Source organism: Sebastes umbrosus, chromosome 1 (assembly GCF_015220745.1).
Source record: "Sebastes umbrosus isolate fSebUmb1 chromosome 1, fSebUmb1.pri, whole genome shotgun sequence".
Taxonomy (NCBI): Eukaryota; Metazoa; Chordata; class Actinopteri; order Perciformes; family Sebastidae; genus Sebastes; species Sebastes umbrosus.
Window position 1 is genome coordinate 18,331,470 of NC_051269.1, and position 144,179 is coordinate 18,475,648.

The 144,179-nt window shown below is 40.6% G+C and overlaps 3 protein-coding genes and 1 long non-coding RNA gene across 19 annotated transcripts; 2 read left to right on the forward strand and 2 right to left on the reverse strand.

Annotated features, from left to right (window-relative positions):
- The first annotated feature begins 10,767 nt into the window (after positions 1-10,767).
- anks1ab (ankyrin repeat and sterile alpha motif domain containing 1Ab) lies at positions 10,768-61,378 on the forward strand. Of its 15 annotated transcripts, none has more exons than XM_037766145.1 (15): positions 10,768-10,893; positions 11,231-11,711; positions 27,347-27,422; positions 34,679-34,794; positions 39,854-39,952; positions 41,378-41,524; positions 44,515-44,622; positions 46,585-46,755; positions 50,644-50,781; positions 50,869-50,940; positions 51,193-51,276; positions 51,415-51,552; positions 53,335-53,511; positions 56,372-56,487; positions 57,362-59,527. In XM_037766145.1, exons 2-15 carry the CDS (start codon positions 11,424-11,426, stop codon positions 57,609-57,611), a joined length of 1,980 nt encoding a protein of 659 aa, XP_037622073.1. In that variant the 5' UTR covers positions 10,768-10,893; positions 11,231-11,423; the 3' UTR covers positions 57,612-59,527. The 15 variants fall into 15 exon arrangements, 14 of the variants coding, with proteins under 14 accessions (XP_037622073.1, XP_037622108.1, XP_037622117.1 ...); XR_005206487.1 differs by lacking the exon at positions 10,768-10,893 and having other exon boundaries at positions 11,202-11,711; positions 57,362-57,918; positions 58,873-61,378; XM_037766180.1 differs by lacking the exon at positions 10,768-10,893 and having other exon boundaries at positions 11,202-11,711; positions 57,362-57,459; positions 58,873-61,378.
- Positions 31,986-32,391, forward strand: LOC119486272. Its single transcript, XR_005206504.1, has 2 exons — positions 31,986-32,050; positions 32,130-32,391. It is a non-coding gene; the product is annotated as an uncharacterized LOC119486272 (long non-coding RNA).
- A 21-nt stretch (positions 61,379-61,399) lies between the features above and the next one.
- Positions 61,400-71,608, reverse strand: LOC119486267 (T-complex protein 11 homolog). Its single transcript, XM_037766266.1, has 10 exons — positions 71,467-71,608; positions 69,936-70,026; positions 69,682-69,811; positions 69,444-69,564; positions 68,591-68,811; positions 68,099-68,235; positions 67,345-67,526; positions 65,974-66,155; positions 65,338-65,510; positions 61,400-64,698 (listed from the first exon to the last, which is right to left on the reverse strand). Exons 2-10 carry the CDS (start codon positions 70,012-70,014, stop codon positions 64,466-64,468), a joined length of 1,458 nt encoding a protein of 485 aa, XP_037622194.1. The 5' UTR covers positions 70,015-70,026; positions 71,467-71,608; the 3' UTR covers positions 61,400-64,465.
- Positions 71,609-73,266: 1,658 nt separating this feature from the next.
- phc2b (polyhomeotic homolog 2b (Drosophila)) lies at positions 73,267-117,044 on the reverse strand. Of its 2 annotated transcripts, XM_037774439.1 has the most exons (16): positions 116,892-117,044; positions 101,602-101,932; positions 99,584-99,736; positions 99,290-99,367; positions 98,598-98,759; positions 97,510-97,644; positions 96,247-96,541; positions 87,250-87,587; positions 85,631-85,877; positions 80,575-80,789; positions 78,812-78,935; positions 77,758-77,863; positions 77,551-77,665; positions 75,809-76,133; positions 75,535-75,718; positions 73,267-73,984 (listed from the first exon to the last, which is right to left on the reverse strand). In XM_037774439.1, exons 2-15 carry the CDS (start codon positions 101,872-101,874, stop codon positions 75,564-75,566), a joined length of 2,721 nt encoding a protein of 906 aa, XP_037630367.1. In that variant the 5' UTR covers positions 101,875-101,932; positions 116,892-117,044; the 3' UTR covers positions 73,267-73,984; positions 75,535-75,563. The 2 variants fall into 2 exon arrangements, with proteins under 2 accessions (XP_037630367.1, XP_037630359.1); XM_037774431.1 differs by lacking the exon at positions 73,267-73,984 and having other exon boundaries at positions 75,029-75,718.
- Positions 117,045-144,179: the final 27,135 nt, after the last annotated feature.

Sequence of the window (144,179 nt, forward strand, 5' to 3'; positions counted from 1 at the left end):
GGCCGGTAAGCAAATGAATGACATCCAAATAGATTAAATTAAGGCTAATTTGATTAGCGGCCTTGTAAGTGACCAGGAAGAAAGACGGCGTTATCATATCCTCCAGGATTTGATTTACTGTCGGCACAGTGCAACATACTGGGGTGGCGAGATGGAGCTTTACTGTACTGCGATGAAAAGGTTCAATTACCACAAACGGCCTGCTGAAGTGCCCTTGAGCAAGATAACAATAAGCCATCAGCTAAAAGTCTACATGTGACTGTAAGAGTTAGTCACTCGCTGCCATTGGGTGAACATTTTGAGCGCACATAACACTGTTAGCTGCCCTACTTCGGCGTAAACTGTGTTTAGCCCGCCCCGCGGTGTCCTGCCACCGGCCAGCTGTATACGCTCTCTGTGGACACTGACAGTGATTCTCCTTCACCTGCTCCACTGCGTCGTGCATGGCCATGTTTTATAAATAACCATGTTAAATATTCATTTGTCAGCATTTGCATCCAAAGTATTTTGTACTTCACAGCTGAGTTTCCTAAAGTCAAAGGGACAGGCAAACAATTTACACAACTATTTACTGTCACGATTGTAAATACTGCCGTGAAATAAAACTGGTTAGAGATCTGTCAGAATGTTATATTAATTTTTAATGGCTTTACTGAACTCAAAATTCTCCTGAAACCATCCACCCACCTGTATTTTATTCACACAGTTTTGAGTTTATGTCAGGCCTATTATATGCAGGCCCAAAGGAAACATGTATTTATGAGGTAATATTTTCAGACATTCAGATTATCTGCCTGAGGTTTTACTCCAGAAAAAGGTTATATTTATTTTTTCCAAAGTGATTTTGAGCGTTTTAGACCTTTTATTATAGAGTTGAGAGCAATGTGCAACAAAGAGCCACACACAAGTTATTTATTGACCTCGGAAACAGAAGCAGGAGCTGTTTTGGGGCTTTTGATCATATCACATGATCTTCATCGGCAGGTTTCTGTGGTCAAGAATGAACTATGAAGCTCAACTTTTAAGTTAGTGCTCGGATTTATAAATTCATCATAACTGGGCAAAATCCATCTTCTGATGAAGCTCATGTGATAGAACAGCTACATGAGCATGAAAATGCCACCCTGGTTCAGCTACTGTTTGAAGTTCACTGTTGTCTCTAATTCATTTTGACTCATTTGAAGCAACTTTCTTGTTTGTTTTTTTCTGTTAGAAAGAGAGCAGTGCGTGGTCACAAATCTACATACTGACAGTAAAAGGTCATTTTTTAGAAGCTGAAGTGGATGAAAAACTCAAGTGCACATAAGGTGATGAGACTCCTTTTTGGAGTGTTTTTGTTTTCCACCAATTCTGAAAGTCTAAATTTGGAATAACTTGACTTGATAAATATTTCATATACCCTCACCTCCAACTAAAGGGCTTGAATTTTTTATCAGGGTCCTCATCACCTCTAACATATGGTTCTTATCCATACATGCATATTAAAGTAGTTGAAAATGTCTCCCTTTAAGTGTCCCTGGCCATATCTGATGTGCCCTCACAAAGATTATTTTTTTGCCTTTCTTATCACTTTGTTGGAAAAATATCTTATTTCTTTACTTCTTTTGTGTAAAGCTTATCCTAGCCTGTCTACATGTAATGTTGTTCCAGTTTACCCTGAACCATCGTTGTTTTACATTCACTTGATTTGTTGCACTTCTTGACACAGTTTGATTTCAATTCTAAAACAACACGCTCACACAGTTTATCCTGTTATGTGTGAAATGTGTCCGAAGGTTAACATTCAGTTATTACTTCTGTAAATTAAGAACCAAGCCTGCTTTTAAAAACTACTGAGCCATTACTCTTAGAACTAGGCCTATGTTGTTGTTTTTTTTATTAAATGTTATTTGATATATTATGTTGTGAGCCCTATAAAGCCAAAAAGCCATAACTATATTTGTTCAAAAGTGAGTAAAGACGAGAATCTGACTTTGTGACATCTGCTTTACTATATACCAAAATATTATTCCATGGAAATGTATAAATTCTGTGAAAACAGCATGTAAAATCTGTTGTAATCACAAAACCGAGCTAAAAGCCAAACTGCACTTTGGCTATATATTAATAATAATAATAAATATGCTGTATATAATAATATATATAACAGGCCTATCTAGCTAAAGCTAAAACTAGCCTACATTTTCTCTAACTGTTATTTATTTTTTGTTTAACTCTTGTTATACATTGTGATTCAGTGTTTTATTCCACATAACTAAATCTAATCATGACGGAGAAGCAAAAAAGCAGCCAAGTGTTAATGCTTAAGCTAACGTAACTAGCTTAGCTGCTCAGTAAGAGCTTGAGTTTTTGACTGGTGATTCATTCAATTTTATTTATTGATTGATTGATTGATTGATTTATTGATTGTCCCAGTCAGGGGAATATTTGTTTTCACAGCCAGCAGGCTACACAAAAACACAAGATATACACGTAAACATTTTAGTTAAAGCTAAAACTATCCTACATTTTCTCTGTTATTTATTTTTGTTTAACTGTTGTTATATATTTTGATAAACTGATGTGTTGGTAATTCAGTGTTTAATTCTACATAACTAAATCTATTCATCTATTTATCTATCTATTGTCCCAGTCAGCGCTATACTTGTTTTCACAGCCAGTACACAGAAACACAAGATACAGTATATAAACATACAGATAGCAACATGCTACACATGGCAACATACAGATATAGACGGTAGACCTATCTGAGCAGATTGTTCAGGGCTGCAATTGCAGAAGGAGCAAAACTCCTGCTGAAGCGAGTTTTTCTCCATTTAAGTGTTTTGTATCTCCAACCAGATGGAAGTAATGTGTGTAAGTAAAGTGTTGGTTCACACCACAGTATGGTTCACAATTCTGCTCTCTGCCAAAATGCTGAAAATGACAATATGTAGCCTATCTCCAGAAGTCGTCTAATGGATTTCTGAGCTTCAACAGTCATGCATGTGTGCTGTGCAGGCATAAAGGAAATGTGGATGCAGCCTCTCTCGCTCTCTCTGTCCGTCTTCTCATTAGAGGCAGCATGAACAATCTTAAAACCCTGCAGTTCAGCACTTGTACAGCAACTCACAACATGATGAATCCAGAATGAAGGTGCAGTTTTATCCATAATGATCGTGGAAGATTACCAGCACGCAGATAGAGAGGAGAGAAGTTTCACAAATCACTTCGTCTCCAGCCTCAGAGGCATACACGAAACTGCCTCGTGTATCGCAAATTGTTTCCATCGGGAAGTCGTCTTCGCAATCAAGTGTTTCTCAGCTTATCTCCCCTACAGACATTTCTGTTGTTCCCTGCTGCCAGTCAATATGCGCCCAAGGTGGCATTGAAAAACCCATCATCGGTTACCATCTCATTCAGGCATGTAATGGTTGTTAATGGGGCGACTCAGCTCTTGTTAGAAATTAGCAAAACTTGTCTTTATCAAAGTATGTGAGAAACTGCACTGATGACTATTGTTCTTTCTTTGTCTCTCTTTTAACAAAGATTTGACTTAGTCAGCGCTCTACTAAATGAGCATATTCAACCCTTTTCCAGGCTCATTTGTATTCACTCCATGACCTTTTTTACTGCCATTAGAGGTTGTCAAGTCATGCTTTTCAGAGGAGTTTTTCATTTTCACATTTGACTGACTGAGATTCTAACGCATTTCTTGTTGCACAAAACAATAAGAGCATTTTCCCTTTCTAAAAATAAGAACGAGCAGGTGAATCGAGGTTAAAACAAAAAAACCTCCTGTGATGTCACCTTTTAAATCTGAGGTAGACATGACAGAAAGCCAGGACTGAATACTAGAGTGCCATCTTGCCTTTTACTCCGGCAACAAGTTGAAATTGCTTCTAAAAATGTGCTCAATATGGAGTCAAGGGCAGTGTCTATTTTTAAGGTTTCGTACTCTCTAAAATTCTTTGATGTACAAAAGTTAAAAAGGGTAAAAGCCTTTGGCTAAGCGCTGTGTGTCTAAAGACGAAGGCGGATTTAACCCTAGCGATACATTTTTCACATAAAAGAATTACTTTTTTAAAGACAGTAGGCAGGGCCACAAGGAGTGCAACGTGATAATAGAAAGACGTTCTTATAGCATTTTGCACCTTGACGAAGTGCAAACTGGATTTCCCCTCGACTGTGAACAGTGATTAATGTCTTTATTCTCAATGTGTGCTCTTAATCTATCTTAAAGTGCGGTGTGAGCCGTCTAATAATGGAAGTGGGTTGTCTTACAGTATCCCTTCCCTGAGAATAAATTTCCTGGCTCTCGGCTGAATATATCAGGCATGTCTGATTGATTCATGACTGCCAATATCATTACTATCATTAGGACGTACATCTCCAGTACTCCCTGGATATGGAGCTTGTCAAGGGCGCCTATCATGGCGGCGTTACACTGAAAGTGACCTGCCTGTGAACCGTCAGCGTTATCTGTGGATTAATTAAGGGCCCGGTGTACTCCATCAGAAAGAAGTGCTCGCTCTACCTCCTCTCCTCTGTGGCATATTAAGCTCACTTATTCCCTTTTGTCCCTTTCTTCACTCTGAATTTAAATATATCCCTCCTTCATTTCCTCCACATTTGAATAAGACGCAGTGGATTGTTAATTATTAGATTCAATTGAAATATTATGGTGTTTTTTTATTAACCATCATACTGCAATAAAACAAGGAATGTGTTTAATCTGTCAGTTGCCATTGTCATCATTACCTCCCCTGAAGGGAAACTCAGAAACATGGAACTGTGCCCATTGTTTTCACTGAGAGCAGCACAGAGCGCATTAACCCAACACAGGAAGCTCTGTGTGCCTCTGGCTTCAACACAAACATTTACCCCTCCATGCATACTGTACATGTGCACACATACATGCATATGTGAATACTGCAGGTGAGCACACACATCCCTCTATCATCATGCCATCATTTCTCATCTCACATATACAGATGCGGGACAGCTGGATTCCACGGTGCGTGTTTGATTCTGATCTTTCCAGCATGCTGAATTTATCTGTGAAATTTATCTTTATCCTGATGTGGCCGGCAGCGGTTGTTGTGGCACGTGACGCCGCGCAGCGTGATAGAAAAGAATGAGCAGTCCCTTATCGCACCAGACCCAAACAATATTATCCTTTTGAAAAGGACGCAGTACTGTAATAACATCACTGATAACCGCAGCTTTTGAAGGTAAGAATTTATGGCAACAATGCTGGAATGTCCCACTCAGGATTGATTGTTCTCTATTGTATATTGTCACAACAATGCATCTTGTTCAAAGGCGTCTGCGGGCATAGCAACACTTATTCTAACCTTCAGATACAGATTTCTATCCCTCCATGTGTGGGACAACCAAACTAAACAAGAGTCTGCAGTACAGCATGCTAACTTTGTGAGGCTGTGGGCACAGCGGTGCATACTAACATGCTCACGATGACAATGATGATGTATAGTGGGTTTGTTTACCATGTTCACCATCTTAGCTTAGCATGTTAGCATGCTAGTAGTTGCTAACTAGCATAAAACTTAAAGGAGGCTTCAGCTGAAGTTGATTAAAAATGGTTTTGCAGATATTCCGTCATATTCATAGACTGTGTATAAGAAGTGGACGTAGTCACCGTGACATGACCCATTGGTTTGTGGACTGCTATTTTGAAGCCTCGAGTGCTACATTCTGGCCGTCGCCATCTTGTTTTTTTGCAACCAGAAGTGGTACAAGAGGGTGGAGCTAAGTACAGCCGAACTCTGAATAAGACAATTTCAGACATTTCCCTAAAAGGTTATAATTAACTTTCATGAACTGAAAACACACTGTGAAAGGGTTAAAGTTGTAAGACGAAAACACGGACAATGCCGCAGTAGCGATCTGTCAATCACAAGGTAGCCACACCCTAAAGCATACCCTGCTTTATGGTCTATTTGACTCTAAATGGCACCATAATTTACTAAATGAACATCATGCTGTATTGAAGAAGACTTGAAACTAGCGATTGAGACCATAAACTCATGTTAACAATGTTTACTGAGGTAATAAACCAAGTGAGAAGTAGGGTCATTTTCTCATAGACTTCTATACAATCAGACTTCTTTTTGCAACCAGAGGAGTCGCCCCCTGCTGGCTATTAGAAAGAATGCAAGTTTAAGGCACTGGCTTAATTTTTCAGACCCGGAGGTTGCCACCTGGTCATAAACCAAAGTACTGGACATGTTTAAATTTTGACCTGATGATGGCGCTAGATAAAAAGTCAGGGATCACCAAAGTTGTCTGTATGAAATTTCACCCAAATCCCTTTAATAGTTGTCAAGAATATTTCACTCAAAACCACAAATGGTGGCGCTAGAGTCACAGTCATTAGGATTCGTCATTGCAGGACCATGAATGTCCAGAATTTTTTTTACCAGTCCATCTGGAAGATGTTAAGATAAATCAATGAATAAGTGAAAACCTTAATTGACCAAAGTCACTTGGGATTCATCATCTGAAAATCATGAATGTCTGCACCAAATTTCACGGCAATACATCCAATAAATGTTGAGACATCTCACTGAAACCGACCAACCAAGATTGCCATCCAGAGCCGTGCCACAAGCGTGGCTAAAATGCCAGTAAACCACTCTACACCAGTAGAGAGATCCCTTCTCTGTGGGGAACCTCTTGTCGATTTTCCCATAACCTACAGATGTTGCAGATACTATTGATAGGAGGGCATTTGAGGAAATTCACAGACTAACCTAGCGAGATTACCAACTAAACCCAGTTAGACGCTGAGAAAAGATTATATATCTGCCCGCCGGTCTCTCCGTCTCTCTCCCACTCTCTAACGCTGATGGATATCCAGCGCTACGTCTTCACTCAGCCATACACACTTGCCCTCCCATTTCCCCGCTGAGAGGTCAGCTCTGTTCGTGTCTGTTGGAAAGCTTTCACAGGAGCCACGTCTTTAGCCACTCTGAGCTAACAGCAGGTAGTTTTGCCGTTGCCTCCACTGAAGTGATTTGTTTCATCCCTCAACTTTGAAGTTTCTTTTACAATGAAGTCAGTGTTTCAAAGTGAGACACCTCTGTGTCCAAAATAAAGCAAATATCATCTCTTTTACTGCCTGGATATCAAATTTGTTTTGGGGTTATTTCAAAATGCATATTCTATATAAATTATGTTGTTGGCCTGTTCATTTCATCTTTATTTATGGTGCCTTCAAATGAAACTCGTGAGCGCATATTTACAACATGGGAAGTCGTGTACACAATATGCTTGGCGTTCAAGTGGTTATATATATATATATATATAATATTAACGTTACTGTCGGCGTCTAGAAGCCACAGAGGCTAACAATTTAGCAAGCTATCAAGTGGGTAACATAATGCAGGAAATACATAATGACAGAGGAAAAAGATTAAGCAGTTTGGAATATCAACATTTTCCTCAGACATATTGTACAATTACGAAGAATATGACTAAAATTACAATATATTGGCTTATTATTTACCGAAAAATTAACTTTCATGGCCTCCGCCATTTCTGACAACGTCAACAAACACGTCACAAGTCGTAAACTTGGAGCTTTCAGAAACTTTCCATTTACGAGGTTGTGAATACCACAAGAGGGGGGCGTTCATATGGACTCTCCTCGTGAACACGGTAAACACGACCCCATTTGAAGGCACCATTATAGTATTCTGAGCACAACTTGACCCTGTGCATTATATTATTTCTTGGATTTCTCTGCTTGCTCGGTGACAAACAGTTTGAATTCCCACATTTCGGGGCTCTGAAAATGAAAGCTTGGATGAATGGCATCCCTGCTGCCTCGGGGAACAGATGACCTTAAAGGTCAGCGTTAGAGCATTCTTGTCCACGACTCTCGGGTTAACGTCCGCTCAAACTCTCCGAGGAGTAAAACACAAGCCAAGCAAAGCACTGTGGGATTTCAGAGAGTGAAGCAGCATATAACTGTCATTTAGGTCTGTAGATTCCCAGGCGCACATGGAATCGTACAGCACATTTTGTTGCCACTTGCTGATTTGTTTTGAAGCCAAACAGCCTCTCTGAAGGTAATAGCTTCGGTTAGGTTGATTAACTTTATTAGATCTTTACCCAGTGGCCTCATTCTCCTTTTCTGTAATGCCAGCTGATCAGGTGGGAACTGCGGGGCACCAAATTGCAGAGAAAGATAATGATTCATAGGCTGGAGTGGTGAGAAAAGTGCTTTTAGAACTTGCGCAGTGTTATTAAAAAATGTCAATTTTGGACCTGGGGACACGTACGGCAGGTAGAAAGAATGTCACAAGAATCCTGAAAAGGCCTCAGTGTGTCAGGGAGCACACAACACACAAACACTATGCTCATGAAAACACTCCAGTGTGTGTGTTTACTGTACGCGCTGTCTCTCTGTGACTTGCACAGCGTGCACGCATGTCTTTGTCGGAGAAGAGTGTTCATGAGTCACCACTGTCTTTAGCCCGAGGCTCAGCAGCCAGCCAGCTGAAGGAGGAGATGCATGTTTTATTTTAGTCGCTCTAATATGGCGTGAAGACATCATTATCTTGACGCATGTTGTATTCTGGGGCCTCTATTGTTTAAAATGGCACATAACTTAAACTGTTTCATCCTCATCACAGCCATAGAGATCATTAAATGTGCAATTCAACTTGCTTCATTAGATGTGGCTTTTTGTTATTGCCAGCTAAACAGTGTGTGGCTGCGTGAACCCTCATTGGCGAGTGAAGGATGTTATCCTTTCTGTCATGCACACACCAGCGCTGCCCAAAGGGAAGAGGTGAGCATGCGAGGAACTTGGCTGATTGAGGGCGCAGAGGCACGCTGCAGTGTGCACGGCTACGGCTGCCTGTGAATGCTAAGGATGCCACACAAGAGACTCTTTTGTCAGCATCAGCTCCCTTTGAGAAGAGTCATGAATAGCACAGAGTGTGTGAGATTGTTTCTACTTCCTACCATATCAGCATTTCCTGTCTTGATTTTTTATTTTCCTCCTCTGCAGATCCCAAGAGTTAATTTTTCTCTTATACGTCCAAGCCACAATAAAAAACACTTTATGGCATTTACGGTTTGGTAAATGATATCAGTAAGATATTTTCCTTCAAATATATCATAGAGAAGTGGAGAAAATCTATGTAATCTAATGATTTTGGCATCAAAATCTGTTTCGCCGTGTCACCACTTTGGCCTAGACTGGATTTGTGATTGTGAAATATGTGCGTGAGAGCGTGCTGGAGCCGGACCTCCTGGTCAGGCGGGATTTATAGATGAAAAATAGGAGAAGCTTCACCCTAAATTTTCTGCTACACTTCAGGTCATTGACACTTAGGGAGTTAGGCCAAGAAGTGATGTAGATGGACGGATCTGAGAGGTGGAAAGTAACTAAGTACATTTACTCCAGTACTGTACTTAAGTATCATTTTGAGGTATTTGTAATTTACTTGAGTATTTCCACTCTGTATTTTTTTATTGCACTACATTGATTTTAAAGCTTATGTTACTTTGCAGATTCAGATTATTAATACAAAATATAATCAACTAATAAATTATGATGTATTATTATATACTCAACTCCCCAGCAGTATATAAACTAGTGAAAACCAGCCCCACCTTTGCCAGCTGCATTATTAATGCATTTACATTGCATTTTCTATATATTAGAGCTGTCAATCAATTAAAATATTTAATTGTGATTAATCACACATCTATCTGTTCAAAATGTACCTTAAAGAGAGACTTGTCAAGTATTTAAAACTCTTATTAACATATATTTGAATAAATATAAATATAAATATATTATATCTTTATTATTGGAAGTCAATTAACAACACAAAACAATGACAAATATTGTCCAGAAACCCTCACAGGTACTGCATTTAGCATAAAAAATATGATCAAATCATAACATAGCAAACTGAAGCCCAACAGGCAACAACAGCTGTCAGTGTGTCAGTGTGATGACTTGACTATGACTTGCCCCCAAACTGCATGTGATTATCATAAAGTGTGCATGTCTGTAAAAGGGAGACTCGTGGGTACCCATAGAACCCATTTTCATTCACATATCTTGAGGTCGGAGGTCAAGAGACCCCTTTGAAAATGGCCATGCCAGTTTTTCCTCACCAAAATTTTGCGCAAGTTTGGAGCATTTTTTAACCTTCTTCCCAACAAGCTAGTATGACATGGTTAGTACCAATGGATTCCTTAAGTTTTCTAATTTCATATGATACCAGTATCTTCTAGCTTTAAAACTGAGCCCAGTACAACCTCTGAAAGATCGATTGCGTTAATGTGTTAAAGAAATTAGTGGGGTTCAAAATAAATTTGCGTTAACACGTTATTAGCCCTAATATATATATATACATATATATATATATATAATTTTTAATTGAAGTATTTCAGTATATTTTGATGGTAATACTTTCATACTTTTACTTAAGTGAAGTACTTATAGATAGATAGATATATAGATAGATATACTGTATAGATAGCCTATGTGTGTCAGTTTATATGGCAGTGGTCAAAAAAATTGTTTCTGCCCCACAATAACGACAGTAAACTCAACTCAGTAACCTCAGTCTCATGCAGACAAACACACACACACACGCACACACACTCTTAGACACACACACAGACAGAAAAGGAGGAATCCCGACTCTCCCTCCTTTTAAATCGGAGCAGCCACCCACTGCGTCAGTAACCTGATTACCCCAGCTGTCAGTCTGAATAAGGCCAGGCTTTGGGATCCTCCCGTCCTCTGATCCTCAGTACGGGACAAAGCCGGTCCTCCTGGAGAGTCTGGAAACAACCTCAGGACAGGACAGACGCACAAACACGGAGCAGGGAAAACACCAGGGCTACAGAAGTCAGCAGGTAAGAGGATGATAAAATGAGGACTTATTTCAGCTGATAGTGATGAGTTCAAGTTTTTAACCACCAGGCTTTATAATGCTGGTTTCCTCAAATTGTTTTGGGAATATTCTCTTGGTATGCTATTGTATGACCACATCACACAGACACATGGCCTGATAAGTAAAACAGACTATGTGGATATGGGAAAGTGAATCAGAAAGTCAGAGTTCAGAGGATAAAGGAGAGGGACTCACTCTTTAAGGGGAGGGCAACAGGATACAACTAGTGGGTGGACCTCGATGATTGTTTCTGTGCACAACAAGTCTCTCACTTACATGCTTCCTTTCCCTCCAAACAGGAGCACTTTGTATGAGTTGGAGGCAAATTCCTCAAGTCTACAATACTTATACTTCATTAATCTGTACTATTGACTGGCTTTCCACAACTACAAGTTTGCACAAAGATCCTGGATCACTCTCTGGATTGACTAAACAAGTCAGAACACTGCAGGAAACTGAGGACCCTGAGCTGCACTTGGCAGCTCCAAAACAATGGCAGAGTGCACGCAGGACGCCGACCCCGCCAAGGTGATCCACAATCCAAAAGCTGACATCAAGGACTCGAGAGAAGTTTCAGCATCGGTGACAGCGGTGGTCAAAGTCAGACCCGCAGACCTGGGGCTGATTCGAAGCCTGTCCAAGTCAGATTCTGACTTGTTGGCGTCGCCACTCGGAGAGGAGGACGGAGGTCTGGCCGGCCGCAGAGGGTCCGTGTCTAACTGCAGCTCTGGGCAGCCGTCCACGGAGCGCATGGCTTCCTTTGCCTCTGAGTGGGATGAGGTAATACTCGAGCTCTGGGGATGGGAAACAAGTGGGAGGGTGTAGATGACGGAGGGAGTGGCACTGTCGGCGTTTAGGCATGGACAGGCTTTCAAGTAGAGCGTGTTAATGTCCTTAAGAGAGAGTGTGTGAGCGAGCGTGTGTGTGAAAAAAAAGAGAGGCCGATCAGAGATGCAGCTGAGGATTAGTGAGGAAAAAAAAGAAATGGGAACGGGTGAAGCAGCATATTTCAGGAGAAAGGAAGGAAGGAAGGAAGGAAGGAAGGCGAGCAGAGGCAGCAGCATGAGAGCGATCAGGAGTCCAGCAGAAGCAGCAGTGATAGACTGTAGTAACTTTGCCCAGGCTGTTGGCTTAGAGTGCCTGTGGGTGAGTGCTTGAATGCATGAATGGTTTGATCACTTGCACCGACCTCCCTGTAGCAGCCCTGGCATCCAAGACTAATTGGGCTTGTGCTGTCATTCCACATCCACTCAGTTCATGTCTCTGGGGCCGACCCACGCTTCCACTGTCTCCTCCTGCACTCCTCTGGCTCCTTTGCTCCGTCTTACGCCATCTACTCTCAGCCCACTGTGAGCAATCCCCCCCCCCCGTTATCCCCAAAAGCATTAACGTGTGATTTTTGAGCACTTTGGAGTGTCAATGCAGTACACCCTGAAGCTCTGCAAAAAATAATAATCATTTCTTACCAAAACCTCCAAAGGCACTTGAATAGTCCAAACCTGTGGGAAAAATCGCTGATGACTGATAACACAGTATATTATCATAGTGCACATAGCTTAGAGGCAAAAAGTCCACTGCAGACTGGAACATTTATGACACTTTATGCTGAGTGTTTAATCCCTATAATAACTATAAAAAAAATATAAGATCTTATTCAGATTTTGCATTTTGGCTCAGTGCAGTATCTTGTCATAACACACTGATATCTTGGCTAGCAACTTGTTTAAGTGACAGTGAAAAGCCTGTTTAGGAGCAATTCTCATATATCTACTTTGACTTTAAGCATTTTTATCTGCAATTTTTTTTTACAATAAATTGAGTTATTCATGAGAAAGTGAATTACAGAACAACATAATTCCTGAGCAAAACTTTCTAGAAGTCCAAGATCATATTCTGAAAACATATATTCAAGAAGTTATTTATTCTGCTGCCCTTATTTCAAGCTTTGAACTTGCCAGGACTGTAGCTATACCATTGAGTACACACACAAAATGTTTATTAATAATAATAATGTTTAATGATTTCTGTGAATTAAGGATGTTTAATGACATGAAGAGGTGGTTTACATTCTTCGATTACATAAATATCACACTTGTTGGGTTTGGATGATTCTGATATTACATTAGACTAAATATTCTTATGATATGATAGTTTTCTGCAAACACCTTTATTATTTTCTAACAGAATTACACACCGAGCAATGTAGAGACAAATTTGAAACAACATTTTGACCATAATTAAGGGCCGATAAACTTAAAATATAAACAGAAACAGAAAATATAATTGAACAGTTAAATGGGTAAATAAATACAATGATGTCTTTTGTGATTTTTCTTAAATACTCAGAATTTCTTTACAGAGTTTGGTTGGTGCCTAGTCTATTATAATTTCTTGCTCAGGTGGGGTTCTGCTGGAGTAATTTAGACTCATGACCTCAGTATTTATTTATATCCATGTCTATATCCATATTGGTCTCAACTGAGTTATCGTATTTTTTTGGGGGGCTCTCAACGCAGACTGAAGGTTCAGTTCCCCAAAAAGACGCAAAATTCTTCCTCACATGCTGCTCCGAGCTGTCATTTACAGGTGCTAGTGATGCTTATTTTTCCATAGTTTGTCTTTGCCATGAAAGCATCCACATTTTAGAAGTGTAGTTTTATGCACAAATGTGTGGAAAGATTATTATATTTTTGTATTTTTCATAGACATAGTTTTTTAAAGGGACTGTTTGTAACTTCTTACCTGTATAAATCAATCCGGGTCGGTGTCCCATGCGCGCTCGCGTGTGGCTACGCTGTTCAGACAAGACTCTAACACAAACTACACGGAAGCATCAAAACCTGTATAGTTATATCTAGTGAAGCCCGTCTTGCAAAACAGTGTTGACCGCGGTCGGAGGACGCGGGGGAGACCGTAGCTTTGGTCTCCAGGACCGGAGTCTCTGCTATACTCTGCTCCTCTGCTCCTCTGCCTGCCTGCCTGCCTGCCTTCACTCACACATCGCACTCGTTCTCGCTATTTCGCTCCACTCTCACGTGCATGCGCGCACACTACACACTGCAGAAGAGTTAGTCTAGCTCTGAGAATATCTAGTGAAAGTACAGTGGATGTTTGTGCAAAAATAACTGCTGCAGCTCCTCCAAACCAACAGAGGTTTCCCGTGTCTTGTGATGTGACGGGGCTCCGCAGCAAGAAACGTTATCGTCTCCGACCAAAACTCCGGTGTCTCCCGTGTTCCCTCCAGCCGCGGTCGGGAGGCTGAAGCAGGAAGCAGCTGGTTTTAGCTGACGTGTGTCGCCTCACTGTTTTGAGCGGTGCTGACTTTTGTTGACTTAACGGCCACAGGTGTCGCTGTTAACAAGCATTTCTGATTCTTACAAACAGTCCCTTTAATTGCTGTATAAATCATATTATAATAATACTGTTTTTCAGTTGTAATCATGATTTTAGCAAATAAATATGCAACTTTAAGGGTATATTTATGTTGTTTCCTATAGAAAAACAAATGAGGAAGCACTACTTTAATCTAACAGCAATGTAATACAGAGCAGGTGCTGCTGATGCATGCAGATGCACGAATCACAAAAAAGAACGGTCTTGTCCCCATTTGAACCTTGAAGCTGCTCTAACTTGGGCTGGGACTTGACTTAAGTGGTCTTGACGACGGCCCTGCTGAGGTTACGGTCACATAAAAGGGGTCTGGATGTTTTGAGCATGTATCTTTTTCATCCTTACAACAAGGGTAGTCTATGGTGTCACCTCAGAGTACTTCGACATCTTGAACTTTTACTTGGCGTTGTGCACCCCCTCTCTTTGTCATCCCTCCCTGTCCCGTGCCTGCTCTCTGCTCCACCGCTCTGCTCTCTGACAAAATTGTTTATTCAGGCCATGTTGGGTGGGGTGTCCTGTTCTCAAGGGCATCCTGTTTTGCAGCTGCTCCACAGTGTCTGTTTCTCTTCCAGATTTCAAGGGATTTGTTTGGGTTGGGGATATGTGTGTGAGTGGCGGGGGCAAAAATCGACTCTTGTGAGTATATCTCATGAGGCGATCAACCACCATCAAACACTGAAGCGACACACGAGGCTCAGAGGGAGGCTGGGCTTTAGATCAGATATATAAACACACACACACACACACACACACACGCACACGCACACACACACACACACACGCGTCAGTGCATGTGCACACAGAAAGCAAAAGTACTGAATACAAATGCTGGTATTCAGATGTTGTTATTATAAAAAGGACGTTATGAGATAAAGCATAACCTTTAAACCCCATTGACATTTTCTGTGGTATATATACATTTTGAATTTTATTATGTGTGGCAGCTTGTGTAACTGCTGACCATTTTTTCTTTTTTCCCCCTATTGTAGTGAAAGTACATGGTTGTCTATTTAAACTTGTATCTAAAAAAAAGAGAAGAGAAGTATTTGTCGATTTTCTTTCTGACACAGCTTACTTTATGAACAACTCAATAGGCTACAGAGCAAAAATGGTCAGGTGTCCTATTTGTACAGGACTGTATCTAAGTGTGTGGGACATTTGAACTCATGTTAAGCCTAAGATTTAAAAAAAGAAAAAAAAAAAGACATACACCATGTTCACCTGTAATAGGTTGCATCTTCATGGCGTTAATGCCACAGTGATGGTTCAGATTTATGATGTCCTATACCTTACCTGTCAGCTTTTGTTGGCTTAGTACCCTAAATCATTCTCTTGACATCTGACTGGGGGCGTCTGTATTATATGGTCCTCACCCTTTATCATTTAGATTGCATAGCCTGTTGGTAAAAAAAAAAAAATATATATATATATATATATATATCTTAAAAAAAGTGACAGTTAGTCTTCTTGAAGAGAGTAATTTATTTTAGGAAAACATAGTTCAAGGCTGTCATATTATCATATTTTGAGGCAATGTGACAAACAAATAAATAAATAAATGAATAAATAAACAAACAAACAAATAAATAAATAAATAAATAAATAAATAAATAAACAAATAAATAAATAAATAAATAAACAAACAAATAAATAAATAAATAAATAAACAAACAAATAAATAAATAAATAAACAAATAAATAAATAAAATATATATAAAATACTATGAGAGTTAGACCGTTTCTTTTAAAACACTTTTTTTTTACTTCCATAAAAAAAAAACCAACATAAAAAAAAGAGTCAAATAGGCTTTTTGAAAAGAACAGAGAGAGAGAGAGAGACAGAGAGAGAGAGAGATACGCAGAGGGAAAGAGAGAGAGAGAGAGAGAGGGAGAGAGAGAGAGAGAGAGAGAGAGAGAGAGAGAGAGAGAGAGAGAGAGAGAGAGAGAGAGAGAGACAGAGAGAGAGAGAGAGAGAGAGGGAGAGAGAGAGAGAGAGAGAGAGAGAGGGAGAGAGAGAGAGAGAGAGACCATCATACACACAGATATGGAAGTTTTTATTGTAAGTGACGTTTTAACTTTTATTCTTTGTCTTTTGTGTCCAGTGAGTTTTATCTCATACAGACATTATTTTAATGTCAACGTCATGTAACTTGTTGCAGTTAGTTAGCTACCATTAAACCATTAAACCATTAAACCGTTAAACCATTAAACCATTAAACTATTAAACCATTAAACCGTTAAACCATTAAACCATTAAACTATTAAACCATTAAACCGTTAAACCTGCTAAACCGTTAAACCGTTACATCTATCAAATAGCTAGTTGGTAACATGAGATAGTAGCTAGCAAGACCCTTTTGGGTGGAGAATATATTTAGTTTGCTAAATTAATGTCCACCAAAAAGTTGTGAGTTAATCTCCACTGTTGAGGTCTTGCTCATTAAAATGTGCATAAAATGTCCAATTTAGCATTAGAATATTATTAATGCTCGCTATTTTTTTTATTTTTTAAACCCAGTTTTCCAGAAAATGTCAAATTGTAGGCTGTTAAAACCATTTTAATATTTTAAACACACAGACACATTCATAGTTTAAGAAAAAAAAACATACATAGGAATAACGCAGGACAGAGCTCGTTAGTAACCTAGTAATTATGAGCTCATTAATAATAATAATTAGCCCTGCAAACACTGTGCCATGTCAAACAAAACAACAGCTGTACTGAATGAACCAACACTGTTAGTAGGGAAATTACTCCTCTACAATGCATTTACATCTGCATGCATAATAATTGCCACCTTATAGCTGTATGAAATACTTTAACTCACATCAGTGCAACATGATTTGTCTAGAAAAAGACACACCACACATCTGGCTCAAATTGTATGGTAATAGGCCTTTTTCACTGAACACATGTTAACATGTGACAGTAGGAAAAGCACAGGTGTAAATAATAATAATAATAATAACTGAATTCCATTTAGCTGCTGTGATTTCAGGGTCCTGGTATTGTGCACGCTGGCTTACTGTCACTCTCACTGGGACACTTGAATAGAACAGAGACATCATTAGTGTTATTAGTTACACCTGTACTTTTCCCACTATGACAAGTGAAAATGTCTGCTGTGAAAAAGGCCTATTAAGAGTGAATCATTTGGGAATCTTAAAGAGTGAGAGCTACATAGCTATTAATAATGTTCTTCACCACAAATGGTTAGCTACTATTTCATGTTACCATAGCATATATCTGTTAAATTAAGCCCTCCTCAATTTTGTCTTAAATTTTAGAAAGTTGTTGTCAATGCCATTCATTTAGCAAATATAGGCTAATTGTTTCTCCTGTTAAACTGTATTGTAGATGCCTTGGAACATTTTAACATCCTCCTGTCGATGTTTGACGAGTTACAGAAATAGGAAACACGCACCAATAAACGTCAAAATGGATCCATGAATGTAAGATATAGCATACATCCACACTACTTTCACTACTCTTTGTGTGTTCAATGTATTTTAAGGTAGATTCCTCCTTTTCCTTTTAAGATTAATACCCCAAATAACACACCTAAACCTTATTATGTAATAACCGTTCCGTTCAGTGACCATTACACACTGTACTAATAATAGAAATGTCAGATATGATTAAGGTGATTGACGTCTTCGTCGCATCTGTTCAATACTCAAAAGGCAAAGGTTAACACAACCACATGTTACAGATGCTTGAGTGGCTTCATTCGTGTGCCTACTCTAAATTTCCCAGCGGTATTCCTCAGGTCATTACACATGCAAGCTTTTAAAGTGCATACTGTGTGTGTGTGTGTGTGTTTATATGCCACTACACCTACTAATGGTTGTGGTCTTACATAACACAAGTAGATTAGGACCCCTAATGAAAATACCCTTATTTTAACTTTAAACATGTTAACTTTGGTTTATTATAATCTTTTTGAATTAATATGATGTATACACCTTTATAATATAATAATTTTGAAAGTGATAGTGTCAAAACAGATATACCATAGCTCTTATAAACCAAAATTAGTTTTCAATATCTATGAATTTGAATCGGCCACAGTGAGTATGAAATAAAATGAACTTACATAAACATCTTCCTGTTGGTAAATCCAGTTGATACAGAGGGAATATTTTCAAAGTACATGTAAGCTGGTTTATAATTCATATAAAGAGCCACGGCAGAGTGAACACATCCCAAGATCTGGTTAGACAGATGTGGTACATGAATATGAGAGTAGTGGTGATGGTGTTGGTGGGGGCTGGGTGGGCGGAGGCACATTCCTGTTTCACCTGCCACATTGCCCGTAAAATATCTTACCAAGTGTAACACATGAGACGTCACGTTTCATCCAACCTGCCGTTATGCTGCTGTTCCACACATGCAAGGGGCTAGACCTGTTCAAATTGTTTTGTTCAGATTTAAATTTAAAGGAACAACCGTGGTGGCTTCCCAGTTTCATGACTCTTAAATAATTGTATTGTGTTATTTAGGCTAGTAAATGAACACATTTTTAAATGTTAATTTAAATTCAGACACTTAAATCTAGCTTTCTTAGTGGTGATCACCAGCTTGAAACTTACATCTGGCTTTCCCATGATCATACTAACTAAGTGATGCTTTTCACTGACGGCATTATCGTTTTGACGAACTTAGCTGGTCCTTATAGCAGCTGCTTACAAATTACTCAGATGTCAGATGTGACTATTTTACATTTGGAAATCACAATTTGCGGGAAACATATTACCAATCTGTAATATTTATATGGAACAAATGTACAAAACAGTGATTACATTCAGTATCAACCTTTTGCAACCTTTTTATGATGTTAATTTCATAAAAAAACAAGAGGTGTTGAGAGCAGGGTTGTGGATGGTTGTATAAACCATTTTCCTTTAACACTGGTGTTTAAGATAAGATAAGATATACTTTTATTGTCCCCGTGGGGATATTTTTCAGGTCTCATTTCATAGTAGTTGGCTTTTAATTATTTAACCATGACCATGAGCTTTCCCTAATCTTAATTAAGTAGTTTTGTGTTGCATAAACATACATGTGTGTGACGTCTCAAAGGAAAACATAAAGCTGCATTACTTTCCCCCAAAACATAGTTTCTTATCAAAAAAAGCTTTGTAATTTGTAGGAGTTTCAAAAAGATTTATGGAATGTTAATGTGTTAATTTGGTCTAACAAAGTTATACACACAAGTATGCATAGACATACATGGAATAATGTTGTCAAATAAAGTTTATTAAAATCCTCAACATTAAAATGTTGCTTTCAATAGAGGTGAAACAAGTAGTCGATTAATCACTTAGTGGATCCACAGAAAAATAATTGTTAAATATTTTGATAATCGGTTAATTGTTTCAATCATTTTTTAAACCAAAATGCCAAATATTTAATGGTTCAAGTTTGCCATTTGTGAGGATTTGCTATTTTACTTTCTCTCATGTGATAATTAATTGAATATCTTTAGGTTTTGGACTGTTGGTCAGATATTTGAAGACTTTACTTTAGCTTCCAGAAGTTGTGATGGCACTTTATAGGCCAAACGTTTAATTTAAAATAATTTTTAGTTGCAGCCCTACCTCTCATCCATCAGTCACATTTATAGAGTTGATATGTCTTATTTTGTACAGGTGGGAAAATAGACACTAAGGAATTTAATTTGTGATAATCTGACATTACCTTACATTAAGTCCCAATTCTAGCATTACCTGAGGAGCTGGATGCAGGAGAACTACATGGTAAAATCTACACAAATGAGGTAACAGTATACTCTATTATACAGCAGGGCTGGCAATGTCAGAATATTACATTTATTTTCATGTAGTAGTTAATGAAGATGGTGATCACCAGAAGTCCCTGACTAAAATCAATAATACAAAAAGCATTAAATAAACGCTATGTTTCTTAAAAGACCTCTACGATTATATGACTAAAATCAGTTTGACACTTATTATGATAATTGTAACTATAAAGTTGTGTCAAAAAATATATTCTTTACCCACAAACAGATTAATACATCTATGAGATATAGAAGACTCATGCCACCATGTCTCGCCACATTTACAGTACGCCATGAAGGCCATCATGACTTCACTGTGATCATTCTTAGTAGCTTTATTGATGCTGTGTGGTTTCAAAGATGTCAAATAAATAAAAATCAATCCAAATCACAAGGACTGCTGGATAGAATTATGTGATCCGGGTCTTGTATAGCGTGGAGCTTCTGGCCCATCTGTCTTTATTGACAATGATACTGAGGCGGTAATCCTGTTTCCAGGCCAGCGCCAGTGAGGCAGGCAGCCTGTTTGGTTAGTTTATTATATCCAGCCATCATATCCATTATCTGTTCTGCTTTTGGGCTCACTGCCATCATTTATGTGCAGAAGACATTGGCTCAGTGGACAATATTGTACTCCCTATCGCTAAAGCGCATTGTTCAAGATTATTTCACATTATATCTTATTAGCTAGCATGCAGTCGACTAGATGTGAGGAAGACAAGCAATTGCATGCAAAAAAAGATCTCAAGCTGAATTAAAAACACTGAATTTAGAGTATATGTCAGTATTTATACTAAATGTGCTTACTTTTTCATTGATCTGTTGACGAACACAAATGAAATGGAACCGAGAAGCAACTCAAAGTTTGACAAATTGTTAATGGTGAGGCAGCTTGTAAAACAAAAAAGGAAGTAAACAGTTTGCTTTCTCCTTTTGAAGTTTAATTAGCGGTAGTGTTCACAGTAGTCACTGTGTGATGATTGAGAGCTCATGTCCCATACAGTTGGTACACAATAATGTCTTGTTTTCTGACTAATATGAAGATTAACACACTGTATACAATTAGTTTTTAATGTTGGGACACAGCTGTGGTTTTTAAATAGGCTTCTATAGTATTTGCTATTGTGTTCTTCAAAGCCCATAGCGGACAGTGATTAATCATGATAGAGGTGGCATCAAGGCTAATGCACTGTAAGTCACTTTTGTTGATACTGGCAGCTGGAATTGATTGTCTTAATTACTGTCTCATGTAGTTGTTGCACAGTTTGACTACTGCACCATTTTTGCCGTTTTTTTCAGCACTATAACCCTTGGCCCAAAATGACTGGCTCGAGCAGTCTGGAAACATGGTACAGATAATTGATGGGGCGGGTAGAGCGAGTTGTCCACTGATCACAGGGTTGGTGGTTTGATCCCCACCTGCTCATGTCCATATGTCGATGTGTCCTTGGGCAAGACACTGAACAGGCCAGCACCCTGTGTAGTAGCTTGCTCCCACCGGTGTGTGTGACTGTGTTTGTGAATAAGGGTTATTATAGTAAACTAAAACTTAAACTAAATAACTAGAAAATATTGTTAGTAAACTGAAATTAAATAACAACTATATCCTTTAAGAAAAACTAAATTAAATTATATTACCTGGTTAAAAACTATTAAAAATAAAATAAAAATGAATGTAAATTGATTTCAGTTTCTGTTTTTTAGCTATAATATATCAATATCAAAAGAAGGAGAAATTCATAGGATTTATTAACAAAGGTCTACAGACAATGCAATAGAAAAATCATAGGCTGAGAGGCAGCAAAACCAGTAGTCCCCACACTAGAGGCCTCTCCCCTCCCTTAAGCACTTCCCTCCCAAACTTGTTGAGCAATGCAGCACACCTGGGCAGAGCTACTGGAGAGGGAAAAGGGACAACAGCACAGAAAACACATACAACCGTAACAATTGCAATATTAGTCAAAGTAATCGGAATTAGATATTTTTTTTAATTCGTGCAGCCCTAGTCGAAGCCATGTTGATTCAAGTCAGCAATCTGTTGTACTTTGATTGCCTGAAAAAAGATACAGTTTATGTTGCTCATTTAATCTTTCTTGGGCCCTTTTAGGTCCAATCAAAATCACAAACCCAAGATCAGTAGCAATTTAAGTTGGTTCCGACTTTGTAGTCCAGAGTTATACTAGAAAGTGTGAACCCAAGACCAATTTGGGTCAGGTCTGATTTTGTGTTTTCCGGCTCAGTCCATTTTCCAAGTCTTGCTAAAGGTTTATGTCAAATGATCCGACCACCAAGGGCTTGTGCTCTCATCTTAATCTCTTAGGCCTAAATTAAAATCAAGTCTTCAGAAGAGCTGGTGCAGATCCTGGATGAAACGGAGAGCATCCAGGTGCTGCACTAGACCTCTTCTCTTAGAAGAACTATCATAACCTTCCTTTGATCAGTTATTTAGATTTGAGATCTTGTAATTCTTCAAATTACTTGTTTCCTATGTATTTTAACCTGTTTTGAATTTGAGAAGAACAAGTCATAATACATACTATAGAGGGTATGCAGAATGAGGCAAGTGCAGGGACATGAATCGATCACAAAATTTCCATCAACCACTTGACTCATATTAGCAAAAAATATTTCACCTTACTGTCAGATCTTTTTCACTTTCAAAACTTGAGCATGAAAAGGTGACATAAATTGGATAATTTTTGCAGCGTGTGCAGGATTTGATTTGTATTAACATGTAAATCACTTCAGGATGTGGATTTATCACTCAGAGTTGAGCACCAGAGATTTAATGACAGTCCACTCAGATCCCCATGTGCTTCATAACTGCACTATCAATTACATTCCTGCGTGAATAGATCTTCTTAGTTGATTATTTCCATCCTGCTCCCAGACATTCACTAAAATTTCTGGAAAGGGCTCAAATTAATTCCCATTGAGAGACGCCTTGCAGGTCAGGGTAACTGCATCTTTCCCTTTTTTTTAAAGATTATATTTTGGGCTTTTTGCCTTTATTAGATAGCACAGCTGAAGATAGACAGGAAAGGTGGGGGTGGTATCCGTCTTCTCATCTAACTCCCGGCAAGAAAGCAAATAAGCATATTTCCCAAAATGTCAAACCATTCCTTTTAATATTTCCAACCTGATTCTCACCTGTCATCTGTGCTTGGTGTTTAAGGCTGAAGTGGATTTAGAAGGTAAAGATACTAATGGAGCAGTTGTTAGCGCTGTCGGATTTGAAGCTGCCGGCTGGCTGGTTTGTGTGGCGTTTGCGTGAGGTGTGAATGTGAGCGTGAATGGTTGTCTGTCCTTGTGATTGACTGCAGACCCTGTCCAGGGTGTACCCTCTCTCCCAAAGTCAGCTGGGATAAAGAGGCGTAGTCCCGCCCCTTCTGGTGGAACCACATGGGACCTTATTTCGGAAAAAATATGAACGGTAGTGAGAGACAAATATTTTATTGATTTGAATTGCGCCATGAATTACACATATGATGTTTGTCAATTTAAAAGATAATTTTGCAAGTCAAAAAAGTCACAGTTTGTTGTAGTATCATTTCGTTTTGTGTGAAACCGCTCAGTGAACTACATCTCTCGTCTCGCACAATATATGTCACCCACACTAGCTGGCTAGCTAACTTAACTATGTTCCACGCACAAATGAAACGTTATCTTACCTGATGGGTTTTATCCAGTGACTCCTGGTCTTTTTATCAGCTTGGAAGTGAAATAAGGAGCCAGATCCGTTGCTGGTGTGAGTGCATCCCAGTACGAAACACAAAGGCATCGTAGCTTCAGCACTTACACGACTTTTGAGTGTGTCGTCTTTCTAATAACGTAGTTTCACAGTCTGATGCGACTTTCTTGACTTGCAAATTTATGCTTTAAATTGACAAAAATCATACGTGTGATTCATGGCGCATTTCAGACAGGATCAAAAAAATTATTTGTCTCTCGCCATTGACTATCGTTCATATTTTTTCCAAAATAAGGTCCTATGGTGGTCCACCGGAAGGGGCGGGACTTTGCCTCCCTATTGGCTCTAGTACCTCTTGAGGTGCTGCATTCATATGGAATCAGGTAGACGGCAGACAGACAACCCCTTCTGGATGGCACGGGGAAATCAAACAAACAATCCGACGGAATCAAAAACGAAAACGAAGCAAGCATGACGATATGTTGTTATGGCGATGTCGTATTGTTTACAAAGTGTGTGTTATTTTATGTAATTATTTTAGTAATGCATTTAGCTATAAAATTCAGCTTACTCTTAATATTCTATTGCAAACTTAAAAAACGTACTCCTTGTGTTGTAAGCTACATAACATCCGGTTGTAAATTCCGTCGCGGAGGATGGCGATGGCACATCTACCGTTACCGTTGCCGGTATTTTCTGCCAGCCTCCCCTAATTTTACCATCCTGCTCTCGTCCACTAAAATTATATCTGCTTTGCCATCTACCGTCTGCCTGATTCCATGTGAATGCAGCTAATGGATGGATGGAAATACTTATGGACCAATTGACCTGAGTTCACATGGCAACTCTATTTCAATATGCTTGATATATTTGAGAATAACTTTCTCCATTGTATAACAAAAATATATTCAATATATTCTTACCCTATCCCAGTGCCAAACATCTTTCTAGGCTATTTATACAGCGGATGAGTCTGCATGTGCATGATCTTATGAAATATTTCAGCCCTCTGATGACGCTGGCTTCCCTAGAGGCAGCATTTTGGTGACGGGTGTTAATAAAGGTGCACTTAAGCTCAGATGTAATGTAGTCCTGATGTGTGTCTGTGAATGATATAGAATGTAACTGGGTTAATTCAAAGAGTAATGTGAGGTCTGTATTGCTGGAGGCATATGCCACGCGTCCCACGTGCCTGACTTCCAAATGAATCAAGGCTTTTTTTACAGTGTTGATGCCACTAGCGAAGTGCATAGGGCTTTTTCAAACACTAAATATTACATCAAATAAGCCTGACTGTGTCTCTGGTGTCACTAGTGAAAGCCGAATCAGCTTTTCAGGCTCGCAAAAATCTTCATTGGCTGATTGTGAAAAGACGACTCTAGTGATTCTAAATTTAGTTCCCAGTCTGATCTGCAATAGTTCGCACACAGAATTTTAGGTGACCCCATCCTGCTGATTCCCTTGTTTTAAATCATGTACTTGCAGATATCCTCTTTTCTATTCAACAATAGTCAAAGAATATATCAAATGCTATTAATATGTATAGTCTGTTCTCTTTTTAATGGGGCGAATGGTACATTTGTTCTGTGCATGATGTCCTGTTGCCCTTGAAGCACGAAGTGTCAGCAAGTAGTTTGGTGCTCTGCAGACAAATTGCTTACACTTCACCAGCGATAAGTGATTATTATTCAAATATGCAGTACATGTGATAAATCACAGACTGTTTGCTTTAGTTGGAATATCATTCGTGACTCATGAATATACTACTGTGTGTAGTTATAGGGAAGAAGTATGACGTTGGGAACTTCAAAATGTCTGTTCCAGTCGAGCTTAATGAAATCAGTGAAATACAATCCTTGTATTTGAATGTTTAATTAGAGGGAACGGAGACAGGACATTAGGATAACAACTCACCTCACACCTTCTGTAAGTGGTCCCGCCTTATTCAGTTTTCATGCTGTTGTATTTAAAGGAATAGTTCGACCTTTTGGGAACTGCGCTTATTCACTTTTAGAGTTAGATGAGAAGATTGCTACCACTCACATTCACTTACTATCTACTTTGTTTAAATGAGAAAAATGACAAATTGTGGTTTTATATGGGGGTTGGGTGCGGGACTATTTCTTGACTGGACACAGTGACTTCCTGTTGTCACTATGAGTTTGACAGGAAACCAGCCCGACCCCCCAAAAAAGCACAAATGCTTTGGTTTGTTTGGATTAAACAAATGAGATACAAGTGTTAATTAGCTAGCTTTAGAGGTGCTGGTAGTTAGATTGGCTCTGGATGAAGAAATTAACAAACAACGTTTGATAACTTACTGTATCAAGCACCAAAAACACTTTTGTTGGGACCTGAGTTACTGTTCAGTTCTCCAGCAAATAAACAAAAGCAAACAACCTGGAAAAATGTATTTTGGCTCTCCTGGAAAGCCAGAGACTACTTAAATAAACATTTTTGGCTCTAAGCCCCTAAACAACTCTTCTCTGAGTCGCTCTGTAATCTCCTGCATGCAGCATTGTGCTCACTTAACCTTGCAGTAAGCTGTTGCCTTCTTCTGTGAAGCTTAAATAATACAGGTCTGAGAGGGCAATCAAATACTCAGAAAGAAACAGTCGGCAACAGATCTGAATCTCTGGAGGGTTAGTTTGTGCACTATGGACTTGGCGACAAGACTACCTAAGAGGCCTCAATAATTTGGAGTTTCAAAAGCGTCTAGATTGTAATTCACCTTATCACCCTGCTGTGTTTTTTGCTGAGTAGTGGGTTAGTCATTGAATTGTTGTCCACGTTGGACTGTTGTTTGTAATCCATCATTGCAAAGCAGCCCGCCTCCTCCTCCCCAACACTCAGCAGCTTTCTGTCCTCAGTCCTCACCCAGTGCCAGTCCTTCAGTGTTCCTGTTCTGTAATTGGTTTGGCTGTGGTGGCGGATGGAGGACGCTTAGACAGGAGTTTAGTTTTAGGGCTGCCACCTCTTAGTTGATTAGTCAAATAATCTGTTGTTTTGGTTTTAGTCCAAAACTACTTGGCCACAGCGCGCTCCGGTGCAATGCTCTTGGTGGGATCTCTTGTTGGGTCTCTAAACTTTAGAGTATGGTCTAAGACCTGCTCTATATAAAAAGCGTCTCGAGATAACTTCTGTTATGATTTGACGCTATATAAAAATAAATTGAATTGAATTGAATTGAATTGAATTAGACGACTAAGATTTCTTTAGTCCATTAGTCGTTTTGTATGCTTTTTTTCATGCTGAATTTCCAAGAAACTTATGAGCACATCTCTGGTAAACACAAGATTTAAAGTGGTGCTTTTGTGTGATTCTTTGTGGAGAAACTCAGTTTCACAGATCTGTCGATTAAATCAACTAATCGATCAGTCGACAAAATCGTATAAATGTTAGTCGCCTAAGCATTTCTTTAGAGTTAATGCATATTTTGCAGAATTTAAACATAGGATTCCACACTGTTCTGTATTGATTTATTCATTCGTTATTGACATTTTCTGGTGTTTCCTGCTTGTTCTCTTCAACAGATCGAGAAGATCATGAACTTGATTGGAGCAGGCATTGAAACGTCCAAGAAGAAACAGCCCACCCCTCCAAGCTCAGGTAATGCCTCACCACCTATTCTGTTTTCACCAGATCAAATTTTTAATTTATGCTGAATAGAGTTCCCTTTTTCTTCCAGCGATATAATTTATTGGTTGGTTAATGCAGAATGACAACTGGGTCTGGGGGATGAAGTGAGTCTCATTCATTAACCATTTATAAAGCTCTTAATTGCCCTTGGTGCTGCGTTCATGATAGCTCTGTAGAGCTTATTGGAAGAGAATTATATGTAATGTTGCCAGTGGGCAACCTCAGGTCTGAAAAGTGAAGCCAATGCTGAAGTGTCTTAAACTTGCATTCTTTCTAATAGCCAGCAGGGGGCGACTCCTCTGGTTGCAAAAAGAAGTCTGATTGTATAGAAGTCTATGAGAAAATGACCCTACTTCTCACTTGATTTATTACCTCAGTAAACATTGTGAACATGAGTTTATGGTCTCAATCACTAGTTTAAAGTCTTCTTTAATACAGCATGATGTTCATTTAGTGAATGATGGTCCCATTTAGAGTCAAATAGACCATAAAGCAGGGTATGCTTCAGGGCTTGGCTACCTTGTGATTGACAGGTCACTACCACGGCGATGTCCGGTCTGGGTGTTGACTACGTTTTTGTTTTTCAGCGTGTTTTCAGTTCATGAAAGTTAATCGTAACATTGTGGTTGCCTAAAAATGTCTTGTACTTAGCTCCACCCTCTCGTGTCACTTCTGGTTGCAAAAAACGAAGATGGCAACAGCCAAAATGCCGAACTCGAGGCTTCAAAACGGCAGTCCACAAACCAGAGGGTGACGTCAACGTCCACTTCTTATATACAGACTATGAATGTTAGCAGCAACCAAACATTTTACACCCTGTTAGAGAGTTGCTATTCAGTATTCAAACACACCTTCAAAGAGGATGGAGGAGTTTATTTTGTCCTTATAAGTCACAGAGATTCGAGCTGACATTTGTTTGGCACATTGTTGTTATTTGTTACACACAAAGTTTCCACTCTGTGGGAAATCTAATTTCTAAATTCCCCTCACTGTCATATTTTTTGTTTTCTGGAGTTACTGCATATCTCGATAGGGCTCAAATTGATAGTACACTACTTTTCATCAAGTGTCCTTCAGGCAGTGCAGAGGGAGAAGCCAGCTGGCATCAGCTCAGCTTGTTTAGATAACACTCCTGAGTTGATACAGTGTAAACCTACCACCTGCCATAAGGTGATTTCATCATACAGTATTGTGTAACAGCTCCTCCAGGTATGCACAGGACTGCCTTTCCAAAGTCTCATCAGATTTATTAGGATAAAATGTTCATTAGTTATGCGCAATATCTTTCGTTGATTAACATTCTGCTGAGCACAGCAAGGTGGAACACCACCCGAGCTGAAAGACAAAAACTGTAAAATATGTGGTTGTGATAAAAGGACATAAAGTAAGGACGCATAGAAGTAGAAAATAAATTACATGCTTTTACTGCTGAGCCACCATTTAACCCTACATGTGTCAGTGTGTCAGGTAATTATATTACTGTACATCTTACATCACTCTTTAAGTGTATATTGTACACTTAAAGTGTATACTGTATAGGCCCCATGTCTATTAAGTTAAAATGTCACTACTGTTATAGTTTGACCTATGCGTGTGTAAAATGTTAAAGACATCTGCTCATTTAATCCCCCTGATTTCATGTATTCAATTTTACTCTCTGTTATGGAGGGGAACTGTAGATGAGGGGTATGAAGAGGGTGGGTTTCTTTAAGCTTTTAGATAACTAAAACTCTATTGTGAAATTAAACGAGTATTCTCCAATGTAGTCATATAATAAAACAAAAGTAAACTTTCAGAAGCAAAATGCAGCCTTGCATGATAATAAAAGAAAATCGCAGACAATTTAAACGACAGTTGAAATACATTTAAAAAGAGAAGGGAAGAAAATGAATAAACAATTAAACACAATAAAATAAAGCTTAAAATAAATATAACTTTTGCTATACACAATATAAAACAGTAACCACACCAATTATCATTAGCATAACCACTTTCACCATCTTCATCTTAATGTTCTCTAATGTGTATTTATATCACTTCCTTCCAGGCTGCTTTTAACCAACACAATATTAATATTCGTTAACATTATTTTAAGCCAAAAGGAGATGCGTATTAGCAAAGCAATCCTGGTTTCCATTGCGGTGTTAATTTATGATTTTAATTGTAACTTGACTTCCAGCACACCCGAGCATTCTTAGATTAATTGCTAAAAGACCCGAGGTTATCACGCATTACATAAGAGGAAATATGTTTTTTTTTTTTTTTGTGTCTTCTACACGTATAGGTGTGTGCTATTTATAGGTCCTGTTTGAAGAACAGCATGCAGAAAGTGTCCCAGATTCAGCTGAGTCATGCAGTTGCTGCTCCGATTCTAATCGGAGATCGTGCACAAGTAGTTCTGGAGGTTTTGCGAAGATGCTTTTGTTGCTGTTTTTGTGTGTGTCGCTTTGTAAAGAGGTCATTTGTTTTTTTTTCCTCAATGTAATGAAAGGGAACAAACAGGTACCCTTCAGAGTCATCACTAGGAGAGGGAGGGAGAGGAGAGGAGAGGAGATAAGAGAGATTACACAGAGATGGAAACCTAAATTGTCACCCTTCCTTCGACTTTCATCTTTTTATTGTGACAGAACTGGGAAACCTTATCCTCTATCCCTGTTTTGATGTATTTTCATTCCATCCACCTTTTCCTCGTATGCTGTCCCCTTCGTATCAGGGCGGTCAATTCATCCTCCGGAAAGCAGATTTCTGAACATCAAATTTTTGTGGCTACAAAAACCAGCCCTGCAAATTTTTTTGCGCCATTCTGCATGCTCAAGGATGAGGTTGTTTGTGTTTGCGTGCCCATCACGAGTGCCTCCTCGATTGTGTGCTAAGAGAGCACTGAGTAAATGAGCTTAAAAAGAGAGAGGGAGTGGAGAGAGAGCTCAGCTAACAGCACACAGGAGGCATCGGCTCGGCTTGTGTACAGGCACACTCTGACGTTCAAAGGAAAAGGAGTCCGCCTTCAGTTTCCCCTGAATTAATTCAGCTTTGCGGCTCATTTTCTCCACTGCTTGGGTGTGTTGACAAGGAGCTAGTGCTTTTTCTGCCGCTCTGATAAAGAGGCACGGCTTTATCTCGGCACAACCTCTACCTCTTCCTCTGTAAATAGGTTTCTTTTCGGGCGCTCCTCGGAAGCCACGTCTAGACCTATAGCCATGCTCAAACAGTGCAGAAACCCACTTGGATAGATTTGACAGCTTGGCCTGTTTAACAGGGGATAAGACAGTGACCCAGTTCCCCCCAACGGAGGAGCATTGGATACTCTGTCAGTCAGTAATTAGGTCCTACCACCGTGGGAGGTGTTGCTGTCCCAAATGAATGGAGGTAATTGGATGGGGTGGCGGGTATTTTTAACAGTCTTTGTCTGGATATTGTGGTGCAAGAGCTGACTTTGGCATGAGGCTCAGGAGGAAAAGAGTAAAGAGTTGCGGGATCTCGTAGTGAATCATAATTAGTCCACTTCAATCCTTCTTACGTCCTATTACCATCTTATCTCGCTCATATGTTTCATCGCCTCCTCCTATTAGTCTTTTCTCTGTCTCTTATCTGTCTCATTCTCTCCCTCTCCCTTTCTCTCTCACTCCCTCCTTCCGTCATCTTTCTCCTCAGTCAGGGCAAATCTGACAGCAGACTCCTCTTCCCTGATAACGAATGATGAGCGTTGGTCCTCGCGGATGACTGACGGGTCACGGAGACCTGACGTGGCCTTTTTACCTGGTTGTTAACAGCCAGAGCAACAGGGGTTGCAGGCGGCCAATTACGGAGGAGGTTCAATCAATAGCCCTTCACTTTGCTTCCCTCTGTTGGCACCGCTTCTCCTTGCCCTGACTGCCTTACCGACTGGCTGACTACCCATCTGGGAATGTGTGAGGTGATTGCAAGCAGCTTGAAAGCCTGCGTAATTACGCTCTGCCTGCAGCTGTATCCAGATAACACCAATGATGGACGCAGTGAGCAGCAGCAGCCCTACATAGGTGGGTGCTGAAGTCTACCACTCTCCTGTGTAGACTGTGTAGGCAAAGTCAAGAGTCTTTTTTTTTTTACCCAAAATCCATCTTAATTATGTATTATCTCACTTGTTTATCCAGGCTTTTTTTTTCCTAGTAGTAGCCTCTGTTGTGCTCTAAATTAATATGAGATTGAGCATCTGGAAGTAGGCTATGGAGTTTGCCTCTGTTCTGTCATGCTGTATGACTTGGTGAGATGGAGAAGAGACAGGACTTGAAGTGTGTGTCGTCTCTTCTCTTCTTCTCTCCTCCTGGACGAGACTTTCTGCCGACTTGAATTCAATGCCGCCCTCCCTTGTCCTACCATCAAAGTGAGATGTAATGAATTAAAGCTGTCTGCTAACAAGCAGGAGGCTCGATGAAGCTCCTTGTTTCGATATCCTGTGTTAGCCTTTAAGAGATGTGGCGTTGCTCCTGCCTTTGAGGAATCGGGTCTTCGTCATCCCTTTTACATTCTAGTCATTCTCGGCAGAGGAGGTGAGGTGTCTGCTGTTAGATGCAGCATATTTATATAGATGGTTTGTATTAGGAGAGTATATTGGAATGTTAGTTGTTGTTTGGGCCTTCCTGATTTAGAGCTGGGTCAGAGTTGAAGAGACAACTGGTCATGGTAAAGATATACCAAAAGCTAAGTCAGCAGGGTCCTGGGAGGCCCGGGTCAGAGTTGAAGAGACATATGGCGGCAAAAGAGAGGTGTTTCTATTTTTATTTGTCCCTCTCCTAAAACCATATGAGGAAACTAAGGGTTTGACCAGAACAAGCTCGGTATTTAAGGAGCTGTCTGTATACGTTCGGGAGAGTTCTCTCATTATTCGGCTGGAGGCTCTCCAAGTAACTTGTTACTTGTTTACGATACTGAACTTATTGTAATAAATTTGTTATACAACTAAGACAGTGTCGGCGGAGTTTCTCTTCAAACATCTTCAACTGCATCACCACAGAAGATACATCAGAGGACTGTGATTTTTTTGGGGGGCTCTCTCTCAGTGCTTGCTCCTTTGCCTCTGATGGTGGTATCCTCTCTGCACTGCATGGCAAGATCAGAGTGCCTCTGCAATTCTAATCAGTGCAGTATGGGAGAGAGAGAGAGAGAGAGAGAGAGGGAGAGGTGGGATAAGGTTAGTGAGAGACAGACAGACGGAAGAAGAGTGAGTGTGTGTGTGTGTGCATTTGTATGAGAACGAAAAGGGAGAAGGGTGGGAAAGGGGTAGAGAGAGAAAGACGATGAAGACAGAGAAAGAGTGTGTGTGTGTTTGAGGACAAGAGAGGCAGGGTAGCGAGACAGAGCAGGGGGAGAGAGAGAGAGAGAGAAGCAGAGGGAGGGGAATTGATAAAGTGGGAGAGTGAGGGAGAGAGAGGTTGGTTACGTGGAGCAGCACCCCACTTCATCAGGCAGCATACGGCAGCCCTGCAGTGCGATCACACACACAGTATGGGAAAGGGGCTATGAGATCGAGAGCGAGAGAAAGAAAGCAGAGAGAGAGACGAGAACGAAGAGGTGGAGGGGGGGGGAGTTAAAAAAGAAGAGCTTGAGGGATTTGCTTGGATGAGAAGGGGGGGGATGATCTGAGCCCGTTGTGCCGCCTGTCGTGGATGTGGGGAGGACGGACGCGGCAGCAGTGGCCAAGGCTGAGGCAGATCTGTGGTCTCCCGTGTAGAAGTATAGCCGGCGTCAGGACGTTATGCCCTGTGAGCAGTGAGGGGTTTGCGCGTGAGAGCCAGGAGCAAGCTGCTGTGACTGCATCTGCGCTGCCTGCCTGCATGTCTCAGACAGGCAGGGGATGCAGCAAACCTCTGCCCTGAGCACAGAGGCTGCTAGCTGTACCCAGCGAGGAGAAGAACCAGGTGGGCTGGGGTGGGAGCTGGAGAGGGGGGGGGGCCTCAGGAAGGAGCTAGCTTTAACCTGCACTGTGGTCCCGCAGTTATTCTCGCGTCAGAGTGAAGGGGGCTCACCTGGCCGTCCGTTGGGTTGGATCTGAACCTTGGATTTACCGCTTTTGAGAGATGAGAAGCACGTTCTCTTCTGGCGGAAGAGCCGCACAGCCAGAGTGAAGAGTGTGTGTGTGAATGCTGGGCAGCACTGGCACCACCACCAAGGACACCGAGCCTTTCTCCACTGGCAGACAGCTTACCAGGAGCTTCTTTATCAAGGAATCTATATTTGGATTTGATTATGAATTGAGGAGTTTTGGAAATCAGCACACTGTGGGGAAATCCTATAAGCCAACATTTCTTTTTTTTTTTTTGATGTAGGATTTCACAATATGTCTACCTGACCTGCTCGCTCCTTGTGGCTTCTGGAGTAAAAAGACGAACAAAATGATTTAAAGCAAATGTGTATTCCTTGATCAGAAAAAAAATAACAAGAGTACCTCAACAGTACTTTAGAATGCTGCTACCTTCATTATATGAGCCGTGTCCTAGCTCTCAAAGAGATTGACCAATGAAGCCATGGGACTCAGCCAGAGCTTTACAAGTATGTGTTGAAAACCGTGACCAATTTATTTTGGGGGAACTGAATATTTCTGTGTTACACCCTGATGGAGTAATTTCTGGTTTTAGGGGATAGTTTTAGTAGAGTAAATAATGTGTGATGTATGAAAATGTTTGATTTAGTGATAGATGTTCCCATTTTCCCTCAGCCTTCAAAATGATTTAGCCTCTTGACTTGTGTTCAGAATTGTTATGTTTTTTGGACTAGCTAGGCACTTCTTCTTCTTACACTCGCTCATCTGCTCACTAAAGGAATGTTTAGTGAACCCTGTTTGTTGGAAGATGCCGTAGTGGCTCAGTCCAACATAACTAACTATACCAAGCTTCAGATGGGCTTCCTTCCCTGCACTACCTCCACCCTCGCCTGACATTCTCAGTCAGTCACACTAACACCAGTGGGTGTATATTAGTCCTAGTCAGTCCCCCCTGCAGGGCTTGAGCTGGGCCTGCAGCACTTCCTACCCTCCTCCTGTGTTTGAGTTTAGCTGGGCCCCCACCCGTACCTCGGGAGCCCCTCACCCCCGGCCTGGACCCTGTCTCCCCCCCACCCCGCCTGGTGCTGCTGCACTCGGCTCTGCCTCTGCTGGCCGAGGATGATGTGGCAATGCCATGTGTCGTCCTCCGAGTGCCGCTGCTACCGGCTGAACGGCTTCTCCCTGCTGAAGCGCTTCCCTCTCTCGGCAGATGGGGCCTGTGGTAAAGCCCTGGACCAGCCGGTCGGAGAGTGGCTGGAGCACGTGGGGCTGCCGCAGTACGAGAGCAAGTTCCTGCTCAATGGCTTCGACGACCTACGATTCATGGTGAGTCACCTGCGGCACGTCATCTCAGGGGGTCGGTTCCACTTTACATCACCCGGTCTCTCCCCTGTGTCAACCCAGCTGCATTTGTCTTTTTATGTCACCACGCTGCTCTCTCACCCTCTGCTTGTCTGTCAGTAGCTCCACTCACCCCCCACCCTCTCCTTTTCTCTTTCCCACTCACCCCTGCACCGTTTCTCTTCCTTCCCCCTTTCCGCTCTCCTCTTCACCTCCTGTGCAATGCATGACCCTGCTAAGATTTATGGCCCCACACTGAATCCCTTTAAGGAGTAAGGGCTGTCATCAATGGAAAGACAAATGACAACCATTAACTTTTTCCCAGAGTTTCCAATCACGCTGCCTCATTTACCGTACAATTTTAAAGCCACCTCCACCCCCTCTTATATTGAATCTTCTGATTTACAGTCACTGGACTAGACCTCCTTGTAGATACAGTCAGATAACCTGGTCAAACAAAACCTAAACTCACTGTAGTTGCATGGTTTGCTTGCCAAATCTCACTAAATCCTCTACCCAGTATGCTCTGCTTGTGGGTCTTGCAATAAATGCACAATGTATGATTAGACTGCAGCGGCATGCTAATGTTGTATTTATATTAGGGGTGGAACAGTACACAAAATTTGGTATGCACCTCGGTTTTGGGGTCACAGTTCTGTATGTTTTCGGTACAACAGGGAAAACAAAATTAATAATGAATAGGCTACATTTTTTCACATCTGTTCAAAACATGCATTATTCTATAGCATTAGTTATTGCTTTGGCATGGTCTGAACCTGCAGTGGGAGGCTGCCTGAACACTGTGGAGAAAAGGACTCGCCGTCCAGTCTGTTTTTGTTTTGTTACGCTAATCGACACATTCGAGTGAAATTAAATGAAGTGCATCCACACATATACGCGACTGAACAATGTCGGCATACAGCTTAACAGAATTCGTTATTCATTGAGCTTGACTAACCGGGCAACGCTGACTAGCATGCTACAGTGCCGCTACAGCTGATAGACAACAACTGGTGCGCTGCCAAAACTTTCCGGGTAACTCTCGCTCCAGAAATTCTGTTCTGTGCGTGCGAGTAGTAGACACAAACAGCTGTTTAGGTGACAGGGCGTATCCAAAGGATGTTGCATATCGAACCAATCGTCCCGTACCGAATGGTTTGGGACGAATACACATACCATTCCATCCCTAATTTATATACTGTATACTCCTGGTTTTTAAGAGTTCATTTACACATTTTTGGCATGCAGACATTTATTTTGGTTACAAATTTATTATTTCACTAGCAAGTAAATTATCAAAAGCCACATGATTCGTCCACTGTGATGGTTTAAAAACATGATCAGACAGTTTCTGGAAATCATTGACACACTTTGGATGAATGTTTTGCATTTTTGAAACGCCTCCATCAGATTACATATTGATAGATTCATCCAGCGGCAGCTCAAAGGACGTCCACATTCTGACTGAAAGCATTATCATGTTTCCCGTAGAGAACATTGCGAGGGTACTTGATATTGCAATTGTTGATGATAGTAGAAAACACCATTACGTTTTTCTATCCTGTGGTCATGTTACTCTGAAAAAACATGGATGCACACTGTAAATAACTAGGTCTAAAGGGTAAACGCGGACATTTCTCACACCACAGAGCTGCATTAGCACTATGGGCTATATGTTACATCAGTTTGTCACAGCTGAGCTCACTTAAGTGAGACCAGTAAGCTCAGAGGGAAAGTGGTTGTATTCATAAAGCGTTCCAGTTGAAGAGTGCTGCTCTCTAATCTGTTTTTCTTACTGAGATCACAACATAATGGGAGTCCTGTTGAACACGTGATCACTCCTACTACGAGGTGCTGTGGAGATACAAGCTTTAGGCTCAGATTTGTATTTGTGCATGAGGTGACGACAAGCCTAAATAAGTAGTATGTGTAGTCAGTATATACAGTATAGTCATAGTAAAAGGAATACAGTAGGGGTGTGCAATATGGATTACAGCCAGACGAGCTCATACTGTATAATCTGCAGATGTTAGCTTTTTAGTAACAAGATATTGTAGTACAGAAATGCCAAATATATGTTTGAGGTCATTTAGAAACATAGTTTATCCACTGGAGAACAGTGACAAGTTTAATTTTCAACTGTAAAATGTCCTGCTCAGTGCGTTCCGTGATCACAATGTGAAAAATGTAATTTAAAGGATCCATTTTTCTTGGTGTATTTTATGCCTTTTTTCACAAGCAGAGAGGAAATGAGGGGAGATGGATATACAGTAGATAGGAAATGACTTGGAACAAAGGAAATGAACCGATGATGTTGCGTTCATAATTAATGGTATGTAATCCCTAGACCACCTGGACACCCAAGGATCCTTATCAAAAATGTTAGTGATATCGGTATCGGCCTCAAAAATCAGTTGGGCTTTAAAGAAGACCTATTATGCTTTTATGCTTTTTCCTTTTCCTTTAGTGTGTTATATCGTTTTCTGTGCCTGTAAAAGGTCTGCAAAGTTACAAAGTCCAAAGTCCAGGCCAAAGGGAGTTACTCTCCCCCACAGAAACACTGCCCCTGAACCGCCTGAAACACCTTGATGGAAGTCCCGCCTTTTCTTCTGTAACGTGGTGATGTCACCAAGTAACACATTTGCATAATACCTGCCCAGTGGCTAGTTCGGCACGCCCTCAAACGAAGCTAGTTAGAGTGGAGCTGGAGCTGAGTCCAATAATAGGTCCTGTTTAATATGGATGCAATCTTTTATCAATGTAATATTATTTTATGTAATAACATTTTATACCATGATATAGGCTGGATCTTCAATTGAGAAATAATGTAAAGATACAATTGAAATGCATTTTCACTAATCTAGTAAATTTTATTAAATTGATGCAAAAATCCTGTAAATCCAACATTGCCATAAATCAGTCCTGCTTATTGATTTGCATTTCTCATAGTAGCCTAATGCAACCAGAGATATTAAAGAAATAGCTAGCTGAGGATTAAACGTAATCGCAAAATCTTTACTGGTTGACACAAATATGTCATCTTCGTCCTGCTGTGCCCAATGCTAAGTGTACAGATATCTACACAGTAGTGAGAAAGAAAACAAAGCACCCTCCCTCTCTTATTGGGTTGGAAGATTCCATGTTGATCAAGATTTCCGGGACGTAATGCGATGAGGAAGATGGGTCATTAAGCATTCTGATGTTCATTTTCATGCCACGACTAATGTGTCTGCTGGACTTGATGCATCAAGGAGATAAATCATTAATTTCACAAGGCAAATTACCCGTGGATATTTACAAGGATGTGGAGGATGCAAACAAGGGAAAGGTCAGAGTAGTCAGGCCGACATTGTGAATGTTTAATATTGTGCCCTTTTAGATTCTGCCAGACTTGCTTCAGATGTGATCAATCTAACTGAACATGGACATCAGGATTTGTTTGTGGGATTCAGTGTCAGTCATAATTTATTATTTCTTTTTGTAGCGTTATGCTCTGCTGCTCTGATGTCCAAACTACTGTGGCAATGAAGCAAATTGTCTAGTGCGAAACATCTTAGAAGTTACCCATCATGCATTTACATTGCATCTTCCCTGCATTAAGATTGCATCAGATTCTGCAGCCCTCTCTTTGGCAAACGTTATAATGTGGAACTGAACATACATATTGTAACACATAAATTAAGTCTTCTTTCTTTGCCATATTATTGTTACGCTGGCTGACTCTTGAAAACGTAACAAAATTTGATTTTTCTAAACAATTCCCCTGTGGTGCAGAGCAAAAGAGTAATTCACTGTTGCATTAACTAAGTGCATTTAGTGAGATGAAGGACTTCTACCATGGCTACATCTGCAAGTCGTATCAGATTAAATCAAACTACCATTGCTCATAAGCTATGTAAGAACTCAACCATACATTCCCGTCACATGTTTCAAATGCAGCATGAAATAATAAGTTTGCCGAGTCTCCCGAGGCATCATCAAACTTCAAACTGCGTTAATAAAAGTGGAGACGCTATTTTGGGCCTCACTTACATCAGACCCCGCTTTATTTTGACCTTTTATTCTAGCGATCAGTGAGTAATCTCCAAACTGCGCCCTGATACAGGCCTGTGAATACTGCTGCATTGTGCTCTGAAACCAATCCAGTAAGAGCAGATTGAGTAAAGACTACAGAACATTTTAACATTCTTGGCCAGGAAGAATCAATCTGCGGCAGTCCACAGGGGAAAAACGCTTAGCTCCACATTTTCAAGGTTCTCCTTGTATCTTTATTCCTGCCTATAAACCGAAATAAGATGACAAAGCAGCTGGAGCTGCAAATATGAACAGCTACATGAAATAGACAAGAATCTGCTTGTCAGTCAAGATTTCAGGAGGTTGAAAATGATTATTGTTCATTGTTTCTACGTCCTAAATTAAGGAATTGTTACAAACTGTAGTGAAATATTCTTGTTTCCTGTTTGGTTTCCCCTCAATGAAACACAACAGCGAAGGGATACTGTAGATGCTGCTGCAGTTATGAAGGCTTTGTTCCCTCTGAGTCGCACCAGATCAGATTGATTACTCTTGGCTTGCACAATTTATTTGACTCCATTGTCCTCCCACTCTGCTGTTACTGCTTGTGTCAGAGATGTGCATATTCTGTGTGTGTGCATGTGTGTATGTTATGAGCAAATGTGTGTTTGCACAGCTCCAATGTCGCCCTGGTAGTTACAGTGTAGAGGTGTCATGATACTTATTATTGGCTTTTTTTTAGGCTATTTCTCATATGTCTGCACCTTTTATGTGTAAATACTGTATGACAGTGTGTGTGCGCGTGTGTGTGTGTGTGTTTGCAGACATTTAAATGACTGCACTGATATACAGTATAATGAATTACTGATTTATTTTCACGTCTTGTACTACTGTATGTCCATATTGTCTCTGTGCATTTGTCTGTATGTGTTTATTCGTTTTCATGCATGTGTGTGTGAGTACGACTGCGTGTGCGCCTGTGTGTGAATGTGTTTATTTGCGTGTGTCTCTTGCGTTTGTGCACATGTAGGGAAGTAACGTGATGGAGGACCAGGATCTCAGAGACATCGGGATCACTGACCCAGGACACAGAAAGAAAATCCTCCATGCGGCACGCAGCTTGCCCAAGGTACTTAACATCATAACTTAACCTCGGCACTGAGGGAGGACACTGACTGACAGTGTCTCAGAAACAAAAACAGTCAAAATGTCATGTTTATAAAAATAGTAGATAAGCAAACAAATAGAAAATACAGCAAAGGGAGGGCACGTTTTATACTTCTGGATAAATACAGTGGTTCATCAGATTTGAAGCAAAAAAACCTTCCAAAAAAAACCTGTAAATGGGAAAACATTTTTTTGACACAGATAATATAGATTTAAGGACAAGCAAGTCAAAGTACATGAATATACGTTCAAATAGAACTACTCATTGCATTATATTGCTAACTATAATTTTAAGAAATACCTTGGAATGCATTACAATTTGCACTGGAGAATGGGATAATAAGGATTGGTCTACATTATACTGTATAATAAAGCCTGCACATGGGTTGTAGGTGAAAAAAGTGTGGCAATGTACGGAAAACATTTCTAATTTATTGAAAGATAACATGAATGGAGAATGTCGGAGAATGTGGATGGTAAAAAGACTAACCTACTAAGACCATGCGAGTGGTTATGTGAGGCTGTACTTTGAGCTAAATGCTAACATCAGCGTGTTACAAAGACAATGATAACGGACAATGTTAAAGGGATAATTTGGGTGTTTTTGAAGTGGGGTTGTATGAGATATTTATCCGTAGTCAGTGTATTACCTACAGTAGATAACTGTCTACACGACCACAGTTTGGAGAAGCAGACGGGAGTTACCGCACGGCAGCAAAGCAATGTACTGCTTGGACGGGGCCGGCAGCAAAACATATTTTATCAATATTAGTTTAAGTCTACGCTATATTTAGAATATATTCACCACTTTACCTTGCCGTCAGACAGCCCTTTCCGACAGGGAACTGAAGTCGTTGTATCCCTCTACAAAGCCACCAGACTCCATTGGAAAAAGACTGTAATTTTACCTTGCAGAGCACGGGGGTTGCTGGTCTATCGCTGCCTCGATCGGTTAGTTTGTTTGCGCTGTTGTGTGACTTTGGTGAATCTGAACTAACCAAAGTCACACAATAACAGCATCAGTCCCCTGTTGAAAACACAGACTGTATAGCTGTTCATCCTATAGCCTACAGACTTTGAATGTCTGTCGAGAATTTCACAGCAATACATCCAGTCTTTGTCAACATGTTTTATTCCTAACCGAAGAGCTGGTGGCGCTAGATGAAAAGTCAGAGGATCACCAAAGTCTGTAGCATTCGTCCTCTGGGAACCAGACCTCTGACTGTTGACATTGCTGTCCCTTGAGCCACACGGCTAAGATGGCTAAAAACAGCAGTAGCAGTGTCCAGCTTTGTTGAGGTAGAATTGCAGCCTATTTTAAATCATTTTCTCAGTGCAAAAAGTCACGGTACTTGCTCCCTTACGTGTGTCTTTCCCTTTACTGCAGGTAAAAGCACTGGGCTGTGATGGCAGCACATCTCTTGTCTCCTGGCTGGACGGCCTTGGCCTGCATGAGTATCTGCCCAACTTTCTTTCAAGTGGCTACCGCACACTGGAGTGTGTTAAGAACCTGTGGGAGTTGGAGATTGTCAATGTAAGAACCCATCTCTTACATTCATCCATACAGTTTTGATTTTTATGGGTGAGCAGGACATTGTTCAGTGTCTCACGCTCTGAGAAAGAGACACAAGTGTTGAAGGACTCGTGTCTTTAGACATTCTGGACCAGTTCTCACAGAACGGTTAATCGTTAATCACACCTTGATTTGTGGATCATGTTTGAGGTTAAGAAGCACTTTAATATGCAACGCTGAAATAACAGAGAAGTGCTCGATGACTGAAGCATTTGCATAGAACGATAGAAAACATTTTCAATATCACTGAGTAATTAGTAGATAACTATGCGATAAAATGTAAATGTAGGAGCAATATGGGGACTGATGACAGGGAAGTATATAATTTGGTTTAATCTTTATGGAAATCGTGTAACATTTTATGATAATTTGTAATTACAAAGGAGGACTAATTTCTTTTGGGCTAAAAGCTGTGGGGGTCGTAGAGAAACGCGTGTACCAATTTGGTTGAACATGTGTGCAGGTGTCGATTTGTCTCTGTTTGTGCGTACATGTGTGCGTGTTTAGACTACAGCAGTGGTTTCTCCATGGGTTTACCAAGATATATCTGAGGGTTTGCAAGATGATTAACGGGATAGGAAAGACAAATGATCCTCCTCTACAAACAAAATTACATTTTCCTGAATGTTTTACTTTGTCTGGCTTCAAAAAATGATTCATGTGAACCAATCTGAGAAGGAAAAAAAACCTGTTTCCCTCCTTGTCAGATGCTATTACAAGGTTACATTGTAAGTTTGATGCAGTAGTAACAACCAATCATGTAGACATTATCAGTGTTCATGGCATGACGGGCAAGCAGACAATCCAAACAGATGATCTGATGTGGTTGATAAGCGCTCAAAGGAGGCCGTGTAGGAGCAGCGGATAAGCTCGTTTACATCATTCATATTTTCCCCACGTGTCACTGCATTTAAATGAGTTTGTTTATTATTATTAGTCTTTATTAAACAAGGATCATGCACAAAAAGCATTACTCTCAAAATGAGAAAAGATGAATGATTTATGACAGATTTAGCTAATGGCTAATTTCCATCTCCAGTCCCTGGGCAGGTAGGCTAAACAGAACAATCCCACTATAAAAACATTCATTTACATGCAACACCATGACATAGTCTCTATCACACAAATGATTATACAGACAAATATACAAGCACATTAATCCAGTACAAATATAAAATCACAATTCATTACATTTAAAAACCTGAATCATGGTTTAAATTAACCGGTTGCCCAATGTTGTTTTTTGTGCACCATGGGGAAAAAGAAAGAAAGTCTGCAAGTTTGAAGCTCGACTGGAAGCGTATTCTTGATGGCCTTAAATGAAGAAGCAGCCTGTGCATACACACAAAGACAGTGGTGGCAAAATGGCAGAAACCAGCAACAGCTGCAGTAGCAGCAGCAGCAGAAAGCAGCAGCCAAACATAGTGTATATGCAGTGTGCGAGGGATGTCGTCCAGCAGACTGCGATGCAGTACAGAAAGATGGGTGTGAGAGCAGGGCACATTACTCTCAGTGTGCAGAACGGCCTGTGAGCATCTTGGCAGGAATCACTTCGCCCATTACATTTCCTACATCCTCTTCAGCATCTTACAGCATCTCGGCATCAACCATCAATTTGATCTACGAGCTGGTTTACATTCCTACATAATCCCATGGCTCTTTATTACTATTACTCTTATTTCACACACCTCATGCATACTGGTCTCACTGGGATTCTCTACACGAGAATAAGAAAAAAACAGCACCAGAAATCCAGACTATACAGACCAGTTGCCTCATCTGCCTCTGACTCTCACTGAATAAATAATTGAAGCCTCGAGACAAAGAGCCATACGAGCCGGTTATGGAATATTTTGTACCGGCAACATAATTGCGAATGTAACATTAATCACTCGACATCCACCTTTACTGGATGAGCATGGATGTTAATAGCCAATTATGCAAATATACAGTATTAAGATAATGAGTTTTGACTACGTAAAATTAACCTATGTTTCCTCCTCTGAGGGTTTTAGCCACACAAGTGGATATGGCATTTGTAAAAGGTTTAAAGAGACAGAGATACTGTGGTTAGACGTGTGCCAGGTGTACTTGCAGTGTTAAAATACTGTAAATTGAACTAAATGCCACCCCGTCACTAATATCATCTTTATATTACAATCCCACCCCTTTCCTATACCACATTTTACACAGTTGAACAAAAGGGGACCTTATTTTCTATGTGTCTGTTCTATGTTTGTCTGTTCGTATTTGTCTGGTTACTTAATGTATCCATGTCCACTCTTGAATGTTGTTTTTTTTGTCACTGTTGTTGTCTGTTTATTGGTTTATATGTCGTTAAGGTGGCCAGCCTATTCACTATTATTATTTTTTTTTCTTCTAAGTAATATGATTTGACTAAGATTATGATTATTATTAGTATTATCACTTTTCTTTTCCTTCATTGACTATTAATTTGAAAAAGAATAAAAATAAAGTAAATTTAGGTGGTGACAGGCCAAAAAAATTAATAAAAAAATACTGTAAATTAAAAACACATTTGAATTATGACAAATGAAGTGGATCTGTGTAATACAGTTATTTGAAAATCGCCTGGTTATTTGCATTTTACCTGCCTGTCATCGTCCCATAAATCGCCAAATTCTTCTCTTGTTATTTAAGCACTATGTCCAAAAAAGGATCGTGAATTATAGAGTGTCCCAGGAAGGAGACAGTGCTGTACTTGAAGCTTATGGCAAAACAGATTGAGGCTGAATTATTGACGAGAGTCATTTCTGTTTGCTTGTGGATGTCTGCCAGTGAGGGGTGCATCATGCCACCAACTCTGTGTCAGTGTATTTTGGATATATCTCTGTTAGCTTAGTCTAAATAAATCCTTGTGTTTGCGATATTGATGTGACAATTCGCTGGGAAGTCTGTCTCATATTGTGCCCTGATGCTTTCCTCTCTAGGTTATTAAGATCGGTGCCCTGGGCCACAGGAAGAGGATCATTGCCTCTATAGCAGAGAGACCCTATGAAGAGGCTCCATCGAAGTCCCGTCGTCTGTCTCCAATTATGGTAAGGAAATTGACACAGTTCACAATATTATAGGGTCTTCATAGAGTGCTGCAGGAATGAGTCCTAAAACCCGGAAGTGAGTTAGCATTTTAGCACTTCCGGTTCCCTCGTCTGGAAGTCAATGGGTTTTTTGAATGGGTTTTTAGTTAGATGTCTGAAATGAGATCTGTGGTTAACACAGGCTTAAGAGATTTTAATGGTTTGTTCAACGATATAAAATCCGTCAGTAAATATGCCACTTGTGAATTTTGAAGCCTTTACGTGTCTTAACCTCTTTTACCAGACAAACTGTGTGTTAAAACACTGCCTTTAAAAACTTCATAAAATGCTGCGGTGGTCTTTTTTCCAAATTGTTTCTAAAAAGACGAGGCCTTAATGCTACTAAAACAACACTCCAAGTGTATTTTGTCCAAACAATGTTTGTTTGGCAATGATTTCAATATTTTAGTTACAAAATCAACGCACAAGAAATTATATTTTTACTTTATAATACTTTTGATCGTTTTTATATTGATTGTACATACTAGACTTTGGATTATTTTTTGTTATCTTATTTACATTGTTACTGATCTTATTTGTTATTGTCACCTTTCATTATTATAATAAAACTACTCCATTTGGAGTCAAAATTATACAATATAGTTGTTTTTTATTGATTTTATACTGTGCACAATGGTAGAGTCTGATGATGCACAGATCATGCAAATGTCAGGTCCGCCTGGTCCTATCCTGACTAAAACCTTTGTAGTATTTATGTGCTTTGTGTTATTTATATCTGCTTTGACACAGTTGTATTCAAGGAGTTGCTGAATGAATTCAGTGGCATCTCTGTGCATGGCATCATTGCTATAATGGTGTTATCCACTGTCTAATCTAGAAAATATTTTAGGCCAGGAATAGAAATGTAAATTTGTCCTTTGGTTCATCACAGTTTACTCAGGCATAGTAACAGTCACAGTGTTACTTACACTGGGAATGAATTCTCTGGGGTCTTACCTATCCATAGAGATGAAGATCATGCATATAGACCTGGTAGTTGTGGAGCTATTCTTGATTTATTTTGGGTATGTAGTATGTCTGTCCAGGCAAACCACACCTTCCAGCAACCTTGGGCTTAAGAGTTTAAAAATCGTCATTATGCCGACACGTCCGCCTTCACAGACTCGTTGTGTATACTCACGCTCATGCGAACGTAGTGTGGTTTGTTTATAGCCTGCTGTTAACTTTTTACTTCTTGCGATTGCGATAAGAAAATGTGTTTATCCAAAGCACCTTACAACACCAAGAGTGTGAATTAGGCTGCAGCATTGTTAGTGCTGCTATTTAACCATCGAAGTGCAGAAACACTGTCAACGCTAATTTGGTTAATAGATTGGGTGTGCTCAATACACCCAATTAGAAGCACTGTTCTGCTTATGACCTCAATATAACCCATATTTAGTGTCAGTGACGTCTATAAAAGACGCAGAATGATTTTTTTAAATTATTTGAAATGGATTTTATTAGATATTGTTGTTATAGTGCTCGATATTTCAATAGAGATCGATGATGACACCCTGTTGCCTTTCTTATTGAACAACAATCAAAACGGAGCTCAGGATGGAAGTTAAACAACGTTGCTCGACAAGCTTAATTTCTGTGCCAACATCATTTTGTGAGAAAATGGATCCTTTTTTTTTTTTCCAGCATGAGATATCTAATTTTGGAATGAGATTCTTCAATATCATTATGTTCACAACAGTTAAATACTCAGGGCTGATTTCCCAGGCAGATTAAACCGGGCTAAAAAGAATTGAGAATCTCCATGGAAGAGGCCCTTTTGTGGAGGATTAAGCTTGGATGTAGATCAGGGAAACCAGCCAGTGCATGTAGACAGTGCTGTGAAATCATTAATCTGTGCTGTGTGTGTGTGTGTTTATACTCGTGTGTGTGTGTGTGTGCGTGTGTGTGTGTGTTTGACAGTTCCATGACCTCCTGTCCCAGACCACATCTCCTCTCAGCCAGATGGACCCTTACACCAGTCGCTCCATGGACATGCTGCTGCCCTTGACTGAGTCGGACCGGAGGCGGCGAGGAGTCGAACAAGACTGTAGTGTTTCTCTGCGCTCATATAGCGAGAGGCCGCGATCTGTAGTGAGTTCCACCTTATTTCACTTCTATTGTCTTCTGGGAATGTATTTCAGTGAGCGACTAACTGAACAATAGAGGATGCTGTACAGAAGCTAGATGTGTCAGGGTGTCTTGTCACATGTTGTTGCTGGAGTTGTAGTCACATTTCTCACACGCAGCGCCGTTCTGCAAAACTAAACCTGCTAGTTGAGTTGAATCGTAGTGGGCAGACCCAAGAACCACAACATTAGAGTGTAAACAGAGAAAACAGCAAAGGGGTCATTAGGGTTGAACGATGTGACAGTATGTACGGCACAGTGTGAGATGATATGAATTACCTCTACAGTTCATACCGTGGTTGCTGCCTCTTTAGTATCACACTTATACTTTATCAAACCACTTTTTTATTACATGACTGGGATGTAATGTTTCTAAATGTCTTCTTAATTTGTTGGGTTTCATACTGTCAGCTGCCTGAGTTTTCAGACATAGAATACACACAGGTCTCTCCTCATCTGCCACCGCATTCACGGTGAACTCAAGAGCAAGATAGGCCTTGAATGTCTGTCATCGGGTTATTGTGGCTATATAAATATAATTTATGGTGCTGTTAGATTGCTGCTAGACCGCCGGGTTAATACAGATGCGTGCAGGAGAGCAAACAGTTTTTTGACTGCAGTGAAAATTATGTTTTTTAAAAGGCTAAATGCCAACAAATATAGACTGAAGCCGAATGTTTCGTTAGATAAAACTATGGGAATTTTGGAAATTATTACATTTATCATTTTTCAATAAATTTTGACTTTTGGACTGAGGAAATTACAGAGATGGATTGAGGGCCACGTTTGTTTACTGTTCCACTGTGTAAAAAAGTAGATGAGCAGGACTGCTTTATCTAAATATTGGATGTTTATATAATTTTTGCATCAACATGATTAAGTACTTTGATTTGTCAGGTATTTCAATTTGCTGGATTAGTCAATTATCCCCATTTTCACAATACATTTTTTAGAAAATGTTTCATAATATACTCAGTTGCCAGTTTATTAGGTGCCCCACCACAAACTACATCTTCCAAAATTACCATAAAGTTGAATCAACATCTCTCTAAAACAGTTTCACCAAAAACTAAACATTACAGGATTTATTTCAGGATTGTTGTATTAGGCTACATTAGATTTAGCTGTAACTAGGTGTAACTTAGTATAAGTAAGTATTATATAACACAGAGGGGTAACTCATTTTAGGAAGCTGCTTCTGGCTCAAAAACTGCAATCTATTTACAGATATTTTAGATGTTCTCACGTTTAGCTAGTTAACTTAGCTAACCCTCCATTAGGGCTGGTTGATATGGATGAATTCATAAGATAATTGTTCAAAAATGTATATATACCACAATATGGAAAATGTATTAAAATCACATATACAGTATAAAATGAAACTCATGTTCAATGCAATGAAGTGCCCTAAAGCTTTGCATTCCACCAGACAAAACTCTTCTGACACGTAAAACAAAAACTGTCTTGTTAGTTTTTGAGTGCTGAATTATTGCCCTACCATCCATTTTTCTAGCATAATATATTTGTTCATGGAATTATTTAGCTACTGTAGCACATTAAATCTCCATCATGAATGCCAACTTTAAAGGGGGACACCATCCAAATTAAGAATTCCAATGTTATTTCCATGGCCTAGTAAAGTTCAATCAGTGATAGTGAACATGAGGTCTCAAAACCAGAAACCAGAGAAGTACGTCTCAAACTTATGATGTCATAGGATATAAAGTCTGGAGCTGCTCCATAGACAATGAATGGGAGACTGATTTTGTGGACCCACGGGATGTTTGTTTTCTTTTCTTTTTTTACAATTTAGCTAACGTCTTTCTAAAAGCAGTGTGGTCTTCAGCTCCATTCAGTGTATTTTAACTCCCCCATCATTAAGATCATTTATCTCCAGAGTAGCTCTGATTTTCTAGAAATATCCAATACAGCATTTTCATCCACTGACATGAATTCAGTTAAATGGTAAATGGAGTTGCATTTATATAGCACCTTTCTAGTCTTCCGACCACTCAAAGCGCTTTACACTACATGTCAGCATTCACCCATTCACACACACATTCATACACTGATGGTAGAGGCTGCCATGCAAGGTGTCAACCTGCCCTTCAGGATCTAATCTAAATACTCATTCACACACCGATGGCACAGCCTTTGGGAATAGTTTGGGGTTAAGTATCTTGCTCAAGGACACTTCGACATGTGACTGGAGGAGCCGGGGATCAGATTTCTTGGGTTCATTGTGATGGCCCCTCTGTGTTTGGATCCTCTGCTGTGTGTGTGCGTTCTCTCTCCAGGGCTGTAGACCTGATTAGACTTTAGTCAGTGGCATGGGACACACCTGGGCCCGGTGTGCTCCATGCTTAATAGCCTGAGCATGCAACAGTCTGTGTTCGGCAGATCTCCTCTCACAGCATACCTGTGTGTCTTGGTTTTTGGTTCCCTTTCCTTGTTTTTACAGCACAGACTTTGTCACAGTTATAGAGCCACGCAAAAACTGAAGAATTGGACGAGCCCCAATTTGTCACAGCCCGGCTCTAGAACTCTGACAAAATCAGGAGACACACAGATATACTGATCAAATACATTTATTAACCAAAAAGTACAGAAGAAGTAAGTCAAAAGTATGTATGGGAGGAATCTGTAGAGTCCGTAGTGTAGGGAGTGGATGTGTGACTGTTGCATGCTCAGGCTATTAAGCATGGAGCACACTGGGCCCAGGTGTGTCCCATGTAGGGATGTCACAAGAACCGATACTTCGGTACCAAGTTGATGCCAAAATTCAAAAAACGTGACAGTACTCTTTTTCTACAGTACCGAAGGTACCGTACGATGCCTGTAATGGTCATTGGTAGTGATGTGACAGTGAGGAAAATGTTCCCACCGGTTAATAAACTTGTGACAACACTGGTGTCACTGATTACACCAGACATTTTACAAGAAAAGATGACGGTCAACATGGGGAGAGCGCTGACTCTGATCTTTACTGTTGGCTGACGGACCAGATGCATTCACGGTCAGTATGTGCGTGTCGATTGATAACATGCCGCTGATACGCCAAAATGAACAAAATGTTCAAATGTTTTTAATAAAAGAGTACGTGTTGAATTACATTGTTGTTGTTTTTTTTTTACTGTTGTATCGAATTTGGTATCGAGAATCGTAGAAATTCACTGGTATTGGTATCGACTACTAGATTTCTGGTACCGTGACATCCCTAGTCCCATGCCACTGATTACACTCCAATCTGGTCTGCAGCCCTGTAGAGAGAAAGCACGCACATAGCAGAGGATCCAAACACAGAGGGGCCGTCACATCCTCCTCAAGAAAATGAACTAAGAATAACTCTGTGATCAAATTTTACCATTTGCCAAAGGTCAAACTGCGACACATGCACAAACATGCCTCGTTTCTGACTCACTGAGGTCAAAGAGAAAACACGGAGGAGCGTGCGCAGTTGAGGGAAATGTTGAACGACTGCACCACTCAGGATCAGTCATGTTTAAAAATCAATACTTATCATTTTTCTAAATGCTTAGTGGATTATTGTCAGTAGTATATTTTACCCTGACGGGTGATTCATGAAGGAGCGCAGCACAGAATACATTGACCTTAAGGCCCACTATGTGCATGAATATTTATGAGCGTACCGGCAGATCGAAAAGGACTCATGTTAAAGTGCTGATCGAGCAGTTGCCTTCATCAAAAGTCTAATATACACAAAATACAGTGTCTATATTGACTGAGGTGTGTATATGTGAAGAAAAGTATCCCGGCACCAGATGTTACGAATGTTAGTTGTGTTTTCCGGTTTTTGTTGCGTTGACCAACCAATGATTTTGCCTCTCCGCAGGACAGACAGAGTGAACGACAGAAAGACTCTCGTTTGAACCTCCGGCCGCCGAGCCAGTCTGCTACCTACGCCACGGTGTCCGCCTGGCATCACCAGCCTGAGAAGCTCATCCTGGACTCCTGCGGGTACGAGGCAACCGTAAGTCACTTTTTTTTACTGCATCTATAGTGTCCCCATTCTGTACTGGGTAGTTGACATGTAGCGTGTGTTTTGATTCGCTCCCAGTACCTAGGATCAATGATAATCAGGGATCTACGAGGGATCGAGTCCACACAAGAGGCCTGTGCTAAAATTAGGGTAAGTATTACTGAAAAGCTTTAACAATATTTTTCTTCTAATTTCATTTGCTCTGACATTTTGAAGAACAACTCAAAAGTGTTTTATTGATTGAAAATATTTAATTAAAAAATAAACAATAAAAATGTCAGACATGAAATGACAGGGTTACAGAAGAAAATTACAAAAAAAAAATCCCAGTCTGGTACATTACTATTTCCCTTATTACATTCATAGTGCATGAACCATTGTGCTTTATTGTGTCCATTGCAGAAATCAAAGGATTCCAGAAAGGGTCCAGTTGTCATACTGTCCATTACCTATAGAGGGGTCAAGTTCATCGATGCAGCCACGAAGGTAATGGGAAAGTATGTTTGTGTGTCTAAGTGTATATCGATCTGTCCAACCAAAATATTGCAGTGGATTCTCTCGGATAAGTGCTTGATTTCCCACAAGTACTCACTTCCTTCCTTCCTTCCTTCCTTTCTCCATTAGACTATAGTTGCGGAGCATGAGATCAGGAACATCTCGTGCGCCGCCCAAGACCCAGATGACCTCTGCACTTTTGCTTACATTACCAAGGATCTAAAGAGTGGCCACCACTTCTGTCATGTCTTCAGCACTGTGGAAGTGGTGAGTAATACAGCTTTATCCTGTTAAAGTAAGAACAATCTGAACTAGTCTTGTGTTCAGTCAGCTTGATTAAATATATATATATGTAGCTCTAAATATAAGCTTATAGTGTAACTGTACTAGTATACACATTGTATTCCATGCATCTATCGGTGAAACCCTTAAGTCTTCATGTAATTCTTGAGTTTTTTGTAAATTCATCATTGTATAATTTAGAAAAAACAGTGTCCTTTGTGGGATGTCCCGTATCCTGCAGTTAAAACTGCGTGCAGCATCCTGTGGCCATTATTTTCTTGATTGACTCGTCGAATGGCTTGATTGAAGTTCCTCTCCCGCTATGCATGGCATTTTCATATACAGGCACAGATTATGTTGTAATTTGTGTCTCAGCTTCTGTAAAGGTCAAAGACGATCTTTTCTCTTTGTCAGATGGACCACTGTGGAGCGTCGGGTAACTGCAGGGAAACAGTTTTAACTGAATTGTAATGATCAAAGTTTTCACAATTTTGAGCCTCACTTATTTGTATTTAACACGACTGCTCCATGTTGCAGAATGTCATGTACAAATTGCTTTCACTTCTCTCTGAAAAATATGCATGATATTTAGACAAGAGCCAGCTGATAATTATACAAAGTGATTATCCAAACAATGTGAAGAGCAGCGTTTTTGTGTGCTGTGCAGTGTTTTTTGTATGACGCACAACAGATTGTTGAAAACAAGCATTTCAAAACCAAGAAAATAACTGTAATTATAAACCAATATTCAAACAGAGTCACGAGTCATTAAAACTGCGGTGGGTAGAAATGGAGCAAATATGATTAAAAAAAGTTATTTTTATAAAACGGTCACTATATCCTGACAGTAGTGCACGAGACAGGTAATCTGAAAGAAATCATGTGCCTCTGTGTCCTCTGGTGTCCTCCGGTGTGTCCTCCGGTGTGTCCTCCGGTGCTCCTAATGGCATCTGCAAAGATTTCACAGACCGGAGGAAAACAACCAATCAGAGCCGAGCTGGATTCTGACGTCTCTGAGCAGCTGTCAATCACTCACAAACTCTGATCAAACGGTCAAACTAGGCAGCGCTGATCAAATATGAATCAATATTCTGTTACTGTAATGCCTATTTCTCTCCTCAAATGTTTTCAGAAACATCTTGTAGTGTACTGTTTAGCTGTAAAATGAGAAAGTTTGTGACCCGACAGCCATGTTGAGATCAGTTGAAGAAATACCAAGCACCGCCCACCAGCTAGAGCACAGCCAATAGGAACGCTCTCTCTCTGAAATGACCTGTGATTGGTCAAAGTCTCCCGTCACGGGCTAGATTTTTTGAAGCCTGAAAACAGAGCCATGAGGAGGTGCAGAAGTCTAGTTTTCTCTCAGAATACTTGAATTACAATATGCTGAAAGGTTATTATGGAATTTTTGCCCAATGATGCCAAAAATATTCTGCCTACTGCAGGTTTAAATGTTCTTGTTAAAATTGTTCTAAAGAACTAATACCAAATGTTAAAGGTCGTTAGGGAAATTAAACGGTTTGTCATGCACATAAGCAAAGGGCTCATATACTACATCTCTTGAGGTTAATGTGAATTCAGTTTAAATCTGTTGTAAAACCAAAAGACAACCTCTATGAAGAAGGTGTTTTATGTCAATCAGCTGAAATGGTGGCTTTTTGTTGTTTAGTTTTTCTTTTTTTAATCCCCTAACCCTTACTTTATGTTCAGTGTCTCCTGATTTTACCACACTTCTTTTTTAAAATATTTTTTTTTTCGTTCCCGCAGACACAGACCTACGAGATCATCCTAACACTGGGACAGGCGTTTGAGGTGGCCTATCAGATGGCAATGCAAGCCAGGGCGAGACACTACGCCCAACCTACGTCTCTGACCTCAGAGGTCGTAGAGACCAAAGCCAGCCGTCCTGTATCTCAGTCGTGGAACAGCATGCGGAGATCAGCAGTGAGTACCACCCTACAACTCAATCTGTGTATCTCACTATCTGTGAGTGTGAGCGTTGAATTTGCTCTACTTGTTAAAAGGACAGGGGGGGGGGGGGGGGGGAGTAGAAACACTGCGTTGTACAATCATAATTCAGAAAAGGTACACAGACCTCGTGACCGACTTCTTCCCTGCCGCTGAATCCCCAATGGGCCACCTACAAAGGAAGATTTGCTGTGTGTGTAGTAGAAAGTGATGAGTCACTACTTTGCTACCAATTTCATCCCGCCCACCCCTCAACTCTGTGACTCACTCAGATCAGGGGAGATTTTTTATTTTTTGTGCATATACGAAACATGATAAATGCATAGTTTTATTTGTTGCTTACCGGCGGGTATATGATTTCCTCTGGGACTTTTCTGCGGGCTAGGGCCCCGCTGGTTGGACCCATCCTCCGCTGCTTCGTCACTATTGATTGAGTGTGTTGCGTAAACGTTCACGTATACCCTGAGCTATACGCATTGATGCATTGACCTCTCAGGCTGCATATAATGAGCACTCAGTGATCACTGTCACCTGAGAGAGCTGCACAGCTGGGAGCACGCACGCCGCTAGACCACATGCTTATGCAGAGGCACAAATCACTTTGTTTTACTACCTGCCTGTAAGGATAATATATGGAGTAATCACAGAGCTGCATAATGAGACTGGCTGCTTGTTTAAGTTTTAAATGAGAGGGGGGTAGACTCCTATCTGCTGCAATTTGTTTTAATGTTTTTTATGGCTATGTGAGTGCTCCCGAGTCTAGTTGGTTTAAACACACCGTACATTTTTTTTTTGAAATGTTCCCCAAGGAGAGATTGGCTTAGCCCCCCATCCCCGCTTAGTTACTGTTGCGACAGATTTACTTGTAATATTTGAAACAGTGGGTCTCTGATTTCAGACAACGGTAGATAAAAGCAGACTTCTCATTTCTAGCTGTCGATAGATGATTTTTCCACCTGAAAAGACAGCTGTAGCTATAGCTACTGTACGTCAACGTTAGCTCCGTGAGTTTGTTGAAAATGTTGGCTCTGTTGTAAAACAAAAATGCTGTAAAGGGGTCTTGAATACGCGCCTGATGGCTACACACATTACCATTCAAACGTTTGGAATCGCCTGCCATAAAAGCTTGATTCGCTACAGTCAGATGTCTGAGAGGACTGCTCTATATTTTTCAAAGGGCAGAAAGAGACAAACGTAGCTCTGAGCAACAGTTAAATAAGCAGATAAGAAATCGTCCGTCATTGGTGAAAGGAACTGGAAGCGTTGCATCAAAATGTGTGCAGATTTAAAGAGGAACAGGTTTCTGTTTCAGTGTCAAGTGCACAATAATGCAGCCTATAACCAGCTGGAATTAACAGGTGTGATGCTTTAGCAAAGCTATTCTTCAAAGTTCACAATAGAAATAGAAGGTTAGTCTGGTTAGCACTGTTGGAATTGGATCAGGGAATACCAGCTGAACATACTATGGACTGACAAAACAGTTTAAACTAGGGCTGGGTAGTATATCGATATTATACTGATATGAGACTAGATATCGTCTTAGATTTTGGATATCATAATGTCGTAATATGGCATGTGTGTGTTGTCTTTCCCTTGTTTTAAAGGCTGCATCACGGTAAAGTGATGTAATTTTCTGAACTTACCAAATTGTTCTAGCTGTTCTACTATTTGCATTTCCCCACTTAGTTATTACATCCACATTACTGATGATTGTTTATCAAAAATCTCATTGTGTTAATATTTTGTTAAAGCACCAATTGGTCAACCCTATAATATCATCGCATTATTGAGGTATTTGGTCAAAAATATCCTATTTGATTTTCTCCATATCACCCAGCTCTAGCTTAAACCTCTTCAGTCTAACAGCAGAGGGTCCAAAGAAAAACGGCTTCCCAAGTATTCAGAGCCCAATTGCAATTTACACTTGCGCTTTTCTGGACTGGAAAATAAATTCAAAAATCAAACAGTATTCTCCTCCTGTCATGCAACACTGTGGGGACATCGGCATTGCAAATTTCCCCACTGTGGGACTAATAAAGGAAAATATTTTATCTTATCTCTTAAACGTAAGTTTGAATTATTTAATTATTCTTCTTTTGGGGTCAAAACTATTTCACATGTAAATAATTTAGTGTCTGAATTATATTGTTTCTATCTCTGTTAAAATAGCCATTATTGAAGGAAAGAATAAAAACATCAACGTAACAGATGATTCCAAACGTTTCAACACATGGTATTGTGCTAAAAGACAGAGACTAGAAAACATGGCAATGAAGAAACGCCATTGTTGTTGTTTTACAGTGTAAAGCTAGTTAGTCCTAGACTAGTATCATAAGTATGATGAGGAATAATATAAGATTAGACTGTTGTTGACGTAACCCTGTTTGACTTGCTTAGCTTACATACTTCGTCCCTTCCAAACAATGCATTCACTTTTAAAGTTACAAGAGAAAAATCATGTTATGATGAGGACTAACCAAAGTGTTTGACAAACGTGATGCTTGTGAATCTCAGGTAACCTTGGCTGGAGTTAAAGAGAATGACAGAGCTAAAGTTAGCATCCGGGACTGGCTTCCACACAGTGGGGAAACCTTTCAAAGCATGACAGAGCTGCCGTGCGGAGGGAGAATTTTAACTAACAGACAATAAAAAAAAAACGTATGACAAGAACACAAGCAGTAGAGTAATGTTTGGCGTATAATTTGCCTTCTTTAGTGCTAAACAGGTGACGAACTGCTCCTACTGGATTTCGTCTTTGTCCATTCGGTGCATTTAAATGCTCTGTCCCTCTATGCTCTCTCGTTTTTTTTAACATGTCTTTGTTCTTGTCTTCTTGGTCCTCCTGCCTCCCAGGGTGCCCCTCAGCTCGAATGCCGCTGCTGTCACTGTCACACGTGTACTACCCACCGTCCTTCCTTCCTCCCGTTGCACTCTGTTAGCCCTGGAGTCCAGGTCCTTCTCTTTCCTTTCCTCTATTCAACCTGTGATCACCACACACATCTGCTTACACACCGATCCCTCCCCTCTTTCTTTTTCGTTGTTGTTGTTGTTGTTGTTGGGGTGCCGCAGTGCACTTTGTCTCCTAGTTTTGTGGTTCTTAATATTTCAACCATAAGCGTTCTCATCCCTTTTACTTTCCCATCTCTCATCTTCATCTTACATTTCAGAAAAAGTTCTGTGGTTAAACACATTCAGGGAAGAGAGGGTTTCTTCTTGATGTGATTTACCATCTGTATATACGCTTCTATGAGGACTGTTGGCTTAATTGTGTCAGTGAAGATGGTTGAAGTTGTCTCTGTTGGATGGTTTTAAGCTCCCTTCTCATTTTTTTGTATAGCTATCTTTTTAAGACATGTTGAACTGAAGATGTCCTCCACATGCAGGCAATTTTCAAATGTATCTTGAGATTTTTTTAACCTTTTCAAATTCATATGTAGCTCTAAGTAAATCAGTGTTAATCAGTGTGTTTTGACTTGCTTATATTACGACAGTAGCACTCCTGTTTGTATATGAGCCACTGGTGTAGAGCACATGTTGCTTCTGAACTACTAATCAGTGTATTCTTTAACTCCCAGAGGGTCGTAGCTTTGGTTTTACTGCTGCTGCTTACAAGAGGCTGAGTGTATTTCCTGTCAGACATCATCCATGTGGTGGATTGAGCCCTGAGTGTCTGTGATTATAACCTGATCACTGGACTGTACCTCTAATCCACATGCACGTGTGAGCTGAGGACTTGTGACGTCAGTGTGGTGCACAATGGCCTCCACTGCCGCCCCGTCTCACGCCCTCCTCCTCTCGTCCCTCCTCCCTCCCTCCTCCCCGGCAGATCGACCCCCTGGAGATGGACGCCGATATGCACTCCCTGGGCAGCACCACCTGGCTCTTGGATCAGCGGGACACCCACAGGCGCCCCGTCAGCACCAAGTACGAGACCACCATATTCTGAGGCCGGATCCCCACAGCCGCTCCTCTGCACCCCCTCGTACTTTCCTCTCCCCTCTGCATCCGGTTCTTTATTTCTCTCTCTCACACACGCACACCTTTACTCATGCGAGCCCCGTGCCTTCTCACTGTGATGGTATAGCATCCCTCAGGGCAGCTTACTCCTGCACCCTCCTTTGCCCTGCCCAGCGACCCACACCAACCTCTTTTACCCGCCATGACAAACACTCCCGCGGCTCTCTCTCCCGTGCCTCCCCGACACCCCCCGGCAGCCTCCCTCGCCTGTTGCTGCTGCAGCCAATGGCGGAGCCCTGGAACGGATGATCCTGGACTGATCTCATTTTTACAGTGGCCCTGCTCTCTCAACCAAACTGCCTCTTCCTCCTCATCCTCCTCCTCCTCAACTTGCATCTGCCTCCAAATCCCCGATAGCTCCCAGAGGTTGCATCTTTATTCTTCTTCTTCTTCTGTTTCAGACCATTCTTTAAATTGATTCTCTGCAGGCAAAACGAGCATGCTCATTTTTTATTTCACCCTGTATCTAGACAACACATTGGCTTAAGTTTAATTTCCGGAAAGGTTACGATATTGAGTAAACTACAAACTTGTGTGTAATACAAAAAGGGTCAGTGTGTTAAACTGTTAAAGGAAGAGTTCAACATTTTGTGGAAAGGCGCTTATTTGTTTTAGTTAGATGAGAATATTGATACCACTCTCACATCTGTACAGTAAATATGAAGCTACAGCCAGAAACTGGCTAATTTAGCTTAGCATAAAGACCGGAAACATGGAAACCGTTAGCCTGGCTCTGTCCAAAGGTAAAAAAAAAATCCTGCTACCAATACCACCTGCTCAGACCTGGCGTTAACATGTGTCTCCACATGCGTCTTGAGTGACTACTGTGATCCGATTTCACTTTCCCACTCTAGAGGCAAATAAACACGTAGTAAACACATGGCTAATACAGCAGACATTGCGATGTAAAATTATAAAGAAAATACAGTTGTACTGACAGAATACATTAAACAAATTAAATATAAAATGTTAATTAGTGAGCTTTAGATGTGCTGGTAGCTAGATTCGGACAGATCTGTTTTCAGTCTTTGTGCTAACCCAAGTTAACCGGCTGCTGGCAGCAGCTTGATATTTACCGTGCAGATGTGAGAGTGGTATCAATATTGTCTGTCATTTTCCCCAAAACGTTGAACTTTTCCTTTAACGTGCCCTTTTCATATCGCACAGATCAAAGGCTTAGTCAATAAAATAAAAGCATGATTCCTTTTTTAAAAAAAAAAAATTTCAACATCACTTTTATTTATTTAAAAAATTCTGAATTGTTTTGTTGTTTTGCCTCAAGACAGTTATATATATATATTTTTCTTTCTCCATCTTTAGCCTGTCCTGTCTTACCAGGCATCTACCACTGTGAGGCACTATGAGGAGGCTGCTTTGCTAGCATGGGATGCAAGACGGACAATTAAATCAATGAAAGACAAAACAGCGACATGCAGCAAAGAACCTGTTTTCTTTTCTACGCATTTGTACAATACTCATAACAACACGATGGATTGGTCGTGAATCGATCACTGATGTCTGAACTCAAACGGACCAAGAACTGAACCTTCGTACACACACACACACACACACACACACACACACACACACACAGGAGGACAACTTTCCTACACTTTACCGAGGACAACAGCCTTACGTCATTTCGGTTATCTATAATCAACTGAAGCCCCCACCTTCCCCCGACCACCACCACCCAACAACTGCACGCCTCCCCCTTGCTTCTAAAAGACTTTTAAAAAAAAAGACAACACTTCTGATTTCCTGGTGTGAAACTGACTGTGACTGGCTGGGATGATGTTGTTCTCATGATGGTACAGTTTTGTCCAGATGAGAGTCTTTGCTCTGGCCTTTGTACCGCCCTGTCTGCAGTCTCTCAGCATTCATGGTAGCATCGAGAGACTGCAAATCACAGCATCTTCTTCTTGTCAATTTAAAAAAAAAGAAAATAACACTGTGTTAAAAACGTGGCACTATCCCTTTTAATACCTTATTTTCTTTTCTTACGGTGCAAATAGGACATTAGTGCATTTTGTGATACTTTTTGATAGACGGGGGCTGAGTGAAATACTTTGGGAAAGAGCGATTAAGACGGGATCTAGAAGGATCCCAACAAACCCAAGACAAAGAGAATACCACCAAACTGAATTACACAAGCATAGTGAGTGTACTGACATTGGATCCACAACACGATTTCATTTGACTCGTATATTAATGAGCCTGGAGCACAATTTGGTGCACATTTTTCCCAACATAGCATCTTATTATCATGATTACATGGGTAGGTATCCATGCTGCTTCACACCAATTTAGAATTAGGTACAGTACATGCAAAGTATGTCACTTGAAAATAAACGGCAGTGAAAAGATTTAATTCCACTACATTAAAAGAGCCAAATCTAAGTGTTGCTCTGATGTCGTGTTAATGCGAATGGATTTGCTATGCTGAGAACATGAGTTTATTTATTTATTTTTTTAAAGAATTTCCTTGCTGCACTGTGACTCAAAAATGCTCGTTGTGGAGTCGACACATATCTGTGGGTCCTCCCCTGTGTGCACTACCTACTGTGCGTGCTGTATGCCTTGTTTCTGTCTGTCCTCATGGGAGTTTGGACCGTTGCTGTTACATCACTGTCCACCGTCCTTGTTTTCTGTGTGCTGCAGCAGGAGATGTGAGGTATTGAGCTCCTCTCCAGCAGATAGTGTGTCTGGAGACTGACTTGTGTGCGGTACCGTGGCTGTGTCATTGCCACTCTGTTCTGACTGTTAGCTTCCACTGACGATGCATGTTGGCAGTGTTTTTTGTGTTTTTTGTACCCTTTGATGCACTTGGCCTGAGCAGTCGCTGTATGTACTGTAGCAGTGTCTTCGTCTCTTCTCACTCATCCGCCATTCGCTTTTTATGTTCCCTCCTCTCTTCGTCACACGCCATCACAGCGATCCATCCTCGTCCCTCCACGTCTCCATTGTTGTCATTCCTCCCAGCATTTTTGTCACGTATGTTCTTCCATTTTGTGTGTCACCAAGACAACCTGCTCCAGTATGGATGCATAATATAAAAGCATTACACTTTAATGAGCAGCAGCTATTTAAAGCAAGTTTTGGTGGCATGATTTGGCTGTGCATGTACCAGTCTTTTTTAACATTTTGGTGTTTTCCTTGTGTAGCTCACCCCAACGTTCAAGTTTCCGGATACCAAGCTGTGAGTTGAAGGGGAGCAGCCCGATGCGAGTGTGTGTGTGTTGAGTTTAGTGGGCAGAGCAGTGGAAAAAAAGGTAGAGGGAGAGAAAACGAGAGGTAAGCCTTATGCAACGCAGGGCCAACCAGCGCTACTACTCTGACATTTAGATCTCACTCTGTATATCCCCCTGCTCCTCCACTGCCCCCTGATATGAAACCCCAACACACAGACGAAAAGGTAACCTGTTGTCCCACATCAATGGCTAAACGGGACCTGTGTATCACTCCTGTCTTGAGAGAGAGAGGTCAGTCAGAAAAGGGTCAGGGCTATTTCCTGGCCTCCATGTGACTTTCTGATCTTGTCCTGTAGGTACTGTAATGTTTAGAGCACGGTAGACCATTAATGATATATAGACCATTAATGAGCATTTCTATTGATCCAGGTCTATTGGACTGAGATAGTAACTGTGGGAGTTATTAAGGGTAAAACAGAAATGTAACAAAGTGTAGAGAAAAAAAAACTGTACCAGCATACAATGCTTTGCCCATGTTTGTGGACAGAGTATGGTTTGTCAATGAAAATGTGATACTGTTTCAAATTTCAAAGCAATATTATATTAATGAAAAATTAAATAATACAATGACAAAAGAATCCCTCTCAAGTCTGTTGTCAGCATTGATTTTGTTTTATGGTTAAAAAATAAAACACAAGGAAAACATTACACCAGCTGTTTAAAATTCAAAGCGACAACATATCAATATGGTAATTATAATGTACAATTATACTATCAGTGTTTCCCCTGCTGTAGTGATTAGTGAATGGTGCGACTTCTAATCTCACCCAGCAATTAGCCCCAGTTTGTGAGTACCATGTGTTATATTACATTCAAGTCACAGAGCCAAGCATCTGATTTCTTAAAGTGCCAGATCATTATTGCTGTGTTGATGGTATTTCCAGAATCCTCTCTTCTAACTATGTAAATAAAAAAAATACAAAGTTTTACGTCAGTTATATTTGTTTATAATAATGTTACTTTCCATTAGATTCTATTTTTATATACAGTACAGTAACTTGTGCCATGCCAAATGTGCAAGGTGCTGTGATATTTCTGGCTACCTGGACTAGTAAATATAGTTGCAGTTTCAGAAACTGGTTAAAAATCTATTTTATGGTGCAAAAGACTAAATATTCTTTTAATTATATGGTTAAAGGAAGCTTTGAGTATTCTGAAAATACATACAGTCGGCATTCTTGACAATGCCCACAATACGTCACATCCGGTTTACGCCGTAGGGGAAAACAAAGCATTCGCTGCCATGCTCAAAAGCTGCTGTGTGGATTTCTGCACGTCAAATAAACGTAAAAATCTGAACCTAAAGTTTTATATTTTACCTAACAGAGAGACAGAATCTGATAGGAGACCGTCAGGATTGTACCATTCCCCTGTACAGCAACCCAGGTCTGATGAAGCTTTTCTGTCACTCTCCAGGATGGCTTCACATCACAACAAAACAGATGAGTGTCTGACCTAGACATTTTGTGATGGATTGCAACCCCTGCAAAGCCACTGGTAAAGAAGTTGTGAGCCTCCAAGGTACTGCAGTTCTTGAGGTTGCACTGTGTGTAAATCCCTACGTGATATTGCACATGTCAAAACATAGGCTAATGGCATTGAGTAACATTACCGTTGCTACTGTCTTGAAACTGCATGAAGTTCCCTCAAATATTCAAGTTTATTACATCATAACATTATATGGCTGTAGGGTATTGATATTATAAAGGTTTAATTCATATACTGATTAAATGTCACTCACCAGGCGATTCACCCAGATAGCAGAAAATATCTGGGAATGGCACTTGGGCCATTTAGTTGGATCATTTGTGCAGTCTTTTATAAGACATGGACAATAATCTACTCAGATTCTGTCTACTTTTTGTATGTAACGTTCTTTGTCAAGTGAGGATAAGGACTCTATATAAGACATGGCACTTTTGTACGTAAATTTATGATATTAAAAACTGCGCTTTCCTAGCATATCCGGGTGGTGGAAAAGGATTGTTTCCCCCACGACTACTCAGCCCTAAACCACGCCACCAACTATGACACGAAAGCGACTGTATGTATACCTTCAACACAGCAGGAAATGTTGATAAAAGACCATTTGAAAAGATTGCCAAGAATTTAATGTTTCAGAAAATGCTTACCTCTGTGACTCGCGCAAGTTTTGTCATCAGTTCTGCTCGGAGCTGTTAAAGGATCACACCAGCATGTTTTATGGATACAAATCCCTTATGCTAACCGTTCTGCAAATTATAATATATTCATTCATTATTTAATTTCGTACAATATGAAAATATGCTATCTGACTCCTGGAACTCGCTTCAGTAATAAGAAAAAATACAAAATTACAGGTTTCAAGAGAGTAATCTGTAGCGCTCTGTTTAAAGGTGTTAATGATAACATTTTTATTCATACAAATAATTTAAATTAAACGTTATAGTTCCCTCAATGTATAACAAAGATGTATATCAGAGGGGATTTAGGGTAGCCGACTGAACCAGGGTTGGTGATTGTTAGAAAGACTAACCAAGACGATTTTGGTGAGTTTTATTTTGTTTCTGTCGAGTTTGAATGAAGTGTGTTTTACAATGCTTCGCGCTAGAACAGCTGATCTCCCAGTTGAAACTACGGCAGCAGGGGAAGGGGTGCCGCGCACACACACACACACATACAACCCTAATGTAGATCTATAGCTACATGCTGCAAAATGACTTCATTACTTTACCATAAAAGATTCATCAAAGAGTCTCACTCCACTCCACCATAAAATATGCAGGTTGTCCAACAAACTGGCAACCATCTGTTGTAAGATAAATGCAATGGAACATCTAGTGGCTGAATGTTATCAATGTTATCAATAGCACCTTTAAGCTTTCAGTTTGTTTGGTTTTGTGTTTAGCTTCGCCCGTTATAAGTGTATCCAGTAATAGTTCTCCCAGAATATTGTTTTAAATTCATCGAGGTGAACGGTGATGCCTTACAGAATTTTGATATCAGTATTTTGATTTGTTTAGTGGAGTGAATCAGGGCTGTCGAAAAATGGAAAATTAATCAATTTGATATATACTTTATATACAAATAAGTACCTGTTTGGTACACCACCTCCCACTAATACCAACTACTCTAGGGGAAACATTGAGTATATTTTTGGTTTATAATCAAACGTGCAAAAAAAAAAAAAGAATCATAAAAAGTGCACAGTCTTTGGTAAATTATACATAAACATCTGTCAACATAAAGTTAAAGAAGAGAAACCAGCTACATACGTATTATTTACAAACTATTAGCATAATCTTTGGTACTTGATGTTTTTCCTGAGGGTGTTTATCTTGAGATGAAGTTAAACCAACAAATGTGTTTTTATCAGGAAATTCTTTTCAAAGCCATTTCATGATCAGTCTCTTGTTATGACTCTTTTCATTAACACACTACAAACTATTTGTTACTCTTGTCCGGGTGAAAACCGTTTCTCATTTTGTTTTACAAAATTTGTTGAGTTGAATTTGTGAGTCAGACTTTTTTGTTAAACACCTGAAAAAATATAATAATATACAACTTTTTCTTTCATGTCTTTCCCTTAAACATTTACTGTATTTACACTCTATAGCTACACATTCAGAGCCAAATGGCATCTTATATTAAGGTCACCCGCTTTTGTGTGGGTCGCCCTCAGCCTAGCGTGAGTCCTCACCGGTCTCGGCCTCTCCTGGTGGGAACAGCAGTTTCCTGAGGATGGGTGCGTAGAAAGGACCAAAGACCGTTCGGTTGAAGTGGATGATTCGCCCAAAGGCCGTCCCCAGTTCGGCTAGCTCGGCGCTCACCAGCCTGAGGGGAGCGGGCAGCTCTGGACTCCTTTTAGCGAGGCCGCCCTGCAGCATGGCCTGGAGGAAGCCCTGAACCCTTTCCCCTGTGTTTGATGGAGAGAGGGATGAGGGGGTGGAGGGAGAGAGAAGGAAAGAAGTCAGCTCTCTGCAGCAGCACAAATCCAAGTTTAAAAACATCCATGTGGACATGTGATAACCAAAACTAAATGACATTATAACGCATGTTCTCTCCTACTGATTAAAATATACTACCATATACTGCATTATTCTGTGACTATTTTGATCATCAAATTAATAATTTTTCAACCAAGAAAAAATGCCAAACATCCTCTGGTTCCAGCTCCTCAAATGTGAAGATCTGCTGCTTTTCTTTGTCACATATGAGAGCAAACTGAATATTCTTTGGTTTTGGACTTTGGTTGGAGAAAACGATCGATGTGAGGATGTCAGCATATACGTAGCTGTCAATTGAGAAAGTAATGGGTGGAATAATCAATAATGAAAATACTTGCAAGGCATGTTTCTCTTGTCAAGTGAAAATGGTGCATCGACAAAAAAAACAGAATTGTTGAAACCACACCTTAAATGAAATAAAAATAACAACCACCAATATCCAGCTACGAATACTTAGAAACTAAAATCTAATATGTGGATTTATACCATTTCCCTCCCATTTGTATTTCAATTAATCATTGATGTAGCCCTCTTGTGCTCAGCCTGACCTATGAGTGTGCGGACAGGATTGTTGTCCTTCCACAGCTCAGATATTTGTCCTTTCAGCAGATCCTGGCTCTCCTGAGGCATCGCTGCTCCTCCCTGGCCGCTCACAGCTTCGGTCACCAGCTGCAGCACTGTCTCCCCGAGCCCAAGCAACGCCCCCTTCAGGTCAGCTTCCCTGCAGCACCAGAAACCAGCATGAGACAAATTACCTGCAGAGTTCATTAGATGTGTGTTAGGTCACAGGCCAATGAATTTATCCATTTATTATCCATTTATGAGTGTTGAGCAAAGGGTCCTGCGACTCGTGGCAGTCAGTAAATAAGGGTCTTTAATAACATCTAGGTTTCTCAGGTTTAGATTAAGTAGAATGACATGTTAATAAAGGTGATTAAGAGGAGAAGTAGCCCGTGCTACATTTTTATTGCAGCTTGGAGTGTGAGCAGGCCTTGAATATCACAAGCTGCTGTTCCACATTTATCCACTAATCATGACGGGGCTTCTCTTGAAAAGAAAGAATGAGGTTAGCTGGATCTGTTCTGACAAGCTAGTTGCCTCCTGTCGCCTCCATTGGTTTCCTTCTCATACGATACCTGTTCCCCATGACAGCCAGTACATGCATCACCACATCCCCCTCTTACCTGGTGTGACTGCCCTCCAGCAGGGCAGTGATGGACTGCCTGAGTTTACCTACAAACCCCTGCAGGGAGAAAACGGCACCCCCACACTGAGCGTTGGTCAGCAGCAGCACCGACGCCTCCACGACCAGCATCTGGAGCCGCTGGCCCAGGGCGTCCAGGCGGGCTCGGTCCATCAGCACAGTCTGTGTGTGTGCAGGTCAGGGTCACGTGTCAAATGGTTAATCACAGGGAATTTGCAGCTTAAATAAGAGCCTATCCAAAAAAAAACAACAGCTACATCTAGATGATAACACTCTGGGTTTTGGATATGAAAAGTTTCACTGGGTACGCGACAGTGATTCTCAACCAGGGGTAATTGGACATTTGCCAGGTGCGTGGAAAGATTGTACAGTAGCTTGGCTAATTTAAAAAAAAAAAAAGAAATTACAATTTGATTAAAAAATCAAAATAAAATACAAAAAATGGCTGGCTGATCGGAATCATTAACAAAATTCCTGAATCCGGATCATTATCCGGATCGCCAACAAAATCAAATGGATTTCATTCAAATCAATTGCAGACTTTTGGAGTAATCCTGCTAACAGACAAACCAACGAACCAACGAACCAACGCCGGTGAAAACATAACCTCCTTCTTAGGCCTTCGGCCTTAGCCGAGGTAATTAATGAGTGGAACATGATAAACGTCTATGTAAGTATAATATTGTTATTTTAATTGTGGTGAAAACTGGGACAATTTGTTAGTGACTGTTGAAAACCGTTTTTTTTTAATCTGTTTTACAGATATTTGTCGGGACTCGGGACACGTCAGCTTGTCTGGTTTCGTCTGGTTTCGTCTGGTTACCGTGAGCTAAAAGAAATGGATAAATGTTTAAAATTGTTGGCTAAAAGTTATGGACAAAAATTGCTGAAATAGCTAAAAGTAGCTTAATGGATAAAACGTTAAAATAGATGGCTAATGAAATAAATATATAGGTGAAATTGTTAGCTAAAAGAAATGGATAAAAGTTTGAAACTTTCAGCATCAGCAAACTTGACTAAATCACCTAAACATTGCTAGTTTGATTATATTCTGAAGACATTGTTTATATAATTAAATGTATTAAGTAACATGGAGTTTAACATCAGTTCAAATGAACACATCTGAAACATGATGGGTGATGTTGACGAAGGAGTACTTGAGTTCGTCTGACAGTGCTGCGTCAGGACATCAGACTGAAAAGGTGCTGCATGAGCTCTAATGTGTTGTCACATGCTTTGACGTGCAGCGGGGTGAGGAGGAGACGGAATATTTCCTGATAATCAATAAAATATCACTCAAATGAAAAGGCAAAGTGTAGTGTGATGTAATGTTTTGCAGGCTGCAGCTGACCTCGGGATATTTCTGGTCTTGGGGGTCCCAGTGTAGCAGACGCATGTAGGCCTGGTTGAGGACAGCGGCGGCGCTGACGGGACCTCGGCTGTCAGGACTGGGAGACTCAGACCGAGCTCTGACGGCCGCCGCCTCTTCGGACGCTGCTGCCTGAAGCCAAGCGGTGGTATCGTCCAAACAAGCTGAAGACAAACAGTAAATTACATATTCTAAAGATAACAGTCACACATGATTAAGCTCTACTGCAATGACACTGAATTACCAGAGGAGTCACACGGGGTTGTGAGTGAAACAGACACTCCCTAAGGAGGATGAGGACTAAAACCAGTTCAATTATGCTCACAGCACATTTGCTTCACTCTCACAGCATCTGTACCAAGAATTACCTTCTCAAAAAACAGACACCTTCTGCAATAAAAACTAAAACATTACTTGTATGAATAGAACATTATTGATACTTATTAACCACATTAATTCATTTGCTAACAAAATGTATTTAGGAGGATTAATTTTTTAGAAAATCTCTAATTAGCCAGCGATACTTAGACAAGCTATCCGAGCCAGAGGTCACTGATTGGCTGTCAAGCTCTTCACTTAATCTACGAGAAGCTTGAAACAGTGCTTCAGAGCAACAAGGGTCAAAATCAGTTTAATTGAAAAGAATAAATTTCACAGTCGCAGAGTCACCTTTATCATCTGTCACTCACACTGCAGCAGTAAAGTCAGGTATAGAGATTTAAACACCCTTACTCACCCGGCTGCTTGTCCAGGATCTGCTGGAACTTGGCCCTCTCGTACTGCACGGCCTGCGGCAGGAGGTGAGGCCGCAGGCTCTGGATGGTGAAGTTAACCATGTCGGTCTTCATCAGGCCCAAGACGCGGAAGATCTCCCTGAGGGGAGGGCAGGGGAATCAGTTTTGGGTGAGACAGCTTTTTTGGAAAAATTACAAATGCAAGCATCAAACTTTATTTATGTAGCACTTCTCAAAACGGAAGCAGTGCTTTACAGGAAGAAGAAAACCTTCAATGAACTGAAAGTCAAAAACTTTATTCAGCAAATGAAGAGTATTTACTGTACTTTAGATCTGATGTAATAATGTGGTTTAGCAGTGATATTTATGGAAATACAGTTGGCGACAGACCCTGGATTTGTGTAAAAATGGGTCAAATAAACTATTTATTTATATATATATATATTTATCCATAGTAGACACAAGCTTTAAAATGGTGTTAACCTGCATCTCACCTCAGGAGCTCCACAGGGTCCCGGAGGTCCCTCAGTGCCCTGATCGCTGGGTCCCGCACAGGTGCACATAAAGACGCCATGGTGTTGATGACGTATCCTGCCAGTCGGTGGAGATCCAGAGCTCCGTGATCGACCTCCTGCTGGATCAGCTCCATGTCCAGCACCTCGTCCAGCTGGGATCTCAGTCTGACGTGACCGGGCAGCAGCAGGGACTGAAGCATCTAAAGGTAAATATATGAGGTGGCCTTTAGTGAAGTTTATATACAGAAAATTTCAGTTTAGCCAATTAATTAAAAATATAATCCCTAAAATCAACAGATCAATATTATTGGCCGTTTTATCTCAAAACAGTTACTGTACATGTTGGCTGGTAAATAACAAAAAAAAACAGTAATGCCAAAAATATGTGTGAGGTCATTTAGAAACGATATTGCTGTGAGAGCACAAGCACTGTAGTACAGGGCTTACGCAGGTATATGAGGTATAACCCCCTCTTTTTCTGGTGGTTTACACTATACCGACTTATCAGCAAAAAATACATTGGAATATAAAGGAGAGAGTATACCCACTTCCTCCTCAGACACCTACCGTAACCTACCCATCTACCTAGTAGTACACCCACCTCATCAACAACCACTACTGACAAGTATATTTTTCATCTGCAAGATCTCCTGCTTTATGTTTATTTTCCTGTGAATAACAGCTCTGACCACGTGTTTATGTTGTCATCTGTCCACACAGTATACACTCTGTTTTGATCTTCAAAGCATATGAGAATGAATGGGGTCAGAGGTCTCAGTAGAACATCTTCCTCTGCTACTAATGCCTCTGATGTGATGCCGTACACACTTACAGTCTTGACTTCCTGGAGCAGAATGACAGCATGGCTGTAGTTTGGAGGATCGCTGTTCAGCTGCTCTTGAAGACTGTCCCAAAACGCCCGGTGAACGATCTCCGTCACTCTGCCCTCCAGGCTACAGAAGGAAAAACGGTTTTAAAAAAAAAAGCTCAAAAGAGACTTAACTCTCAATTAATTTTGGAAATAAGAATAACCAAGGTCACTTTCGCTGTGGCAGAGTGTTTTTTCTTGCCTGTCTGTAGGAGGGCTCCTGTGTTTGAAGCAGAAGTCTCCATTCAGCACTATCTCATGTGCGAGGTTCAGGTTGGAAACACAATTTTCCAGCTCCATCAGACTGGATAATGAGGCGGTGGGTGGGCTCCCTGACACCAAAGACAGGACACACACACCCTCAGATAATTAAAGCTGCCACGGTGGTAATAATTCAATTACTAATGGTCCCTGAACGTGCCTGAACACAATAACTGCCATAATAAAGCTTCATACCTGTGGGAGAGTCAAGTTTTTCCAGACAGGGAAGGTCAGCAGGGGAATCATCAGCATCCTCATCTCTTTGATTTGGCATTTCAGCAAAAGTCTAGACATTTAAATTACTCAGTAACTCAACAGAGCTTGGTCACAATGTGTACAATTAAACATATTAAGAGCTGTAATTATTAGCAGATTAATCGATTACTCAACCGTCAGAAAATCAATCAACTATTTCCGATATGATTGATTTATCATTTTAGTGATTATTCAAGCAAAATTGCCAAAGATTTGATAGTTAGTTATTAGTTAGTAGTAGTTATTTGATAGTTGGATTTTTTTTGTCATATTTGATAGTAAATTAAATATCATTATAATCACATTGAGAGAAAATCATCTGCTGACTAATTGACAATGAAAATAATTGTTAGCTGCAGCCCTAAAAATATTATAAATAAACAAATGTGCTATCATGGCGGTTAAAAAAATATTTTACAGTTGAAAAAAAATGGTGGAAGAATACACAAATAATTAAGTGAAAGTAAAAGTAACAATACCAGTGTAGAAATATCCATACATAATGTACATTATAATATTGCATTACTGTATAGCTAATTATGGATGCATTCATGTGTAAAGGTGGGATCAATAAAGTCTTATCTTTATCTATAAATAATTCATCAGAATTTATTTGTTGATTAGATTTCATCTAAATCAGTAAAAAGTAACTACAGTTATCAAATAAATGTGGATAAAAGTGGAGTACAAAGTACAATATTTGCCTCAGAAGGGTCCAAACCTCTGATTGCTGCTACACAGGTGATTGAGATGAGTTAATTAGTGCAATCTGACACACACACACACACATACAAACACATAATTACTGTTATTAATTACACCTGTGATTACTCTGCAATGAAAAGCCCCTTAACAGGAAGCTCAGGATGGTTTTCAAAATAAAAGCCCCCAACTCTCACTGTGTATTAACAGGAAACTAGGGATGGACCAAAATAAATATATAAAACTTAATTTTCTACCCAAATACTACTTTCTGTCTAACAACTTCCAGTTTTAAATGCTCATTTTCTACCGACTTGTAGTTTTAAAGGTTTAGTTTATTAGTAATAGATAAAATAGCAGAAAATGGAAATACTCAGATCATACATACACAGTGGGGGAATGTAACTAAGTACATTTACTTATTTAAGTACAATTTTGAGTCATATTATTTCTTTATATTAATCGTGTCTCTAGGTGGAGGCTTCAGATAAGACCAGTGGGTTTTTTGCCTCTTCCTGCACTTTATATTATTAATTATTTTTTTTGTTATGTTGTATAGTCTTAAATTGTGCAAAATAAAAAATAAAAAAATAAATATAAAACACTGTTTTATATAGATAAACATTGTTTTATATCTATAATTCCACCACTGAAAAAAGCAAAGGTCATACATACCTGCGGTTAAGTACAACAATGTCAACATATGATCAAAAACAAGCCTAAAATAGCACAGTGACGACAATTAGACACTTTTTGGAGACTAACTTACCTGTCGTTGGTATTTCAGTGAATTTATTAAGACTTAAAAATATGAAAAACGCGAGTTTACTAAGAGAAAAGTTACAGAAACTGTAACTCTGTTAATGTTTCTGGTGTTTACAGTCTCCTACAGTCAGTCTGCAACACCCACCTTCAAGTTTAAACCTGGGATAAACCATTCTGATAAGGATATAGGGGGTCTCAAACATTAACAGCGTTTGTTATCGTTTTAACACATTATCTAAACATGTATGTGCGATTGTACCGTGTTACCAAATGACAAAATGTAGACACAAACGGCTTTAAACGGTTTAATATTAATAATTTCGATGAAAATACAGGAAAAGGCGACGGCTTCATTTGGTTTGGTCCGTTCTCAAATGAAAACAGTGGGCGTGGTCAGTGCTGTAGGTTTCTGACGCAGCAGCGCGTCACTGGTCCCTCACTGCCTTTCAAAACAAAACCTGTTTGAACGCCCCTTTGTAGTGCAGTGTTTGTATAAATGGTCTATTGTATGAGACAATTAAGAGTGAACAGCTGGAAATGTCCCGTTTCTGTGCGTTAAAACTGCAGAGTATGAACAGTGAACACAAACAATAATAATGTATTACAATTATACACTTTTCTAGATACTATTTATGTATGGTGTACATACCTCTATTTTTCCATTTTCCTTGACCCCCCTCAGTTTTACACTTTCTACAATTCTGTCCCTAAAATCTCTGAAAATATATTTTTTTATAAATGCAAAATATAATTTTTTTTTAACTCAGTTTTAAAGCTAGAGTTAAGATACTGGCATCATATAAAACTAGAAAAAACATAAGGAATCCATTGGTCCATGTCATACTGGCTTGTCCGGAAGGACGTTAAATAACGCTCCAAACTTAAACTAAATTTTGGCGAAGGAAAACTGTCATGATCATTTTCAAAGGAGTCCGTTGACCTCTGACCTCAAGATATGTCATTGAAAATGGGTTCTATGGGTACCCACAAGTCTCCCCTTTACAGACATGCCCACTTTATGATAATCACATGCAGTTTGGGGCAAGTCATAGTCAAGTCAGCACACTGACACCTGTTGTTGCCTGTTGGGCTGCAGTTTACCATGTTGTGATTTGAGCATATATTTTATGCTAAATGCAGTACCTGTGAGTGTTTCTGGACAATGATGCCAAAAATATACTGCCTACTGCCACTTTAATTGATTTCCAATAATAAATATACATGCATTTGCATAAAGCAAGTATATTTGTCCACTTCCATGTTGATAAGAGTATTAAATATTTGACAAATCTCCGTTTAAGGAACATTTTGAATAGATAAAAAATGCGCAATTAATTTGTGATTAATCGCGATTAATTATTTTAATCGATCGACAGCCCTAGTTTTTATCTTTTATATCTCCTACACTCCATGTAGTAAAGTTGGTAAAAAATATTCAGAAACATTATTGACAGTTTTTGTACTTCATCTACATGGGATGTATAAAGATGATCTTACCTTATTTGGTAATTATTAGTGCTGAAATTGTCTGCAGATTAGCTGACCAACATAATATAAATCAACAAAACTTCAATGACAGACAAATTGTGATTTCTAAAAAAAAAAAAAAAAGCAAACATTTTGTGGTTCTTAATACACAAATGTGACAATTTGTGGCTTTGCTCTCTTTTATATAATTGTAAACTGATTATCTTTGGGTTTTTGTTTTCTTACAAACCAGGATTTTTTTTCATACCTTTGCAAAGGCACTCAGACAGAGATTAATATTGACTTTTTCTTTCACACAGACGCACACAAAAAACGGCCCAAGAAAGAACTGTATTGCAAATTATTTATAATTGCAAAATGTCATGTAACAAACTGTTTTGATAAATACAAGCATTTGACAAAGCCTTATCTAAAAAAGTTGACCTTCCATCACAGCCACAAAACACAAATAAATTTGAACATATTTCATTAGAAAAAAAAGCGTTAGAAAAACAACTCCTGGGCCATGATATTTATACATTTGCATATTTCAAAATATTGAACACAATTAAATTTCTGTTTTAAAACAAGGATAACTTAAAAAAAAAAAAACCAACAGCTTCACACTTAGTTTCAGTCTTTCTCCTCAATCAAGCTGCTATGTACATATAAACTTGTTTGCATTGCTGCATAAATGCTGCTGCTCTCACTTTAGGTGGAGTGTCTCATAACATTAAAGCAAACGAAAAGGAAAATAAGTGCCAAAAGTCGGGCTGTGCGAAGAGAGCAGCACACCCGAATTGTTCCTCAGATAACTTAGTGTCCTCCTATGAAACCCAGACAAGAAATCAATGTCACATTTTAGTAAATTATTTTGGAAAAAGCGGTGAAAAATCATTTGTAAGCAGTTTAAATCTACAGGAGGAAAAGCTGGCAAGTTCCTCATGAAAGGGAAATCAATGTCACATAAGAAACTGCGTAAACGGTTTCTCTGCATTCAGTCTTTGTATTCCAGAGCCGTGAGAATCTTATTGTGAGAAAAGGCGAAGGAGCATCTACTGAATAAAAATGAGAAAATTAATGAATGCAATCTTCCATTGCCAGCCACACGCACAAAGAAGAAATGGTTCTCTTTCATTCACACACTAACAAAACTGTACAAAACACATCTCTAATAATAATATAATAATAATTCATTCAGACTTCACTCACGTTTGTCTCAATGCCTTAATTCAGTGACGACCGTGTTGCAGTATGACTCAACCCAAGCACAACTGAGCTGTGGTGCACTTTGGCACGACTTGTTCTCTCAACATTTAGTTTTCTTCCTCGTTTCTTTCCCCATTCAATCCTGCTATTATCAAAGAATCTGTATCTAGACGTGTTATCTGGATAATGATATAGTATTTAATAAAGACCTTTGCATCTACACCTGATATTAATAAGTGCTCTTTGTTATCGCAATTCTGCCCTCATTATGTTCAGATCTAATAAATGCAAAATAGGTACACAACACAGCATGTCTCAGGTCAAGAAAAGCAATGCTGCTGTATGGACTCTACTTGTATTTGCTTTGCAGAGGATTTGTATCTTTACAATATCACGATACTTAAGTCATGATACAATCTTATTGCGATATGCTGAGTATTGTGATAAGATATATTGTGATATATTACCTTTTTTCAACTGCAAATTATGCAGTTTGTCAACATCTGTTTTATCTAAGATACAGTTTTCACTCTGTTCATCTGAGAGTTTTCATTCGCATAGCTTGAGGTCAGAGGTCAAGGAACCCCTTTGAAAATGGCCATGCCAGTTTTTCCTTTGGAGCGTTATTTAGCATTCTTCCTGACTAGCTAACATGACATGGTTGGTACCAATCGATTCTTTCTGTTTTCTACTTTTGTATGATACCTGTATCTTCACTCTAGCTTTAAGATTGAGCCCGTTACAACCTCTGAAAGACAGAATAGCGGCCGGGCAAACCGTCAGATTGTTAAGAAGATAATAGATAATATAATAAAAGCATACTTGACGTCCGTGTATCAATACAATATTGCCACGCAAAATATCGCGATGCTATGCTTTATCAATTTTTCCCCCCACCCCTAGATCTGATCGCAATGTAGGCCAGACAACACCCAAAGCAGGTCTAGTGGCTCCAATAGCAGTTCCAATGCAATGTGTTCTGCAAGCATTTACACCAAGCGTTAACATGACTTGTTCCTTATCCTTATCCTTTACCAGGCGTAAACAGCAAAAATATTCAGTCATTTAATGTGCATCAACATTTTAGAATATGGCACAGATCTCACTGTGGCTCCTGATTTGAACCCGTGAGTGAATGTAAACACAGACGAATAGCTTTCGGTGCTCGAGCTGCAACTCTAATATAACCACCGTCAGTCCTAAGGATGACAAAGTTTATAAGGTTAGTGAGCACATGCAGATTAATGTGAGTGAGATTCAAAGGGAACCAGACCAGTAGTGGGGAGGAGGCGGGGTCATAGTGCAGTCAGTCTGTGTCGTCAGTGCTACAATGACATCGTTTAGTTTTACACACTGCTCTTCTCTCACACAAACACAAACATACAAATAGACGTACTAAGATGAATGCACGACACTCTTTTCCTGCTAAGAGTCTTTGAGCATGTTGATGCGTGCGAAGATCTTGAGTGCGGGTCCCAGTTTAATGTTCATGGTGCTCATGAGGTGGTCCTCCTTCAACAGGAGCAAGGCCTGTCCGTCAATCTCCTGAGAGCGAAACTCGTCTGCTATCTCCTGACAACCTGCAGAGGAAGAAGTATAAATTAGTCACACTAAAAACAGGATTCATAAGCAAAAAGAGTGTAAGTTAATGCTGCGTTTACTCCTCTGACCTGGCAGCGAACGGATGAACTCGTAAACTTCTTCCACGTTCCACTTGGTGGGGTCGTTGGGTAAGAAGCGCTGACAGAGCGAAGGCGAATCTCTAACGACGCAGCCCTCCTGATCCGAGGCCCTGCTGGGATGCCGGTGGACGGGGACCTGAGCCGGGACCGGAGCCGGTGCCAGGGGTCCCGAGCTGGCAGCCGACAGGGGAGACGGCGGCTCCTCGTAGCTGGACATGTCCGAACACGGGCTGGAATCCTCCTGACTGGGCTGCGAGGGATGCGGCGAGGATACAGAACCGCCCTGAGTCTGCTGCGGCGACGGGGACAGCTTCTGAAAGGTAAAATTAGTCGAGCATGACGTCAAGGCTCGCCATCTGAGAAATGAATGGCTCATCAGTAAAACACCGCTGGGACATCGTGTTAGGCACAGCAAAGATTAAAGGGGGTAATAAGTGTGATTTATACTGTACAATAGCGTTAAATGAGTATAAAACACCTGCAGCGATTTGATAGGGCTGTTTGATCGATACCAGCGCCTCGACAATTACTTTGTCAGGTGCTGAACCCTCTGGATTATAAAACTCACTTCCTGGTCCAAACATGAAACAAAAGCACCCCCCACTGGAAGTTCAGGAGCCAACCCTCAAGGCATTACATAACTCAGAACATTTGGGTTATAAAACCTTAAAAAGACTGTTCTCTCCAGCCAAAAAAGACAATCAGTATCATTATTTGGTGTCATCTAAAGTTCGTGTCCCTATTGTAAAAATTTAACTTTTTTGTGTCATTACAAGTTTCAGTATTTCAAGGAAGGCAAAGTCAGGTCACAGGATATCGAGAGGTGCTAAAGCCGGTTTCCACCAAGAAGTTCATAGTAATTTTAGTCCCAGGAACTACTTTTCAATGAACTAAAAGGTTCCTTCAGCCCATTGTTGTCTGCGTTTCCACAGCGATCTAAAAACCTGCGAAGATTAGGCGAATTTGTCCGCTGACGTATGAAAAGCAACATGACATTGTGACGAGGGCTGCTGGTGGTTGCAGGGGTAAACACACTCTGCAGCTAACTCGTGCCATCTCTCTCTTTTTTTTAAAATGAGTCGGGAAGTCGACAACAAAGCCTAACTTTACTTTTAATATTATCAAACAAAGAGAAATACTCCCCTCGTCCTAAATCGATACTAGAGTACTTCCTTGTTTTATGAATGAAGCGGCACAGTTGTACGTTTCACAAATCGGCAACGGTCATCCCTGCAAACTCCACCCTGAAAGTTCCTGTACTTTCAGAAAGTATTCCCCCCCCCCCAACAAGGGCCTTTTTGGGTGGTAAAAAGTCCCCGGAACTTCATCTAGACCCTGGTCCCCGCGGTCGAAACGCAACGAGCTCCTTAAAAGGTTTCTCGTTTCTGCGGTCGAAACGGGGCTCATGTCCAAGTCTCCGATCAGGATGAGCAAATCCAGTTGCTTTCGATGTCTATATAATTTGTGCAGTAGGCAGAAAATCTCTACTAATGCTTCTCCGTTCCTACTGGTCACGGATAAACGTTGACAAAGATCATAAAGTGCTTAATGACCCTTTACAAAAACAGAGGGAGATAATTAGGCACTGACACAAATGACGCTTTAGTTCATTATAAAGCAGGAGGCGTGAAAAGTGCAGGGTATAAAAAGTGCAGTGGAAGCAGTATCTGATGGGAGGTAGAGTGTTGATGACTGAAGGAGAGTGTGTGTGTGTGTGTGTGTGTGTGTACCTGCTTCTTCGCCTCTATACTGGAGCGACCCGGAGATCTTCTACGCCAGCGATTCGTCGGTTTACTCCTCTCTGGACGGAAAAGGCCTATCCGCTTCGTACAGCCCACGTTGTACCTGTCAACACAGATCCACAATAAGAGCTTTTCCCTTTTCACATAATATAACTGTTTAAATGAGAAGAAACATAAAACCAAAAGGTGACTTGCCTCTTTGCACAAACCATGGAGCAGAATCTTTTAGAGCCTTTGAACGTGTAGGCAAAGTCGACCCAGCCACAGTATTCACATGTCAGCTTGGGTTCTTGGTCTTTTTCTGTAGGAAGAGAAACAAAATAAATTACCCTAAAAAAAATAATCCTAGAATAAAATTCTCAAATTTGAATAAAGTGGTTCATCAGATTAAATGAGCCGGTCTTTTTTCTTATTAAATCAACTTTCTTTAAACTTGTCAGTTTCATTGGATTGCTGCTAAACCGCCCCGTTAATACAGGTGCGTCCTCTGTGTGCTGCGAGCAGGAGAGCAAACTGTTTTTGACCGCAAAATGTTGTTTTTGAAAGGCTAAACGCCAACAAATATGATATTAAAGCAACATATTTTCGTAAAATGAAAAACATGTTGTGAATTTTGGAAATTATTACATCTATTTTTTTTCAATACAATTTGAGTTTTGGTCTGATGACTGACTGAGACGATTACAGAGACGAGAGCTGAGCAGCTGTGGGAGCTCGCTGTGTGTGTGTGTTTTTCAATAATTAGCATGCAGAACACGTTTATAGATTATGCATTTATAAGGGCATGGAGAGAAAAGATGAATAGAGACACTGACCGTGTGGTCACTTTTCATGTCAACACACACGAAGCAGATGAATGATTTTTTTCCCCGCAGTGGCAGCGGAGGCAACTAAAAACATTGCGGTCATTGTGCCTAACAATGCACTTTTACAAAATTATACAATTAAAATATGAACAAATCATTTACAAGAATTTAACTCAACTGACCTGCTGCTCTGGAGTTATTGGAAATGTTTGGACCACGCGAGTCTGAAACAATACGCAGCCACCGTGTGCAACACACAGATACATTCTGGGTGGCTCTGCGCTCCATCCAAAATCCTTCCGCCCATGCTCCACTCTGCTCACCGGTACTGGGTTATTTCGGTCAATACCTTAAAGGTTTGCGTGTACCGCTACCCAGCCCTAGTGCCAGCACAGTGCAGTATGTCTGTAATAGTTGTAATAATGTAATAGTTTTTGTCTCACCGGTCATGTCCTCAGGCTCAGAGTCGGTGTTTGCTGCGTTGCTGACGGGGGTTTTGTCGGGGTCGGAGGAGAGCTGATGATCCAGCTTCTTTGGGCTGTCGATAAGAATGGGCAGACGCTCCACCTGGTGACAGGAAGATAATATTTACAAATCTACCAAAACGAAACAGTGACATCATGCTCCACGAATAAGGAACAAAAAGCTGTGATTACTGTGACCGACAATATAATCGTACTGCTTCATTTGAACAACAGCAATACAATAATTCTGACAAATATCACAATATATTATCAATATAATATCACAAAAGCAATAGTAAGTGCAAAGACCACTCTACATTAGGGGTGTAACGATACATCGGTCTGGATTGATATATCGATTCATTGATCAATGATCCAATATCATCAATGCAAAATGAAAACATCATCTTTAAGAGACGCCTTTATTTTGAAGTTGCCTTTTGTGAATTAATGTTAATGTAACAGACTGTGTTAAATGGGCTTATGATATTGTCTCATCAATCACACGCCCCTGAATTGAATCAAATCATAATCGTATCGTGGCAGACTTTATATCAGCAAATATCGTATTGTTGTCCAAAGAATCAATATAATATTGTATCGTGATGAAACTTGTGGTTTACATCCATACTTTACATGTGTTTATGCTGATGACTACAACAACAGTGTCCTATTTGACTACGAATTAATAATCAATCTCCTTGATACATTTTTGATGAGATGGTGAAAATCAGAATAATTGCCATTTTGAGCTCACTTTCATAATTAAACTACAACTGGAGACATCGTTGGCAAAGTAGGAAATGTGCATTTAACAGCGCTGAAACAAGTGGTCAATCATCAGAAAATTGGCTGCACAACTGTGTTAATCGAGTCATTAAGTCATTAAATCAAGCACAAATGGTTCCAGCATCTCAAATGTGAAGACGTGCTGCTTTTCTCCGTTTAATATAATTTGAAACTGAATATCTTAAAGTGTTTTGGACTGTTGGTTAGACAAAAATGAGTAATTTGAAGATGTCACTGTGGGTAATTTTTTTCTCCAATTTTGACATTTCATAGAATAAACACCTAAATCCATTAATAGAAAAAATAAACACTAACAATCAGTAATAAATACAGTGATGAGCTCTAGTTGAATGCACCATATCAATGTCTTGGCAATGTAAATACTGCACTCATTCATGCTGTATAACAGTATGAATATGTTGTGCTTGTTCGGGCTTATACAGTACATGTAAATACTGTAAACTGAGCATTTACACCACATGTCCAGTAGGAGGCAGTGAGCCCCAAGCCTAGAATTAACAACAAGCTCATGTCATTATGTCGCACCTGAACAAAAGGCTGTTCAGTCCGACTCTAGCTTTTTTTTTTAGTGATTATAATAAAGATGTCAACATGTATATAGATACACCGGATAAACGCTATAATAACATTACATTTTAAGGGAGATGACACAGATTAAAGGAGGGATTTTAATGCCTTGAGATAATTGAGAGGCTGCAGCTCATTACACACACACCTTTATCCATCTGTGCTCCTTCAGCTACACTCTCACTAAAATTAATGACTGAGTCACACAGAAGCTGTGAGCTGTCAGTAGTAGTAGTAACAGAGGGTTTTGTGTTTGCCCGTGCTGACAGCTCCCTGCAGGTGAGCAGTACACCAGAGAGAGAGTGTTGGCTCCGGGTTGTCTGTCGTGTCTCGCCGATAGTAACGCCGACATCGGGGCCACTTACACACACGGGGAACGGCTCGGCTCCCTCCTGGATGACAAAGCCCTCGATGACATGCGTGAGGACCTGGGGCTTGACGATAGCCTGGGGCGGTTTGTTCTCTCCGTTCTGCGGCGTGGTGCCCGTCACGGTGGGCGGTGCCTCGCTCTCGTTTCCTGAGGTCATGGCTGGAGGTGGGGTCACAGGTGCAGCGATCGGCCTCTTGGTTGAGACCCCGCCTGTTGACCAAGAAATTAATTCAGTTATTGTATAAGAGCGTGACATCTGAGAGAGCTGGATTGAGTTTGAATGAAATTAGAGCTGAAACACAACGGCTGATTCATCATTTCTGTCATTTTTCAAGCTAAAATGCCAACCATTCTCTCGTTACGGCTTCTCAGATGTGAAAGTTTTATGCTTTTTCGTCATCATATGTGAATATTTTTGAGTTTTGAACGGTTGTTCGCACAAGACAAGTATTCTGGAAATCTCTCTGGATAATTACACTGGGAATTTTTCACTGCTTTGTGACATTTTATTAGGCAGTTAATCAAGAAAATAATCAGCAGCCTTAGATTAATTGTCAGATTCAATCATTAAATAAAAAATACCAAACATATTGGGATTCCAGCTTCTCGTACGTGAATATTTACTGCTTTTTCTCATCATATGTGATAGTAAACTGAATATTTGGGGGTTTTAAACTACAGCTGCAACGTTTAATCAATTAATATCGATTCAACTATTAAATTAATCATCAACTATTTTGATAATTGCTTAATTTTTGAAAGAAAAAAAGTCAAAATTCTCTGATTTCAGCTTTTTAAATGTGACTATTTTCTGGTTTCTTTACTCCTCTGTGACAGTAAACTGAACATCCTTAAGTTGTGGACAAAACAAGACGTTTGAGGACGTCATCTCGGGCTTTGGGAAACGTTGATAACATATTTCACCATTTTCTTACAAATCAATTAATCGAAAAAAAAAATAACAGATTAATGGACAGTGAAAATAATCGTTTGTTGCAGCCTTATTTTAGATTGTTAGTCGGACAAAACGACACATTTACAGCCCAAGACATCACCTTGAGCTTCAGCAATCTGTAATGACCATTAATTTTTAGTATTTTCTGACATTTTACAGAATCAAAATATTAATTGAGAAACCAATCAGCAGATTAATTAACAATCAAATCAATTAGTAGTCGATGCCTAAATGAAATTACAGTAAAGAAACTATACTCAGTATACCCACTTATTATCTGAATTATAGAGTTGATCTCTAAATGTCTTTAGGAATAACATGAAGAGCTAAAAGTTATATTGTGATTTTTTTCCAAAGCTGAGTAGTGGTTTGTCTTTCTATAATCCAATTACTATAGCACATACACATCAGGTACTCACAGACACAGTAATCACATTATAGCTACTGTACATGTAAAACAGGGTGCAGTCACATCCACCTGCCTGCTAAGGATTGAAATGAAAGCTAATAAAAGCTGACCATCTGTAGTGACCTACTGACGCACTATAGATCAATAACAAACCGTAAACCCATCATGCATCACTTCCACCACCACAACAACAACAACAACAGCAGCAGCAGCGTCTCGTCTTCCCACTGGAACACCACAAAGCGAAAGTAAACATGAAGCCGCCATGCTTTGTCATGTTAAAAGTCACAAGTGTTGAATTCACTTTCTTACCAACTTCCGCTGTGTTCAGAGAGGAAACATGTGCGGGTTTGCTCGTGTTTGTTGTTGTAATGATCCGACACACACACACAGACCGACCTGCGGATCTGGTTTAAGCTGCAGCTCCGTTCAAGAGCAGCTTTTAAAGCAGCAGGATCCGCCTCTCTGTTTCCTCCCACTGCAGCTAGCCTTAGCGTTAGCATCTCTAATCGTCCTCAGCCTGCTGCTGCTGCAGGACAACATGGTTCAAACTGACAGAGAGAGAGGAGGGTCTCCAGATTCCAACGACTCACTAGAACCAGTTAAACTAGAGTAAAAGAATTAAAGCGACTAATAGAGGCGAGATTAGAGCACATGTTTGCTGCAGGGACATAGAGAGGAATTTTAGGGGCCAAGTCCCCCCAAATCCCCCTCTGACAAAACTTTGACCAGACACCAAAAAAGCTCTCTAAATTTATCATTTTAAATTTAAAGGGACTGTTTGTAACTTTTTACACGTATAAATCTACCGGGTCGGTGTCCCATGCGCGCTCGCATATGCGCGCTCGCGTGTGTCTACGCTGTTAAGACAAGACTCCAACACAAACTACACGGAAGCACCAAAACCGCAAAGTTATATCTAGTGAAGCCCGTCTTGCAAAACAGTGTTGGCGGCGGTTGTAGTACCCGGGTACTGCTTCAGCCCCGGAGGCTGAAGCAGGAAAAGCCAACACTAGGATCAGCATTGATTCACGGAGAGACCTTCATCTGGTCAGCTAACATTACTGCCAAGCAGCTGAAATATAGAGTGATATTGTGGTTTTAGCTGACGTGTGTCGCCTCGCTGTTTTGACCGATGCTCGTTCATATCTATGGAGAGCGAGCACAAGCGCGAGCCCGACACTGACTTTTGTTGACTTAACGGCCACAGGTGTCGCTGTTAACAAGCATTTCTGAATTCTGGGAATGGAGGGTGGGTTCAAGACTTGCGGCACACTCACATGCACTAACATGCACTAAAAGGCACGCACGGCCAGCCCGGCTATGTCAACAAAGCACAGAGAAGCTCAGATTACAACACACACACAGAGAGAGAGTGACGTCATTCTCTGCTCAGGTAGACATTACTCCTCTATATCTTTACATAGCTAATAGTTGTTTGATGCTATATCAATGTTCTGGATATCGTATAGAGCACCAAAGTAGTAGATCTGAGTACTTCTTCCACCACTGGTGTTCAGACAGAAAACTGCTTTAAAAAAATTCAAGGTGCTGCATTTATGGTTGGCGTGTTGTTACGGGTAACAGTGAGACAATGAAACATGATCCAGGAAGTCCAGTTTGAGTAACAGATCCATGAGTTTGTAGCATGGCTGTATCAAGAGAGCTGGATCTTTGTGGCCACAAATTAATGATTGATGCTGGGACCCAAAAAGCATTTTCCCCATAGACCACCACTATAAAAGACACGTCTGTAAAACCTCTGACAGCACACCTCGGACTATAAACAAGGTCAATTATTACTCATTGTATGATGAATTTTTAAACCACGGAGGTTTCATATTTGCAAAACTTTCCCAGAGCTTAGAGAAGTGATTGTAAGGTGCATGATGTCATCCTAAGGTTAATATTTATCTTTTGTCCTGACATATACCCAGGAAAAATACAAAGAACATGACATCATAGTCCTCAATGCACTGATGGGCTGCGGTCTATATATTCTGTACTGTGTGTTCATCAGTTAATGTATTATTCTACTCTATTCACAAACTCCTATTTAAATACTTAACAGAGAAGTGACAGTGTGTCTGAGTATCTGTTGGCAGAGAGCAGGGCCGACATGTGAAATTCAGTGCAGATAATCTTTGTAGCTGGAAACCGTGTACACTCAATAAGCCACTTTGACTGAAAAACAGCTTTTGTTAAATTTTCCTAAAGTTAAAAAAAGCTGAAACTTTGGCCCCCGTCGTCATCAGCCCCAGCAGTCACTGGATTACAAAAATAGTTTCCTGCTCTGGCGGTGAGCATCACACCCAACTCGCTGCCCATAAACAGCAATTTGTGGTCAACACGATGTCTCATTTTACTAGAAACACAGCATTAGTCCCATTTCCAAACGTTTAGAAGAAAAATCACTATAGAAACTGATCTGTGTCAACATTTAGAAATATATACACCCAAATAATTTGGTGTTCAGCAAGAAGAGTATAGCTGCTACATGATGATGCTCTACTGAACCATGAGTCAAACAACCTGCTTTATCCCTTTTATCCAAATCACCTGGCAGACAATATGTGCACAATAAGCAGAAAACGCAGCGATATCGAGACACATTTTACTGACGATGCAACATTTTCTGGGATTTTCTTGTTACATAAAAGCTTTTTAACTGGATTATATCCCTTTAAAGTTAACCCCGCATTTCAAAACAGTTTGGCCAAAGTTTAGAAACTTTGATTTTTCCGAGTTGCCGTCATAATGGTCTATCACACAAGCACGCGTCAGAAATTGTCTAATGGATCATGACTCAGCAACAATCTAATGCAATCCAACAGAATAGCCGTGTAATACAGTAAATCCTCTTTATACTGTTCAGGTTTTGTTGACAACTTGTAAGAAAGGCTGTAGTTTGCGACTCGCTGCCCGACACCTTTCCTAACCTCAACCATTCGAGATCAACGCCTAACCTCAACCATTCGAGGTCAATGCCTAACCTCAACCATTCGAGATTAACCACCGCCGATTCAACATGCTGAATCGGCCGAAAAACCTTCGACACGTGCAGACTAGAGCTGACGGTGCGGGACACACAACAAAAACTAGGCCGACGGACGCTCACCGCTGGCCTCAAACTGTCGGACGGCCGACTGTCGCCTTGGTGTGTCAGGGTCTTAACACGGTGAAATAGTATGTGCCAAAATGTCTCCAATACAATTTACAGACAATGAACTAATAAACAATAAATGTCCATTATGAGTCTGGTTATATTACTGTTGTTCTGATATTCAGGGTGTTTTTGTTTGTGGGTTTAAATGTTTGTGCACAGCACAGCGTTGAGTGAATTGCGGGTATCAGGTGAGCTTTTTGGCCGCAGCTCAGGGAAATAACAAAGCGAACGACAAACAAAGCAATAAGAGACAGAGAACAGTGAAGCTAAATGTGCTGCAGACACAACATGTTCTGAATTACAAGTAAACATCAGCATTGATTTTCTTTTGCTCCACTGAAGGATTCCAATAGTTGGCCGATTCAAGAAGTGCAGAGCAGAAATAATTATATGTTTTCTGTGTCAAGGAGAAAAGTTTGAGTTTAAGACAGTTTGTTTGACTGCTACTTCTTGTCCCAGGGGCTAATAGGTTAAGAGCAGAGCATAATTTAGCAGCTCAGGACGTCATGCTGACTCATTACCTTGTGGCTGAACAGCTGGTGTGGCTGGGTCGACCTTGGGATGCTCGACAGGTTTGGTAGGTTGTGATGGCGAAGGCGCAGGTTGCTGCTGTTGCTGCTGTTGCTGCTGTTGCTGCTGTTGCTGCTGTTGCTGCTGTTGCTGTGGCAGTTGTGGCTGCTGTTGTGGTTGTGTGGCGGGGGGCGGACATGTCTCTCTGACCACTAGTGAGGTTGGCTTATCTTTGCTGTCCTGAACCAGTCGAGAGGCCTACGATGTGCATCAGGAAGAGGGGAAAACATGAGAGAAAGCACATCTGATCAGGGACTGTTTGTTCTTTTAGTGGCAGTGACTCAAAAACTGAAAACCATCAGGCTTGGAAAATATAACACCAGTGGGAAAACATTACACCAGGAATCCCAAACTCAGGAGACTCCTGTGTTTTTTTTAACATGTATGTCTTGGAGTGAAATGGATTCGGTGGGTGTTGTTGGAACAGTAGTCTTTGCTTTGCTGGTTACGACATAAAAAAAAATCAAGAATGTGAGGAGAAGAAGAAGCAGACGAAGACGAAGACGAAAACGAAGACGAAGAAGAAGAAGAAGAAGAACAATAAGAACAAGAGGAAGAACAAAAAGAAGAACAAGAAGAAGAACAAGCTACCAGTTCACACTCAGTACTTGGTCCATGTGGGGACTTGAACAGGCGACCCTCCGGTCCCAGAGGGCCAAGTCCCTATGGACTGAGCTACTGCTGCCCCCAGGTTGTGTCAAGAAATCAATGGAGCACAAAAACAATGAATCACATTAAATATGTAATACTGGATACACAAAATGGATAATATGTTACTGGGGGAAACAGATACCCTCCTATACCTATTTCCTCTAGATGTATGAGCCATGTCAACTATTTGTCTACATTTGAATTAATTTTTACAAGCATTTCCATATAAAGTAAATCATTTCCAACAAGACAATGAGTCTACAGCCACGTTAGCAGTCCACTGTGTGCCCATCTGCTTTGAGCTATATGCTAACATTCAGGTATAATGTTTATACCATGTTAGTTAGCAAGCTAACTAGCACTAAGCACAACATGCAGCTGAGGCTGATGGAAACGCCATTAGTTTTACAGATATTTGGTCATATACCAAAGTATGTTAGTTTAGCATGTTAGTTAGCATGCTAACTTTTGCTGATTAGCACTAAGCACAAAAAACAGCTGATTTCATGGCGATCCATCTAATAGTTGTTGAGATATTTCAGTCATGACCAAAGTGGTGGATCGACCAACAGACCAACAGACCATTGCCACCCTATGGCCACGCTGCTCGCATGGCTAAAAACAAATGATTTAGATCCCAATTAACAGTGTTTTCTGTTAAGACTGGAAGAATGGTACTGCAACATTATCTCATAGCACCAACATTATACTTCAGAAACACTGTGTTAACATCATATTTTCATGCAGTTTTTGCATAAACTAAATCTAAACACAGGCATTAACTTGACAAAGGAAAAAGGGCAAGTCCCTGGCCTGCTTTTACACCCACATCTATCTATGGTTTTAACCTTATCAGTGATGCTGCAAGTTATTAAAGTGCTCTTTAGTTTGAGAGCTTGCTGTGTGTAACTGTGCTCACCGTTGGCTGGATCTGTAGGTTGATGGCAGTGAGCTGGACGGGCTGAGCTTTGGCGTGGTTGAGGGAGGAGTGGAGGGCGTGGGGGCTGATGGTGGAGTGGAAGATGGTGGCCTGCTGACTGGGCATGGAGGCCTGGTGAAGAGCAGGTTTGGGCAGTACGGGGACGGGGTGCTGTGACGGTTGAATGGAGGCCGTCTGCAGCAGCTGGCCCGCGGCCCTCTGGGAAGCTTGGCTCTGATGGACCACAAACTGTTGCTGCTGCTGCTGCTGCTGCTGCTGCTGCTGCTGCTGCTGCTTGTGCTGCTGAACCAGGGAGTGGGGCTGAATCTGTGTGTATGCTGGAACGACAACAACAACAACATACCTTATTTTTTAACATTCATGAATTCAGCTACCTGCTGTGTTCACCACCCGAAGACACCTCACCAGCCACTGACTACTTGCCATCCAATTTACCTTTGAATTAGGTCCTACACAATATATATTTGGGTACACCTATATGACTTGTAGTAGACTGAATGTTCTCTGCTCATCTCTGTTTGTTAATGTGGCCACTGACAGTGTTCAGGTCAGTGTTTTTTTGTACTTTGTAAAAAGATTGATATAGAATAGCATGTAATGCTTTTATTCTGACAAAAAAAATAGATAAAGTCCAAGTGAAACGTAAGTTACAGCTTCATAGGCTTCTGTACTGTGACGTATTCCCCAGTGAAACAGAATACTTGAGTGGTGTACGAGAGGGATTTAAATAAAATCCTTTGCATTTGATTGGATTGCTAATAAGTGGGCGGGCTTAGAATGTAGCGCAATAAGGAGCTACACGCACACCTCCATAGTCGCTAAAAGTTGCAGATTGATTGATGGATAGATGTCATGATATTATTGGTTGAAATTGGTTGGTACTAGCTTACGTAAGGACACTTCATACTTTGTTTTACAAGAAGAAAGATGATTGGATTTTAATATAAAAATACGAAGAAATTGTTAAATTGGTGCACAATATGACCGGGGATGTGATCTAAAAGGGTTAAAAAGGCATTTTTCATTTCATCTTGATTTTAACATTAAAGATTGGATTCAGATTTTGATGTATTATGTGCCATATGAACACGTACTGTACATATGGCATGGGATCATCTGTAATCATTCTTCCTGTCTTATTGGCTGCTATTATCCTACTATCATTATTATCCTATTGACGACATTAATTGATTTGAAAAAACAAAATAAAACCCAAAAATACAACAATTATCTAATCACAATTTTTGGGCTAACTGCAATAATCAACAACTACTGTAACTATTGTATTCTAGTAAGGATTTTGTGTTCAAAAGTGCTGAAAAAAGGTCAATTGTTTGATTACCAGAAAATCAATCTGCAACAATTGCATCTGTAATTTGTGTAAACCATTTAATCAATGCAAAACATTCTCTGGTTTCTCCTTCTAAAATATGAGTATTTGCTGTTTTTCTTTGTTTTATATATCAATAATAAAGAATCTCTTTAGCTTTTGGACTGTTGATCGGACAAAATACGCAGTTGGATGATGTCACTTTTGGCTCTCTGCATTTTTTGTTTTATAAAATGTACAATGAATTGATCAATATAAAAAAAAAAATCTGATTAATTGATAAGAAGAGTAATAGTTGCAGGCCTGGTGTTCAACAAAGATTACACAACACACATTGCACGCCACAGTCTCAAATATTTTTACAAGTCAAACGTGTTACAAACCACGAGTACTTCATGCATGCTCACATCCGTCCATCCGTCCACCACACTATCAGGAGCTCTGAGAAATGTAGACGTCTGCACAGAAGAGCCTGTTTTGTAGCTTTCCCTTCACCCGTGTGCCCCCGTGTTGACAGGATGTAACATTAAGAGCTCGCTGAGAGGTGCACAGAGAGTTGCAGTTTTGGTCTGACCATTACTCACAAATCGTTTCAAAATGGCCTGTCACCACCTGTCAGCGCTGTTGTGGGTAAAAAGACATCCTGAGCTCATAACTTGCCCCGAAGCCCGAGACGCAGCACATCAATCTTGCACTGTGGGAGCGGGTCTGTGTGGGAGCGAGGTTCAGCGGAAGTAGCCCGAGGCTAGTCTAAGATTGGGAATGCCTCAGGAACGAGCATGCGGAGCCAACTGTCCGTGACACTCTTTATGAGGTAATGTTGAATCAGGATGTCCGAGCCCCTCAGCTGCCTCCTTCATCTTTAACAGCTCTACCAGGAAATACTAACAACTAATTGACTCATTCTTATTACTAACACCCAAACAAGAAATGACCCCTGCGCCAGAGCAGCTTCTGCTATATGAGCCGTGTGAACACGGAGGTGTGTTTGGTGATGTTAATAAACCCCCTAATAAATCCAAGCATGGAAAACTGCCAAGTACATCAGTGTTTGTCTCAAATCCCCCTCGCCCCCACCTTCCTCCTCCTCCTGTTCTTTTCATGATGCCTTGTGTGGGATACGCTCCATCTGGTTTCAAAGTTTCCCTGTGAGGCACTAACCGCAGTCTGTGTGCCCTGCTGTGGAATATATAGATGTTTCTATCCAGCAGGGGTTTTGCATGTCATTAGGGCCTTTAATGCTACAGGATCTGCTGAAAAGTGTTTTCTTTTTCACATGGTGAGACTCAGTGGAACCCACCAACAGAAAATATGGTCAGCTATGGCGTACAGGGATATTTATAATGTTCAGAACAGGGTGGATATGAGTCTGGGATGGGAGGACACATCCAGCAGCATGATCATCAAAGACGTCAGCCTTTAAGATGGGTCAGCAATTTAAACAGACACTTCAGGGGATAACAGCATCCATCAGTTCAGCAGCTACGCCTAAAGGTGGCATAATAATCAATGAATAGATGCAGAACAATTCTGCAAAACTCCTTATTTGAATTTTAAAGTAGTTCTTTATAACTTTTTTTTTTTTTTTATAAAAGGAGTAAGTTCAATGTTAAACATGAAAAGAACAAATAACATTATACAAATAACTATATTTGGCATGAAAACGTATTAGTCGAATAAGGTTCCAGCTTGTCAAATGGCAGGATTTGCTGCTTCTCTTTTATCATACAGTATTTGTCAACTTTGTCGACAGTAAAAATTAACAACTTTAAGTTTTGGACTTTCGGTCAGACAAAACAAGATATTGAACTTTGAAAAGTCACTTTGGGTTCTGCAAAGTTGTGATATTTTTCACTATTTTTTTTGTCATTTCATCGACCAAGCGATTAATCAGAAAAACAACTGGCAAATCAATATCATGAAAGTCAGGGGGTAACCGGAAATAGGTAGGATTCATCCTCTGGGAACCATGAATGGTTGTTACAATTTCATGCAATAAATCCACTAGTTGTTGAGATATTTCAGTCTGGACCAAGGTGGTGGACCGACCAACTGACTGACAGGGCAACTGCATAGGGTCGGCTCAAAGCTCGGCATTAGCTTCAATTCATTTAGGCTAACATATAAACGCAGACAGATACTAAACCAAAATACTTCAGGGATAATAGAGCCGTTATTCCTTGTTGATCAGGGTTTCAATTAAGGAGTTTCTGTAGCACGCTGACTTTCTTGCGTTTGTGTTTCTTTCCTTCTCATGATCTGCCTTCTTGACTTCTGGCAACCACTTAATAGGACAATAACAACCATGTGGAAGTGGCACTACCCAAGGACAATAGGGCATGTGAAAGAACGCAGAACTACAAAGGATCTGCACTCATATTCTATCACTGAAAACTTGACTGTTTTGCTCAGCGCAACTCATATTAGAACCGAGACACAACGTTATCCCAACTGCACTGCAGCAATACCTACACTCTATGATTAATAGACGGTAATAAAAGTACTCACCTAACCTTTTCATGCTTAATACTAATGATTATGCTGTTGTAAATGTGGCCATAAAATAAGAAAAAACTGCCACATGAGAATCAAAATGCACCAGGAATAGTTTTGTAATTGCATAGTGGCACTTTTAATCAATATCTCACTGAATCATTAGGTACCAAGAGATTTCTCAGCCCCCATCCTGAGCGAGGGAGGGGGATTTCTGAATCAGGACACACACCGGATACAACCAGCCTTTCCTGTGAATCTTGATAACTTTCTCAAGCATCTAATGAGGAGCAGAGAGTAGTCTTGGAAGAAAAGGAAGACAGGGGAATTCATTCAAATGCCATTCCCCCTCAAGGTCTTGGGATTAAGGACTGGAATGACTCAGCCGTCCCCCCACACCCACACCCACACACACACACAGTCATACAATATTCAGTATGTGGCAGTGGCCTCCACGCCCCCTGAGTAGACCTCTTACTCTATCTGCGTGTTGTTGCACAATGTCCCGTGGTTGAGGACAGTTCCTGATGGGTTTGTAGCACCAGGCCCTGGAAAATCCCTGAGTTTCCACACTCTCACTGGCTGCCGCTTTGGCTAACTATCCTGAAAGACATTCCGACCTAAAACAACAGAGCAACAGCACGCCATCTTTCCTCACTTAAATACAAATCAGGTTTGATACTATATCAGGTGGGCATTAAGACAACATGAGCTAAATGAATCCTGTTCCTGGTTGGTTTAAATACTGCACACTGTTCCAGATAGAAAACAGGGCCCGTCTCATGTTCAAGTGAAAACACAACAGCGGGCTCTCAGGAAGAAAAACCAAATCACACACATCAGTATTTTAGCAGCTGTACACTCCACCACAGTGTGGTCATACTTTCAGATCAACAAAAAGGAGATAAAGTGAAACGCTGACTGAAATTGAAGTGTGGCTTCTCATTTTTTGCAATCATTTTCAAGTGAAACTGGCAGCCGATGCTGCTGCTAGCAGCTCCATAAATCTGCCAAGACAGACTTGGTGTGCAGATCTGCTCTTTTAATCTGTGAGCATGGTGCTTTTGGGGGTTCCCTGCTGTGTTTTTTTATAGTAAGGTGCCGGCTCTTTAGTGCCAAGAGGAGGCGATGACAAACGCTCTACTGCAAATTGCCAATAACATTTGTTTCCAATCCAATTCCTTAACAGAGGAACTGCTCTAAAAATGATCTGCCATCTTTTTGGAAAGCGAGATGAAAACCGATGACCAAAAATAGCAAAAACACAATTAATCACACCTCTTCTTCTATTTCTGTTGTTCTCTCAGATCAGGCAAGGCTGATTTCTGTTCCGTCAAATTCAACACAAAATGTGTTTGATTTACAATACAATTTCACTAATAACATTATGGTTATTGATACAGTTGCAGATTCTTTTTTAATTATTATTGAGCCTCTTTGTTGGCATCTTATCTATCAAATGTGTTTCCGTAGTTTTATCTTGCCTTCAAGTCAAGTGCATACAAATTAGCGGTTAATATGACTCAGTAAGTGAGATTAAAGATTAAAGATGAGGTTTTGTCATTATTTGGACTACTTATACTTGTAATGCAGGCTTAGTCCACAATTAACCCAATACAAGTGAAAAAATACTCTCTAATTAGACACAACTAATTATATCTACTCATAAAGCCAAGGCTATTATGGACAGGGTGTGAACTTACCAACCACCAGCAAAACCTCTGGTTTCCTGAAGCTAAATTACAGGTCCGTACCGTCTATTAGCCACAACCAGTGGGCAACCTCGGGTCTGAGCAGTGAAGCCAATGAGGAAGTACCTTAAACTTGCATTCTTTCTAATGGCCAGCAGGGGGCGACTCCTCTGGTTGCAAACATATACTGTATATAAGAAGTGGACGTAGTCACCGTGACGTCACCCATTGGTTTGTGGACTGCCGTTTTGAAGCCTTGAGTTCAGCATTTTGGCCGTCGTCATCTTGTTTTGTTTTTTTTAAAACAGACCCTGCTTTATGGTCTATTTGTCTCTAAATGGGACAATAATTTACTAAATGAACATCATGCTGTATTGAAGAAGACTTGAAACTAGCGATTGAGACCATAAACTCATGTTTACAATATTTACTAAGGTAATAAATTTAAAGGCACTTCAGCATTGGCTTCACTTAGTCAGACCCGGAGGATGCCCACTGGTCATAACATTTTGGTCACCTGAAAATGTCTTACTCAGCGTTCGGTTGTATTTAAGTGTCACTTCTGGTTCAAAGAAACCAAGATGGCAACGACCAAAATGCCAAACTCAAGGCTTCCAAACGGCAGTCCACAAACCAGCGGGTGACGTCACGGTGATTACGTCCATTTCTTGTATACAGTCTATGGCCACAAGAAAACACTAAACATCAATCATCAAAGCAGTTGGCGACATTTTGGATTTACAAGAGACAGAAAGTTTTCCTTGGTTTTACGTTGTAAATCAAAGTGCATAATGACTCAGTCACAGTGAAGTTGCATCCAAGCTTTTATCCTAATCTGAATCATCCCATCAACAGCCATCCAAACAGCGTCTCTTTCTCCTGATTCGCAGTGTATTAACTCCCCGGCATCTCCTCATGTGCACACCTGTCCCTCATGGCCTGCTGCTATGGCAACCCATGTTAATTTTTCCAGACAGCATGCAGCCAGATTTCCAGCTTCCATCCTCCCTTTCTTTTTGTGTGAATCCATTACTGCAACAAAGCAAGACACAGTTGTGCACTGACACGCTCAGATAATCCCCCCCCCACACACATACATACACACACACACGCTCAAAACATACACACACATCTGAATAGGCAGATAAAAACAATAGCACGCATTAACACTGTGTACTGCAGTGTTGCTCAAATAAACTAACTTTTATGAAATGTGATGTTTTATCAGGACCCTCTTTAAATAATGTGATAATGCATCTGAAGGGGGCTTATCCTGCAAACAAACTGGACTAAATGTGATTTAATCAGCTTGTTCTGCTGGCATATTCACAACCATTCACACCAAAAAGAAAAAAAGAAAAACAGCTGCTGACTTTCAATTACACAATATGTGGTTCAGAAAGACTCCAGCGTGGCAGTGTGCCCTTCACAGCTTCTAGTTCACAAAGCAGCAGCTCGACTGTTCCAGACACAGCCCAACACACCGTGTCTGTCTGTAATACGGCTGGTTTCACCTCTTTACTGAGTGACTGGGTTTATGATGCAGGCCCCGACATGTCACACACTCACAGCTCAGAGAAAGCTATTAAAAGCTCAAAGTGTAAAAACTCTTTTCTCATCTGATCTCACCATAAACACGAGAACACATTTCTGCCGTATAAATGACAGCTGCCTGAAGCCGCCGGTCTGTTTTCAAGGTTTGAAATGGACATCTGTTTCAGAAGAGAAGCACGCAGCAGCTGACAGGCACTTTGGCAGTTTCATTTATCTGCTCGCAAAAAATGAAAATGAAACTTCCTACTGCATATTGAGTGTCAGTGTCTGTACAGAAATAACACAAAGTGGACTGTTTACATTGAACATACATGCCATTAGCTGTGTAACCAGTGGGGAGTCTACAGTACAGCCACACTAGCAGCTCTGTGAGGCTGAACAACATCAGCATGGCAACATACTCACGATCACAATGCTAACATGCTAATGTTTAGCAGGTATAATAATTACTAGCTTCGTCATCTTAGTTTAGCATGTTAAGCTAATATTTGCTAATTAGCACAAAACACAAAGTACGGCAGAGGATGATGGGAATGTCATTCATTTTTGGTCGTAAACCAAAATCTTGGACAAACTGAAGTTTTCACCAGCAGCATTTTTTTGTGTGATTAATTCGTACATTAATATATTTTTTCGAACCGTTGTTTTTGTCATGAATACTTTCACACAGAATGTGAATATTACGCGGCCGAACAAGGTTGATTTTTCAAAGCTTTCGCATCCCAAATAAAAGGCATCAAACAATCACGTCGTGCGGAACGGGTAGAGTTGCGTCTATATTTATGAAACAACAGCATGGAGGCGCCGAACCAAGACGGCAAACTTTATTACTCCCTTTTCGCGACAATCCATCCATTAGTTGTTGAGATACTTTAGTGGTAGACAGAATTTGTCATCCTTCATGCTGCCAGCTCCGAGGCAAATTTTTATATTGGGCTATATAAATAAAATTGACTTTGCTTGACTAGCATGGCTAAAAATACTTAATTGTACCGATATCCAGAGCATCAATATAGCATCAAACAACTATTTGCTATGTAAAGATGTAGAGGAGTAAGGTCTACCTGAGCAGAGAATGAAGTCACTCTCCCTCTGTGTGTGTTGAAATCAGATCTTCAACGTGCTTTGTTTACATATCCGGGCCGGCCACGCGTACCTTTTAGTGCATGTGTGCGTGCCCCACTGGCGAGCTCACGACCGTTGCTCTGCGCTGCTCTCATTTGGCAGTTACAACTGATAACGTCGTCCCGATCAGTGGAAGCGTAGCACCAACCCTCCGGTTCCCCCCCCAGGTTAACACAGTGAGCTCTGTCAGAACTGTTGCCGTAGTTTTCACTGTTAGCGCTGTTAGCACCGTTAGCTACGAGCCGCCAGCTCAGCTGTCGCTATGTTGAGAGCCATGCAGAGGCAATAGAAACGCTCCCAATCTCACATTTAGTACCTTCAAAAGTACGCACCTATTGAATATTCTGATCCAAGTGAAATTTTTAGGCACTTTTTGACTTCAGTCTGAATATCTAACCATCATTTATGTTTTTTACCCATTAGGACTGCATCTCACGATAGTTTTCATTATCAGCTGATTGGACTATGTACAATTTGAAAACGGTGAAAAAAGCCTATTCAAATTTCCTCAGGGCAAAAGTGAGGTCTTTAAATTGTTTGAATTAATTTTGTTTGACCTACAGTCCAAAATAAAAAAATATTCACTTTGCCTTCACATAAGAAGTAGAAAAGCAGCATCTGAAAAGCTGGAAGTGGCGAATTCAAGATATTTGTCCATAAAAAAGACAATTTATCAATTAGTCATTATCAAGTTATTACTTGACTGTATGATTCCGCTCTAATACCCTGATTCAGACTTTAACATGATTCAAACTTTTCAGGCTGCAGTCAGACTCCACTCACCTGGAGCGATCAGAGGCTGAGCACTGATGGCTGTGACGTTGCGGCTCATGTTTATAGCTCGGACCTCTGTGACCGCCACACTGTCCCCTTTCTTCCCTGCTTCATGTGAGCCATCCGAGGAGCTGGCCTTCCCTCCTGTGGAGGTGTGCGTCATTTGGCTGGGATTCTTGATCAGTGAGGCAGGCTGAATGGGCACGGGGCTCTGCTTCAGACTGAGAGCCTGCAGGGTCTGAGTCTGAGAGGAGGACGTGGTCGCCACCTGCTGGCCACGGATGGCCAGATTCTGGACCTGATTCTGAGAGAGAAACAGATGATGGGAGATTATTGATACAGGCAGATTCACAAAGTGGGTTAATGGAGCAGATATTATTAGTTTGTCAGGACTGTGTTTATCACAAAATGAATGAAGATGTACTTTACTTTTTAGTTTTCAACCATTCATTGCTATTTCACATCTAGATGATGTGAAATGGCAGGATTGTGATGTGCAGGAGTCAAAGTCACTGAAACAAGTTTCTTGAAGGCTCCAAATGTTACAATTGCCTCTGCATTTGAATTTGTTTAGACCAGAGGAATCAAGTCCAGATTGTTAACTTTTAATAAAAGTTTGTAATTATTAGGGCTGTCAAAGTCAACGCGATAATAACGTGTTAACGCAAATTCGTACTAGATGGTTGGAAAGGACATTAAATAACGCTCCAAACTTACGCTACATTTAGGCGAGGAAAAACTGTCATGACCATTTTCAAAGGGGTCTCTTGACCTATGACCTCAAGATATGTGAATGAAAATGGGTTCTATGGCTACCCACGAGTCTCCCCTTTACAGACATGTCCACTTTTTGATAATCACATGCAGTTTGGGGTAAGTCATAGTCAAGTCAGCACACTGACACACTGACAGCTGTTGTTGCCTGTTGGGCTGCAGTTCGCCATGTTATGATTTGAGCATATTTGTATGCTGAATGCAGTACCTGTGAGGGTTTCTGGAGAATATTTGTCATTGATTTGTGTTAATTGATTTCCAATAATACATTTATACATACGTTGCATAAAGCAGTATATTTGCCCACTCCCATGTTGATAAGAGTATTAAATACTTGACGTATCTCCCTTTAAGGTACATTTTGAACAGATAAAAGATGTGCGATTCATTTTTTTGATTAACCACCATTAACTATGGACAATCATGCAATCAATTAATTGCGATTAAATATTTTAATCGATTGACAGCCCTAGTTATTATATCTGTCAAACAACCTACCTGACAGGAGGCCTGCGTGGAGCTCTCTGACTGGACAGCCGTCACTGTGGCCGTTGGAGTGAAGATGAGCTGCGGGGACAGAGGAACAGCTCGGCCCAGGCTCCTCGCCACCTGCACCAGGTTATTCTGCTGGGCCTGGACCACAACAAACACACAACAAAGAAGAACTGGATCAGCCAGAAAATGCTTCTTGGATTGGATTGTAATTTAATCTCCAATAAAGAAGCAAAGCAATGATTGTATAGCAATGATTGTGTAGTAATGAGGCCATTATGATTAAGCTAAAGGACCCTGTTCAGAATGTGCAAAGATTTTGATCTTTTTCTTGCCATGAAAACTACATAATGTCAGACATTTAATTTGTATCTTTAAACAAAACATATTTATAAAACAGTTAGTTTGGAATACACTAACTGAACCTCTAATTGGTGTGTGTGTGTGTGTGTGTGTGTGTAGAAAAACAAGCAAGTAAAAGGAAATGTATACATGTGCAGGGCTTAATACGAATCATATGCACCAATTTAAACCAGGAAAAAAAAGGCAATCTAAACTAACAAATGTGTTTTCGCTGCCTGCCAGAAGCATCACACACATCTGACAATGCGGTGTACTTGAGTCATAATGAGGTGGCAGGAACAGTCTGCGTGCCAGCTGCACAACTGATGAAGTCGAAACCGACAGCTTACCCACAACCAGCTGCAAAATAGGCCAATAAAGACTATTATATTCCTTCAGCAACTCTTTTTTAAAACAACTGAACCTACAGCTACAGCAGAGAGAACACCTGTGATGCCCAAAAAATTGTTTTCTGGGCTTGCACGTCCATTCAAGACATTCCCTTCTGTGTTTGTAACGAGCCCTTTGGGGCCCGACAGATTATTCTGACCCTCCTCTGGTGGCAAAATGAGCATAAAGCACTATAACAGAGTAGGCATACATGCACAACACAAAGAATATGAGCTGGTGACTGCTTATTTATTCAAGCAGTATGTGTGTGTGTGTGTGTGTGTGTGAGGGTTGTATTTATGCATATATGCACACTCATGTACATGTGCCAGTGGCTATGCTCCTTGTGTCTGCAGTCTCACCATCTGTGCACGTAGGTACATCTGTGCCTGGCTGGCCGTGAGCGTGGGGCTAGATGGGCTGCCCAGCAGAACAGCCTGCTGGGAAATACTGGTGGGGTTGGAACTGATGCTCTGGGCCCGGCTGATCAGCTGAGCTGCTGCCGGGGAGGTGGTCAGGTTGATCTACGGGGAGAAGATGGACAGGATAATTAGGTCATACACTTCCTTTACTCATTCTAGATCATAAAGTGTATATAAAGATGGACAGCGCGTCTCCACTTCCTCCCGCTGTACAAAAGTTAGTTAGGCCCATGTCCCATCCACTAACATGGAGGAGGCGGGATTTATGACCTATACTGCAGCCAGCCACCAGGGGGCGATCAAGATGTTTTGGCCTCACTTTTATGGACCTGTCATGTCATCCATCTTTATATACAGTCTCTGATCTACATCAACACACCGGTTTCCTTTAAACATGTCAAATATACAACATCAAAAAATGTGTGAACATTTTTACTACTGATTGTTGCCAAAACACATTTAAATCTCCTCCATAGCAATAGAGAAGTAGCACAGCTAGTGTGGCGTCCAGTTCCCTCAAAGCATCTCTCAGTGCTAAAATCAACTTAGTTCCATGATAATCTAATGGACGACGATAACTTCAACTTAAGAAGCTCTTCGGAGACAGGCCCAACACGAAAAACTGTACGTACCGTAGCCTGAGTTGATCCTGTTTGCTGGGATGAAGTGCCGTTCTGTGAGGAGCTTTGCCGGCCAGCTGCGATACTGGCCTGTCAAACAGCAAGAGTGAGAGAGAGAGAGAGAGGAGAGAGAAAGAGATAGATAGAGAGAGAGAGAGAGAGGAGGGAGAGAGAGAGAGAGAGGGAGAGAGAGAGAGAGAGAGATTTAACACTTCCTGAAACATGTCTACTTGGAGGGGATCAACAATGACAGCCTCATCTTTACACTGTGAGAATGATTCCTTCATGCAGTGGCCGTTTGCTGACCTGAGCCAGGCTCTGGAGCTGAGCGGCGCTGAGGTTGTGCTGCTGCTGGAGGGCTGCGGTTTGAAGCATCAGATGTTGCTGCTGAGCGGCGTACATCTGCTGCAAGTACTGTGCTGCTGTGTTAGGCTGTCTGTGTAACGCCTGCTGGAACACCTGCATAATAACACAGACAGAGACAGAGCTGGTTGAGTGATGCAACATGCACCAAAGAAGAGTGTTTGCATATATTAAATTATGTCAGGGTGTAGAGCAGAATATCAATTGATACACAACCACAGTCCAGTACAAAAAGTAACAATATTAAATCCAAATCATGGTTGAAATGAGTGGGCTTTGAATGACTTACTGTTTTTGTAATATCATAGAGTGTGAAACTAGATAGGATAGATATCATCCGAGAGGGAGAGATACACACCTCTAGTTAAAGGGATAGTTTGGGTGTTTAGAAGTGGGGTTGTATGAGGTACTTATCCATAGTGGATGTATTACTTACAGTACATGGCGGTCAGCACGCCGCCAGTTTGCAGAAGCAGACAGGAGTTACCGCACAGAACCAAAGTAATGTAGTGCTGTGGACAGGGCCGGCAGCAAAATGTATTTTAGACACCCAAAAGAAAGGCTCACCTAAAAAATCAATATCAGTGTAAACGTACGCTATATTTGGAATATTTTTTGCTCGTTTGCCTTTCTGTGATACAGCTATACAGTCTATGTTTCGAACAAGGAACAGAAGTGGTTATCTATGCTCTCACCAAAGCCACCAGACTCCATTGAAAATAACTGTAATTTTACCATCGCAAAACACGGGGGATGCTGGTCTACCACCGCCTCAATCGGTTAGATACTTTGTGCTTTTGTATAACTTTGGTTAGTTTGGATTCACCAAAGTCACACAATAGCATAAACAAACTAACTGATTGAGGCAGCGGTAGACCAGCAACCCCCGTGTTCTGCTTTGGTAAAATTACAGTTATTTTCAATGGAGTCTGGTGGCTTTGGCGAGAGCATAGATGGATATAATGGCTTCAGTTCCCCGTCGGAAAGGGTTGCCTCACGGCGAGGTAAAGCGGTGGAAATATTCTAAATATAGCGTACACTTAAACTGATATTGATTTTTTTAGGTGAACCTTTCTTTTAGGAGGCTAAAATATGTTTTGGTGCCGGCCCCGTCCACAGCGGTACATTGCTTTGCTTCCGTGCGGTAAGTCCCGTCTGCTTCTCCAAACTGGGGGCGTGCCGACCGTCATCTACTGTAGGTAGTAAACTGACTATGATAAAGTACCTCATACAACCCCAAAATTTAAAAATGTCTAAAACTTGTGATCATTGCAAGCAGACGGACATAAATAAACCCAATCCCTCAATCATTGTCTGCAAGAGACTCCTTGACCCAATTATAACAGAGCTGAACCTCCAAACCATTGAAACCAACTCTCCTCACCCTTCACCTCTAAAAGTGCCCTCTTCCTGGTTGCCAAGTAACCACAGAGGATGTTGACCTGTTGGTCCACAGTGTCAGAGAAGCATCCGGACCCACACCTTCTTAAAAAAGGGGGGTAGCAGAGATGCAACACAACTCTCACTGACCATAAATGACCAGCAGTCCTTTATGGTCAGAGGGCCGCATGGTGACAATAGTGTTCGCCTTGTAATTGTCGGCGGGGCTGAGTACAAGAAAAGGAAGGCTGAATACAACAAAAACCCTGCTGTCAAAGCATCAGCACTAAACGTTAAAAGCCTGTGTAAGAGGCTTATCCTGGTGTCAAAGGGTCAAGAGCACTAAAGCACAGAGAGAATTCCTTCCTTCAGCATGGACAGATCCTGTGAGATGACCATTCAGTGGAGTGTCCTTCAGCGGTACATTGATCAGGAAAACAAACGCCTCCTATTTCATTCATTTACTTCATTCATTTGCCAATTAGTAAATGATGTTACACCAACAGAGGGCAGTAGAGTGAAGGGAAGTATGATAATTTATGGGCAATCCAACAATTTCATCACAACACCAAGAAACTCACCTGCACGGTTTGTCGGTCAGGTATCCCACTGTAAACAGATATCTGAGGCACTGTCTGTCTTCCTACTGTAGCACTACTACTGGCACTACTGTTAGTGTTACTACTACTACCACTACTGGAAGTGGTAGAAGTAGTAGCAGTAGTGTTAGAGGTACTACTACTGCTGGCAGCTATGGTGCTGGAGGAGGTGGCGGCGACGGCGGCGGAGGAGGTGGTGCTGGTGGTCCCGGTGCTGTTGGCCGTGGAGGCAGGGGCCCCCGGCTCACTCTCCATGGTGCCCTCTGCTCTTCTCACCTTTGACCCCCGGCTCTTCTGAATGGCTCTCCTGTGCCTGAGGAGAGGAAAAGAGAGAGAGCACATGAGAAAAATGCCACACTGTGAACTTTCTTTATACCCGATCCAAAGAAACTAAATGGATTTCATCAGATTCAAAAAGAAATGATTGCATTCATTAGCAGAAGCTAAACTACAGCTGTATGTGACAGCTACTGAGCAACTCAACGTCAAGGAAATGTTAGAGCAGCAACACATAGGAAATGTCAAGAAAGATTTGATCTTATAAAGATATCATAAAGGAAGTTAAAGCATGTGTGAACACTTCAGAGATCAAAGATTTAGAGGGCTGCAACTAACTTTCCTTTTCGATTAATCTGCAGACTATTTTCTCCATTAATGGATTCATCTTTGTCTATAAAATGTCACAAAATAGTGAAAATAAACAGTTTCCCACAGCTCAAGGTGATCTATTTAGCTTGTTTAACTTGACTAAAAAAACAAAACAAAGAAAATTCAGTTTACCAACGTGGCAAAGCGATGCATGAAATCATCACGTTGGGGAAGCTGTGAGTGTTTGACATTTTTGCTTGAAAATTGACTGGAACAAATAATCGATTATCAAAATAGTTGCCAATAAATACAGTTGCCTGTCAATTGACTAACCGATTAATCGCTGCAGCTTCAGTTACACTAAGATTCTAGGAATTCACAATCCAAGAAATTTAGTAGCCGATACCAATACCAGTGAAATTCCACGATTCTCGACACCAATTCAGCACCACGGTAAAAAACTAAAACTAAACAATAAATTGCACAATCTTCAACATCCACTCCTTTATTACTGTTTGCATACTGTTTTTTTGTGAATTTCTTATTAATCCCTGAAGATCCGCCTCAAGTTTCTCGCCAAAAACTAAATTTGACAAGATTACATTTGAACACAATATGATGATGTTATAATTTACCTTCACCCAATATTCATTTTTACTGAATAGAGCCTGAACAATTCATCATGTAGCAACCTCCGTATGTTAACTGTTAGCTCCGTTATTTAGCCAAGCAGGACCGTGCTGCCTACTGGCTGCTAACAGCTAACATTACTAGCTCTCCTCCTGTGTCCTCCTTCACAATGTAGCATTATCAGGGACTAACGGGACGCCGTTAGTCTCGACTTCTGATCCCCAGGACGTATGGTACCTGCGATACTGTAGAAAAATGAGTGCTGTCACATTTTCAGAATTTTGGCATCAACTTGGTACTGAAGTGTCGGTTCTCGATTACATCCCTACTGAAATATACAAATCAGAATACAATCTACCATGATGATACCATGATTTACCTGACTTTCATAAATCACTATCCATCCATTATCTGTAACCGCTTATCCCATTCGGGGGGGCTGGAGCCGATTCCAGCTGACATTGGGCGAAGGTGGTGTACACCCTGGACAGGTCGCCAGACTATCACAGGGCTGATACATAGAGACAGACAACCATTCACGCTAACATTCAAACCTACGGGCAATTTACAGTCAACAATTAACCTAACCTGCATGTCTTTGGACTGTGGGAGGAAACCGGAGAACCCGGAGAAAACCCACGCTAACACGGGGAGCACATGCAAACTCCACACAGAGGCGTGAGGCAACAGTGCTATGCACTGCACCACCGTGCAGCCCATGAATCACTATGCTATTTCCAAAGAATGATCTGCTATCTCACTGCAGAGGGACTCACTGCAGTATAAATACTAAAGTAAAGTTAAGTAGTGCATTACACAGATCTGCAGTAGGACGAGAACCAGTCAGCTGGGAAATGAAGGATTCTTTTGAAGTCTGTTTATTTTCATGCACAAATTCATAACATCAAATCTAAATTTAGGAGCCTGTTCAGATAAACTACCCCTGCACAGTCCTAAGATTACAGGCAGAAACAGGCAGTTTCTGAAACACCATACAAAGTGTATGACTTCATTCTCCGAAAACAAAAAGTGAGGCCGAGGCATGGCAAAACAAAGCTGGTTAGAGAAGCACACAAAAATGCAATTTGGGAAGCTAATGAAATCCAGTGAATTAAACATAAAAGGCAGAGTGGCTGGCCAACATTAGTGGCCTCCCTAAATTACATTTTAAACAGTGGAACGGTTCACATACAGGAACACACGCATTTGGTGCAAGTTAATTGGGAAGGCAGCGGAAGCTGTTCTAATGACTATGACAAAAACTCCCACTCCCATCAAAATGCCCCAAAAACCACCATACAAACACCACGTCATTGACTTTAAAGAGGACATATCCTGAAAATCTCACTTTTTCAGTGCTTGTGCTCATACATTTGGGTATCTGGAGTGTCTACCAACCCACAAACTGAGAAATAAAACAACCCAGTCAGTTTTTTTTGGGCTGTCTGGATCAGAAAACATGTGATTCAACAAGCCATTCAGATTTGGCTCCCCTTCCTATGTCACATGCAGACCTAACAGTATATAAGCAAAGAGATGAAAGTCCAGTGTTATTCTGACAACAGCTGCTACCGCCATTTTGGACTGAAAACGCTTATTATATTTATAATATTTTATTGTTCAACACAGGCCATTTCGGTAGAATATGACAACAGAATAGAAATCATTTTGTTTTACTTGTGTACAGCACTTTTTAAGCGGACGTTTTACTGGCGTCCGGTAGTCACTTTCAGTCCAAAATGGTGGAGGCGTAGCTTTGCTGCTGGGCTCTGATTATGCGATGGAACGAACAATTGACTTTCACTTCTTGGCAATATACGTTCTTTGTGCAGGCTCATTAGAATATATCGCCACGGCTTGAGAACTACCTACACAAAGGTGGACCATATTATCTCACAAGCCAATCAGAGCAGACTGAACTTTTTCGGGAGGGGGTCTTAAAGAGATAGGCGCTAATAACGTAGCGTTTCAGACAGAGGGTGAATACAGGTAAATTCAGACAGACAGTGTGAGAAAAATATTGTTTTTTGAACATTAAATTATGCAAACAATTTCTAGTAGAAACCCAAAATACAAGTATGAACCTGAAAATGAGCATGATATGTCCCCTTTAATATAAGTATAGGCCCAATTATTGCTTAGACTCTCTCACAGAGTCCAGTCTCTCCTAACAACAATTAGCTAAAACAAAAGTAGTATGCTAAAACTAAGTTTTGAAATAAAGTATCTCAGACTTCCATTTCTTCTCGTCAGTCATGAGCGTGGAGGAGAAAAGAAGGAGTGATTTAGGACCCGTCTATAAAAGCCTTTTAAAAGGTTGGTCCCCTGATGCTCTGCTATCCATTAGCACAGGAGCAAGAGAGCTCTCTAGACGGATGAGATGGAGGGAGCTTCATCATGACAGGTGATGAGATGTGAAGAGGATGGGAGGAGGGAAATGATCCTCCCTTGTTGGAGGCAACAGTGAAGTTTTGTTAAAAGAATATGAAGAAAGTTCTTTGATGAAGCAGAGCTCTAACGGAACAGGAGGAGTTGAGATGCTGGTCGTGTAAAGGACGAGGAGGGATTAATGAGTGTGTATACTATACTATGTGGTGGGGGGATTCAAACAGCATGACAGCTGATGTAACGGAGCTGAAAAGAGAGGCCAAAACAGGGAGGATGGAATGTCTAGCCTTGAGGTTAGAGGTGTGAGCATTAAGATACAGGAGGTGGGGAGGGGGGTGAAGGTTGAGTGAACAGCTTGAGGATTTTAAATGGGTTGGAGTGGAAAAGAGGGTGTGATGGAAGTAATTAAATAAGGGGCAACGCTGCCGCCATGCTGCAATTCTTAAGCTATTTCCTCCTCCTCCTCCTCATTATTCTTTTGAACGGATTAGGGGCCAAAGCACAGCTCTCTTGCCCACTTATGCTACAAAGCAGACTTGGAAACAAATCTGCAATCTTATTAAACCAAATACTATTCACTGAGATGGAAAAAGCAGTAGACCTCTAAATATTCGAGCAAACTAATGAGAAAAAAAACTGGAATTTGAGTTTTACTGTTTGCAGAATTGTTTGTGCATGAAATTAAAACATTAGATGCTCATGAATGAGGCAATTACTGTATTAATAATATTAGAGCTGCAACGATTTCTCGATTAGTTGTCAACTATTAAATTAATCACCAACTATTTTGATAATTGATCAATCAGTTTGTGTACTTTCTTTTAGGAAAAAAAGTAAAAATTCTCTGATTCTGGTTTCTTTACTCCTCTATGACAGTAAACTAAGCTGGGCGACATGGAGAAAATCAAATATCGCAATATTTTTTACCAAAAACCTCGATATCGATATTGCAACGATATTGTAGGGTTGAATATTGGTGCTTTCACAAAATATTTACACAATGAGATTTTGGATGTATAATCATCAGTAATGTGGATATAATGACTAAGAGGGCAAAGTGCAAATAATAAAACAGCTAAAATAGTCTGGTAGCGAAGAAAAACACATCACCTTATTGTAATGCAGATTTTAACACTTATGCCATATTACAATATCCAAAATCGAAGACAATATTTTGTCTCATATCAGAATATCGATATTAACATAATATCGATATAATGCCCAGCCCCACAGTAAACTGAATATCTTTGAGTGGTGGACAAAACAAGACATTTGAGGACATCATCTTGGGCTTTTCCAACATTTCATAGACAAAACAACTAAACGATAAATTTAGAAAAATAATAGACGGATTAATCTCCAATTAAAATAATCATTAGTTGCAGCCCCAAATAATATATCCTACATTTTTCAATTAAAAATGCTTCGACATGCAAAAACAGAAGAAATCTTGTCAACACAATTTTCTCTAAGCAAGAATGTCTGGGGTCATTCCATGAAATGAGGACAATTTAAATAAAACATGAATAACAAACCCAGCCAACCCTCCCAAAATGGAGCCTCAACTGATAGAAAATATGTCAATTGTAAATTCCCCAAAACAAAGAAACGTGGGTTTGCATTCAGCAGTGTCTGGCGTGAATTTAAAATGTCTCGTCTGCATTAAAAAGCTGAAATCTAGTGCGGTTCTCTGGTTGTAAACAAAGCACCGCCGCCGCTGCCAGTGTGCCGTCATTAGCCTACATCCCAGAGTCTGCTTCCCATTGCCTCCTCGTGTGTGTGTGGAGAGGGGAGGGAATCCCCTCTGGTAATGATGCCTTCATTCCCTGTCTTTCTGAGAGGAGTCACCCATCCATCAGTGGAGGGGGGTGCTCTCCATTGCACCCCCTTCCACTCCAATCCTAAACCCCACTTTCACATCTACAATCAAGCTTTGAGCTGGTTTTTTGGGAGAAAAAAAAAACCTGGTACCCATGTGTTTGAGAGCACATCAGAGCAGCGCCAGCAGCCTGTAATGCGTTGCAAACAGCCGGTCAACACCATAACAACACAATTTGCGCTCCTCACAAGAGAACATATTGATCCGCTCGTGCTGGCATTACAAGACCGCAAGAGCCGACTGTCAGATTTGTGTCTGGAGGATTTGCATAGCCTGCGGGAAGATGAGAGCTGTTAAGAGACTGTCAGACAGACTGGCTGTCTCTACAGAGCTTAGATCACAGTGAGGAAGTGCAGGAGCCTCCATCAGCATCCATCCCTCAGTCCTCATGTAGGAGAACTCGCATTAGAAACACCACTAAGAGCGCTGCACTAATCGATTGATGTGTGATAATGGCTTTAATAGCCAGGAGATCCACAGAGAAATGTGTGTGTGTGTGTGTGTGTGTGTGTGTGTGTGTGTGGAGGGGGTACTCTGCTGCTGAGACAAAGCCCCCCTAACCCTGGTGCTCCTACCTCCTCCGGCCCCCCCAACGCGATGCAGGGGTATGATGCCCCATCCCCTCGGGAGCGTGCTGTCCTCCTGTAAGATGCTGCTCCTCTTTGTCTGACCGGCTGAGTGGCTGCTGGCTGACTGAGTGAATGAATGAACGCGTGCAAGCGTGTTTTCCGTGCTGTATCCAAACCCCCAGCACTCTCTCATCTACCCCCAACGCACAGCGAGCTCGTCGTCCCAGCATCAACACCCCACTCCACCAACCAGGCCGCGGCCTGCCTCCTGATTATGTGGTATCCTAGCGACAGCCAACGGGGTGCCTGAGGAATCCCCGTGCGGAGCGGCGTGCTGATTGGACAGCAGGATCCTCTCTAATGAAGATGATGGTAATGATTTTACTCCGTCTTTCCCCTCCCCCTCTGCTGCTGCCTGACTACTGATTTTTTTTTTTTTTAGGATGCATGAATCCTCCAACATAAGGTAGACTGTAATCATCACCTAAATTATTATTTTTTTAAGGTCATTCCAAGGTAATAAGGTATTTCATCACAGACAGCATCTTTATTTTGCTTAGTCTGCGCCCGGACTGGGGCTGCACAATTTGGAGAAAATATCTGATTGCGATTATTTTGACTGATTTTGCAATTGCGATATGGTTTGCCATATTAGAGGGAATTTTTACATAATTATTCTCATTTTCATTGAAAAACATATTAACATGATTATGGTGAGATTTTTGCAAGAATCTGTACCAAACAAAGATGTTTTTTTAAGTCTGTAGAATACGATGTGTACACCATGTATTTTAACAAACATTTGGCCTTTAACAAATATTGCGATTTTAACAAATACTGCGATTTAAGAATTGCAGTAGGCCATATTGTGATTTCGATAAAATTTGGATTAATTTTGCAGCCCTAGTCTGGACAGCTGAAAACTGAAGGCTCCATTTCAGTGCCTCCAATTTGAGGGTCTACAGGAGAGCTTTTAAACCATTTCCACAAATAACCAGCAGCACTAAGTGGGCCAATTTTGTACCATAACACTCAGCGACCGACAGGAGCAGTGACTTATGGCCAGACCGAACATTGAACCCATTATCTTACTAGCAGGACAGTAATCATCATCAATTATGCGACTAGGCTGACACCGAGGCTAGAGAGTAAAAAAAAATAAAAAATAAAATAGCGATCCGTCAAGACGCCCATTACCCAGTAACTGCTGGTTGTGAGGCGGTGTAAATCTTTAACTAAATTTACCCTAATCCTGCTAAAACAGCACCATTAAAGAGAAGAAGAATCAGTAAGGGGCGGGCCAAGTTGCAGCCGTAAAGCATCAAACCACCTATTTATAGCAGTTATGGAAATTAAATGCTAAACAACAAGAGTAGAAAATTGCGATCCCCTCTGAAAAGTGAAACAGGATAGCTTTGCGGCTGAATTCAAACCGCTCTTTAATGACAACAGAATTCGTTGACGTGAAATAGGGGAGATAAAACCAGAGGATAATGGCATACTTATGCTCTGCCCCGCCACATTAATACGCCACGCAACTGTCTGGCCGTATGAAATGTAGCCATTTGAATCGTTTGCCGCTGCAATGTGGTATTGATTTGGGCCATTCATGTATGAACCTCATTGATTATTATCTTCTCATTAGCATATAGATTAGCTGGCGGTGCAGCCAGAAACGCGAGCCTCGGGTCTCACACAGTTGGCTGACGGAGCTGTGCAGCAGAGGGGGGGAGCAAAACAAGGAGGAAAAATAGAGGAATGGGGTGGTTCTGGTTTGATATGACGGACCGATACATCTGAAAGCCTGGGACCTATGAGATACTAGAATAAACAGAGAGCGGTCACAGTGAAGTCAGGCGTTAAGTTGGTAGGGCTGGGCGATGGAGATGGAGAAAATCAAATATCACAATAGTTTTGACCAAATACTTTGACAAAGATATTGCATCAATATTGTAGGGTTGACAAAATATGTGAAATGATAAATAATCATCAGTAATGTGGATATAATGACTAAGTAGGTAAAGGCAAATACGATTATTTTATACATTTTATCCACAATCCAAGACGATATCTAGTCTCATATCACGATATTGACATAATATCGATATATTGCCCAGCCCTAAGGGGTGGTCCAGCAAGGGGCTTTAAAACAAATAAACCGCACATTTTCTTCAAAAATGCATTCAAGCTCATTATCAATTTTAACAACGCTGACATCTAACAAGCTCTTCTGGGGGGGGCGGTATAAAAATAAATGGTCTCAGCACCATATGAGCCTTGCTTTTAGATTCCTACATCAAAGACACCACCAACCAATGCACTAAAAAGTTTGCTTGAAAATACACCAACTCCATGCTAATTACGATTCATCTGAAAAAGTTTGAAAAATGAAACAAAACCATGTCAAGTGACGGTGGCGTATGAGCTAACTCAAGGACAAATTGAACTGAAATAACACAAGCTGATTAATTAATCATCGTAGCGCTTTAAAACAGCAAATCATTTCCTCCTTTAACGGGATGAATATATTAATTGGATGCGTTCGTCTGCTTTCAATTATTTTTTGGGGAGGAGAGCCTATTTCTAATCACACAGGGGAGATGAGGCATCTGCCTGCCAGACTCATCCAGTTTTAGGGACAAAGTGTTCAAGCTGGTTGAAATTTCCGCAGAAAATGCAGATAATATAAGTAGCAGATTTGTCATCCTTTATTTATTGGAAATTTAAATGAATAGATTCTCAGATGTGAGAATTTGTTGCATTTCTGTTTTATTATTGTAAATTGTATATCAGTCTTGGTTTCGAAAGCCAAAGCAACTTGAAGACATCAATGTTCAGAAACAGAATCTGAAATACTTTAGTGATCCCCGAGGGGGAAATTTGGGCGTTACGGTTGCTCTTGTATAAGCATAAAGAAATGTAAAAGATAAAAATAAAGGAGTATGTAACATGTAAATTATGTACATAATGCCACAATGTAAATACAATATATGTAAAGAAATTTAAGTACAAAAATTCAAAATATTAATTAGAATATGAGAAATATGAAACGTTTGTATTAAGATGTGAAATGTTGAATCGAGGGCAGTTTTTCTGATATTTAAAAAAAACGATTTTTGAAATAATCGTCAGATTAATCAATGAAAATAATCGTTGTAGCCCTCAGTGAGTCATTCATGAGCATAAGTTCAATGTAGGGCTGGGCGATATGCCTAAAATCTTCTGTCACGATATAGGTAATTTCATATCTCGATAATGATATACTGCATATCGCCATATAGCATGTTTTCTGGTCCATATGAAATAACCACATGGTAAAGCCTATTTTTGTATACTCCTATGTGAATTAAAATACTTGACAAATGAAAAATGCTGAGTATTTTTTCAATTTAAGATCTTGATTGAAAAAAGAACATAGCAGTTTTAAGTAACATTATAGAGAACAAATAAATAAATATAGGCCTAGCCCATATCGCGAAAAAAAACGGTATCGAAAAATGTATATGGCAGACATTTTTATATCATTTTGGCGATATATAATGTCATATTGGCCAGCCTTTGTTCAGTCTAGTCATCATGTTGAACTAATGAACTAACAAATCCAAATCTTAACAGACAACAACATCCGCCACTTATATTCTGGTTCATTTCTACCGTATGAGAGGGACTGCCCCGTGAATCATAACAGTAAAAGTCAGCCTCCACATCCTGCGCTCTACATTTCCGTGGCGATGCCGGGGTCATCCCCCGAGGCTGATGACGGCCGACGGGTCGTGTCCAAACGGAGCGAGCGGGGCGCTGCCTTTGTTAGAGCATGTGAGACAGAGATACCCTCTGATCCTGAGGCAAGATTGGTCGGGTAGCCGTAATTGAGCCATCTGACTCAGACGGACCTTTCCTTCCACAGCTGAGTAGAGCGGCACAAAGAGACGCTGGCTGCTTTCCAGGTTAAAGTGTGCCGCGCGTGTGTGGACCATTCCAGCACACACAGACTCACGCTGTGAAGATACAAAACACTCTCACTTGACTCTCCCCAGTTGACTGTGGTCTTTTTATGTTCGGCTTCATTTAGTCAGGCCCCCAGCCTGTAAAGTGCAGATTGCTCCACGAGATGCTAAAAAAATCGCTCGGGTTGTCATCAACTCTCAAAATAAACACAGGAGAAGCAGACAGAAGAGCACAGAGACAGACTGGGAGCAGAAAACGAAATGAAAGATTCTCCCGGCTCCGATCTATAAATAACACAGTTAAATAGTTCTGGCAAAGCTCGCAGATTAACAACACGCTTCAATCCAGACGGTTCTATCAGAGCGGTCTCTGAGGCATCACTCTCAGGCGTCGATCACACCGAGAGGAAAAAAATAGGTCAGGTATGAGCCGAGATGAGCAGCAGGCGGCACAGAAAAAATGGAGTGCTTCACTGCCTTCATCAGAAACAAGCACTTTCAATTTCTACCAACGCCAGCAGCGGACCAGCCAGACATCTGAAGTTCAAATAATCCAAAGGATAAGAGAGAAGCCTCCGGGTCACTGGGGACTCAGAACTTTCTAGTAGCTTGTGATATCTGCAAGGATTTCTTTCTTTATTACCTTTCTATGAAGTAGAAGACTATGCCCAAAATGACACTGTTATTTAATGAGGTTAGAATGAAGGCACTTAATTCCTTTTCCCCTGATGAAAAGCTTTCTTTTCATTTGCAAAAGTATTATTCTTATAACAAATATTCCACATCCTGATAGTGATATCCTGCCTGAATATGGACGTAGTCTATGTGACGTCATCAATAGGTTTCTGAAGAGCCGTTGTGAAGCTCAAAGTGGGAGGCTCCGGCTGTAGCCGTCTTGGCTTTGACGACACAGCCTAAAGGCCTTTACGCACCGGGAGCGTGACGAATAAATGACACGAAAATGCAAAATACTCGCCTGCGAATATTGTATGTCTGGGGCATTTATTGTGAAAGTGCGCATCTGGCCTGTGCTGCCTTTGTTAAGGTTGAAAGGAGTACTACAAAAATGGGCAAAGAGGTGGAACTGAGGTGGGCCCAGATGACGCAGCAGAGGAGATGGCTAGCGACAAGCGACGGCACCCACCTGTCAATCAAAACGGCCACGTGTTCAATTATGCATAACTTTAAGCCTTAATAAAAATTTAAATGGGAAAGTTGTATAAAAATTCACCCCCCAGTTGTCATGAATAGAGATATTAGCTATAGAGACCAAAACATTTCTTTGTACCAGGCTGTAAACATGTTTATTTCTGCTGTAAAGTTGGGCATTTTAACATGGGGGGTCTATGGGGATTGACTTGCTACTGGAGCCAGTTTCAAGTGGCCATTTGAGGAACTGCAGTTTTTTGCACTTCCACATTGGCTTCATTTCTCAGCACCGGAGGTTGCCGCTTGGTTACAACACGTTCAAGCGAATGCAAAGGTTGACCAAATAATCTATAAGCCTGAAGATGCGTTCAAAAAGAAATCACTGGGTCAGAGTTGTCTGGTCCTGATCTGACACGTTGGAAAATGTGTTATGTGATACTCTTTGGTTTATCTCGATAACCACAGCCTTTGAAATGATGAATAGTTTCACAAACGTCTTTGAGTGATGCTGTCCATATTAATGAGTGGATGGTCCTTTTTGGCTGATCCTGATACTTTCTATTTTAATGTAATACCGCTATGACTCATGTCTCCACCAATAGCCACCATAACTGTGCTGCACGGTGCAGATGACTAAAAATCAATGCTTTATTTGTACCTGTATTAAATATAAACACAGTTTCCAATTGACTGCAATCACTTGATGTGATCACAGATGACTTCAACTCATGAGTAGAAAACATGTGACATTTGTTCGGGGAAACATTTCTCTGTTCTTGCATTTTTTTCCAGCAGGTGGATCTTTGAAAAGCGTCTCTGTGTCATGCTGACTGTCAGTGTGGTGACAACCAGCTTTTTTTTATGCAATGAAGGGAAATTCTACTCCCTTAAGTCATCACAAGAGGTTTTACCAGTTGGATGTTGACTTCACCCATTGAAACGTGGCTAGAAATTGTCACATTTACACATAAATAGATTGTCTAAAAAAAATGAACACATGTAATTAAATGAGCCGACCACCTATGAAATTGGCAACAAAAAACAACAACAATGATTTCCTGATGTCATGCACTCCTATCGACCACTTTTACGTGACTATAAATGGATACTCTGGATGTTGCTGTGACTGAAACTGGCATCTTGCACATACTGGAGCACATCTGGGGAGCATCTTGCCAACGAAAGCATGCCCAGGTATGCTGCTTTAGCACAAGAAAAGATCAGTCCAACTATTTGAAGCATCAAGCATCTCTCTGATGTTGATAATAATAGTTCAAGAGGCAAGAGAAAGTATAGTGGGTACATCTCACATGCAAATATGTCTAAAAACAAAACATGACCATGACATGTGGCTGTCAACTCTCTCGTGAAATAAACAAATCATCCTTTTCATCACACTGAGATGAACAGCACATGACAGCTTACCACATTAGACCAGGTATCAGCAGTAAGAATGGATGTGCATGTAATAGCACTAGGCTGTGTGATCTCGGGTTTAAAAGGTGTCAGTCAATTTTGTAATAACAGCATGTTGTGCTTTTTAAGTGAATGTAGCAAGCATCCCCCTGTTATTAACCCCAGCAGCCATGAGGAAAATCTATGAGCTTTTTAACTGCTGCTTTTTATTCTTGAAATAAGCAAATTACTGGGCGGGATCTGACCCTCTTCAGAGTGCAGATAATATGAGGAGGTGGTCTGGATCTGGTGCATCCATGGCCTAAAGTGACCTTATGTGAAGAAGTGGTGTTGTCCAGTGAAGCTAAATACAGGAACTAAACCAGTGTCCATTCCTATATTTAATTTTCTTGGTGTTGTCAGACACTCCCCTATAGGTTTTGATCACATACAGATATGCAAAGCGGCACACATCATTAGGCATCACCTTGTACAGTGGCTGTCTGACCTAATTGGCAGTAGGAAATGCACGTTAAATAAGCACACGACTTTCAAACCGAGGCCATTGCAAAGTTGCCCTTTAAGACCTTGAGTGTGCCTGTATAAGTTGAATCTGAATCAAACGTGCTTTCATTGCATTGCTTTTGTCGCTCATTTAAATAGCCTCGAATGTACTCATCCAGCAACAGTGTGTGTATGAGGTAAACGTGTGTGCACCGAGTGTTTTTTTCTCTCAGTACCAGCAGCCTGGTTGTACATAATGGCTGTAGATAATTTTGGTGAAACCTACTCAGTCTTGATGTTTTGCACTTATTTTTTCTTTTTCCATCCATTTATTTGACTTGGTTTGTAGTAGTTTTGTTATCCATTTAATGATGAGGTGGTTGTTTTGACTGATCAAGCTAATGTTACAGTGATGGGACGGCCTTTGCGCCGATTACAGATACGCTTTCTATATGGATTTGTGTTTCGGGCAAGAAACACTTAATCTGACATAAATCCTGTGTAGAAGATCTGAAATGACAATGACATAAAATCAAATCTAGGGATGCAACTAACAATTATTTTCTTGATTAATTGATTAGTCAACTGTTTGGTATATAAAATGTCAGAAAATGGTGAAAATGTCAATCAAAGCCCAAGATGACATCCTCAAAACGTCTTGTTTTGTCCTCAACTCCAACATATTCAGTTTACTGTCATAGAGGAGTGACGAAACCAGAAAATATACACATTTAAGAAGCGGGAATCAGAGAATTTTGACTTCCTTTTCTTCAAAAATGACTCAAACCGATTAATTTATTATCAAAATAGTTGCCGATTAACTTAATAGTTGACAACTAATCGATTAATCGTTGGAGCTCTAATCAAATCAGCTACTATTTCGATAAGCGATTGATCATTTCAGTATTTCTTTCAAGCAAAAAAAATCAAATTTGCCCATTTGCTGCTTCTCAAAAACACAAATTCCCTTCTTTTCTTTTCTTTCTGTATTGAACACATGCAATGTAAATCTACTGTTACAGACGTGCAATAACACGTTGGTCATTTTTGTGTCACTTTTGTGCAATGTAAATACTGTAAATCTACTGTTACGGATATGTGCAATAACATATGCTGATCACTCTGTGTAATAATCATCTGATGCTGTGCAATAATTATATAATTATCTGACGGACACTTTGTGCAATAATCTGGCAAAACTGTAATCTGGCAAAACTGTCATCTCATCAATATACATATTGTATTTTTATATTGTATTATCTTTTATATTTTTTATATTTATATTGCACTATCTCTTTTTTTATTGTATTATCTTTTCATTAGCACCTATGGGATTGTCACAATCTAATTTAGTTGTACTACACAATGACAATAAAGGGCTTGACTCTTGAATCTTGAATCTGATATATATGTTAGTAAACAGAATATCTTTGGGTTTCAGACTACTACTACTATTTGAATTTGTTGTCTTGCATTCTGGGAAATTATAATGGACATTTTTAACAATTTATTTTAACAGATTAATCCATAATGGAAACAATTGTTAGTTGCAGCCTAAGTGCAAAAACACCCACATGCTGTACATGCCCATACACTGATTCTAAACACAGACTCACTGAAGAGCAGGTTAGCTTAAAGCTGTGATGTTATTTAGCCCACATTCAGGTCACTGGAAGGAAGGCCACGGCCACCACACTATCACACTATCCCAGCTCTTATAGTGGAGCATCAGGATTAACCTGATGACCTACAATAACTCCTCCTCTGAGCCAAAGGTCATGACCTCTCTAGAGGACCAGAGTTCCTCTAGACTAGAGAGCACCTGGCTAACTTTATCAAAACACTTTTAAAGTAATGCGGCAAATTACAAACTAGAAAAGCCTAAGAAGATCTGCTGTTGTTGACCAAAACATTCAATTTAAGCACTTTAAGAGCTAATGTTTCTCCCTGATACTACAACTACTGCTACTGGAGTCCGTTACAACGTTAGCTAGCGTTAGTTAACGCTGCTTGGCTTGTTATTGATCACCAGTAGTGTGTGTTTTAACCAGCTATAGACGAGGCTCTGCAGGCTAAACTTAGCTGTTAAACAACGTTAGCAGTCGAGCTAGAGAGAAACGCTGCTGCTGTTGTTGTTGTTGTTGTTTTGGGGCCCAAACACACACGATGACTGACATACCGTGACACCCCGCAGCCAAGAAGCGAGCTAGACGTCGCACTTACCGTATACGTGAAGCCTTGAGTCCTGGATCCTCTCTCTGGCCGCTGTTTGTCCTGATATCCTACACCATGTCTCTCTGGCTGCTGGCTCACAGCAGAGAGGAGCAGCTACAGAGAGCAGAGCAGAGCAGAGGGCGGGCCGCCATAGCAACGCTTTTCATTTGCATTCCAAACTCCGCACGTGACGTGAAATCTGACCAATGAGCGCAGAGTATGATGTTTGGCCCCGCCCCTTTCTGCTGTCAATCAACAGCCCTCCTCCTCTCTCCTCACCTCACCTCTGGTCGCTTGTTCCACGCGCCTGTCAAGTGGCGACCGCTGGCTTCATCTCCATGGTAACAAGAAGGATGGATTTAACCCTTGCACCTACTGTCTACTTTGTTTTGCACTGTAGATACACTAAAGTCAGTATTCACACCCTTTAGATAAGATAAGATAAGATAAGACCTTTTATGACACTGTGGTAGCATCAGCCATATTTTATGGAGTGGTCTGCTGGGGCAGCAGCATCTCAGCTGCGGAGAAGAAGAGACTAGACAGAGTGATCAGGAAGGCCAGCTCTGTCCTGGGATGCCCCCTCGACACAGTGGAGGTGGTGGGAGAGAGGAGGATGACGGCTAAGCTGTCATCCATGATCGCCTTGTTGTGTTTCTTGGTGATGGAAATATGGCTTAAAGGAATTAAAGAAGGAAGCCATAATATTATTTGTAAAACTTTCGAATGTGCAAAGTATTGAAACTATAAAAGGAAATATTAAATTGTATTTTTTTCATATTTCAAATGTTATTTTATTTCTATTTTATTCTTTTTATCTCTTTTTTTCTAATTCAATTTTTTTTAAGTGTGGAACTTCTTTTTTCTTTTCTTATTTTGATGTTATTTCATTCTCTAGAGGACAATGTTAGAATGAGTCTGTCAATAACTGGATTCACTATATCCACAAAACCTTAAGTTGGAGATACCTGGGACAAAATTGGTCTTGTGTATATATTGTGGGTCCTATGAGAAATATTTTGATGGACTGGTAAAATTAAATACAGTGAAGATGATTGAAGTATTGGACCTATAAAAGGAAATAACTACAGAAAGGTACTACTTAGTAGCTTTTTCTGAATTTTCATCAGCAAAGTAAAACTGGACTGAACATTTTATTAAATTGTATTTTTAATATATTTAGTTTCAATCATTTTCAATCATCAAGGATCTCGCAAGGATCCTGGAGGGGGCCTGGGAGTATGCCCATCCAGTCTACATGTGTTTTGTGGACTTGGAGAAGGCATATGACCGGGTCCCCCGGGAGATACTGTGGGGGGTGCTGCGGGAGTATAGGGTGAGGGGGGCACTTCTCAGGGCCATCCAATCCCTGTACGCCCAAAGCGAGAGCTGTGTTCGGATCCTCGGCAGTAAGTCGGACTCGTTTCCGGTGGGGGTTGGCCTCCGCCAGGGCTGCGCTTTGTCACCAATCCTGTTCGTGATATTCATGGACAGGATATCGAGGCGTAGTCGGGTGGAGGAGGGTTTGCAGATCGGTGTGCTGAGGATCTCATCGCTGCTTTTTGCAGATGATGTGGTCCTGTTGGCATCATCGGTCTGCGACCTCCAGCACTCACTGGATCGGTTCGCAGCCGAGTGTGACGCAGTCGGGATGAGAATCAGCACCTCTAAATCTGAGGCCATGGTTCTCAGCAGGAAACCGGTGGATTGCCTACTCCGGGTAGGGAATGAGTCCTTACCCCAAGTGAAGGAGTTTAAGTATCTCGGGGTCTTGTTCGCGAGTGAGGGGACGATGGAACGTGAGATTGGTCGGAGAATCGGAGCAGCAGGGGCGGTATTGCATTCGCTTTACCGCACCGTTGTGACGAAAAGAGAGCTGAGCCGGAAGGCAAAGCTCTCGATCTACCGTTCAATCTTCGTTCCTACTCTCACCTATGGTCATGAGGGTTGGGTCATGACCGAAAGAACGAGGTCGCGGGTGCAAGCGGCTGAAATGGGTTTCCTCAGGAGGGTGGCTGGCGTCTCCCTTAGAGATAGGGTAAGGAGCTCAGTCATCCGTGAGGGACTCGGAGTAGAGTCCTTGCTCCTTTGCGTCGAAAGGAGCCAGTTGAGGTGGTTCGGGCATCTAGCACGGATGCCTCCTGGGCGCCTCCCTTGGGAGGTGTTCCAGGCACGACCAGCTGGGAGGAGACCACGGGGAAGACCCAGGATTAGGTGGAGAGATTATATCTCTACTCTGGCCTGGGAACGCCTCGGGATCCCCCAGTCAGAGCTGGTTAATGTGGCCCGGGAAAGGGAAGTTTGGGGTCCCCTGCTGGAGCTGTTGCCCCCGCGACCCGATCCCGGATAAGCGGTTGAAGATGGATGGATGGATGGATGGATCAATCATTTTTCTTTTAATTTCAAATGTTATTTTATTTCTATTTTATTCTTTTTAGCTCTTTTTTTCTATTTAAATTTTTTGTGGAACTTTTTTTGCTTTTCTTATTTTTGTGTTTTTTTCATTCTCTAGAGGACTCACTGCATCGACAAAAACCTTAAGTTGGAGATCCCTGGGACAAAATTGGTCTTGTGTATATATTGTGGGTCTTATGAGATATTGGGATGGACTGGTAATATTAAATACAGTAAAGATGATTGAAGATCTCTCTCTTTACATTTTGTTGAAAATGATTCTGTTGTTTCAGTGGTTGTCTGCATTGTCTTTCAGTAATCCCAGCAGTATTCACACTGTGCTGGACAACACTGTACAAGCTTTGAATCCACACTGTGTGTCCACATGGAAATTACCGTAATAATAAAATGGATAGCAATGAATTGCTAATGTTCCAATGAGTCGCTATTGTGTTTGCCTGCAATATGAGCAGGGAGTGCATTCATCTGCTGCAAACACTAAATAATTGATCAGTATATGACTTATTTGGTCGGCCCTTGAGTTAATTATCTGGTCTTTCATATCTCCCTTGACGCCTCGCTCGCAGCATCAGCATGAGCACAGTATCATTCCAGTTACTTGGTTAATCCCCAAAGACGCGTTATGATGGGGCTCGCAGCCAGGCAGACTGGGTGATATTAATAATGTTGCAGAGGTAGCACTAAACTCAAACGCTGCTCTGCTGGGCTGGAACATACCTTCAGAGTTATGTTTATACAATATATATAATGGGCCAGATGTAATGGTGTGTATATAATACATGAGAATCCTGATGGGATATTTATGCGGGCTCCCGTTCAGCGTGGTCGATCCTCCGTTTCAACAAGGTCAGGGATGGTGGTGGTTTGTTCTCTATCACCAAGAGTACAAACCTGAGGCTGACTCACAGTGACAAACGATTTTAGCGATTCAGTGCTGGAACAATGCCTTAAACTTCTTGCAGCTTTGACTATTTTGTGGTTGGTGGTGGAGGCCCAAATATTTTTATGCAGTTCATTCTTTCAGTATTTATCATTTTAAACCAAACCCACGGCCAAAAGAGATGTTTTTTTTTTACTTAATAATAGTGGTGCTTGTGCATAAATCTCTCTGTATCAACCCTCTCAGCCTCTATGGTCATGTGGTAGCAGTCTACTGACCATCCCTATAGAGTCAAAACATGAAGAAGCATTTATTTTGAGTATTATGTTCAAAAGTTATTATTTCTGAGTATGCACAATAGCACTACCTCCTGCTGGTGAAATATACAGCTACTGTATGATCGTGTAAACATTTTTGATAAGTAATGAGACGACAGGAAACTGTCTTAGCCAGCAGATGTTTTAGAGTTATTAAAGGGACAGTGTGTAGGAGTAGTGGTGCGGTTGCACATTGCAACCAACTGAGTACCCTCCGCTCACTCCTCACTTTCCAAGACTGTGGTAACTTGAGTGCAAACAAAACTGTGGTAATGCCTTTCGCCTCGCTCAGAGGCCATCCTTGCCATAATAACACTACTTTCGGAGCAACAGAAGTCAGACGGCGGCTGGAGGTACCACGGTTTTGCACTCTGCGGCAGTTTCACTATGGTGGCCTTTAGGTAAAGTAAAAATACAAAAGACTCTCTTTAGAGCCAGGGTTATGTTTGTCCGTTCTGGGCTACTGTAGAAACATGGTGGAGCAGCATGGCGGACTCCATGAAGAGGACCCGCTCCCTATGTCAAGGCCTATTGAAGGAGGCTGGGACACGGGTCTTGGGGTATGCGGTATGCGGTATAACACATGCGCAGTGTAACTGGATCTACAGTCGTGCGTTGCGATTGGCTTAATTTCGGCGAGTGCTGACCAGATTTTACTGGGCATGTGTTGTACCCCAAAGATATGACGCGTTGATGACCCGTGACCCAGCCTCTTTCAATAGGCCTTGCCCTATGTAAATATGAAGGGCTCATTCTAAGCTAAGAAAAACACAACGATTCTTAGTTTCAGGTGATTATACACTAATGAAAACATAGTTATGAATATTATATTAAATTTCTGCTAATGGATCCCCCAAAATGCTACACACTGTTCCTTTAAGTGTTTAATTCTCATGGAAATTTATTCAAATTGACTAGAATTGTTGGAGAGTTCACATGGAGAGGATGGGGCTCTTTGACATATATTTAACATAATGTAAAGCTGTTACATTACTTGCTGTGATTTTACATTGTGACCTGAATTAACCTCAAAGATTCAGCCAGGTGCAATATGCATAATATATATTTATACCAGCGTCTATCTAAATAGGCAAAGACTCGTTTTCCATTACGTTCATGATTTGCTCTACAGAAAGAAATAACGGTAGGTTTATATTAATTCAATACCATTTTTAATGCAATATAATGTGTCATGTTTGAAAAGGCTTATATGTTAAACAGTTCACGGCTAAAGTAATCTGTTGGAGCTTTATAAAATCAGCCTTGAAACCCCATGATGAGCAGCTCTTCTCTGAGACAGATAATGACTTCATTACATTATGAATCAGGTGATGGGAGCAAGGGAAAATGACCCTTTAAGGGAACAGTAAACAGTCTCTGAGTGAGCAGAAATGACAACTGGGATGCAGTCATCCTTTCAAGGACACAACATGGATTTTTGCCACAGAGAATACTGTGAAAGACCCCCATGAAACCAAGGTAAGCAACATATTTTGATGGGTCCTTTGCTTTTTATATGCGATACATGACTAAAGCAAACTTACAAAAATGTTCTGAACTCGATTGGATTAAACTGTACACAAGAAATGTTACTTCCACGTTCCTCTGTTGACTAAAATCAAACAAATGAATGCAACAGAAGTAGAAGATGGTCTGGGATTTAGTACTTGTTTCATGATTGAAAACATAATGATCATATGAGGACATTAGTTCCTTGTAACAATAAAGGGTTGCACTTTTTTGGATAGTTTAAAGGTGCTGTTGATAACATTGATCAAATTCAGCCACTAGATGTCGCATTCTCCCTCCCCCGTTCCATTACATTCACTTCACAACAAGTCGTTGCCAGGCACTTAGCGTCAATCTCAGCCATTTATCCGTTTTTTCCACACTAACTGACACCACAGAGATACCACATGATACCAACGTTGTTATACTGTTGGTTCACAAGCCTTGTTAGAAGTGTGAACCAAACGTCAGATATCCACCACAGAGATAAACAAAACATTAATTTTGGACCAGCCAAAGTTTTTAACCCTCCTGTTGTCTTCGGGTCAATTTGACCCGAAGACAACAGGAGGGCTATAATTATTAATTCACAATCATAATAATTTTTTTCAGGAAAGCCATACTTCTATTCGGCACCTTTCTAAAAGCTCTGTGGATGTATTATTTAAAAATGTATATATTTGTCTACTTAAAAATGTAGACCTTTAATTTTACCATAACGTGTCACTCATGTTTACTGAGTTTTAGGAGATACTTACAAGAGTCTGATATGGAGTTTAGATGTTCAGTCTGAAGTTAGGAGTAGATTTAGGCTCAGGTTGAGGTTAGGATAAAGTCAGTGTTAGAATCACTCAGACAGACACACAAAATCAAGAGTCTACAGAAGTTCAGTCAATATGCAAGTAACTTTGTCCATCAGGTTACATCTTGACCTGATAGATAAGTATGACCACTGACTGGCCTGAGTATAAAAATGTAACTTTTATATGACTTTCTTATTATCATTATGCAATATTTCCCATTAGCCTCCCTTTTTTGATACTGTAATTGAAATGCAGTCTATCAATTTGTCACTGAAATCGTTTTGGCCTTATTGATGCAGCTTGAATTGTTTCAGCTCCGGATGACTCACTTAATTTGTTTGTGCCTCCCTTGTACAAACATTTAAACAGAGAAGAAAGATTATTCATGATGCAACACAGACAGTCTACAGAGCATATTGATAGATCTCCGCCATATTGGCTTTTCCGTAGTGATTGTATTGTGTGTATATTATATCTTTAGACAGTTATCACCTCAAACCTGAAGTATACTTTGATGTTGGTTTCTCTAACGACACATAACTACAAGGAGACCACAAGACGTAGCACTACACACATGGGATAAACTCTGAGCTGAAGTTATTTGTATGTTTAGATTGCATCATAGATTAGATTACCCACAGAGTGAGGCATGATAACATTTTAGTGAGTCACAATCAAGACTAGCAATGAACCGACACTATGCTCATTATAACAGACTACAAGACGTTTGCTCACGCTCAAATCCCACATCAAAAGGAAACAACTCTGACTATTAAAAGCGAAGGGTGTGTTCTTTATTAGATCTATGCCTCCAGGAAATGCTTGCATCATTCATTCAGAAATCCCCCTCTCCATGCTCACACATATAGTAGCTGATGATGTAATGCCTTGCTAAAGGGCACCACATAAGATTGTTCCATTTAAGACCTCTGTTCCAGCCCTTACAAAAAAGAAGTTTATTCAAGTATGCTATTAGTATACTTCTTTTAAAACTTAAAATAAGAGAGTATACTTTCAGATTACTTTTTATGTACTTATCAGGGATGAACCTCACAAAATTATACTTAACTATACTTGGCTTATACCAACAAGTATACATAAAAGTCTAAGTGTACTTGGCAAGTATAGAGAAAAGACCAAGTATACTTGGCTTATACTGAAACGTATACAGAAAAGTGTAAGTATATTTGGCTAAGTACTATAAGTTAACTTAAAGAAAACTTGCAGGTATACTTGCAGTAAAAACTACTAAACTAGGAGTTTACTGAGAGTATTCTTTAAAGTGTACTTTCATAAACCATAAGGTGGGCTACAAGTATATAACTAGTAAACTAACAGTACACCTATTCGTTCACTTGTATAGTTCATATTATAGTTGCAGTGCAAAATACAACTTAGATGTAAACTAGTTGTGTACTCAAAGTTTAGTACTCTTACATTTAAAGTATACTTAAACGTATACTTTTATAAGCTAAAAAGTGGGCCAATTTAGTCCCAAGAAGTATTGAAGTAGTACACTTACAAGTATACTACTAGTACATTGATATTAGTATACTTATTACATAAAGTATACTTGGGATTATACTTGAACCATACTTAGGTTTACATCATAAAATACACTTGAAGTATATTTCTTTTTTGTAAGGGAGTCTATCCTGCAGAAAACATTGTTCTATATGTGTCTGATAATTTAAGTAGTGTTATGTTCTTGCATGTGACTTCCACAAGGGGGAGCCATCATGTTACCGGTCTACAAAGGATTTTCTCTGCTCAGGCTCACACTCATGAGGACAGATATGACCAAAGAGACTTTACTACACAAACATTACTTACCAAGACTGATTTCCCTAATTAGTTTTATAAGTAGCGTGGTATTATGTGTCTTGTCTTTGGAAAATAATGTGTTAGTGTGAGCCGGATGCACAAAATCCACGAATTGTTTGGTTTTCAAAAGATGATTTAAATAATCACATTTCATGTAAAAAATTTGTAAAATAAATCATCTCATTTCTATGGTAATGTCTAGAGACAATTCTGTTCCCAAAAGTCACCGTTAAGGCCGGTAAAATGTTTGAAATAGCATCGAGGAACGGGGTTAATTGTTCCCCTGAAACAATGAAAATTCCTGAAGTCAAAGGCTGCGTGCGGTTGCTTCCTTTCTGGTTAGTCCTGTTGTGTTTGCTTGTATTATGTTCTTCAAAGAAAGAGACTTAAACCTCCACCTTGATGCCTTTTTGAACTGCTTTTTTTCTGCATGAAAGAGCTTGGGAATGACGACGGAGCGGCCTCTCGCATCAAAGTTTGCTTATTAGTTCTCCGTTTTCTCCTCATTGTTGTGCAGTTCTCCGATTCTGTCTCGCTCGGTGTTTGTACAGCGGGGATGACTATTGTGAGGAAGGATATTTAGTCTGATTCAGCCCCAGCAGACATCCCCTCCCTGCTGAATAAGACAGACTTCACAATAAAAGGTTTGGGGATTACAGGTATCCTGTACGTTGACCTTTGTGTTTACTTAATGGTGGTGCGATAACACCACTATTACCACCAATTACACATATTTACAAGTAGTTAAGCAGTCAGAGGAAATGCCTATCCTATATGAAGCAAGAACAGATTGGCTGCCAACCTTCTCTTACTAATAATTTAACTAAGAAATGCCCTTTTGACCTTTCCAGTTACTGTTCTTAACACGTCAAAACTGAAATAAGACTCCTTCCTGGAAAAACTTGAGAAGGATTTCCTCTGCATCATGTCCGTTTCTGATCACTCATACCTGTATCTCCTTTTATTTATTCTTGCATAAGAACATGTGGTTTACTAAAGTGCCATTAGTGGAAAAGAACTCGGCACTAATTTACAGCAGCTTAAAAGCGTCTCCACCCTCTCGGCAGAACCTGTATGGCAGAGTACATTGAACATGCTCATTACTTCAATCTCCTCACACCCGATCAAAATAATAGGATTTTTTTTGCCATCAAAGTTACAACATGCTGGGCGGTGTGCAGTGACGTGTGGGGAGGAACAAGGGTCCAGTGTTTCACAGGGTGTTTCACTGCCAATAAGTGACCCATGCCACTGTTTGTGTACTGTAGATGCCCGTGCCACCGTTTTGCCTTTTGGCTCCACTTACTCATCATTTTCCTTTTAAGTGTCAGCAAATTATATTTGGAAAAGCAAACAGTGTCACATCAGTTCCCACAGAAACCACGACTAATACTGATAAAGAGATATATTAAAAATATATAAAAACAAATGACACAATGAGTGTGATTATGCTTTCTTTACTTATACCCACACTATGTTATACTATGAGTATTACTTGTGGATAGCATCCACAGCAAGTCATAACGATAGTAATGTTTCACACTGCTTCCTGCCTCTCAACAGTCAGCCATGTCCACGTAACTTCATTCCAGTGATGCGAAATGGTATTTAACCTGTCACTGTTCCTGTTCTTTTGGACGGGTGATTATAAAATGTTAAATCCCCAGGTAATTTTTCAAGGGCCGCCCTGCAGAAAGTCCTTTAAATGAATGTGACGGTTGTGTTGGGTAAATCTTGATAATTATGATCTATACTTAAAGTAAAAACAATCTTCTGATGCAACAAAACAAAACCAACAAAAAAGATCAAGAATTCTAAATATATATTTCCTCTCGTCAGGCTGTGCAGATACATGCTTGTTCCTATTATCTATCTTTACATTGAGAACAAGGAAATGAAGTTAGCTGGAAAGGAAACAAGAATAGTTTATTTTTGGTTTGACTATGGCAGAGAAAATGATCACGCTAGTGTAGCCATTTTCTCAAATGGTTCTCAATATGCAAATTGGTGTCACACTGTGAAATTACTAAGAAGTGATCGGATGAGTGGAGGTTCTCGGAATGATGTATCCTGATACGTCAAAGCTGCACAGACAAAAAAAAATACAGGTTGAAAAAAACTTGCAAAAGTGCAGATTTTACTGTAATGTGTCTATTTAATTATTTCATATTTCATAAAAAAAATCATTACGCAAATGGGAAAAGAATGCAGGAAAGATGTTTTTAAATCTGTCATGAATTTTAGTTTACAGTACAAAAACAAAATACAGCAAACAGCATCTGACTGTAGGTATATGATGATTTGGATTAACTGCTTGATTATTATCATTATTAGAAACAAACTAATTTCCCTCTCTTTTCTTGCCTGTGTGTTTGCGTGTGAGTGTGTGAGAGCATCGGAGGTTAAATGAGGTGAGCTAACAGGAACAGTGTAGGCGGGAAATGAGAGCCGCTCTGCACTGCCACACATGTTGTAGCGTAGTTTATTTTATTATTTTATCTTAACTTGATCAGGTTGGTTGTAACTAAGTATGGGGAACTAGATTTTTTTCTGCTGCATGCCAGCTTGTGTACAGTGTGGTTTATTATGGCAGTCGGCTGCAGGTTACAGTGAGAGTTTGTGCAAAATGCCTGTCTGTACGCACACATTTTCTATTTCTAGTCTGTCAGAACGAGAGTGTCGAGGTTTCAAACCACAGGGGCTTCTGGTCTGTGAAGAGGTTCAACCTGGAAAGAAGTTTTAAGTGGTTGATAGTCAACCAACAGTGAGTCAGACTGAGAGAATGAGAGTGTGCATGAGACACTGTGCACGTCTACCAGTCTGACAGGAATAGAATTAAATAGAAAAGAGGCGTCTGAGTCATCACTATATATTTTTTTTTCCATTGATCTACTGCAATTCTTAGGAAGTCATTCCTAATCATCACTGCTAATACAAAACACTACTTAGGAAACTCCCAAGATCATTATAATATCATAAAACCCACTGACTTCAATTCACTCAAAACAATCTGATTTAAACTGAACAGGTGAGCTGAGCTGAACCAGGCAGGTCAGTGCACAGTGGACCGGAACATGGCCGCACCATGGGTGGGGCTACACATGTAACCACGCACGGGTTAGTTGGCCTGGTGCTAAAAGTTAGGGCGTAGTGCAACAAGTGTTGCTCATCCAGAAAGAGAAAGACGAAGAAGAAAGTGGGAGGGAGTAGGTGACAAAAATGTTGGTGTCACAACTGCCCAAATAAGGACTGTTGTTGATTTTTGTTGTAAGGTGTACAAAGACAACTGTCCACACTTAAACTGTGATAAATACAGTGTACAAATGTTTTTTTTCGTAAATTGCTGCTGGGTGCGTTTTTCCACTTTATTTTAAAGGGGACCTATTATGCTTTTTTGCTTTTTCCCTTTCCTTTAGTGTGTTATTTTTTTTTTTGTGCATGTTAAAGGTCTGCAAAGTTACAAAGCCCAAAGTCCACGCCAAAGGGAGTTACGCTCCCCCACAGAAACCCTGCTCCTGAACTGCCGGAAACGCCTCGCTTGAAGTCCCGCCTTTTCTTCCATAACATGGTGATGTCACCAAGTAACACATTTGTGGAGCGGCTAGTTTGGCACACCCTTTAAATAAAGCTAGTTAGAGCGGATTCTGAAGAGTTTATTCAGTTGACAGTGGGCCAGCTGACCAATCAGAGCAGACTGTGCTTTTTGGGTATTTATACACCTGAACATAAGCATAATAGGTCCTCTTTAATGACATATCTGGCTAACTCACCTTCAAGTCAGAGTGAGTAAAGAAGAGAGGAGAAAGTATAAAAATGGAAGAGTGGCTACAGAATAAAGAACTACAAGTAGAGACATGGAGATATAGGAGATAAAAGAGAAAACAGTGAAGATGGAGATGTGCAGGCAGAAATGTAGAGTGATAAAAAGTGTGTGAGAGGGAGAGAAACAGAGCGAGTTTGTGACTAGTCATAGTGACATCCCGTGAGTGCAGCTGCACCGGTGTCATCCTGTATGTGCTGGCTGCTGCAACAGTCCCTCCTCACTTGTAATGTTTAAATAATACATCATCGTACTGAAAACAACAACCAGCCTCGGGTTTCCCCTCGAGTTCACATTTACATATGGCTCTCACCGCCTCGCCTCATGACGACATTAATCACATGGTCCTTCACCGTAAGCACTTATTTTTTAATCCCACGTTGTACAAGAAAACTCAACAAATACCGCACATCAAAGTCAAACCAGGAAGTTTACAGCAGATCATAATTTTAGGTTGTGTCTAGAAGGTAACCCACGAGTTGGGGAAACCCTCGCGAGATGGTTAAGGTTAGGCAGTGATCTTGAATAGTTAAGGTTAGGATAGGTTGTAGGGCAGCGAGTCTTTGCAGATTTCAGATCAGATTTCGCAATTTGCGGGTTACCTTTTAGACATGAGCATCATTTTAATCTCCTTAGAGCTTTGAAGCTAAGGAGGCAATAGAGTGACAAAGAAATGGTGTGTTTTGCTATTAATAAAAATAAATAGAAATAAATATCTCACCTTATAAACCAAAAATGTTACTTATTTTACTAATTTTCATTTTTGCAGTCTCTCATCCATTTTAATGTCTTTATTTTTGCCAATAGATAAACATAAAAGACGGATACTCTTTTCCAGGAAGTAACCATTTCCTAATAGTTAAAAGTCCCCGTTTCTTTGAGCCTCTAAGAGGTGTTTATGCTTTGTAATAACACCAGAAGCTTGGCAAGACCCTGGAATTCATTGGGTGGATGTAGCACCAAGCTAAAGATTTCACAAGAGGACGGCAGACTCGCATGTCTTCTCGTTGGCTTCAGTCCCCTCTTACCTCATTTGGCCCGGCCTGCAGACCTCCGAGATGCTCCAGTGAGTTTCAGCAAACACTGCAGCAGCCGGCTAATGCCATGTGACAATCTGTTTTTCTATTTTGCACGGTTTCAGAGGCAGTGGGAGTGACATTTCTCTAATTGGACATAATGATGTAGAGAGACGGAGACGGGTTCCTTGTTTGAGATTATAATGTGCCCACTACACCTTTTTATGAAGGACAATGTGCAGATTTTAACTCCTTGATGACATGTTACTGCTGCTGGTTTAGGAGAAGAATCATGACATTGATCTAATATCACAGACTGTATATACAGATGGACGACGCATTTCCACTTCCTCCCACTGTGCAGAAGTGAAGCCAAAATATCCCGGATACAGGAGTTGCCATTTTGAGATTTTGACGTCATTTGACATCTGTCATCCCCCTGAATCAATCGCAATCTGAGCACGGCCGCAGCTTGTCAGCAAGAGACTCACACCTGCCAATCATGACGCCTCACCCCCTTTTTATAGCATCAAATAACTAATTAAAATCAAACTCATCAGAAAAATAAACACATGAACATATATCAGCATGATAAGAACGGCCTAAAATGACAGAAACCATCTTTGGGAAAAAGTTATTTGATGTGTGCTTTGTCTTTTTAGTTTGGCCCATGTCCCATCTGCTAACATGGAGGGCGTGGGATTTATGACCTATAAGCTACTGCAGCCAGCCACCAGGGGGCGATTGAGTTTTGGCTTCACTTTAGGGGAGCTGTCATGTCGTCCATCTTTATATACAGTCCGTGCTTCAGAGCGATGGGGAGTGAGGCGGAGGGTTAGACCAGACCAGACAGTCAGACCCAGCACTGCCACACACCCCCAGCCCTTTGTTCGTCTCATTTTCTGTAACCAGTGTAGCATTAAATCATGGTGGAATTAGCAAGCTAGCTAACTAGCTAATTCCAGCATGATTTAATGCTACACTGGTTACAGAAAATGAGACGAATAAAGTTGTCACTCATCTGGCGATAGCAGTGCTGTCCTATGCTGTGACAAGAGTGGATGAAGCATTAAAGGGACTGTTTGTAACTTATTACATGTATAAATCACCCTGGTCGGTGTACCATGCGCGCTCGCGTATGTGAATACGCTGTTCAGACAAGACTCCAACACAAACTACACAGAAGCACCAAAGTTCTATCTAGTTAAGCCCGTCTTGCAAAACAGTGTTGGCCACGGTCGCAGTACGCGGGGGAGACCGTAGCTTTGGTCTCCAGGGCCGGAGTCTCTGCTCCTCTGCCTGCTTGCCTTCACTCACCTCGCTCCACCTCACGTGCATGCGCGCACACTCCACACTGCAGAAGACTTCGTAGCTCTGAGAATATCTAGTGAATGTACAGTGGACGTTTGTGCAAAAAATAAATGCTGCAGCTCCTCCAGACCAACAGAGGTTTTCTGTGTCTTGTGAAGTGACGGGGCTCCGCAGCGAGTTACATTATCGTCTCCGATCGGGTGTCTCTGACTTTCGTTGACTTAACGGCCAAAGGTGTCGCTGTTAACAAGCATTTCTGATTCTTACAAACAGTCCCTTTATGTTGTTCAATTTTGCTCATTTACTCTGGCTCTCTATGCTTCGTAACGTAACGTTTCGACTCCACTCCACTCCAAAACCTCACCTCAGTGAGTCTGCTACTTGCCGTAACTCGCTTTAGTTTATATGGAAGTTAGCCCACTACAACAGTCACAATTCCAACTGTACATGTATAAATGGCCACCACTCTGACCATCCTGCTACATTGATCTGAATGGGAATGTCCATTCTACTCCTATTCTATTTCTATGGTGGTACCATTTGGTCAAAGGCAGGGTATTCCCTTTCTCATAAACACCAGTGGGTACTCTGCAGAGCGCCTTTCTTTTACAGAGACTCATAAACTAACTCTATCAGAGCTGTTGTTGACTCACCAAATGGATGTGCAGAAACCTAAATGCATTAACCAATAATTTTGGGTAATGTAAGTTACAGACAGAGTCAAACAATGGTGAGAGGGTCATGGGAAAGTTTACCACCAAACATTTACATTAAAGTCTAATATTTCATACTGCCTTCCTTTTGTTTCCGGTTGTTTAATTACTGTGGGATTAGACACATTTAGCTCCCCCCAGCTCCCTCTCCCCTCCACGCACCTCACGGGCGTCTTAATCGGGACGGACTTAGGGGCCCCGTGGCACCAGGGGTGCAGCCTTTGTGGGCCCAGCAAAGAAAGGAAAGGAGTGTGTCAGCGATTTAGCTGGGAGTTGCAGCCTTGTTTGGCCTCTTGCCTGCTGCCTGGGTTTCTGCGGGAGCACTGGGCAGAGTGACAGGGCCAGTTACAGTGAATCAAGACCTTGTTGGACCTAGGTGAGTTTGCAAAGATAGATGAGGCAAGATGTAGAGAAGAAGAATGGGCATTTGGTCCCTCTGACTGCTTCTGAACCAGCCGGTTCATTCTGGTTGGGTTTTGGGGTTGTACTTTGTTCTATGTGCTCTTTCACAGGTCTGGTTGGCACTGCGCTGGCACAGAGCAGTGATGAGTCTTCAAAATGATTCAACATGAAGAACCCTCTTACTATCCAAAATGACAAAATAGTTTAGTTATATTTTAGATCAAATCAATATCTATCTGCATTTCTGTTTCACATAAAAGAAGGCTGCTGTTTTGGCCGCCAAATTGCAAATGAGATGTTTTATTACCATTTCCTTAAATGGACAGTGAGTAGGATTTGGTGGCATCTAGTGGTGTGGTTGCAGATTGCAACCTCACTCCACCCTTTCTAAGACTGCTTCTGTTATTATGGTAAGGACCTCACTCAGGTAAAATTAATAATAACTTTACAGGAGGAGCAATGGAAGTCAGACGGCGGCTGAAGTTTTGCACTCTGCGGCTCAAGTCACGGTAGTTTCACCGTAGTTCTCCAACCAAGCGTGTTGGAGAACTACGGTGGCATTCAAGTAACGTAAAAAAACATAAAAGGCTCTCTCTAGAGCCAGTGTTTGGTTTGTCCGTTCTGGGCTACTGTAGGAACATGGCGGAGCAACATGGTCGACTCCGTGAAGAAGACCCGCTCCCTATGTAGATATGAAGGGCTCATTCTAAGCTAATGAAAATACAATTCTTAATTTCAGGTGATTATATACTAATGAAAACATAGTTATGAATATTATATTCCATTTCAGCTAATAGATCCCCGTAATGTTACACACTGTTCCTTTAAGGTCCTTTCTTGTGAAGAATAAAGTTGTGCAAAATGTCCTAAATGTTGTTTTTCACTGTCTGGACTCGACCTGACATCACAGTCTTTCTGCTTAGTTGGATTGAGCCCAACAAATTTGCATCTTATCTACTAGGAATTTTCTACAAAAGATGACACATACTAAGAAAGAAATCAACAATTTGGAAAACTATCAAATCAAAACTGAAATACTTTCCTATTTAACATCTTTAGCATGACTGGATTAAAAGATGAAGCGCCAGTGAAAAGAAATCTTGAGAACAGATATGGGGAAAAATGTGAAAATGATATGATTGAGAAAGGCCGGTGGCCTAGTTAAAGGCCACACAATGATTTTTGACTTTTTGCCACACATAATCTTTTGTTAGCGACTGTGCTTTATCGTGTAGTTTCACAACCTCAATGGGTGAAGTGAAATGAATGAGATTGAGAAAGCCTGAGTGACCACAGTTGACGTGCCAACTCTCTTAAAGGCCACCAAACACATATCCAGCACTCTGTTGTGTGTTGCCATGGTGAATGCTGGTGTCATTTAAATGTCCTGAGCTGAATGTTAATTTCACCACACCTCATGTGTCACTTAAGTTGCATCTCATAAAATCTGTTTCACAAGACATTTGTGCTTTTCGTCTTTGACAACAGTTCTATTTCCAAAGCTGCTTTTCTTACCTTTTTGCAGTATTGCTTGAAGTCACAAGACTTGCTACGTAAACAAAAAATGTTTACCTTTGGGAAGATATTGTTGAGCCAATGGCCATAAAGGACCATTAAGTTAAGAAACATTTACTTTTCTGCTTAAACACAGCAACATTTTACTCTCAAGAATTATTTCAAATCCTTTTGGAACAAAATCCTTCAGATATTGTGATGGACAAAGCGTTTAAAGAGCTTTACTTTATCAGAACACCTAATTTACAATAATCTACACAATTATATCTCACATATTTTATTTTTTTTTCTGTAAAATGAAACACAAAGAAATACAATGGTATAAAATACAAATTGTCTTTTGCGGCGCCCTGTTTCCTGCATTGGTGACAAATCTGTCTGTGGGCGTTTTGTAATTGGAGGGAATGAGGAACCAAAAAATAATAGAGCATTTTCTCCGAAATTTATATCAACTTCCATTTTGGGAATGTGGTGATGAAATGAAATGGAACTTCCTCGGAAGTTGGGAGTTGAGTTATGAGTAATCTCGCTGACCAACTCTTTTCTCAAGAAAAAGAAAGAAAATATGGACATCGTGAAAAGTCTCATGTAAATTTGACAGCTCCTTGAATCAAAAATGTTGTTCAATGCCAGCTGTTATTACAGCTGTTGATATATTTCTTAATTGTAATAGTTGATTGCAGAATAATAACTTCAATGCTTCAGCAACGACAAACAATAAACAACCACTTCTGGTTTTATAGAAATCATTTTCTGCGTTAAACAGCTACAGATTATGTCTGCAAACATCATTGTTGTATAAATATCTGTACAACTCCTTCATGCTGTCAGAACAATAACTCCATCTTGTTAATTACAGGGCTAGCTTTAAAACATTGCGACACAGCAGGTTTCTTTCACTGAAGTAAAAAGACAAATATGGGTCTTTACAAATACACTACTTCCTCTTCCTGGTTCATTTACCGTCGACATGTCTGTGATTGTGTGAAGATTCCTTCCTTTCATTGTATCTAATATGGACCATGACCCGTCATCAGGCAGTGTAGAGAGATCTCATACAAAGTTATTCAAAAACCTTAACGAATGTTTGAGGACAAAGACCTTCTTTGTGTTAGTGAAATAAGAGCTTAGCAGACTCGGTGTAAACAAATGAGGAAACAATGCCCGTGTGTTTCCTTGTGAATATGTTTACTTTCAAGATGAATTACAGCAACTTATAAACAGGAACATTTCACACACTGAAAGCTCAAACAGGTTCTTTAACCTTCCTTTTCAAATACCGGGATGCTTTACGGAAATAGAGCGCGGAAAATATAATAATGTATGACTTTTCCTGCATTCTGTTGTAAAATGATAGTTTTCTGATGCTTTGTGCTGCATTACCTCTGGTACTGAGAAGTGAAGCCAACGTGGAAGTGCCTTAAACTTGCATTCTTTCTAATAGCCAGCAGGGGGCGACTCCTCTGGTTGCAAAAAGAAGTCTGATTGCGTAGAAGTCTATGAGAAAATGACCCTACTTCTCACTTGATTTATTACCTCAGTAAACATTGTAAACATGAGTTTATGGTCTCAATTGCTAGTTTCAAGTCTTCTTCAATACAGCATGATGTTCATTTAGTAAATTATGGTCCCATTTAGAGTCAAATAGACCATAAAGCCGGGTATGCTTTTGGGCGTGGCTACCTTGTGATTGACAGGTCACCACCACGGCGTTGTCCGGTCTGGAAGTTGTCCGCATTTTCGTCTTAGAACTTTAACAGTGTGTTTTCTGTTCATGGAAGTTAATTGTAACATTTTTTGTCACCTATAAATGCTTTATTCAGCATTTGGTTGTACCGTCTTGTGTCACTTCTGGTTCCAAAAAACCAAGATGGCGATGACCAAAATGCCGAGGCTTCAAAATGGCAGTCCAGAAACCAATGGGTGATGCTACGGTGACTATGTCCATTTCTTAAACACAGTCTACAGTATGCAGTCTGCCATTAGCCAATGATATATACACCATTTGTGTTGCTGCTCATCCAGCTGAGCAGGTTTGGGGTTACAGGAAATTGGATGGTGAGAAACTGATATGATAGCTTTGTTCGTCTTGGATTGTCTGTTTCTCTCTATTCCCACGAAGGTTCAGCATTGTCAGGAGGACAGCAAGCAATCAGAAACTTTGTGTGTCAAAGTTCACTCTACATGAATTGACTTTGCCTACACTAGTGAATCTACTGATTACAACAATTCCCTTTGTCCTTTTTCCGATGAGTTTGACTTTGAGTGACCTTTGAATGCAGAACCAAGTGATGATGGGATTTTGAAAAAATGGATAACCTGGCTCAAGCAAATTTCAAGCTACTTTTCATATTGTGCTGAAATAAATATGCTTTGAAGTAACATGACTTGTACAACTAAAACAACATTTTCAGTTGTCTATGTTTTGATTACAAGTCTCTGAACACAAATAACACGCGGCACATTTGGAAAGAGCATATATTCATACAAAATCCATTATTTGTCATTTTGCCGAATATCAGATTTGGGCACACACGTACGTATAATGTCACATGTCATGTCACAAGTAAAGCATGACAAACCACAATACTTTCATGTAAAATGCCACACAAAGAATCTCAAACTGCCATTGTAAAGAAAAAAAATCCTGCTGAAACAACATAATAATAGTGTTGAATTTGCAGAACACTATTTCCCGAAACCATCCCAGTATCTGTGACGACAGGTTAACACATCTGTCCGAGAACTGATAGGAATAATGGAGTAAAAACTCAGGTTGACACGGTCCCCCTGCAATAATGCCATTTGCTAAAACTCAACATTTTCCTCAAAAGGATGATTAAAATCCAGGCAAAGCAAAAATAAATATGTGTTCTGAGTTTGTCACACTACAGATAAATGTGTTATTAACCTCTCAGCCAAATTTGAACGATTAAGAAAATCACCAAGTATATAAAATTAGGTTTCAAAATCATGAAAAAATAAGCAGTAATCCAAACTGATCAAATTCTGACGGTTTAACAAATCATTCCGTGGGGGTTGTGACCCTTAAAACTATTTATCAACCATTTTATAGCCTCAAAAATAGTGATGGAGTTGGCTACAGAGAGGCCTATGACGTAAGCAAAAGTTAACCAACTTGGTTGTGATTTGCCAGTGAGCCCAGTCCTGAAATACGCATGCAGCACGTTCTCGTCAAACCCCAAATGACAGGCACGCAGAGAGGGCCGGAGACAAACGGACGGTAAAAACCTTTTTGACTTTTTTTGGACTGCTCCTTGTATTGAAAACAGGTTCTGTTCAAACCACCAGACAATCACCTGACGACGCAGTGACCACTTAGCAAAGACCACTTGTTTCCAACAAAAGGAGAGTTTGCAGTATTTCTGCCAAGTACAGCTTTAATCCTTATTATGTCATAAACCATGGCTTTGGCACAAGTCACAAAAATCTAATCTCTTCTTCATAGGAGATGTGTAGCTTTCCCTTCTAAAGGAGCACATTATCTCAGTTACAGATGTGCTAATGTGTTAAGGAAGACAACGGGAGTGTGAAAACTACAATGGTTCTTTAATCTCTTGGTGTGCCACAAAGAATTATTGTCACAACAAACTGCAGCGTTTTCAACAATTCAGTTTCCTTTCAACTAAGCACCTGAATGTGAACGCTGTGGCTGGCGAACATGAGTTTAGATAGTTTTCTTGAGCGTCATTCTGAATTCCACCTCAGTTATGTAACATATTTAGTGATAATCCTGCAAGTCGAATAATAATACCGACATGAAAACAAACAAGCAAAGCACACTCGTTGAAAACCTCTACCTCCTTCTCTCGCACAATATCGTTTCCACAAGCAGAACAACACTTTGTGATGAATTGAGTTGTCAATTTAGAAAACTAAAATTTAGTTTTAACCTGCTTTAGCTTTCGAGGAGGCCGGGTAAGGCTTCTTGGAAGAGGGCCACATTTATAAGCAGTTGAGAGGGATTCAGATTTGCACACCACAGCTTTAGAAGGTCACAACAGAGGTTCAATTGTACGGTGCTTCTGAGAAGAGTAGGGGATTAAATCAAAGAGAGGTTTATTTTGAAGAACTCCTTTCTTATTATTTCTATTGTAGAAGCTGTGAAAGCATGAAAACATTGTCAGCTGAGGCCGGGGTCAGAGGTCACTGAGTTAAAGGTTATCAGCGATCATCAGCGCAGCAGCCTGTCATATGGAATTAGACACACTTCGGCTTCCATAATGTTGCATCATATGTGGTGTTTAAATAGAAAGGGGAAATCTGTACATTTTTGCTGAGGTTATTATTACAGAATTTTACTGAGGCTTTTCATTTGTGATTTGTTTATGACGACACTACATATTGGTTGGTTATTTTGTCAGTGAAAGTTGAACCTTTGTGGAAAAAGACTCCCAACAAGCTGTAATAATAAAGCCGCACCTCAAACAGGAGGTGGCCTCCGTCTGGATTTTAAAACACCTGTGAAACATTCCAGAGAATTCAGAGAAACGTCAGTCACATAACCTTCATTATCAGAGTTCAGGGTTGTTCTTTCATGTTGCCCCTGGCTGTTACTTCATTATTAGGCCTACCTTCTTTTTTTTTTTTAGCTAAGCTAGCAATATGGCTCCAGGCATGGTAATGTCTGTCCGTCTAGACTGAAATATCTCAGCAACTATTGGATGGATTGTAATTTTGTACAGACGTTTGTCCCCAGAGGATTAAGCCTACTGACTTTGGTGATCCACCGACATTTCCTCTCGCGCCACCATGACCCTGACCTGCATGAACCAGAGACTTTTGTTAAATGTAATTTCCCGTCTCTCTCTGCCCTCTTTCAAGGTTCTCTATTCGATATTCAGAACATTAATATAGCAGAAAAAAACTATTAGCTATGAAAAGATATAGAGCAGGAATGTTTACCTGAGCAAAGAATGATGTCCCTCCCCCTCTTTGTGTGTAGTAATCGGAGCCTCTCCTTGTTTTGTTGACACAGCTGGGACGGCCGAGCGTGCCTTTCAGTGTATTGTTCATTGACAACCATTGAGAGGCAATAGATATGCTCCAAGTTACGAATTTAGCAGCTTTAACTGTTATTAGAGAGAATATAGAAGAGCGATAACAGGGAATAAGTAGGGAGAGAGATGGGGAGCGTCATGTAATAAAAGTTTACAAGTTGAACCACGTTGCAGTTCATGGTTGTCGCCTGTGAAAAGGTTCTCCCTTTTCACTTGGCCCTGTTTTCCAAAATTAACAGTGTTATTGTGTCGGCTAAATGATTCATTTAAGTCCAATGTTTCAGTTTATTTGTTTATTTGATAATGTATTAACATCTAATACAAGATTTTGTATTAGCGGTTTGTTCCTTATTCTGTGTGAATTTGGATGCTTGCTCGGTTTAGCTCACCCTATACTTACCTGGTCAGGTGGTAGGTTCCAGTTAGGTGCGGCTGAGAAGGTAAAATCACATTCACTGCAGTTAGAGGGAGGAAAATGAGTTTGGTAGCTTTCTGTGAGGCTGCAGCTTTCTTTTGTTTGGTGCTCTTTTGATTCAGTTTAAATGTAGTTTTATTGAATTTGCCAGGTTTTATTTTCTGTCATTTGTTTCAGTAAACTTTTGATGCCACTTTTTTGCACTACTCCTGCTTATCGACCTGGTTCTACAACATCACTTTTAAAGTTTTCTGGTGCCAAAACACCTCATCTGCCCTTTATACAGTATATGGGTAGCAGCCAAGCCCCGAGGAAGTGTGCCGGGCTTTGATACAAATATTCGTAGTGGCCAGACGGTGGTACTTCAACTTCCATGTCTGTCACGTGATGCCATTGGGTATTTTTGGCCGAGTACCAACTCTTGAATAGCCTGTATTTAAATCATTAGGTTCTAAAAGTTGTAAAATGCATTAATAGCCGAATCCAGAGTTATTTCCCTTCCTGCGTTCATGTGAATGAGCCCCAGACCGAGAATAGACCGAGGGTTGGGAGGCGTAGGTAAAGGAAACGCTACTGCGCCTGCTCTATGGACCCAATGGATGCGGAAGATCGCCAGATGATCCGGGTAATTTGTCTCTTGGCAGTTGAGCCATTTTGGCTTCATGCGCCACTGAGCAACTCTTATAGGAATGAACGGGAACCCGCCTACAACGCTGTATCCAGTTCTCTTTATACATCCATGGTAGCAGCACTACAGTGCCTTAACCCCTAGGCCCCAAGGGAACCCCAATTCCTTTCATTTCTCCGCTGATGGAGAGGTTATAAGGTATGAAATGCCCCCACAAGTCAATATTTCTGACCACATACTCATGACATTCCCAATTTGCAAATGTCAGAAAGGTAACATGCTAAGCTAAAATAGTGAATATGGTGATTATTACCTGATAAATATCAGCATGTTAGCATGCTGAACTATTAGCATTTAGCTCAAAGCACCACTGTACATAAGTTTAGCCTCACAGATCTGCTGGTGTGGTTGTAGACAGTTTGTCTTGTTTCAGTATAACCATTGCGTAAATCCAGCAGACAGTTATACTATTCCTGTTGACTGTAGATATGGACTATTGTTTCCTTGAGAGGTATGACACAACACAGTGGATAGGTTTATCTTTTTAACAGTGGCAGATATTGGTTGTTTCAATGGAAATGAGTGAGTTAGTGTGCACATACAGTCCATGTTATCAATACCTGCTGAATAGGCACGACACAACAGAGATTAACCAAACAGATGTCCCAGTGTTAGACGTGTTGGCACTGTCCTGCAGCAGCTCTGGTTTCACAGTGGACCAACTGACTGACATTGCCATCCCTAGACCCATGCCGCTAGCGTGGCTAGAGAAGTGGTTCAAATTACTGTGTCCCTCTTGGGTTTATTCTGTTTGTCCCAGAGTGCATTTCTTTGGATTTGCTGTATCCATGGTTATGTAAGCAGTGCCCCTGGGAGTAATGGTTACCCTGTACAACCCCATTCAGAGCGTGGACATATCTCACTATTTTAACAGCCATGGCATGAGATCCTGTCAACCCATTACATTCCAAATGCCTAAAAAAGGATGAATGGCAGGTCAGCCTTTGGCCTTGGCCTACCAGACATGTTAGAGAAGAGCCAAGGGAAAACTTTCAATCAAGAGGCCAAGTCTATAACTCTTCACCGGTGACAGAAAACAAGGTCCACTGGAAGGTCACTGGTCCGTTACAGGGCTTCTGTGTTCACTACTACATACTGCAATCTGTGACAAAGGAATGAAATCACAGAAACCCCCAGATGATATGTTGTTGATGCATGATTTAAAGCTGCTGTAATCAATATTTTTATTGGATCAAATGACTGCTTGCATGTGAAGATTGGGGTCACTCTCTGTGATGAACCCATAGAGAATTACCACCCAACTCTGCAGTTTCCCTCATCTATATGGACCGTTTCAGCATCTTTCAGCTCGTTTTGGCTTTACCGACCGCTTACGACTCGCTTACTGTTTCCGTTCACTCTCATTGCTCTCATCAGTGTCTTTTCAGATTCAGCAAGCAGCTTTTTTCAGTGAAAAATGACTTTAAAGCCACTGGACGTTGCCTACCCAGACAGACAACGTTAGCAACTACAGTAGTTGGAGCATTTACAACTAAAAAGCCAGATATTTCCCTCAGGAGTTGGTGACCAGTTCATTTTTGACTTATATTCATCAGATAGACACAAACATGGCTCCAAATGAATGCTAATGTTGCTCCGTGTTTGCCCTATATATGAATAAGCAACTGTTTGTTTACAAGTTTGCCTCATTGGGTGATATGCCAATGTTGTGTACAGCTTGCTGTTTTAGTCCATTATCATAGTATTTCAGTATTATACATTGCATTTTTTTCTGTCTATAAAGAAGGAAAATTTAGTGATAGTAGTATTTATGTCTGCAAAAATATGGATATATAGATTATCTATTTAACAAGTATTTTATTTGAATATTTGAAAATGAATAGTTTCACTTTTTTCATTTCTTTTGCTTTATGATGGCAAAAAAATAAAAAAAAAAAAATAAATCCCAAACAATATTTTATAACATGAGGCCTACAGTCCTTGACCCACCAAGCTTCAATGTGAATCATTATTTATTGCAGATTTAAGTATCTCAGGTCGCTAAGGTCAAATCTGACATCTTGGGTTGTAATCTCACAGGCACCGGTGATGTACTGTTATGACCCCACGATGAAAGAAGGCCTTTGATGCATTTGTGTTTTGCAGGACCACAACCCAACCTGTGCAGAACAGGAAACAAACCTGTTTTTTTTGATAGACCCAAACCCAGGCTCTTGGGAGAGTCCGTATTGCGTCTGCATGTTTGGCTTTCGGAAAAGCTCCTGCAAAGATGCAAAGTGTGCCGAAAAGGTGGCTGCCGTAACAAGCATCCTGTTGTCGCATTTCCGCTCAAAGACTGAAGTTATATCTTTGCACTCTGTCAATACCAGGTTTGAATGGTGCGGTTCAATAAGGTCATTCTCAGAATTAAGGTCCATTATTATGCAAAGATAAAAAGGTGTCAAAAATAACAACAGTGAGAGGCCGTGGTAGTTAGTTTGTCAATCAGGCTGCAGACCTATTGCAATGTTGCTTTAGCTACTGTAACATTAAAGAAGTAGTTTGATATTTTGGGAAACATTCTTATTTTATGTCTTGCCAAGAGTTGGATAAGAGGATCGACACCAGTCTCATGTCTGTATGGTAAATATAAAGCTACAGCCAGTAGCTGGTTAACTTAGCTTAGCATAGCACAAAGACTGGAAACAGGGGGAAACAGCTAGCCTGGCTCTTTCCAACGGTAACAAAATCCACAGACCAGCACTATAAAGTACACTAGTTAACACTAGTTAATATCTCGTTTGTTTAATCTGTAGAAAAAAAAAAGTGTTGACAAGAAAAGATGTGCTTTTACCGGGGCGCATGTGGACTATTTCTAGAAGTCACTGCTCCCCGCCAAGAAATAATCACGCTCATATCCCCCCATAAAACTACAACTTTTAATTTTTACACTTTGGTTTTCGACAGATTAAACAAACAAGGTATAACATGTTAGTTAATGAGCTTTAGAGTTGCTGGTAGGTGTTACCTTCAGACAGAGCCACGCTAGCTGTTTCCCTCAGTTTCCAGTCTTTATGGTAAGCTAAACTAGCCGGCTGCTGGCTGTAGCTTCATATTAACCGTGCAGATGTGACTTTCTGCAAGAATGGGAACAAAAACGTCAAACTCTTTCATTAAAATTAATAACTGCTCCATACTCAGCACATTGTAATTATTTTTTTATAGGCTTGCCTGCCAGTATTATTCCACTAGTAGTTTGCATTACATAATTCATCCAACCCTTTGTGGTTTGAATACCTCCACCACCCACATCGACGCCCTGCCTACTGACACGTACCAGAGGATGAATTGAAAGCATACAAGTGTGTTCTCCGGGGATCACTACATGAGTATTTGACTTGAAATTGGGTCTTCCTCTTACTTTGTACATTTAAGATTTATAATTTAAAGAATTACCAGTCACCTCTTACACTATTAGCCAATGTTTCATCAATTTCCTCAATGGGAGGCTTCCTAGTGTCACTTCCCTCGAATTTGACTCACTGCCGATCAGTTTTACAAGGAAAAGAGTGGGCGTAGCTCACTGGTTTCTTTTCTTTTTTACAGCAGATACAGAGGATTCATTGAAAAGTGACTGAAAAAAAACGATGAGGTTTCACATCACTGCAAGCTAGTCCTGAGAGCGTAGAGAGCAACACAAAGGCTGGTGATGGACACTGACTCATGAGAATAATGAAGCAGGGGAGCCTACGTGCGCGAGGGCACGGACTGAGTCCTGTGCTCTCATTCAGAGCAGGAGAATTTGAGCTGCCAGTTGACTTGAGCTGAAAATTAGGCCAGAGTTTCAGTAGAGGTGCTGTCAGGTGCATGTTAGGTCAACACACATACAGTACACCAGCCTGCAGTGTACTGTATGTACAGGGAGCTAGTGATATGAAATCAACAACATAAATCCAAAACATCAGATAGAGGAATGCTTTACATTTAATGTATTGCTATAATATTTTTATAACAACAACAATGGATAAAATGACAATGAGCCATGTTAAAGTGTAGTGACAAACTTTGACTTTATTGCTCTTTATAGCATCTTTCAGCTCATTGTTTGGTTTTAATACCCACAACTTTACTGTTTTGATTCAGTCTCACAGCTCTCATTGTTTCCAGCTGCAGCAGGCAGCTGTTTTTCAGTGAAAAAGCCCTATAAACACACTGTACGCCACCTGGCCAGCACCAAATGGCACAAAAAGTTAGCGACAAGCTTGTGAACAGAGTGGAGCATGTATTTAGTAGCTACAGAGCCAGACATTTCCTTCAAGAGTTAGTGTGGAGACTTAAAACCTTAAAGAGAGTTTATATTAGACTTGCATTCATCAGGTGGACAGAAACATGCCTCCAAATAAATGTTCCTCAGAAACTGCTGGATGTGTAAACAGGCAACTTTTGTCAACTTGTTTCTGTTGCCCAAAGGGACAAAAACAATCCGATAATGCAGTTAAAGACTTCTAAATGAAAAAACAACAAACAGCAAAATATGACATTGTCATTTTTTATTCGCTTTCTTGCTGACAGACGAGAAGAACGATAAAATTGATACAAACAGTGGTGGAGTGTAACTAAGTACATTAACTCAAGTACTGGACTTAAGTACTATTTTGAAGTACTTGTACTTTACTTGAGTATTTCCATTTTCTGCTACTTTATACTT

Coding starts and splice junctions, on each gene's coding strand:
- anks1ab (XM_037766145.1), top strand. CDS start 11,424: ATGGCAGAGTGCACGCAGGACGCCGACCCCGCCAAGGTGATCCACAAT. Junction 50,782..50,868: donor CCTGCGGGTACGAGGCAACC/GTAAGTCACTTT, acceptor ATTCGCTCCCAG/TACCTAGGATCAATGATAAT. Junction 53,512..56,371: donor ACAGCATGCGGAGATCAGCA/GTGAGTACCACC, acceptor CTTGTCTTCTTG/GTCCTCCTGCCTCCCAGGGT.
- LOC119486267 (XM_037766266.1), bottom strand. CDS start 70,014: ATGCCAAATCAAAGAGATGAGGATGCTGATGATTCCCCTGCTGACCTT. Junction 69,812..69,935: donor AAAACTTGACTCTCCCACAG/GTATGAAGCTTT, acceptor CTTTGGTGTCAG/GGAGCCCACCCACCGCCTCA. Junction 69,565..69,681: donor AGGAGCCCTCCTACAGACAG/GCAAGAAAAAAC, acceptor TTCCTTCTGTAG/CCTGGAGGGCAGAGTGACGG.
- phc2b (XM_037774439.1), bottom strand. CDS start 101,874: ATGGAGAGTGAGCCGGGGGCCCCTGCCTCCACGGCCAACAGCACCGGG. Junction 77,666..77,757: donor TCCATGGTTTGTGCAAAGAG/GCAAGTCACCTT, acceptor CTGTGTTGACAG/GTACAACGTGGGCTGTACGA. Junction 75,719..75,808: donor GTTCATCCGTTCGCTGCCAG/GTCAGAGGAGTA, acceptor CTTCCTCTGCAG/GTTGTCAGGAGATAGCAGAC.